At 33.7% G+C, this 144,179-nt stretch overlaps 2 protein-coding genes across 2 annotated transcripts in view; one reads left to right on the top strand and one right to left on the bottom strand.

The window, feature by feature from the left end:
• The window catches only part of LOC129225148 (protein eva-1 homolog C-like), a 170,724-nt gene extending 117,354 nt beyond the window's left edge, over positions 1-53,370 (top strand). The window contains exons 2-8 of the mRNA XM_054859709.1: positions 37,969-38,171; positions 38,932-39,055; positions 41,738-41,887; positions 44,042-44,188; positions 47,227-47,385; positions 50,690-50,848; positions 53,057-53,370. Of these exons, the coding sequence (XP_054715684.1) occupies positions 37,969-38,171; positions 38,932-39,055; positions 41,738-41,887; positions 44,042-44,188; positions 47,227-47,385; positions 50,690-50,848; positions 53,057-53,370 (1,256 nt within the window). The remainder of the gene's footprint in view (positions 1-37,968; positions 38,172-38,931; positions 39,056-41,737; positions 41,888-44,041; positions 44,189-47,226; positions 47,386-50,689; positions 50,849-53,056) is intronic.
• A 17,462-nt stretch (positions 53,371-70,832) lies between these two features.
• Positions 70,833-143,457, bottom strand: LOC129224930 (protein eva-1-like). Its single transcript, XM_054859478.1, has 9 exons — positions 143,317-143,457; positions 103,097-103,293; positions 102,644-102,776; positions 100,417-100,563; positions 87,783-87,923; positions 78,040-78,169; positions 74,779-74,783; positions 74,156-74,323; positions 70,833-72,482 (listed from the first exon to the last, which is right to left on the bottom strand). The coding sequence occupies exons 1-9, from the start codon at positions 143,408-143,410 to the stop codon at positions 72,193-72,195; spliced, it is 1,305 nt and encodes a 434-aa protein (XP_054715453.1). The 5' UTR covers positions 143,411-143,457; the 3' UTR covers positions 70,833-72,192.
• Positions 143,458-144,179: the final 722 nt, after the last annotated feature.

Raw genomic sequence — 144,179 nt, 5'->3', positions numbered from 1 at the left:
CCTTGTATAAACTTAAAAGTGTCATTTGGAAGAATCGCGTTTTTGTTCTTCGACCAGGAAGCCAAACAAATGACGAAACTTGACTTTCATTATCTCCCCAAGAAATCAACGAACTTATTACAGAGGAACCATTAATAAAAGCCGGCTTACCACCCCTCGTCAACGTCTCTCTCTGCTCTCGCGGAAACTGGTTTGTTCCCACGTGCGCTTGTTAACTTTTATGTTCGAAGAGAAACAATTTTGAATAAGTCTATTACTGAGATCGTCCGTTTGGCAACACGCCAGAGAGAGCGTACATGTGCTGCCATCTGGACGACGGTAAAGGTTAAAACGAAAAGGGGGAAAAAGAGCTGCTTAATTTGCTCCGAAGGGGTAATTTTTCAAAAATGAGATGGTTACTTACGTTCGTGTTTATGTATTCATTAATTTAAAGAAACGGCTGTTTTCGTTTGTGCTTTTTAAAGTTTGATGTTTCGTTTTTTCAAAATGTCTGATGCCCGTAAAAATTTAATTTTGCCATGAAGTTAATAAAGCAACTACATATTTGATGAAAATTTAAATAGATGCGATGCTAAATAATACATTGCGTAATTTTTCTTGATCGAAAACTGTATTAATTCACTGTGAGAAAGCTCAGGATAAGAGAATGAAATGTCGCATCATAATTTTGGAATAGTATCTGCCGTGCTAAGGAGTCGTATCTGCACTTTATACCATTTTTGAGTTTCGGTCACCAGGTGGTTCTCATATTTCACCTGAATACAATGTTGTATGATCATTTGTCAATGGAAAATATTTTTAAAAAATATCTGAAAAAGTTGCAACTGAATCAAATACTTAGAGGCACAAAACTTTAAACGGCAATTTCTCCTCTTGAACTCTGCTGCAGATACGACTTTTGCGCTTAGCACAGCAGAATTGCTGTCAAATTTTAAGTGTTTTGATATGCTTAATTAAGACTTTTTTAAATTTACTTTTACGTAAAATATCAGCTTGTATGTAAAAGTATCTAAAATGAAACTAGTATTTAGATACTACATGCAATTAACCGACAGTCCGGTAATGAAATCGAAAGACTGCCAGTTTCGTCCTTTATATGGACTCATCGGTAGCTTTCTGCTTAGATAGCTGAAAAATATGTCATGTACGTAGCGAAAAATCATATTAAAACGCTTGGGAAACCCGTATATTTTCTTGGCGTAGATTTTCCGGCGTGTCAGGTGTACGACGGAGGCTGGTGAATACAACCACTGGAGTACTATTCGTCGTGTTTTTTAATTTCAGTTATAAATAATATAAAATTTGTAAACATTTTGTACTGCTCGAGTGAGCATATTGATTATTTAGACCAGTTATTATTGAATATTTTGATCAGTTATAACCAATTTTACTAATGAATTATCGTGTCCAGAAGAATGCAAAGACCTGTCACGTGATGATGGGAAAAATGATTGGTCTTCTCGGACATTTTCCCAATGCAACCAGTTTACCAGTGAAGATGTGTTTCAAAACGGAACACATCTCCACTGGTAAACTACCTCTGAAAGTTTTCTTCCCAGCTCAGGACAAAACTAATCACTTCTTCTACGTGCAGCAAAGGCCGCTATGGCCTGATCGGTAAGGCGTCCGATCCGACTCGTAATGGGAGAGGCTCGGGATCGATGCCAGCCGGTCGAAGATCATCCTTGTTCATTAATGGCGGCTGGGACCCGTGAGACATGTCGTGATCACAAAATCCTTCAAGTTCCCATTCAATACCTCTGGGGGTGCTGGACCAGGGCTTGTCGGGATCAAAATACAGAGCTGCGTTTAGGGCCCATCCAACCAGTTAAACCACATATAGTGGTAGGTACGGGGGACCTTGGAGTGTAAAGTGTAAAGGTCCAGTCAACAACGCCTGCTGATCCTAATGTGGAGAGAAAGGTGTAATAACCCTGCGGTATTCCTTAAATTTTCAAGTAATGTGACCTTTCCACCGATTTGTAATCTGGATGAAAATTTTCAAGTACTCACGTTCTTTATGCACTGATGGCATGCAGGTATTTTGTTTAAATCGAAAAAATAATAGTTTTTACTTTATGCGATACAGTCGATTCATTTTTCATTGTTCTCTAAGAGTTCTGAAATAAATTAGAAGAGTGTATTGACGTCAGCAAAAGTAAAACTGTCTTCTGGCAATGTTTGTATGTGAGTGGGGGAGGAGGGGGAATTAGAAAATGTCTCTTTGCGTTATTTTTATAAAAAGGAGATTCTATTTTGGAGAAATTATGTCTGCGTTGACCGGCACGCGGTAAGGTGAGAATTCAGGGCAGTTCGGGAAAACGAAAAACCAGTGCTTCAGCTCCAAAAAATCTTCTCCCATTTTTAGCAAGACTGCGGCAAAAGGGGAGATGGGGAGAAAGTCGACGAAAGAGAGAGAGAGATTTAGTTCGCTGAGCTTAATTTACATCATCCCGAAAAGGATCATTTCTAAATTCGTAAGCTCCATTTTAATGTTCTTCCATTAAAAAAAAAAAGAGAAAAAAACTCAAGGTCAAAATCAGAGCTTGATCCCACTTTGCCATCGTTTCCGGGAGAGTTAATCACTTGGCAGAAGACCCACGCACAAGAGTTTTTGATTTGGCGGCGTCGCGAATGCCAATTCAGAAGAGACGTGATGTGATTTTCGTGGCGCGCAATTGCAATGCTCGCCAAGACTGGAAAGAGAAAAAAAAGAGCATTGTCATTTTTTTCTACTACTGTTACAATTTTGAGGTGTTTTGCTGTGTGTGTTTTGATTTCTTGATGACGTATAGGAGAAACATTTTTTTTTTTAAATTCGATAAAAGAACTCGAATTTTTCAAGTATTTTTTAGAAATACGCCACATTTTTATTAGTTTATTTATTTCGAATTCGATTTGTTTATTTTCAGTTCTTTGTATTCTCGCTGCATCGAATCGCGCTGTATTCCTTTCGTAGTTACAGTAGAGATGTTAGATTTAATCGATATCACCTTATAACAAACTCATTTAATTCATAGATTTTTCTTTTCTTTTTCTTCTGAGTTTAGAATAGATAATCACTCAACTTATAACAATCGAACATGAAATAAAAGCATGTATTTTATGCCTTAGTTTTCCTCCAAAATGTGTCCTAAAATCAACTTATGTCGTCAGATCGAATGGTATAGCAGGTCTGCGGAGTCGGTGGAAAAATGACCGCCTCCGACTCCTTTTCCCAAAAATCAGTTTGACTCCGACTCTGCAGCCCCAGATATAGCCACGGCTACAAAGTTGGAGGGGGGGGGCGACGTTTCTGACTCGGCCCTCCTGCAATTTTAAAATCTTCGGCTCCGGCTTCGCATCCCTAGTAGAGTTGTGGACTCGAAGGGAAAAGGAGTGACTCTAACCCTTGCAATTTTAAAGCCTTCGACTCCAACCCCCTCCCCGAAATTAACCTCAATCGAGTTCATTCAGTGAAGTTATGCACGTGTGTATAGTGGAAGTCGAACTTCACACCAAATTACAGTACTGTTGGAAAAGTGAAGCAGCGCATCCCAAATTGCCAGCTTAGCTGCACTGTTAAAAATTTCACTGAAAAAATGGTTAAATAACAGTTTATTTTATTGTCATTTTACCGTATTCAGCCTCAACAGTCAAATAACCATAAAAAAGATGGTTTTCAAACCATTAATCGAAAGAAAAACAGTATTTTCACCGTATTTTGAGAAAGCGGTTATTTTACCGTAAAGTTTAGCCAATCGGATCGACTGACAGCCAATAGGAATTCAGCGCGCGCAACGCCATCTTCCGGAAATGGAAAAGCGAGGGTGATGATAGCAAAGCAAACATGGCGGCCTCTATTGGAAAGGTAAATACATTTTTCATTTATTAGATTTTTAGTTATTTGTTGTGTACTTAATGTTATCTCTACTAACACTTATTTTAAGAGCTGAAACGCACTTATAACATATCAATGAGTGCCACTGCACCTATTCTTTTCTTACTTTAGATTATACATATACGTAAGCAATGTTGAATGCTGAATGCATTTACAGTAGTAAATTTGAAACTTCGACTCTTCCCTCTCTATTTCCCTGAGTTTATTATCCCTTCCAGGGAAAATACTGTTCAAGTTGCAAAAAACAATTATCTTTTAGGAATTGTACCATATTTTGCGAAATACTGAGTATTTGGCCGAGAATTACAATCGTATACGGTTGAAAATTGTCTTCCATATTGCATGTAGTATGATATGTGTCGAATTTGGCTAGTTTATCTGCAATTCTGCACAAATTTAAATTCCTTTATTTATTTGAAAATCTACTGCTTCAGATGTATGATTTTACAGCGTACAATCATGGTAATGTTATGTAAATAAATCTTGCAGGAAACCAAATGTTTCTGCACCATGACTATTATTAAACTTGGATCACTGTGATTAATTAAATTAGATTGCTTTTTAGCAGTATTTATTATATTGTAAATCAACTTTTAGATATTTGAAGTATGAAAAATCAGTAATAAGCTGACTTTTCATATTTATGACCACTTAATATCATGATGTCTTATTTTTTTACTTTTTCTGTTTTATGTATAAATGAGTAAGTAAGAGTAAGGTTAATGTTATGTGTCGTAAGATTTAAGAAATAAGTTATTAGGTAACGGATAAACTAAAACCCCCACTTATACGAATTTTAAAAATCCTCCCGGAACCAAATATTTCCACTTAGACGCAAGTGTTCAAGTTCCCAGCTTAATCGAATAATATTGTTTAGCTTTCCCAATATTTTTGCAGAGAAAATTTTCGAATAAATTAAGTCAGAACTAGAGTTTAAGCAGAGTTCAAAACTTTTTAGCAAAAAAGCTAAAATGTGAAAAAAAAGCTTTAGCGAAATGCTAAAACATCCAAAGTTAATGAATAACTTTCCATAAGGCAAATTATGGGGAAGGTGTTTCTTTCTAAATGCCTCAATGCGTTTCACCTGCAATTGCAAATTAAATTCCAAATTTAGTTTGAAATGAAAAAATTTAGAATTAATGCAACTGCAAGCAGAAACACTGGTAAGTACAATTATTGACGTAAGATATAAATTCATATTTTTTTGGCCAACAATGGGGGGGGGGGGGGGCATTTATATTTTGTCAAAACATTTCCACTAACTCTAATTTCTTTTGTTGTTCCCATTGCAAAAACGAACGCAGTTATAAGTTAATAACACTGAAAAATATTTACCCTTTTAAGATGAGTATAAATTGATAAATACATCCTAACCTCTTTTTGTGGTGGATAGGGACCACATTAAAAAACTCGCATAAAAGAGTTCGTTCGTTTCATAAATAACTTCGTCCATTTTATAAATACTTCCCAATCTCAAGCTTCAAAAATTTTCATATTGTGACACATTATTTATGTAACGCTTACTCATTTTGTGTGTAATGGATTACTGGGAGTATACCCTCAGAAAAATTGGTAGGAACATCTCTGATCCAAATAACAATCAACAGCAAACAGAAGAGCAATTACGTCGTCAAATGTATTTCATTTTAGCAGTAATTGCTTTTAAGCATCTTCAAATTACGAGGCTCTGTTGTTTTTAAGTAATTGGCCGAACAGAATATTCGGCTTGTCTGCAGGCAGGGCCGCCAAGAGTTAAAGGGGGGTCCCCTTGTCAGTTTGGTTGATGGGCCCCCATTCCCCCATACTTTATGAGAAAGTAAGTGTAAAAAACTAAATACTTATAATTAATGTCCTATAATTTTCAAAATCTCATGACTCCGAGCAATGCCATGAGAGCTGTGTATGCACAGTTAAAAAAGTAATTAAAAAAAAGAATTATTAAAAATCAGTTTTGCTATCTAATTTTTCTTTTGTATTTGTATTACAAACAGATGAAGCATTTTAAAATTATGAAAAATATGCTTATGATATAAATAATTAAAGTATGTTTTTAATCCTTATGTGACTTACTAGTGTTTTTCTTTTCACCTAAGAGACATCCTAAGAATTTGTGGACAGTTGATGGCATTGGGAAAAACTCATCAATGATGCATTTGCAAACTTTAAGAGGTACTAAGTATTTTCATTTATTTTTTGTTTCCAATTAGTCTCTTTCTGGACATCTGTTTGACATTCTTGTAGAATTCCTAAAAATTTGGTATTATTAATCTTTGAATTAAAATATTGAAAAGTTAATATCCAAGTGTTTCGTTGTTATATATTATTAATCACCTATTTGATTAATTTTTGAAATTATATATTTTTAAACACTTAATATTATGAAGTTTTTTTTTTCTGGTTACTGTTTCATATTTAAATGAGTTTGATAGTAGGGTTGATGTAATGTGCCGTAAAATTTAAGCAAAATTAAAAAGCAAAAATAAAATTTTAATTTAACATTTGAGGCTTTTCTATTACAGAAAAATTACTTTGAATTTGATAATAGTAGTTTGGCTATGGTTTTCAACTGCTGTAACTTTCCTTCATTCCATAGAGAAAGATGTGTTTGTTTACCAATTGTCCTCAGATATTTACATTTGTTTGCTATTTGATGGTAGAATACTGAAATAATTAGCCGAATCAAATATCTGGTTTATCTGCCGAATAGGCAGTATACTGAGTATCAACTGAATATAGTTAAAATGTTATTTTAACATTTTTATAAAAACTTAATATTCTGAGTTATTTTTCTGGTTATTGTTTTGTTTTTAAATTATTTAGTAATTTTCAGTAAATTACTGCCCTAGAGCCAGAGCTAAGGCAGAAATACATAAAATACACCACCAGCTCAGTCATTCCATTCGAGGGTTGTAGTTTCGTGCTTATTAGCACTCATGAGCCCAGATTAGGAAGTGACTGCGCTGGAGGTGGAAAACAACTTAAGAGAGCCAAGAGTGCCAAACAAACTGGTAGCTCATATAAAAGAAGTGTTTGGCACTCTCGGCTTCCTTAAGGGGGTTTTCCATCTCCAGCTCAGTCCCTTCCTATTCTGGGCTGATGAGTGCTAATCAGCACGAAACTGCAGTCCGCAAATGGAATGACTGAGCTGGCGGTGTATTTTATGGATTTAGTAATAGAGTAAGGTTCAGGGCAGTGGTTGGAAAAACTACATTTTTTTTGTAGCGAACTACAACTACAACTACTTTAACACAAATGTAGTTAACTACAACTACAACTACTTTTTTCAAAATGTAGCAACTACAAACTACTTTTGAAATGTAGTCGCTACTTCGCTACTTTTCAAAAAATAAATAAATAACATACACATAATACACACCGTTTGCGGATTGACTAAAAAAAATGTTGAGATTGATATATTGGTTCATTTGAACATGGAATATTGCTATAAATTATCTATTCTTTCTTTCCTTTACTGAAACGATTCGTCAATTCAAACATTGTATACCATTTGCAAATATTCCCTGCAAGAAAGGACTTAAATGTGGAAGGAATTCAACTTTCAAATTTTTAATCCTTTCCTGACAGTAAATAGTATTTCATTCAAGAAGTGTAACTCGGCTACTTGAAATTGAGATAAATCTAGTCATAATTTGATTTAAATTTTACATAGACATACATATACATGAAATTTATTTAGATGATGAAAAGCATCATCTTTTAAACAAAAGAGAAGAACTTTAATTTTCATTATATGAGTTAATTTTAGAAGAACTTATATTTCATAGGAATTAATTGCTTTTGAGCTTCAAGCTACGGTTCCGGACCTGGACACATCTCTTTTCTAATGCCCCTGACAAAATAAAATAACGAATTTTTCAATTTTACCGAATAATCTCAAAAACTCAGAACATTTAATAATTGACTTTTAATATGTTAATAAATGAACACCCAATCAGTAAAAAAGAAAAAAAAAGAAATATGAAAAATACCCCAAACGGTTCTACTAATTATCCGAAACATGTAACATAACTAAAAACTTACTTTACTTCAATGTGCATTTTTTAGCAACAGTGGACTCGGGGCTACAACGCAATTCGACTAACACGAAATGTCTATATAGCGAGTTTTACTCGAGAAACGAATTTTGCAGCTGACGCGAATTCCTCACCCGCTATACGAAAATTTTTGGAGCAGAAGCGCAGGGTTTATATCACCCTCTTTCTTGGTTACTAAATATTAGTTTCGTGAATGGAATTTCCCTTTGGCATCACTGAAAGCCAAAATTCCCCGCACCGTAGAGTCGAAACATCAGATTGCTAACGTACAAATCGCCGCTCCGCATTTTTTTTTTCCGAAATATTAAGTTGATGAAACATAATTTCACATAAGCGGGCTGTTTATCTAAAGTTAGAAATGTATCCCTCGCATAAGTTGAGGTTCGACTGCATGTGCAAATGGCATTGATACCGAAAGCTTTTTGCTTAACGGGCAAAGTTTGCATGAAACGGAATAAATTCGTTTTTTTCTTTCTAAGCCATGCTCTACTCAAGGGGAATATTGGGAAAATGTTAAAGTTTCTATGCCAAACAAACTAATGGCGTCAAACAGATACAACGTATGGCGTCAAACAGATACTACGTATGGCGTCAAAATAATATATCAGAGGTCAGCTCATATTTTTCAGTGTTACGAATCTCATTGGTGCAAGTTTTACTCGCGTAATAATTGCACCAGTCAGATTCGTTTGAAAACGCGTTTTTTTTTTTTTTTTAACTTTATTCAAAAGTAGTTTCCAGAAATCGCTACAAACTACTTTTTTTTGTAGCGAACTACTCGCTACTCTACTTTTTTTAAAAAGTAGTGCGCTACACTACAAACTACTAAAAAATGTAGCTACTACAGTAGCATCGCTACTTGTAGCGCGCTACTTCCAACCACTGGTTCAGGGGCATGCACAGGGGGAGGAGAGAGAGAAACACCTGTTAGCCTGAGCATGAAGGGTGCCTGAGATTTTTAAAATGAGAGATGAAATATGTGTAGGGGACATAAGAGTAAACAATATGGAGGAGGGCCAGAAAAAATCATTTGTGACGGGCCCCAAAATTTCGGGGCACGTCCTTGGTAAGGTTAGTGAGGTGTGTGATAAGATTTAAGAAAAATTGAAAAAGCAATACAACTTGAGCTTAGTATTTTCTCTTGCATTAAATTTACTTTCAGTGTGATAATACTACTATTAATAAGAATTTGCATACTATAATTTTCATTCATTGTTTCAAAAAATATGTTTTTGGTCTCCATTTGTCAAATATTAAATTTTTTCAGTATTCCGTTGCTGAATATTAAAGTACAATCGACCAAACTGAATCTTCGGTGCATCCGTAATTTGAATTATATCTGTGACAAAGCCAATTTAACTTTAACCAGGAGTTTGCAATTTTTTTTTTTTTTTTTTTTTTTTTTTTTTTTTGCATTAAAAAGTTTAACAGTTATTTTTACATTTGAAAAAAATCATTCAAGGTAAAACTAAAAATAATTCTTCAATTGAATAGGCTAACTCTTTAGGATATTATATAAATCTTATAACATAAATCTAATAACATTCTATCCAAGTAGCAATTTTGTTTTTATAGTGATTAATGTTACTTTTATATATTGTTGCAAATAATGCCAAAAATTTGAATATGTAAAATCAGTTTTAAAAATTCAAAATCCAAGTTTTAAAACCATTGGGAAAAAGTTGGATCACTGTTTAAATGTTGTTTTCAAAAATGTCGGGGTTGGGGGGGGGGGAGGGGGGAGTGAGAGAGAGCTTTTTTCAATGGCTTAAAAAGTCTTGGTAACAAAGTTAAGGATCTGAAATGAAATTACTTCATAAATTATTCGAGATTTTTCTTGCTTTGTCATTTGAAGTTATTGGGCATTTTATAGAATATCCTTGTGGACTTAAAAGAGGAATTAATGGTGTCAGTTACAGTTGTATACTCTTCAAACAAAGGACAAAAAAGTTTGTCGTAAGGTTAGTATTTAAATTTCACAAAGTGAGGGCTTTGTTTTTTTAGCAGAAAGATCTGTTATAGGATTTTTTTTTGATGAATAGTTAAGAGGAAATTTTATTAATTTTTATTTGTTCTATTTAGTATATTTTCCAATTTTTAAAATTATTTTTTGCAAGCAAGGTGAAAAATAAAGTCTGAGGCTTTATTATTTTTCTCAGAAAAAAATTGCATAGCAAATTTTTTTTTTGTATATACAGTTGAACTCGGTTAATATGAAGTATCAAAAAGCTATGAATTCCTTTGTATTAGCAGTTATTCGTAACTACTGTGAATGAGTGATTCTGTGGGGGGAAAAAAAACATGAAGAAATGCTGCTCTACATTTAAAAAATATTGCTGCACGAATTGTACATTTAGCACATTCATTTATAAGAAACGAGATATTTATTTCTGAATATATTTGGAAAATATTGAAAAAGGAAGATGGTATCGAAAATCACGGAATAGGTTGTAATCCGCAATGGAAGACGAACAATTTTATCTCCGTATAAATTGCAATTTCTGCGGGTCAACAAATGTACGGACTGTATTTTCTATGCAAAATAATCTATATTTTCTTGATACACGATGGGACTTCTACTACCAAACGAAGTAATGAATAATTTCTAGAAAAGGATACTACAGTATTCAACCACAAACGTTTTTAGTAAGAGGTCAGGAATTTTTGTTTGTCTTAGCCGAGACTTGCAATTACGCATTATGCGTGAAATTTTCATTGTAATTAGATAGCAAACCAAACTTAACGAATAAAACGTTCATTTTTGCCGTGATTTCATATTAAGAGAGTTAAACTGTACATATAATGAATGTACTTTATTTGATTAGCTTTAATGTGCTTTAAATGCAACTGAATTTTTTAATAATGCTGCAGATGTATTTTAACTTGTAAGTTATGCCTTAAGAAAGCATATTTAATTTGCTACGTTCTTCCTAACGAACCAGTATGTTCTATTGTGTATTGAGGTAAATATTGGAAAAGATGAAAAGTGATTTTGCTGTTGCATTTAATTTAATGTTAACAGAAACTGATTTTGTAGTTTCAGAACACCATAATATTAGGCTTGTTTTACATGGCTAATTTTAATCTATGTTTCAGGTGCTTTGTGGAAATAAATTCAATGCCTGGGTCCAAGACATAAAAGATGATTTTTATTATTTGTAAATGTTGCGATTTGTAATACATTTGTTATGTTGTATATATGTATTTGTGAATTATTTTGTATTGCTCAAATTCTAAAATAAACAAGATCTCCACGTAAGGTTTCTTATTTTTTCTGTGTTTAAAATATTTTCAATAATAGAGAGCTTGGATTAAACTGTCATTTGGGAGGTAAAACTCAGTACCAGCAAATTTTACATTATTGTCATCTACTGTACTTAAGTTTTTTTTTTTTTTTTTTTTGTACAAGCTTGCTTATTTGGTTGGAACTCGAAAAATAGAGCTCGAGTAAAATGTAAAATTTCAGCATTTCCCTAATGCTGGTATGGAATTCAAAAATTATTTTTTCACATAGCTCAAAAAATCATTTCTGCAGGTATACCTTCCCATAGTAGTACATTCAAATGCATATGCAATTGCAGATTCTTGCTTCTTTTTTTTTTTTTTTTTCATGTTAGTGCACTTGAATGCATAAATGTTTATTGCTGGGTTTTTTACTTGATTTTAGGTCCTTTTTTATCTTTGAAAAAAAATTTAAGAAGTAATTTTTGTTTCGCCATGTCTCATAGAAAAATTTAAGAAGTAATTTTTGTTTCGTCATGTCTCGTAGAAGCCGACCTTGAAGAACCATTGCTTACCATTTTTTGTGTGAATGATTGGAAAGATCCAATCGTTTTAGTTCAGAAGTAACAAGTTTTCTGAGCATTTTTTTAAATATTGCTTGTTTTTTCATTTTTGCTGCATATTTTCATAGTTTTAGTGCATATTTCAATCACTTTTTATTGAATATAACCACAGCTCTAATTATACATTAAAAAATACTGATAATCAATCTTGTACATTGTGTAACAACATGTAAGTACTGTGTAGTGTATCTATTGGGTTTTTACTTATTGATTTTTAAAAAATTGAAGTCAGTTAAAATATTCTCTTAATTAATGCCTTTATTTTTAATATTCCGTAACTGTTACAGTTGAAATGGTAAGCCTTAATTCTAAAAGGAAACTCTCTCTCTCTCTTGAATTAATTTCTTACCTGTATTTATAATTTATAGACTAAAGAGATCCATTCATTTAATTAACATACTATAAAACCTGACCAAATGGGTTAAATTACTGTGAATACTAGTAATTAGGTGCCTGTGCACATTTTAAATGGTTACAAAAAGTGTTTCATTAAGAGTTTTTCCACGTGCTAATCATATGTGGTCACAATACCGTAAAGTGGTATAGTTACGGTCCATCAACATACTAGTCCTATATGGTAACAAAACCGTAAAATGTTACGTTGTGGTATCTTTACGGTTTTTTTGACGTACTAGTGGAATATGGTTACAAACCCGTAAAATGTTGTATTTACGGTTTTTCTCCGTATTTTTTGAATATGGTTACAAAACCGTAAATTGTGGTTTTTACGGTTTTTCACCGTACTAGCTGTATACGGTTAGAAACCGTAAAATTACATGTTTACGGTTTTTTAACCATTTTAGTTGAAAATGGTTTTGAACCCGTAAATGTGAAGTATCAAACCTAACCGTAAACTTTACGGTTAATCAGACGGACACACTGCTGCCGGTTATTTCACCGTAATTTTACGATGAAATTTCTAACAGTGTGGCACAAGAGAACGACAACAACTAATCATCATTGTGTGACGTTCGCAGTTCGATTTAACTTTTTACGTAGCATATTTTGGCAATTGATTTTTAAAAAAAGTTACTGCTTATTGTAAACATAGACTTTATTGCTACGGTTTTTTTTTTTTTTTTGAACAGTAGCAAATTTCTTATTTAACCTCACTTGACCATTTTGATATTCTTTTGATTTTCCAGATCAGCCTGACGACAAGAAGAAGTCTAGGTCGTTGTTTTTAGTATTAGTTTAGAGAGACTAATTTTCTTCGTCACTGTTACAAATCGTCTTTCTTTTCAATGCTTAACTCAAGCAGATTATAATGGAGTTTTTTGTTTACAATCACGTTTTTCAGGAAAAACACCTATGTAGATGAAATTAATAGCAAAACTTCATCTAAATGCAAAATTGCAAGGTTGATAAGAAATAAAAATATTCGCCTCGTATGACCTAATCAAAAAAGTCACAATTTTTTATCACCACAATATGACGGGTGTGAATTTCTTCTCCTTTTCCATTTCATTACGTTTGTAGAAACGAAACCCAACGAGTAAGATCCTATTGCAATTCGTGATTGCGATTATAGTTCAAGACGTCGAAATTCAAATGAATGGCAGGGGCTGTACCTCAGAGCCAGAAGGACGTAAGTCCAAAAATTGCGATTTTCCTTTCATTAGTGCAATAATGTAAGTAGAAGCCTATTCCGCATCGAGCCATGTGAACGTCTTTCTTTAAAAAAAAAAAAAACTTTTCAATTTTCTTTACCAGGGTTAAAATTTACACGCATACCATCCTTTGCATGCACCAGATATTTTCCCCCCTCTCTCCTGTAAAATTATCATAATGTAACTTCAGGGTTGTTTGGTTTAAACCAAGTAGTTTTTTATAAAAACCATGTGGGTTTTTTTTTTTTTTTTTTTCAAAAATTTTTTTTTTTTTTTTTTTTTTTTTTTTTGAAAAATTTCATTGTTTTCCCTCAAATGTTTTCATAGATTTTACATATTATTGCAAAGAGTAAAATCTAATTTAGCAAAGTAACTAGCAATGCTTTATAGATAAATTACAGATTTAATAAATTTAAAAACTTATATTTTTTAAGGTAACGCAAGTTTGCTAAATAGTTTTTTTTTTTTTTAATCTATGCAACTTTCCTATTAGGTACATAAATATACAAGGCAGACGAACTAAATTTTTCTAAAATTACAAGGAAAAAAATCCAAGTAGCTCTATCATAATTTTTCAGTCTTTTGCATTTCAAAATAGTCCAAAAAGCATATTTCATCCAAGTCTTCATTTACTACCTAATTTGCTTGAGATTTGTTGAGTTAGATTATGTACCATTGAAGCGATGCATAGTGTATATATATTTTAACTCTAGATTATTTAAATGACAAGAGAAAAAGAATAATTAAAGAAGTTTAAGAACGCTTAGAGTAGGCATAAAATTGTGCTTATACCTGCACACTTTTTGCATCCTCGATAGACGATGCAGTCAGAGCAAGAAAAGATAATATATGAACTTAAGAAAACACAAAATATTCATGTAACTCTGTGCTCTTATAAAACAAATTAATGCCAAATTTTCACCTTTCAAAGAACTTTTTTGATTCTTAAGTATGAATGGTGAAAGAATCAATAAACATTAATTTTTATGACAGTTTTCATAATTAAAATATGTTAAAAGAGTATTTTCATTTAAGTTTGCACTGAGGCTTTTAATTAAAATATTTTTTTTTCTTTGAAAAAAAAATTTATTCCTAAATGCATTAAATCGGGAGAAATAATGTCTACAATGGAACACATAATGATTTTCTTAAAACCTACTTGTCCTGTTTCTATAATTGTTGTCACTGATACATTAGGTAAATAAATTACAATTTGTAACTTTTTTTTTTCTAATCTTTAAACAAAATATGCGTTGATCTTTTGATTTTTAAAGTTGTATAATGTACATCAGACATTTAATTTGTACATACTGCAAAATACTTTCCATGTTTAAGAATGCGTGATTTTATTTTACTTTTTTTTTTAAATTTATAGTAGAGCTACGATTATGAGGAAATTAATTTGCAAGAATTTATTCTTGGTTATTTGTAATTTATACAAAGACGCATTTACGTCTTGTATTTTTTTTATAAAGATTTTCAAACAATATTCTCCTATAGAAATATCTAAGTATGAGGAAATAAAATTACAAGATTTTACTCTTAATTATTTAATTAATTACGAAGAAATTAGGTACAAATATGAATATTGAACATTCCTTAGCAATTATTTCATAAAATCTTCATGATTTTCCTAATATAATTTTTTTTTCTTACTAATAGTTATAAAAACCAAATAAACCCGGTTTTAAACCCAAAAAAAGCCTGGTTTAAACGAAAAACCCGGTTTTTTTTCTTCAAAAAACCGTTTTTAATATCAACCCTGTGTGACTTACATCCTTCTGGCTCTGAGGTACAGAAATGCAAGATTCTTTTTTAACCCCCGACACACAAAGGAAGGGGGGGTTACAAGTTTGACGTGTCTGGTGTATCTGTGTGTCTGTCTGTGGCACTCTAGCGCCTAAACGGATGGACTGATTTTGAAAATATAAAATTTGTTCGAAAGGAGAGTTGATCGAGAGTTTTCTTAGTTAAGTTGCATCTTTGAATGACATTAATTAACGAAGATATTAATTTAAAACCTCTAAAAGGTTTTTCGACATTTTTGCAGTGAAAACATAGTTAACAAATATTAAAATTTAATGCCAAAAAAAAAGAGAGATTTTTTTTTTCGCGTCTGATAGAATGTGTTTGGAACTTCCATGTTTCATAGAATTAGAATTAAAACGTTTTTTTAAAGCAGATTTTAATAACGGCTTAGCTTTTATTAACGCGATTGATAACCGAATTCATTGTTGGCCGACAAGAAAATTAAATGCAATGATTTAAAATTTTAATCTGTTGCCAGTTTACTTTTAACTAGTAGTACCCGCACGACTTTGCCCGTAGTAGAAAATTAAAAGGTCATTTGATTCGCTTGTATATTTAAAAATAATGGATGATGAATTTCTCGCCAATTCGCTATATTCATTTGCTTGCCCATGTTATGGTTCCACGTTAGGATAATTTCGTAATTTATTCGTCCACGTTGTGATAATTTGCTCTGTAATTTTTTTTTTTTTTAAATTGGAATAGAAAAAGAACAAAATCGAATTTTCGAAAAATCGCTTCGAGGTGCACACCCCCATGCTACAAACTAATTTTGTACCAAATGTCATGAAAATCGGCCGAACGGTCTAGGCGCTATGCGCGTCGCAGAGATCCTGACAAAGATCCATACAGACTTTCAGCTTTATTATTAGTAAAGAAAGCAAATATAATACTTGACATTGATATTAATAACATAAGACTTTTAAAAGGATTTTCAATTTTACCTCTTGATTCTACAGTTGCGACTCAGTCGGGGGTTTTTTAATTTTTTAATTTTATCGTTGTTTTTTAACATAACATGTTACCCTGATAATGTTATCTAATCATATGTTAGGAAATAAATTAACTAGGAATGCAGGTTAATAACACAGAATCGCTTATAAACATAAAGCTAAATTAGAAATTGACGATATTAATTTACTTTTGCTTTTGAAATAATTCAGTTTATTTTTCTTTTTTTTTAAATTAATAATTGTACTATTTGACCATAAATCTTATGTTTAACTATAAATATTATAGTTAAAAAAGTTAAACTAAATATTTAGTGTTCGATATTTGGCAAAATATGGCATTCGATGAATCCCTAATTTGTACCCTTTTTTTATTTTTATTATTTTGATTATTTCATTTTATTCCAATCTTTTTCCCCCTTTGTCTTTCAGACTACTTGTAAAGGGAGAAACTGGGGAAATTGTTTAGTCGCCAACAGGGTTCGCCGATATATATCGGTCGATATATATATCATGATATATAAATATATCACGATATATATCCGATATTTATTTTGTAAATATCATGATATTTTGATATTTTCGATATTTATTTTGAAAATATCACGATATTTCCGATTTTTTTTTTTTTTTTTTAAAGTACGACATTTGCGAAATAAATGTACTAACCATGTTAATATATTTTTTATAATTCATAAAATTATTAGTAATGCAAACAATTTTAATTGGTCAGAAAAGAAAAATAAATGTTTTATAGATGTGTACTGACTTATGCATATTTTTTATTTATAAACTATATAAAATTCGTATAAGTAGTTAACCAAAGAAAAGTGAGTAAATCATCTAATGCTTAAGTAATTCAATTAAAATTTATAGAAATGTATCAGTTACGCTAAATTTTATTTCTAATACATCGAATTATCACATTTTACAAATGATTGTAAATATAATTTGTACTTATGTCATTTAAAGTACGTAAATTTTATATAAGATGTATATTTATGATTATAAATAATGAAGGAAACATTAATTTTAAATCTGATGTATTATAGTAATAACATAAGTAAAAAAAACAGGCAGTGATTTGAGGAAGCAATTACCATTTAATGACTTAATCTTGTGTTGAGTGAAAACATCGGATATTTTGATATATTCAGTAAGTTACCGCCCTATAGCCAGGGCTGAGGCAGAAATACATAAAATACACCGCTAGTTCAGTCAATTCCAGCCGAGGACTGCAGTTTCGTGCTTATTAGCACTCATCAGCCCGGCATAGGTGTGAATGAGCTGGAGGTGGAAAACCTCTTAAGGAAGCCTAGAGCGCCAAAAAAACTGGTACCTAATACAGAATTAGCACTGACCAGACGAGTGACCGAAGCAATGGTTCGGTTCAACTCGAATATTAAAGGGAAGGTAAGTACATTCAGTAAGTTACCGCCCTATAGCCAGGGCTAAGGCAGAAATACATGAAATACACCGCCAGCTCAGTCAATTCCAGCCGAAGACTGCAGTTTCGTGCTTATTAGCACTCATCAGCCCGGCATAGGAGTGACTGAGATACGGTACGGATCATGATTTTTCTTCGGTGGAGAACGGGAGCTCTTTTGCCGGATGTGAGGGTATAGGGTCATTAATGGAACAGATCATTGATGGTATGAGGGGAGGAGGAGAATAATATATAAAAAAAAGGAACTGGAGGTGGAAAACCTCTTAAGGAAGCCTAGAGTGCCAAACTAACTGTTAGCTAATACAGAGCTTGCCTTAGCCCTAGCTATAGGGCGGTAACTTACTGAATGTACCTGTCTTGCCTTCAGTATTCGAGTTGAACCGAACGATTGCTTCGGTCACTCGTCTGGTCAGTGCTAATTCTGTATTAGCTACCAGTTTGTTTGGCACTCTAGGCTTCCTTAAGAGGTTTTCCACCTCCAGCTCAGTCACTCCTATGCCGGGCTGATGAGTGCTAATAAGCACGAAACTGCAGTCCTCGGCTGGAATTGACTGAGCTGGCGGTGTATTTCATGTATTTTGAGATAAATCAAAATATCCGATAGATATCAAAATATCGGGCCACTTTTTTTCTTTTTTTTTTTTTTTTTTTCATTTGGTCGCCTGAGGCTCTAGTGGCAATTTCTAATTTTTCCCTTCAACAATTACATAGTTTTTCAGAAAACTTATTTATCCGTCCAAGGTTGCAATAAATACATTTACGCGTTTAATAAACATTCCTATCGGTTTCAATATTTACCCTTGAAAGCTTAATGCTGAGACTCCTTGGGCCATTTTATTTAATCAACTACCTCGTTACACAATTTTAAAAAGAAAATAATAAAAACCTTCCACTATTTGAGAGAAAAAAAATCAAATAAACTAAACAAAAGTTAGACATAGCAAAAACTGTTTAAAACTAATTTGGATGATAAGATAAAAATTAAACTAGCATAAGGAAATTAAATCCACCAAAAAAGGAAGAGAGAGAGAGAGAGAGAGAACGAAACAAAAAATAAGGGAAAAAAAGGACTGATTTTTTATTCATTTAATATCCTTTGGCATATTAAAAATAGATTGTGCTAAAAATATATCTATTTTTTACATATTTTGTTTTAAAAAAAAGAGTGAAATATAACTTAGAAAGATTTTGTATGCGTTTAAAATTAGAAAGGACATCTTTTTCTTTTTTCTACCGTATGTATTAGATTTTAGAATATAGCCTAATTAATTACAAAACCTTTTTTACAAAATGAACTCGCGTATTTCTTTTCGGTAAAAAATGTTTGTTTCACGCGTATTAGTTTTAAAAACATTTTTGCTCAATTATGAAAAAGTAAAAGGAAATAATAGTAATGATAAAACTTTTTTTTAAAATAGGATAATGACCTTTTTGAAAATTTATTCTGTTGTTAGAATTATGTAATTTTTTTAATAATTTTTTTGCTTTTTATATTTTTCTTCAGGAAAAATGTGATTCCCCCCCCCCCCCCAAAGTTAATGAGTGGAATAACCATTTAAACAATGCATGCCTAAGAATTGAATAAATACCAGGGTGCGTCTTATTTTTGAAGATGTTATTTTTTCATGAGGCACCCTCTCATTTTGTTCCTTTGGATGAAAAAAAAAATCACATATCTTAAAAATAAAAATCGAATAAAATTTAGAGGTTGCTACCATTGCTGCAAAATTTGAAATCTAACTTTTTTTTTGGCATCGATTATTATTATATTTATTTTTGTTATCTTTTTGTCATTAATTTTAATTAGTAATAAATAAGATTGTTACTGACTTTGAAATTATTTCATATTTCATTAAATCATGTTAATCCACTGTAGCTACAATCAACTCTCAACCTCTTAACTAACTGTTGGTTAGCAACTCAAAGAAACACAAATTATCAGTTAAGAACTCAAAAAGAAAATTAAAAGGGTTCTATTTCAATAATCAAAAACAAAGTTATTGGAATCCATCATTAGATTATTTGCTTGACCTTGCTTAAGCTGATGATACTTTACGCAAGATTTCACTTCCAAGCGAGAAATTATTTCTAACTGAAAGAAAACTAGCAGGACAAGGCGAAATTGGTAACAAATAATTAAATCTCTATTTAAAAAGGCAACAGAACTTGCGTGAAAAAAAGAAATTTTGAAAGTAAGAAAATCATGAAAAATCTGAATCAACTGTAGTGAAAGTTTTTTTTTTTTTTATTTTAAAGCCTCTGTTGTAACTGAATATACTTTGACTGATTCTGAATCTGAAGAACAAGATTTTGCAATAAAGTTTATCTATATTTGGTCTTTTGTTGTTGAAAAACATTTTCACTTACAAGAAGGAAACTATTGCTTCAAGTAATTTAATTTGACATAACGTGTCATTTCTGAAGAGACACACACAAACTGCAATTTGATCTCTTTCTTAAAGAAACCTAAAAGAACAACTCCTCCAATGAAACACTGAACAGCAGATATTGTAGAACTAAAACCAAAGGAAAAAAAATAGAGGATTTCATTACTAACATTCAGATTTTTCACCATAAAGGTCTTTTCATCAAGTTTTTTTGAAGAGATATTATCAAATAATTTGGATTATGAGTAGCAATCAGAAAAATGCTTGTATATTTCACATTAGTAAAAACAAAAGGGGGAAAATTACAATATTGGTGAATGTGAAAGACTGAAATTGTAAACCAATCATATGAAGATCGTAGTGGAACTTCTGCATGATTTTTGTTTGACATTATTACACAGCAAAGCAACCATGAAATGCTTATTACTTTTTTTATGTATAGGAAATAAGTATTTGGGTTATGTTTCTACCTTAACCAACCCAATTTCATGTTGATGTCAAATATTGCAATAGAAAATTGGGAATAGATTTTTACTCTATTTCTTCACAATGAACGTAATCTTAATCGCTGGTAGCAACTTCTAAATTTTGTTCAAATACTATGAAACTTTCAAGTATGTGTTTTTCATCAAAAGGAAGCAATTAAAGGGGTGCTTCATAAGAAATTTAAATTTTTTTCAAAATGTGCATTATAAGACGCACCCTAATAAATACCTTTGTGCTTAAAAAGTAAAAGAACTCAATAAAACAACGTAAAAGGGTACTAATTTGAAAGAGAAACTGCGTGCACGTGTTTCGGGGTTTCAAGAAACCCCTTTTTCAATGCAAAAAAAAAGTGAGCATTTGGATGTAAGCTCACTTTTTTTGCATTGAAAACGAGTTTTTTGAAACTCCCGAAACACGTGTATGCAATTTTTCCTGCAAAAGATATGCTTGTTTACTTTTTTTCCCCCTTTCGTTTTTTAACGCATGCCTAGTTTGGCAAGTTATGGAAATTATTTTTTTTATTTAATATTTTGCTTTTTATACTGGTTAACTTCTATTTAATTTTATTATTAAAGAACATAATACTAAAACGAGAAAGAAAGTTTGAATAAAATAAGTACTCATCTTTCAGAGGTATTTATCGTTACATCTCAAACACAAAAAGATGAAAATCAGTTCCTGTATTTATAAGCATTATATCATATGCCTCCTTCTTATTTAAGTACTTTTTACTAAATTGCAAACGTATTCAAAATGATGCGTTTTATCCCACAAGCAGACAAAACTGCGATGATAAAATCTTTATCGATCAAGTTGTATTATGTAGTTAAGATTTGTCTTTAGGGAAAGAAAGCAAATTTCAAGAATGGATGCATTTTTACTTCCTTTTACAAAAAAGGAAGTATTGTATTCGCAAAAAAAATTTCACTCAAAAATCGGCCTTAATTTCCATTTTTCTCACCCCCGAATGAATGCTGCGTTTTTTTTTTTTATTTTTATTTTTTTTTTCGACCCGACCACACGTGGGTATATGCTTAGGAACCTACAGACACCCGAAATATCCATTTTGACGACCTCCGAGTTAAGTACAACGAATTTTCTCGTGACGTCCGTATGTACGTATGTATGTGCGTATGTGTGTATGTGTCTCGCAAAACTCAAAAACGGTACGTCCTAGAAAGTTTAAATTTGGTACGTAGACTCCTAGTGGGGCCTAGTTGTGCACCTTCCCTTTTGGTTGCATTCGGATGTTCTTAAGGGGGTCTTTTGCCCCTTTTTAGAGGGAAATCATTGTTAATTTCGATGTAAACTCAAATGGTGTTATAATTTGTCGGACAATTGGCGATATATCGCCTTTTTTGGTCGCCAACTTGGCGACAATTTTGGCATATTTTTTTTTTTTAATTTGGTTTTAATTTGGCCACTGTTGGTGACATTTAGAGAGTAAACAATTGAATCACATTAAAAAATCGAGGAAAAGGAAGTCATGTGATGCACATATCAGCTCGTTTGAAATGTATTGCCTGGAAACATGAATTCTTTGGTGTATCGTGCAAATTGACTAACAGAAAGCCATTAGTAAGAAATAACATAAACGCATTATCGCTATTTCGCTGTCTTTTAAATTTTATTTCGCTAATAGTATAGTAACTTCTGAATGGTTATCGAGTAGTTCGTGAATGTGCGTTAGATATAAATAATAGACTTACTTTTCCTTACTTGCAATGTTGCGTGTAATTTCATTTATATAAAAATGTCCTCCTTTACTTGTGTTTTATTTAATCCAATGTATTTTAGTTCTTTTTCCTGATGAAATTGTTTTACCTGGAGGCAGGTTTTAAGAAAATGCAAATATTTAATAAGCCCAACTAGCAAAACTAAACCAAATTAAATTTATTCCTTCTTTTGAAATGTATCTATTTTTTATTTAACAACGTTTAATCATTCGCAATTTGCAACACATAGTCAAAAAAGCAACGCGATAACTACTGATAATTACTGCTCAATCCTACTATGTATATATATATATATATATATATATATATATATATATATATATATATATATATATAGGATCAGTTAATGTAAAATGAAACGTAATTTCATTCGCTAACAAACAAACATAAAGTAAAATTTTTTATTCCGTAATCTTGGACACAATGCACAAAATTTTATCACTTAACTCATTCAAAAGAATATATAAAGTTGAAACCTTGAAATTCTGTTTTCTTTTACCTTAACTGACCTCGAACTCTTTCAATTTGTTTTCCTTTATATATTTAAAAAAAAAAAAACTGAAGTCCTGGATTAAGTGGGTACTGATGACAAAATAGTAGCAGAAAAGTGTGTGTTGAACACAGATTACTAACTAAATACGTTTTAAAAACCGGTAGAAAATAATTTAAAGATAAAAAAAAGAATACCCAAGATTTAAATAATATTAATGACAGCTATATTGTTAACATTATTTTTATTTATATTAATTATCATTTTTTGACTTTTTTTTTTTTTTTTTTGATAGCATAAATTGTTGTTTTTAAGTTTTCTATTCCACACAGGATCGTATCGAAAGGGGGGGAGGGTGATTTGAAAATATACCTTAACCCCTCCCCCCCTCAACTCAGGTTTTTTTTCCTTTTCTGACCATAGAAAAACACTAAAACCAACCATATCCCCCTAGGTGCGGATCCAACGGTTATCATGGAGTCATGGGCCCCCCTCCTATGTCACCTAAGATACCCTTACGCTAAGTTTTTAAATTTTAATTTTCGAAAAAAAAATGCCGATAAATGACACTTATGACCCTTCCTCTTCCAGAAAAGACCACCTTCTAAACCAGAAGCCGGATCCGCCTTTGTCCCCCCCCCCCCTCCACATCCCGAAGCTTAACCATGTGCCCATCCAAGCAAAATTTGTGATTCCTTTTTTTTTCTTGTACGCTCTCAACATGTTATCTCCTACTAACGCAATAAAACACCTTAACAACATGAAAATGTACTCACATTTTAAATATTTGAACTTGGCAATCATGGGTGCAAGACCTTCCCTCTCAGGACGGATTTCCGTCTTGGACAAATTTCCGAGACGGAGATCGGGACGGAAAGAAATTCGATGCCTTTCTTTCAGTTTTTACTTAAAAAAGAAAAATTGAGTGTTTGGAAAATATGCTTTAATTACTGGACCGTTCTATAACCACGAATTTACATCGATATTCTCTCGGTTTTCCGCCATGGGCTTGTTTTGTTTGCAACGTGCTTTTGGAGGAGTGGCTTTTCGACTCGCGCCGTTTGACTTTTTTTAGGTATAGCTCTGTTATTTCCAACTCACTGCATTGCAGACCGACGAGTTACTCGCTATTCTCCCTGTTTTTTCGAAATAATTGGCTCTAATTGAAAATTTAGCCTTTTCTCATGCTATTTTCGATCATTCTTTCGTTTTTTTCATTTGCGGTTTTTTTTTTTTTTTTTTTTTTTTTTGCAAACTTTACACGCATAAATGAAAATTATGTACACTCTTAAAATGTCTTAAAGAGCTGAATCTGAATCACCGATTGAGAGTGATTGCTGACAAGATGAAATGTTTTCGCCACATCAAAGGGCGTCCACATACCAGGTAAAACGGAAACTATCAGGGATTTTGAATATTTCAATGAAAATGGGAATTTTGGAAATAATCGAGAGGAAATTTCAAGCTGGTTGGAAACACCGATGAGCAACCGTTCCTGCATTTTTGACAAAGACTTCAGGAATCACTAAATTCCAATGTCATTGAATCTAACAATCGCTAGAATGTAAATATGGGAGGGGGGGGGAGAGAAAGAAAAGGAGAAAAATAACGGCAGCACGAATTTGCGAAAAAAACGCTGCTCTTGCAAAGAGGGTAATCAGTTCGCAAATTAACCCACGATACTGAGGTTTTAAAAAGTTGATATCTTGGACAATCTAAGAGGGGGGGGGGGGGGAGGTGTTACTTAAGGGTTACAGTATAAACTATCGAAAAACTGAATTGAAAGCCATTTTTGAAGCTAGGAGTAGTTTGATATTTCTCCTCTGCAAACTCTTAAAACTTATTAGGCTGTCTTAAATGATGTAAAAGGGTGGAGGGGGAGGTTTAAAAAAAAAAATCAAAAATTTGGAGTCTTAAAAACACTAATTTAGGCAATCTTTGGTGAATTTATGAGAGATGGTTTTGGTGTTTTAACATGAAAATGTTTTGTAGCTGATGTTTTAAAAACTATTTGAGGCTGTAATTAAATGAACTTGAGTGAAATGGCATTTGGGACCCTCTCCCGAAAAGTGTTTGCAATTGAAGTCTTAAAACTTTTAAGCTGTCTTTGGGAATGTCAAGAGGGAGGGAAGGGGCTCTCTTTAGGCGAAATTCCGACTGTCTTGGGGGTTCGGGGTTCCCCTTTCCCAAAAAATATTCAAAGCTGAAGTATTCAGAACTCAGTTTTAGGTAATCTTTAAAAGACTTAAGAAGAGGGAATTCGAAGGCTTTCTCTCAATAAATTTTAATATTTTCGTTTCTGAAATTTTAAGAGCTTTGTTTTGGGTTATCTTTGGATGACTTAAGGGGGAAGGGTGTAGGAAGGTTCTTTCAAAAAGTTTCCAAAATTAAAGTATTAAAACTTTTAGGCTGTCATAAGTCATGTTTATAGGTAAGAGGGGTACTATTCCTACAAAACAATTTAGAAACTGAAGCCTTAAAAATAGAAATTTAGGACGTTTGTGGTGAACTCAGAGGAAGGATTTCGGGAGTTCTCTTCAGAAAATGTTTTGATGCTGAAAATTTAAAGGAATATTGGAAAGGATACCTTGTTTAAAAAAATATATCTACTTCACTGAAGCGATTTTTTATTGATAATTTCAACACCTGCTATCTTATAAAAGAATTCTTTTTCAAATGAAGACTGTGGTGGAATGGTGCCAATTCATTATCATTAGTCGGCCATACCCTTCCCCCACCTTTCCTTCATTTCTGGTTTGTTGGCGCTACCTTATGTAGGACATTCCGATCAGAACAGATTTATGTTGCAAAAGTTAAAACCTTATGTCCTAAGCGATTTTATTGCTGCAATAAAAATGTTTAAGATCGGCAAAAACTAATGGTGCGGCGCTGCGAACGCTTTTACCCCTAACATTATCCAACATCGTCTAAAATTGCATTTTTGGAACTTCAATTTCGAAATATTGCCGAAGGAGGGTTCCTGAACTCCATCCCTTCCATAGTGCATTCAAAAAGCTTATAAACGTCATGAAAGATGGAGTACAATTTCATTTTTAAAACATCGATTTCTGGGAGAGCCCAGAGCACCCCCCTCCCTTTCTCTAGTATTTTTGAAAGCTGCCCAATATTGTTATTTTGGGATAATAATTGATGTAAGTTTGAAATAATTTAACAGTTTGAAATAATTGATGTAAGAGTTCCTGAACCCCTCCTTTCCCAAAACTTTACCAAAATGGCCTACCATAGCGTTTTTTGGACTTCAATTTGAAAAATTTCTGGGGAGAGTCCCCCAGACCCCCCTCCCCTCCACTTATTGCTGGATTTTAGATTTTTTCTAATTATGATGTCAAAACGCTTAAATATTACAATTTAAAGGCTTAAAATTTAAATCGAAAAAACAGATTTCAAACCTGGCATTGTAAAATCTACAACATTAATACACATAAATTTTTCCTTAAGCCTGCATGCGGGCAGGGGGGGGGGAGCTGAAAATATTTTCCGTCTTGAACACATCACCAAACTTGCACCCATGCTTGGCATGTTTGGTAGAAAATATCATTTTCGTGTAGTATCTTACCTGAATAAATATTGTCCACTCACGTTTTAACATTCAAAGCTGTTACTTCTGTATCTTAATCACTAAATAAAATTTGTGAGACTTACAAATGTCAAGCATCAGTAAATTCTGAATTATGAACTGGTTATCTGAATTCATTATAAAAGCTCACAATGCCAAAGGTGAATTGTAATGCGGCTGCTAGCAGAAATGCATTTTAGCTACCTTAGTTAATTATTGCTGAATTTGAAATGTTGATGCGGAAGAAAATTGTGAAATGCTCGGAGGCTTGTGTGCTCGTGTTTCCCAGGATTAAATTCCCATGAATCGCTGAAATCGATCCTATTATTTCCTTAAATTGCAGTTTATTATTCCCTTGTGTCTTATGCATCAAGAGTTTTATTCACGTTCGGATCGCATCGTTTGATACTTCTTTCGGATTTTTTTTTCTTTGTTTTTTAATAATTATTAATAAGTGTGGAATATTTAACTCTTAATTTCATCAGTTTTAAAATAATACTTGGGAATGCATGCATCTTGAATAGAGAAGCCAAAGTAAGAAGGTTATGATTTTAGAGTTTTTTAAATTCTCGAGTAAATTATTCCCCTGATATTTATGCATCATAAGTCCTTTTTGTATTCGGATTGCATCGTTTGATACTTTTTTTGCTTCCTTTTTTTTTTAAATGGTAATACAATTTTTAGTCAATGCAGGATATTTTACCCTCATTAACTTAAAAATAAAAAATGAGAATACATGAATTTTGAAAAGAGAAGACAACATAACAAAGTTGTTATTCAGAGGGGGGGGGGGGGGTTTACTCCCTTTATTAATCTCAGGACTCAATGGTGATTTTTCTCAAAACACAAGATTATTCATATAAAATTCCCCTGATCTAAGAAAGAAAACCCCAAGGTAATGTAATTAATCATTCTTAAAATTAATTTCAGTTTTATTGTAATTGCTGCTATTGTAGTTAGGAACTATTAATCTCAAAAATGATAAAGTAAAAATAAATATATGATAATCTAATATTTAGCCCCTCGATTATTTTTTCACAGGTACTTTCTTAAAAAGTTGTGTACAAACCGTCTGCTGCAAAACATAATAATTATAGTTATACTAATGTCTTGACGTGATACAATTTTGTACAAGTGTTACAAAGTACATGAAGACCAATTGGCAGGAAAGGCTTATGACAGAAAGGGAGAAATTACAGTAAACTCTTGATTATCCGCGGAATAGGGTGGCACGGTAACTGCGGATAAGCGAAAACCGTGGATAATCCGAAAAATAGGTTAAAAAACGATACAAGAGTATACAATAGCTAAAAAATATGAATAACATTCACACAGACATTTAAATTAGAGCTAAAAACATTGCTACATTGCATCTACTAACATTTAATGTAAAAATATATATACAGTGCTGGCCAAATTATTAGACTAAAGAGTTTTTTTTTGTACACTATTTGTACTAAGGTATTATTTATTTTACTGTTAAAGTACAGTACATATTGTACACTGATTATTACGTTATTTTAGCATAATTTAATGTTTGCAGGTGGCAGCAATGTCTGCTGTGTTTATGTTCTTTTCTTTTAATCCACCTGCGAGGAACATAACCTCAATCAGAAACCTTGTTAAAAGTATTCCAAAAAGACTTAAAAGGCTCATCAAGAACAGGGGAATGCATACTAAATATTAGATAATTATTTCACTGTTCGTTAATGTGTCTATAGTTATGTAATCAATAAAGAATTTGCTTTTAAAAACAGTCTTAGACTAATAATTTGGCCAGCACTGTAAGCTAAAAGCGAACCATAAAACATCATTAGTTTAAAAAACATTTAATGACCGTGAAGGGGGGAAAAAACTAGAAAAGAGCTGCGGATAATCCGACCGCCCATAATCGGAAGTGTACTGTACATCCAGGGTTCGAGTGCGGGGAACTTTTGTTTTCCATTTTCTAACGCAATATTTTTATGCGATCACAGCACATGCATGAAAAAAAAAAAAAGAAAGAAAGAAAAGAAAAAACGTAAACATTATAATTTGCTTCGCGAAAAAATTATATTTTAGTGAAAAGATTATGTTTTATCGTTAAAATAGGTTTAATAAATTTTTCTTATTTACCATTAAATTAACTCAAACCCAATGAACTTAAAACAAAATTTTAGAACCCAAAATCCTCAACTTGATATTAGCGTCTTACTTAGAATGTGTTTTAGACGTTTTCGAGTTCATAGATGTTTGGACTTGACATAAAAATTCTAATTAGTGATTTATATCATAAATATTACTTTTTGAATTGAAAAACCCGAAAATATCGTTGTTTTGTACTCGTAATTATTTTTTAAGAAACTTCTTTCGTTTTCATCTTCTATCCTTCTCTCACTGTAGACCAAAAAAGTAATTGTGAACAAAAATAAATTTAAAAACAAAACGTAATTAAGATTAATATTAAAACAACACTGACATGATATCGATACAGTACTTAAAATGTTTTTTTTAGACTGCCTCAAGTTCGTAGATTTTTTCCTTCTTATTGATCTTAAATAAAGTTCCATCAAACCATAAACTAATCGACTTTCGGGATACGTTGCACGTGACTTCTGTTAATCGTGCTGAGAGAAAGATCGTTTGTGGAATGGCTTAATATTCTGATAATGTTAGAACGTCTTTTATCAAGTGTGTGCAAAAAATCAGGTTATTAATAGCTTATTCTTTCGTTACAAAGACGATCTTTAGTTTATTATTTCGGTTAGTAAGAATTTTTTGTGCTTAAGAAAAATGTGTTTGGAGGGCTTGATTTGGAATTCACAAGTTCTATCATCGAAAACATTCTCTTTAAAAAACAGAACTCGCAGGGTTTTTTTTTTTTTTTTTTTTTTTTTTTTCTATATCTTCACGAAAATTGGTCTCTTACAAATGTAAGCATCCTCACATACATAATGGCCAAAATCACTGATCGAGAGACGCTCTGACGTCACCAACAATGAAACTCGCACCATAGCATGCGTGACGGCATTATTTCATTGTTGAAGCACCAAAAATTCAGTAAGTTATTCATAATTTGAAAAATTATTTTGGCAATGTTTGACATGCAGGGAAATGCTTAATTTTGACAGGGCTGAACTGGATCCGGTAACTTAACTGTTTTACTAGTAAGACTATAATTTTAGGAAAATGAAGAGATGAAAAAGTGGTCAACAATTAACGCTATCTACTTGAGTTTAGGGTTAATCCGCTGGAGTTAAGGTTAAAATTTCAACCATCAAAAATCTTCGTCCAAATGTAGAAGCAATTTTCTTCCGTCATACCTTGAAGGACGATTTTCTAGTTTTATAATAATTATTTTTTCAATTATGTCTTACAATGTGAATTCGCAATGCAAGTAAACTATAGGAAGCGCTGCAGTCTCTAGATAATGACTGTTGAAAGAGGTAAAATAAGGACAGACCCTCTTACGTAGGATACGTACTGTCCAATGAGACATCTACCCTGTCAGGGCAGAATTGAAATGTTTTACCTCTTAGGCTAATTTCTTAAATCACCCCAAGGTGCCGTATTCAAGCAACATCACACTAGAGACAGTATGGTATTGATTCAAGCCCTTAAACTGCAAATCTCTTAACAAGATATTGGCTGTTAGGCTTGTATGTATTTGAACATTTTTTCTTAAAGTTAAAAGTACATGCTATTCTCTACAAAGCTCAATGGAAGAGTTTAAAAAATGTTTTCGAACTTGTAGTCGGAAAGCCATTTGTTTATAAAGGCTTATTTTGCGATATCGCATTTGAATCCATGCAGTACTTTTCATTGTAGATATTTGATTCTGTCCCCCTAAATTCGAAAATTAGTCACAAGTGCCTATTCTCAAATATGTAAATAACTATTTTCTCCAAAAGCTTGGCCTTTTTCAGAAGTTACTTCTCTAACTTTCATTGTTATTATTTTTATTTCTGTATTTTTTTTAATTCGGTTTAAACATCAGAAAACTGAAGTAAATGTTTGAATCCGCTTCAAGAAACATGAATTGAATTTCACTTTTAAACAAATTCATTATTGTTTCAATTAAATTAGAGACTAAAATTGTTTGTAAGCATACGAAATTTATTTTATCTGTGCTAAAAATAAGTGTGTTGTTGTAAATCATCTTTAGAGAAAGAAAAGAAACAACTAAATTTCATGGTTCGAAATTAAAATCAAGATTTCGGTTACCTTCTCATTTGCTGTGGCTAACGTGTTGAATGTGATTTTAAAGTTACACTATCTAATGTGTAAATACATGAAATGAAATTGTTTTGCATTCTTGAAGAATATAAATTATGCCGCCATTTCCATCCTCGATTTAATTACGTGTTAATGATGATCCCATTACTATCAACCATATGCCAGAGGAATTTTCTGGGATTCGAGGCTCTGCATACTAATTGGCAAGATGCATAAACCAAATGCCTTATCACGTGATTCCCATAGGGGGCTTGAAAACTTTGCTCCCATTAAGACTTTGAATGCGTCACGATCGACTTCCGATTTTTTGATGTTGAGAACAGGGTTTGGCCAATTTGGCTATTTTCGATCACAGTTGGCTAAAAAAAAAATAAAGCATTAGACAAAACGATCTGAATTTTACTTAATATTTATCATACATTCCATGAGCAGTATTAAGAAATGTAAAATTTATTGAGCAGAAGATTTGTAAAAGAATATTAAAGCAATTATTTAAACAATAAATTTGGTAAAATGTTAATGCATTTAAATATGGAAACAATAAATCTTGCGCATAAACACGGGAAATGTCTAAAAGTATAGTTGCAATTGAAGTTTTCCAATATATCTAAGAAGGGAGAGCGGTTTCCCTGCAGAGTTGCTGTTTTTGGCTAATTTCACAAAGCAGTTTGGCTATTTTCCTAAATTTTCACCTGAAAGGAAGAAAGAAGAGAAAAAACATAGGAACATTTTTTTTTTTTTTTTTTTAATATTGTTTTGGCAGTTTTTTGAAAATCACTCAAAACATTTCAAACGTAAAACCATTACTCATACTAAGAGTTCCACACGTAAGATGTTTGCGCTTTTATTATTAGACAGAATTTATCAACCTTTTTTGACCCAGGGGCTGGTAAAATTTGTAAAAAACAGCTTCGAGAACTTTTTTTTTTCCAAAAGACTTTGCTAGTTGTTGAAAAGCTGTTGAAACAATTGTTTTAATGTTAATCAGTTAACCGTTTTAGTGTCATTAATTTAGCAACTATGTTTAAAATGTAAAGACAAGCAATTATTATTTGTTATCAAGTAGTCTCAAAAAACGGCCGAATATCATACAAGTAACACATACTCGAAAAACATAATTTCTAAGTATTGTCTTGTTTGTGCGTGTGTGTGTGTGTGTTTATTCAAGAAGCGGAGAGGGAAAATTTGATGGTCGGTCAAAGTTTTCCACGGACAGGTACCGGTGCGCCGGATCAGTAGTTGAGATCAGTAGCGGATTTTAAAGGGGACCCGCTCCCCTCCTCCAAAAAAAAAGGTAAATTAATTTTAATATTTTATTTATCCTTTCTAATTGACTTCTTTTTTTTTTTTCTTTTCTTTTTTTTAAGAGATATTTAAAAAGAACACAAAACACAAGCACATTTTGAATAAAAGCATTTTTTTTTTCGCAACAGAAGTAATACTGGAGTTAGAAGATAGATCTTCAAAATACATTTAACTCACTGGTTTCAAATTCAAGGGGATGAAATATCGCAATTCGTCCCTTAATTCTTCGTTGATGGAATTAATAACTAACAATTTTTTAAAAAGTGTGTAGACGTGTCTAAAAGAGTCATTTTGATCCAGGAAGCTAGTTGCGAAATAATAGATTTCTTTTTCAGCTTATAAAGAAATGCAAAATGAAAGAAATCACGTGGTAGTTTCTTTGCAAAACCATGATATTAATGGCATGTTGTATCAAAATGTCACCTCTACTGTATCATGGCTTTAAGAACAAATCAGTAACTGCTTTGAAATTCGCAAAGATATAGTATCTGAATTCTTCAATAAAACTTACGTGTTATGAAGCTATGATTTTCTTAATTACGTACTATTTTATAATTAAAATATAAATTAATTTATAAAAACTCAAATGAGGTATGGGTTTATATAATAACCTTGCCCTCGTGTTATAATCATTATGACAATGTTCCTAATTAAAGCCGTTCGTTTTATAACATCTCGGTGATATTATATTGGGTTTAGTATTTAATTTGCTTGGAATGTTATTTTACGTCTACAATCAAAGCATATTAGTGCATAATATTTATGTACCAAAAAGTAGATTAATTGACCTTAAGTGATCCTTAAAAAAAAACATTTAAAAATAAAGTGATGAAAACTTTGGTATGAAACATATTGTATGAGGGGGGGGGGTGCGCTGTTCAATTTCCGGGACCCATCCAAAAGTTATTTCTGTATCCGCCCCTGGTTGAGATCGCCACTCTGTAAACATGACTAATAGAATTCCTTTTCATAATATAACAAAGCGACAAAATAAAGCCTGTGAACAAACGCGTAATATTTTTTGGCGGCACCTAAAAATAAAGGCCCAGTGTCTGTTTTCAGATGCTGTCAAAATAGCGTTATTTCAGGAAAATTTAACCCTTTCGTATTCATCTCTTTTTTCTCGTCTTTCGGCCCTAAATGCTTCGTTTAGCTTGAATTTTACTTTTATTCTAGTTGTATTCACGCTGAACATACATCGGCTTTTGTTCGGGCTTTAAATATTACAAAAAACAAAATTTTTGCGTAGAAAGTAGTTTTGTGATTATATAGCAGGGCAAGAAAGGCTTGACCGAATGCTGCTTCCACTTTTAGCCTCCCTGTGTTGCATTGTATTCAAAAGAGGCTTTTGTAAATCATGCTTCTATGAATTCTGCTTTTTTTTCTCCCTTTTTACTTCTACTTTGTGCGAGCAATTGTTCCTCTTGTTCAGCCGAGATCAAAAAAGACGACGACAAAGCATTTTTCCCACGAAGTCAACAACAGCTTTACAAAAAGAATAAAAAAAGAAATAATAATAAATATAATAATAAAACCAACTTTTATAAACTTGTCTTCAAGACGCTGCGCGAGCTTTCCGCGGAATTTCGTCGTTGACCTTCGCCATGTTGATGTCGCTGCGTTGGCGAATATCGGATATCAATGGAATGTGGACGTTGCGATATCCTTTCCATGTTTTGACTTATGTTGTCAAGTTATTGGCGCGTGCAGAAAGGAATGATTCAGGACTATAGAAGTTAGAAGGGCTGGCTCTTAGCGCCGCGAAAGTAGGAACGAGGGGGAAAGTGCCAGTGACGTCACTGGGTAGACTCGATCTGGGACATTTGTTTAGTGCTTGCGTGCGTAATTCTTCAATCTCTTTCCCCGTTTTTATGTTTAAAAGTTTCTTGAGGGTTAAGCTTCAAAAAAATGAAATACAAGGGTAAATGTTTTGAATCTTATCGACAAGTTAATAAGCGATACCAAAGACAATAAACATAAAAGAAATCTACAATACAAATTTTTAGTTCCTATTGTGTAGTTTTCGATATTCTTTATCCAATATGCATGTTTTATAAAGGGGTAGAAAGCGGAAATTCTGCGCAATAAAATTGAACTTATAAAGAAATGAAAATAATTTACTGTGCTTGTCAAATTTCCTCATGTGTGTACATAATTTTGTCAGTTTCGACTTTAAAAAATAATAATAATATTGCTATTTCAACCTTGTCTCAAAGAAAATGAAAGAGATAAGATAGATATAAGGAATAACTAAAACATATTGGAATTTCGCGATAACCCATTTGAATCTAAATACTGCCGATATTTTTAGAGGAAGTTTTTTTTCACGAAGTAACTATAACTCTGACCAAGAATCTTAACAAACGTTGTATTTGAAAACTGAAGTAGAACCTCATTAACCTGGACTAATTGAGGATCCAGGTCATCTAGATTGTTTAAAACGAATTAAGCAAAATGACCTATAAATTGAACCAATATACATAAGTAAAATACTTGAACACAGTAAAAATTGTATTTTGAATTAAAGAGAATGAAATATCAAACTGCATTAGAAAAAGTTAAAACGAGCTGATGTGTGCATCACATGACTTCCTTTTACTCCAATTTAATGTCATTTCCCCATTATTCGCTATTTTAATGTGATTCAATATTTATTCTCTAAATATCACCAACAATAGCCAAATTGAAACCAAAAAAAAACTCCGCCAAATTTGTCGCCAAGTTGGCGACAAAACTTGGCGACCAAAAGACTGGCGATATATCGCCAAGTGTCCGACAAATTATAACGCCACTTGAGTTTACATCGAAATTAACAATGATTTCCCCCCAAAAAGGTGCAAAAGACCCCCTTAGGAACATCCGAAAGCAACCAAAAGGGGAGGTGCACAACTAGACCCCACTACGAGTCTATGTACCAAATTTCAACTTTCTAGGACATACCATTTTTGAGTTATGCGAGATACATACGCACATACGCACATACACACATACATACAGACGTCACGAGAAAAGTCGTTGTAATTACCTCGGTGATGGTCAAAATGGATATTTCGCGTGTCTATACATTCTTAGGCACTTTTCCGCATGTGGTCGAATCGAAAAAAAAAACTCAACATTCATTTGGGGGTGAGCAAAATGGAAATTAAGGGCGATTTTTGAGTGAAAATTTTTTCGCGAATACAATACTTCCTTTTTTGTAAAAGGAAGTAAAAATAAAGTTACAGCCTTACAAAAATACATTATTGCGCTAACGCGTTCTTTTTTTATACCGTATGTACATTCAAATGGTTGTCCGGATAAAGCGAAGTCCAGATTAATAGGTGTTTACTGAAATTGTTAATCAGCATTTCAATCACTTCAATTTAAAAATAACATATTGAAATTTAGCAACGTAAACCAAATTTAAAGTTTCAATGATTATCACCAAATTTATAAAGCTAACTTATTTGTAGACTGAAAAATTTCTTCATGTCTGAATTCTCCAAAACATTACGTTACAGTAATAAATGAAATCTTTCCCAATATTCTACAAAGTTTTCTTCTGTGATAAAATCTATTAAAAAAAAAAAAAAATTCTGCCGGCTTACCTTTTGTCCTCAGAAAGTTTTTCATTCAAATATCGGATTCTTCCAAATGTTCTTACTCAAGAAAAAAGTTCAATAGCCTTTTTATATGGGTCAGGCAATTGATCTTTCAATACAGAAGACCAATTAAATGGCCTAGCTTTTGTACAATCATAAAAACACTAATGTATCTGATTTGAAAGCTTTAAATAATCACAAAAAAAAAAAAAGCTTCTTTACAAAAATAGATACACGATTGAGATAATCACGATATAGTATTTTCAATCTCTCTTCTCCCATCTTTAAGTCGTTGTCGCATCAATGCGAATTATTATATATTTTAAGCATGGGGATACAGTGTTCAAGAAATTGTCGAGTTAAATCTATTGAATAATATTTACAAAGAAATTTCATGCATTACATCTAAATGCATTGTAATTTTACGGTTGAAGGAAATTTATTACGGTCTCACAGTGCCGTTACTAAACTAATTAAATATCATAAATTTGCATTGTGACAGGGTTGAACCAAATCCTACATTAAAAAATAACTTCGTACACCACATTTTATAAAATTTGTCTTGCTCTTTATCTTAACTTTTTAAAATTCTTCCCCCAATTATTTATTGAAGCAGCTTCAAAGTTAGTATTCAATAAAAATAAATAAATAAATAAATAAAAAGCATTTCAAAGCAGAAAAAAAGGTTGTATTCCTAAATTTTTGGGTGTGTTTTGAGCTCTTTGAAAATCTTGAGGGGAAGCTTAAGTTTCCAGAACTTTTTCAGCAACTAGGAAATCAGCACGTGAAGGCATTTTCAATACTTTCAAATATAATTACCCACAAATATTTTCGATTCTATAAAATGTGACCTTTACTTTAGCATAACGTGAAGGGAAAATAACCTGCCAACAGATTTAGCGCAGGAGCAGGAGCTTATTTCTGAAGAAACCGTAGTCAAATGTTATGAGACATTTGAAAATTGAAATCAAACCTTGAAGAGAATATTCATATCCTTATTCATAATAAATGATTTTTAGCCTTGTCTGGGAGCGGCCTCAGCCCCTTCAACTGCCTCTTCAACAATCCTTGTACAGAGTAAAAATTCTTTAATTGTATTTTAGCTAAGGCATACCACAGTTCTTAGGGCATACGCTGTGGATATTGTCCCGCGGAGTGTACCCGATGACGTCAAAAACGAGTTCTCTCTTCTCGCTGTCCACTTCGCGGCGGATGAAAAGATCAAAGGAACGAGCTAGCCCTTGTATTCTCTAGTCCTGGGAATGATTGCTTTCCGGAGTGTTGTTTTTGGGGAATGAATTGGGGTTTATCTGAAGAAATGTTTATACATTTTTGATTTGTTGTGTCGGTACTCGTCTGCTATTATCATTATCGCATTCAAATATGTAAGAATTTGTTTTCCTGCAGAGCTTAGATATGGTCTATAAAAAAAAAAAACTATCTTAGTAAAAAACCAATGTTTTCATTTCTACCATTTTAATCGTTTTTTTTTTTTTTTTCCCTTCAAGAGTCACCAAATAGAGTGGGGGAAGGGGGTAGTGGAGCTGACTGCGGTATTGACATTTTGTGGGAGGTCTATTCAGAAGTATTTTTACTTCCTTTTACAAAAAGGGAAGTATTGTATTCGCGAAAAAATTTTTACTCAAAATTCGGCCTTAATTTCCATTTTGCTCACCCCCGAATTAATGTTGAGTTTTTTTTTCGACCCGACCACACGTACATATGTACCTAAGAACGTACAGACGTCCGAAATATCCATTTTGACGTTTCCCGAGTTAATTACAACGAGTTTTCTCGTGACGTCTGTATGTACGTATGTATGTATGTATGTGCATATGTGCGTATGTATAACTGAAGAACGGTAAGTCCTAGAAAGTTGAAATTTGGTACGTAGACTCCTAGTGGGGTCTAGTTGTACACCTCCCCTTTTGTTTGCATTTGGGTGTTTCTAAAAGAGTCTTTTGCCCCTTTTTTGGGAGGAAATCATTGTTAATTTCGATGTATACTCAAGTGGTTTTATAATTTGGCGGACACGTGGCGATATATCGCCAGTCTTTTGGTCGCCAAGTTTTTTCTCCAACTTGGCGATTTTTTTTTTTTTTTAAATCTGGTTTCAATTTGGCCACTGGTGGTGATATTTAGAGAGTAAACTATTGAATTACATTAAAATTGCCAATAATGGGAAAATGACATTAAAATTGGAGTAAAAGGAAGTCATGTGATGCACACATCAGCTCGGTTCACTTGGGGGAGGGGGTCTTTGTTGTTTTTGAGGGGGTGCACCACTGCTCTTGAAGGGATTGGCACCCTTGACCTTTTTAGCTGTAAAACGCTACTGTGACTATTGTTCCTGCATTTGCGTACTGAGTAAGAAAAGAGGATCCCCCACCATTATATGACCCATGAAGCACCTCCAAGATTGTTTGACAACAACTTCTTGTTTCGCAAGATACCGATTGTAACACCTGTCTTAGAACCCGAAATATTCTGGTATCGTGCCGCCTTACCGTTGAGTCCAAGTTGGGCTAAATTTTATTTTAGGCGACTTAACTCTTCCTTGTTCCTGAAACTAATCTCTGTTCATTGTCTTTCCAGGTACTCTGCGCACCTTCCAGATGCAAGTATGTGACGAGGAGGAACTTCGGATCGAGTGCTGGCCCAACACAGCAATCAGCATCAGCCACGCAGAATACGGGAAACCCGTGTCCGGCGAGATGATGTGCCTAACGCAAGCCAAGGGGCCCTCCCTAGAAGATATCGCGAGGAATCCCGGATGCTCCGCACACAATGTCAGAGAAGTGAGTGGTCACATTTGTATTGTGTAAATTGTAAGAATCGTGGATGCTTCTCTAGAGACGGATCCACTTTCCTTCCTGAAAGTATCTGAAGTGATCTAAACGAAAGATCGAAATAAGTATGCAGACTTGTATTCTCTTTTCCAGGAGGAAAAATTGGTTGATTTGTTCCTAAATAACTCTCTGTATGGTGAATACACTTATTAACTTAAAAACTGTTTGTAATATATTATAAGCATGAATCATTCTGTGAAAATATGTTCATGGGATTTAAAGCCGGAGATCATTGCGATGCAAATACCTTGCCTTGAACACCTACGGCCAAATTCAAATTATGACTTTTATAGCCTTAAATAAATGTTTGACTTCTACTTAAAACATTTATGAGAACACTTATTCCCCCAGAATCAAGTCTCCTTGAATCAAGGACCCTTGATACTTTTACCTTTATTAGTTTCTCTTTAAAATACTTTATTCTAATTTATAAATTAAAAAAAAACTCTTAACATTTTGATGAAACCACTGAAGACTTTTAAATGTGTAACGTGAAGTCGTTACACATCTTAGTTCCATTTAGTTAAGTTACATTGATTCAAATAAATGTTATAAGCTCCCAGAAAAAAGGGTATCGACTGTCCCCAGCCTTCCCTTCTGACAGCAATTTAATCAATAAGGAATGCCATCATAAAGTAAAATATTTATTGACACTATTGACTGCTTCATGGACTTTCTCACTGTATTTTTACGTTTTCTTTTGTTGCAGAACCTTCAGTCGTCTTGTCGAGAAAAACAAGAGTGCCAGTTAGAAATATCTCCAAAACTTTTAAAAGAAGATCCTTGTCCGGGAGTCCAGAGATATCTAGATGTTGCCTACAAATGCAGACCAAGTAAGTGTCCACTGCAAGTACGGAAACGTTCTGTTTCCGTACATTAATTTAATTTTGCTTCCAAGTTTCCAATAAAAAAGATTAAAATTTATTTATTCTTCTAAAAATATATAATTTTTTCTTACCTTCTTCTTTGTGCTGCTCTCTAGTTTTGAAAAATATCTATGATACTTTTTTCACACTCACCGCTTTTTTTAAAATATTCGCAGCTTCTACGTTTTAAGTATCAAATTGGTCTTCTTGCGCATCATCAGTTTCGAAAGAGAATTCCGATATATATTTTTTCACATTACACCGTTATTTATGAATAATCTTTACACCCACGTTTCAAGTTTCAATACTAGTCTTATGATGTACGTACTTGCGCTTAATAAATATTTTTATTTAATATTATTATTATAGTTAATTAATTAATTATATTAATTAACTTTTTTTTTAAGTTACCGAATTAGCTCGAGAATTTTCGATTTTTTTTTATTATTATTTTTTTTTCTATCGCTTTTCTTGTTAAACATTGTTTCATTTTGAATCGATTTTTAGTATTCCGATTTTTAACCATTTTTTGAACCTTTATGTTTACCGAAAGGTAACCAACTCTTAGCCGTTTTAAAATGCTTTTGCACCAGTATAATTTTTTTCGATTAGTGTGTGATTTTTTATTATTTTTTTTCCTCCTCCCAAAGGTCTTAAATGCTTACCTTGCGATGTAATGTTATTCTCTTTTTTTCCGTTTGACAAACTACTTTTAATGCATAAAGCTTCGATGTGATGAAAATGTATGGGGAGAAAGAGTAATTTCTGTAAGGCTTGGCAATTAACTTTTGGGCAATAAATATTACTTTCGGAGAGATTAGGGCATGATCAGTAATAAGCCAACCATTATTTATCATCAAAATGTTTATCTTCATGTTTAGTTTTTTTTTTTTTTTTTTTTTTTCTTTACCAAAACCGAATACAGTTAACTTTCGATTATCCGCGGAATGGGGTTTTTTCCTTCAGCCAAAAGTACTACTTTTAGTCATTGAAATTGATAGAATAAGCAAAAATAATAACATGGGCCCAGAAAATACTTTCATTTTCCCAACAGTTATTTTTTAATTAATTTTTTTTTAATGTCCGATTTTTCAAACAAGGCTTGGTCTTGATGACGTCACAAATGATGTATTTCGGCGCATCTTTCTACAGCGTTTCTACGTTATGATAATCAAGAAGCGAATTAATCATTGCGCTCTACGTTTGCTGTCAACCATATCGTTGCCAATAAACGCAAGTAAAGATGCGAATTAAGTATTTTGATCTTTGAAGGCCAACATTGAATGGCATTTCATTATTTGTGATGTCACACGACAGAAACGTAAACAATGAAAGCGTATTAAGCGATTTAAGTTTTTTTTTTTTTTTTTAATATTAAACTTAAGCAAATTATTTTTAAAATGGTCAGATCCTACGTTTTTAAACATGCTCTTTCGGAAAAAAAATACTTATAAATTTTTGGAAACTATCCCATTGGGTGGCACAAGTGCCACGGATAAACCGTAAAAAGGCTAGAATGAGGGACTAATAATTTAAAAGTTGTTCTTCTTCAAAACTCGGTTGTACTGATCCATAATACTTTCTAAAAACAGTTTAAAAATATAAAGTACAGTAGAAATGCTTTGTATTTTTGCACAACAGAACATAACATTAATAAAGAACAAGTGTATGTATGACGAAGAAAGCACAATAAATAAATAAATAAGCAAATAAATAGATAAATAAAACGAAAACGACCGAGTTAAATTTACACTTTTTCGACAAAAAAAAAAAAAAAAAAAAAGAAGGAAAGGAAGGAAAAAAAACAACCCCCCATTAGTATTTGCTTTTTGCTGCGAAAATACATATAACATGTGTCTGATTGTTGATTGACTCGCGGATATTCGGGATAGTACTGTGCTAACATTCTTTTTTCTTTTAGTATTATCGAATTAACGAATCAGAACAAAAAAAGACCCTGTCACATAAATTAAATTTTCAAAATTAGACTCTTCCCAAAAAAAAATATCTAACTCAAAAAAGAGTCCTTGATTTTAAAAAAAAAATACCGGAGTGAATTGTTTACAAAGAATAACAATTGTCAAAACAAATATCTCACAATATTCGCAGGTGAGAAGTATCTTTAAAGGCTTCCTAAATGCAGTTTTACTGCAATAATACTGTAAGTGCAGTGAAAACAACTACCAGTTTTTTTTTTTTTTAATAAAGTCGTAGAAATTCTTGTTTATGGAACTTCTTCATTATTTGTGTATTACATATGTTAGTTTTGTCCCTGAACTTAATTTTAACTGATTTATGCTTTATCGCATTTATTTCTTCTCTAAACCTTGTTTAAAAAGAAAAATCACAATTTCACAAAACTAGTCCCATTTCAGCAAACATTAAGGATTAAATATATGTATGGGAATGTGTCAAAAGAAAAAAACCTTGAGGGAGCATAACTCTTGCTACTAGTATGTGTAACAAACATACTAGGATTGGCAATGTGCCCTAAAATTTTGGATTTTAGGTTTTAAACCCCAAATTCAATCTTCCACTGCAACCCTGCCCTCTGTACATAATAAATTATGTTTGTTGGAGCTGAAATTTTGTTCATAAAATCAATTAATGCTTGGTTATTGATGCTAATATATTTGTTTGTTTTTTCAGATAAATTTTTCACCCGCATAGTATGCCAGCATGATAAAATGAGATTGAGGTGCCACAAGTCATTACGCATCATCATATACAGCGCATTCTTTGGCAGTTCTCTCACGGGTGTTGAAGAATGCCCGAATACTGCCAGTAAAAATCTTGAAGGTAAGTATTCTTATTTATTTGAACTTATCTTTTAAAATCATTACATACTTCTGCAGGTGTACTGAGATGTGTAGCTAAATGATAACAATAAATAAATACTTACCTGCAATAACTTTAGAACTATTTTTTGTTTATTTTAATTACAAAATTTAGTGCAAATTACAATAGAGTTCAGATTTAAATTATTACAGGATTTAGATTTAGAACTTTAGAATTAAAAAAAATAAAGTTTTGCATCTATTTTTGCCATTTTTTATTCATGGATTGGGGGGGGGGGGCTGAGCCAAGACCATTTGATGATCAATTAAAATGACTTTCATAAACATTAACGTCTATGTTTTGATCTTTTCTTCCTGGTAACTTAGACTCCACTTCCTCCTGTGTTACTTAGAGTCCAGACTGTAAATCGAACCTTTTTTTTTCGGAAATTTGTCAAGAGCTTAGGTCTAAAATTTCAAAAAAGCATTTTTTGCATCCTTTAAAAAAAAAAAAAAAAAAAAATTCACAGGAGGATTACAATATTCTAGACTGAAAGAGATACCCATTTTAGTAAATTTCTTTAGTAAAAAGCTTTGTAATCTCTACTGAAGTTGACTATGATGATATAAACTTTTTCCAGAAATTTCGTTGTTGGTCTCATGTTTAAAATAAACAATTCAATTGATTACTAGGCAAAGGGGATCAGTAGTTATGATTTGGATAAACGTTTTATTACCATATATACTCGCATGTAAGTCGATTTTGCTTATAGGTCCCCCCCCCCCCCCCTTCTTTCCTTGCATGAGTGAAATTAGGAAGAAATCGAAAACCCGCGCATAAGTCAACATCCTACTTTCTGAAAAAAACCGGGAACGTTTTGCCGCGATTTTTGAAAATAAACGTTTTAAAAAGAAGCAAAATGAATTGTAAAGAAATTCTTACAATCAAAAAAGCATTATTTTTACACTTTTGTACAAAAAATTTCATCTTTGCTATCGCGATATTTGTGAAGGTTCGTTTCAGCAGTTACAACTTTTGTTACTTGTTGTTTTTGTTTTGAGTTAATGCTGATAAAGTTTTGCACTGTTGTCATATTGCATTCATTTTTTTTAAGTGAACGTTAATTTACGTGCAACAAACTTTCGCACAGTTTCCGCACTTTTCCGTTGTCAGTCTTTTGTTATAGTTATTTATCTTTTATTTTGCTGTCAAACCAGGTAAAATTATAGCAGAATGTGGGATTGTTAACTTCTTTAGTATTAGTTTAAAAGGACTGGACTAAAATTTAGAAAATGTTCACATTTTCAAGTGTTTCTTTCCCACGAGTTGTTTGGGGTAAATCTTCAAAAATTCTTTTCCACGTATAAGTCAACCCGCCCAACTTTTAACCTCGTTTTTATTTCCTTTTTACAAAAAAGGAAGTATTGTATTCGCGAAAAAATTTTCACTCAAAAATTGACCTTAATTTCCATTTTACTCACCACCAAATGAATGATAAGTTTTTTTTTTCGACTCGACCACGCCTTAGAACGTATGGACCCGCGAAATATCCATTTTGACGATTTCCGATTTAATTACAACGAGTTTTCTCGTGACGTCTGTATGTACGTATGTATGTATGTGCATATGTGCGTATGTATAACTGAAGAACGGTAAGTCCTAGAAAGTTGAAATTTGGTACGTAGACTCCTAGTGGAGTCTAGTTGTGCACCTTCCCTTCTGGTTGCATTCGGGTGTTTCTAAAGGGGTCTTTTGACCCTTTTTTGGGGGGGAAATCATTGTTAATTTCGATGTAAACTCAAGTGGTGTTATTATTTGGCGGGCACTTGGCGATATATCGCCAGTCTTTTGGTCGCCAAGATTTTCGCCAACTTGGCGACAAATTTGGTGATTTTTTTAAACATCTGGTTTCAATTTGGCCACTGTTGGTGATATTTAGAGAGTTAACTGTTGAATCACATTAAAATTACCAAATAATGGGAAAATTACATTAAATTGGAGTAAAAGGAAGTCATGTGATGCACACATCAGCTCGTTTGTACTAAATTTCTCTATCACTCTGAATTGTAAATATTGGGCTTACTATTAGGCCTATTTCTTGTCAACTGCATTGCTTCATAAAATGTTTCTTTGCATATTTTCTCTCATTTGTATCATTTTTATTTTCTTCCCAAGACTGTGAAGCAGGCTTCGCCACTGAAACTGCAATGAACAGCTGTCACGGGCGCAGAAAATGCACGCTGTCTGCTGATTCCTTGATGTTTGGGAGCACTGGATGCTCAGCCAAAGCAAGATTATTTTTAAAAGTCGTTTTTACATGTGGTATGATGATTTGCTTTCTCTGATTTTTTTTCTTTTTTAAGTAACTTTTGTCCTTGTACCATGTTTTTCTTTCACAAATTGTGTTTATTTGTTTGTTCTCAATTAGCTTCTTGCTTGCATTATTTTAAAGTTTAGGTTAATGGTGTGTAACTTCAGTTCTTTTAAGTCTCAGTTAGAGTTGTAACCTCAGATTTCACCTAGAGCAGGTGGCAAAAACAAAAAAAAAAAAATATATATATATATATATATATATATATATATATATATATATATATATAGATGCCTCAATTGCCAAATCGAACTCTACTTTTTAAAAAAAATCGTCACATCTGCTTTAATAGTACTTTATCAATAGCATGTGAATTTATATTGAAATTTTGACTCAGTGCATTTCTGACCATGTGATGGCAGAAAATGTAACACGAGAGCCTAATTACTTCTATGGATAACACCATCTTCTTCATAAATATTCTCTACTTTTTGTTTTATGGAGTTAGTTGATTTGACAAGTGAGTCATCCATGTAAGCATCTGCATACATGTACATGATTTTTTATCCAAGGATATTACAAGAATTGAAGGGAAAATATTCATATTAACTTTTTTATAATCTTGAAATATTAAGTATTGACGCTTGATTAAACAAATATTAAGTGTCACCTTGTTTGTTTTCTCCAATTTTAAATCAATGTAATGTACATTTTCTATGTTGTAACTCTTCTCTTTTGAAGCAATTCTTTTCTAAAAATAAACAAAATGCACTTAATTTATTGCTCTTAATCTATTTATTAATAGCATTAAAAAATGTCACATTTTTCTCAAACAAATTTTTACATGAATATTTGTTATATTTGTGCAAATAACTGCCTTGAAAACTGAGCTTTAGAAGCAAATAAGAAAACTTATCAGATCACTATTCTTGTTGCTGGTTTGATTTCTGAAAGTCACTAGTGGTTTCATTGTAGCTTGTATTGCTGTGACTTTGATAATTCCTGGCAATTCATTTCGTAAGCTCACATATTTTTTGCATTAAATTTATTCTTCTAACCCAAATATATGTCAATGCAATATTTTATTGACTATTTTGTGTGCTTTAAATTATGTTTTTTATTTGGTGTTCTGTAATGGAGTTAAAAATTTATGCATTTTAAATTTGTAATTTCATAAAAAAATGAAGGAATATTGTCTTGCTTTTGAAAAACAATAACGTAAAAATTGAAGCAATGATACCAAGAATGAACTGTTATCTCAAAGGGGAATGTGAGTTTTTGTGTAAGTCTTATTGATAAGACTTCCAGAATTGTTAAAAAGTACATTTTACTTATTCGAAAATTTTATCATTCAAGAACCATAAATAGATTTGAAAACGTTTTTAAACTTGTAAAAATTTTAGAGATCCACATAGAACAAAATTAACTAACATGTAGTTTGAGTCAGAATTCTGTTTCAAAACCATAATCGAGGGATAATTTAAATAAAGTTGAATCTAAAGAGTGTAAAATAGCTATTTAAGTAGAAAGTTCAATGTAATAATATTCAGCTTTCAATCACTTATACTTCTCTAGATGTTTTCAAATGCTGTTATAAATTTCACTTCTAGTGTGTCATGCATGAAATTAGCCTATAATGAATTTGGGACATACCTGTATGTAAATGAATCGATGTACAATAATTTTTATTGTTAATTATTTATATTTTTTATTTATTAAAAAATCTTGGTTAATCAAGCTAAAAAGATTTTTTTAATTTTATAGAAATGTTATCTTAAGATTCATATATTTTTATTTTATTTATTTATTAAGGATTTATTATATTTTTTATTAATACATCCACATATTTTACTGTTTTGTAGCTACTTGCATTACGAGTTCTGAAATGTCTTGAAGGTTTAAACAAAATCCAAAGTTCTCTTAGTTATACTTATGTTTTAAACTAGTGGTACCCGCACAGCTTTGCTCGTAGTAGAAAACTAAAAGATCTTTTGGTTCACCTGTATGTACAAAAATGTAGGGTGAATTTCTCGCCAATTGGCTTGCCCATGTTACGGTTCCACATTATGATAACTTGGTAATTTACTTGTCCATCTTATGATTATTTCCTCGTAAAATGTTCTTAAAATTGGAAGAGAAAAAAAAACAAAATCGAATTTTCGAAAAATCGCTTCGAGGTGCATACCCCCAAGCTACAAACTAACTTTGTGCCAAATTTGATGAAAATCGGCCGAACGGTCTAGGCGCTATGCACGTCACAGAGATCCAGACAGAGAGACTTTGAGCTTTATTATTAGTAAAGAAGTAAATTTTTGTTATTAGAATTTCAGAACATGCATATATGCTTCACAATATATAGCTTTGCATGCTTTTGTGATTATACAAGTTCTAATACAAATGTGACAATGAGCAACAGGCTCTGGGCCTAGCTGGGCTGGTCCTAGTCAGTTTATTAGTCCCTAATGAAGATCAATGGCCCCTTAAAGCTATCCACCCCCTTTTTCATTACCACCTTTTCCGGTAAGCTGTTCCAAGTACCCACAACCCTACTAAAATAGTAATTTTTCCGAATTTCCAGGTTAGCCTGATATTTGAATAGTTTAAAACAATGACCCCTTGTCCCACTTTCCATGCAAATATTTAACTTATTAACGTCATTCAATTTTTGAATTATGTGAATTTTAATTATTGTATGGGATTTACGATTTCAGAGGCGTTTGAATCATCTGTATTTTGACTAACTCTATTGCATTGAATATGATGTTAGTGTACTTGCTTTAAAAAACATCTGCTTTTTTGTGCTTCTACAAAACTGTTAAATATGAGAAGCTTTACAGCAAAATCCTGTTACAACGACCTTAAAGGGACCACAATTTTTGTTCGTTGTAATGGGATTTGAGAAATGTACCAGAAATTTTATTGGGACTGCAAAGTTATTTGGTTGAAACAAATATTTCGTTGTATTGGTATTTGTTGCAAGATCATTTCATTGTATCATTTACTCATTTTTTTTTTTTTTTTTTTTTTTTTTTTTTTGTTTTTCCTGCAGTTCCTAAGGATTCCCTTCAAGACCTGGAGTTGCAAGAAGAAACAGAAATAGATTATTCAAATGGCCTAAATGAGCCGGATGTATCTGAGATATTGCATAACTTGAAGTCTTCAGACAACGTGAACCTCAAGTTCACTACACCCTCTAGTTACCACAGAGGTTAGATTCTTCTTGTTTCTCGTACATGGTTCACATAATTCCTCAAGAAATATTATACTGTTTTCTGTATATTTGGTGCATCAAACAAGTTAGAAATGTGTACATTTTTCTAAACGCCTTTGAAATGATGATAATATTTAAATATAGAGAGGGGAAAAGTGACTTTTATAGGATTATTCTAATTGTTGGTCTACCTGTATCGTTTGCGTTAGCAACTGTCTAAGTTATTAAACGCTAATGAAGTCTTCTATGATGTGACTGATTAGTTCTAGCTAACAAATTTGTAATGTAGAGCATCATGCAGTTATTTGTTTGTTTAGTTCATTAAAAAATGATCACTACAGAAAAATAAAATTTATGGGATGTGTGTACAAGATGGAAGCTATTCAAAAGCACAAACCACAAAAACCAACATCAATCATGGAGCAGAAGCAATAATAAATAAACTTAAGGATTTTAAATTTCTATATACCTAGTTTTCTCAAATCAATAAAAGAGACAGACCTGTCATTTTGAATTTTTTTACGGAGAAGAGAAAGGGTTGTAGATGTATGCAAATTGTATGGGAAAACAACAAAAAACATGCTTGCTTTTTATAAATACATTAATTTCTCAAAGCCAGTAGGGACAATTGCTCCCTCCTAAACGATGGCTCCGAAACATTAGGACTTTTTACTTGTGATATTTTCAAAACTATGTAACTCTGTGTAAATGAAATAAAATATTTCAGTTTAATTACACTTATTGCTTTTCACTCAATGAAAAGACATGATCAAAAATGAAGTTAGTTCACAAATTTAGAGAATAATAGTATACACTTTCATGAACAAAAATTGGATTTAGTGCTTCTCTTATTTTGACTTGCATTGTGTTCAGTGACATTAAATGTTCACTTTTAAAATGTGAGTTGAAGTAAAATTTAGCAAATTTTCTTCCGTTTATTAAGATGTCTCTAACAGATTCGAATGATGTTAGCATTTCAGTCCAGTGTTGTTTTGGCTGCACCACATATCTTCATTCTTTATTTCATCACAACTATGCTATCCTTTATTTTCATGATTCAAAAAAAATAAAAATTTCTTCATATGTATCATAAGTATGTTAACAGTGCTTGACATACTTCCATGTAGTCAATATGAACTGTACCAAACCATTCGTTAGTCTTTCCATATTTTCCTTTTCCCCTACAAGCCAGTTAAGATCTTCATCCATTTCAAAAAAGTCCATCCTCTTTCATGCTCGATTCTGCACCCCCCCCCTCCCTCCCTCCCTAAATGCTACAGAGTACCCACCCACAAGAATATAACCAGCTCCAAAAAAGGGACTAAGGCTCCATAAAATATGCTCTAATAAACCATTTGTAGTTTAACTCCTTCCCTCTCGCTCCCGTGAAAATGCCGTGCTGGGGTGCAATATTAGCGTGAGAAACTATTCAAACCAATTTATTTATTTTGCCCAGAATACATTTTATTTCTCTCTTTATACACTAGATGGCAGTACCAGTTCATTTTAAATGTAATTGCAGAGATGCGGGAAGGAAATTCTGTTTTTCTATCCAGATTGTGATGTTGGTCTCTATATCTCATGCTTTGTAATTTACCACACAAGAAAAATTTACTAATCTTTACTTATATTACACAAAAGGTTAATAAAATCCTTTTTCAATATTTAAAAGACGTATTTCTTAAATTTTCGCTGCTTGCTTGGGTTTGCTTGTTCGCTTCTCGTAAAAGTTTTTTAAAATTTAAAATTTCAATCTAAAAAATGTTAAAAATTGAATGCACATGTTTTTCGTACACTTATTTTTACTTAATTTTCTTAATTTAAAAAAATAGACACTTTTATAACCGTTTTCTTGAAAATTATTCGATCCTTATGGGGATAATATATCCCTTACATCATTTGATTGTTACTTGCTCATCACTTTTTCTATTTATATTTTGTAGTTAATAATTTTGTTTACAAAGCTATTTATCTCTTTTGTCCTTATAAATCTTCTATTAGTGTTTTAATGTTCTGATTGTGTTCATTGACACTACATAAACTGTTTATTAAAATGACAGATGTTTCATTTTTTTGTGAAAAATAGTAATGGAAAATTAAATAAAAACAGTAGTGAATGTGCATGATTTACGGATTTTTTTGCAACTCACATTTCAAAAATTTTAGGGTTTTCACAATTTGTTGTGTGTTTAGTATTCACACAGTAGTATCTTGTTTACCCTGCCCTCAATTATCCAGATCTCCAGTTAATCAGGATCAAAAATGTAGAGTTTTAAAAATTATCACTCAAATAATCATTTTGAATTATGATAGCTGAACTATAGATCCGCCAGTCATTTGCTTTTTGTTTTGATTAAATGTACTAGTCCTAAATAGACCGTGCAATAAATTACAGCAGTTTGATAAACATCATAGTGTGCTTGAAGTGTCAGTTAGACACCACTGCAGCTGTATTGTCAATGATAAAGTGTTTGATTGAATAATATTAATGATAAAGTGTGGATTGTGCAAAACAATCTTGAGTAATTTTGTTATGAAGGTTTTTTTTTTCCTTTAATAAAAGGTATGACTACTTACTTAAGTATTTTTTTTTTTTTTTTTTTTTTTTGCTCATTTGCCATATTACTCGAATTATCTGGATTTCTTTCGGTCCCAGTTAGGTCAGATAAACAAGATTTACTGTACTTGGAATGTATACACTAGTTGGACCAGTTGTGCAATTTTTAAGAGAAATATAGGTAAGTGAGCAGTAAGGGGCTGTCCTTTTTTTTCCATCTGAGAAAGGGGGGGGGGAGGAAATGAAAGAAAATGAGTTACACATATTTGGCAGTGAGAAGCAAATGGATCAACTGGGCATTTTCAAATTTTGAGTAAAACGCGTTTAAAGTTGCGATCCTAGGTACACTTTCATTAAAAAACTTTTCTTAATCATGCTGTATAGCAGCACCTACCAGAGATACTAGTTCTATCTCTTGCCGCAAAACAGAGAAGAGGTTCTCCTACGGTTTGTACTGGTTATCTCAAAATTTTTAATTTTGGCACTTACATCCCTATTCTTCTCACTGCCTCATATGTAAACAATAATGTTATTTTTCTTAAGCAATTCTCAAGATTTTTTGAACACTTTAAATTTGATTTTTTTTTTTTTTTTCAATGTATATTGATTGCTTTGATTGAACAAAATATTCTCCATATCCTTTTGTTGTTACTCATACAGCTTTTATAACTGAAACTTATTAATCTGTGTTCTGTTTTAAAGATTGCTTCAACTACCCTTTCATACAAAGTGACTTTGTTTTAGGTGTTTTTGACTTCAATATCACTACAACCAAAAAAGCAGATGTACAAAGTGATGAAACAAGCGACGACATAAGTGATGTCAACTGTACAGTTGTTGATGACAATCAAAAAGTTATTGGTTTTATAACAGAATGGATAGCAGCTTATAAATTCATCACAGGTATACCTTAAATATGCTTTCTATGCAAGCTCATTCCCTTAATAATTGTTTTTCATTTCTATGGTTTTCATTCATCAACTAAAGTTTGTTCTTCATCATTTGTATTAAAATTTCTGATATTAAACTGTATGGGACAAATAATTAGAAAGCATTGTAGTGTAGTGAGTGCAACAAACATAAACTAGAGTATTGAAGGGAATAGGGGAAAAGTTACACATATGATTTTTTTTATTCATGCATTTTTTAAAGAATATTATCAATTTATCAGAGCAAAATATCTGTTTATAGTTTCTTTGGTCATATGGAATTTTTTTTATAGAATAGTATTTTTAAAAAAAACGTCTTTTGTAGTTCTCTTGTGCCCAGACAAAGGGACAATTGTGAACATGCCTGAGGCATATATAGACAAGTTTTAATAAAAGTCCTAAAATCAATGAACAATTGCTTTTTAGAATAGTTTGTTGGGTATTATAGTATCTTTTTCTTCAGTATCAGTTTCTTTAAAAATAATGATGATGATTTTGAATGTAACATTGCAAAATGTGTACGACGGATGCAAGGGAGGTGTGATTGCCCCTGCCTTGAGGGACCATGCACTGGCAATATATCCAAATTGAAGCCCTAAAAAGCAAGTGAAGGTCATTTTTAGTGATGTTAGGGAAAGGAATAGGGTTTGAATCTCATTGTAAACATCTCAGGTAGGGTTAGGGGAAAGAACCCGTTCAGTGAATTTCCTCCAGTAATTTTTAGAAACTGAAGCTCCAAAATGATCAATTTTAGACTACTTTTGATGATGTTAGGGGTTTTTGAAACATTCCAACGGAATTATTGCAAAATTGAAGTTTTAAAACACAATGTTAGAACACCAAGGCCGTAGCCAGGAATTTTTTTCGGGGGAGGGGGGGGGGGACATGGTCAAAGGCAAGTATGGTTCCAGATAAGTAGTCCAGGGGAGGGGGGATAGGGTTCAAAGTTGCGTTTATTTGAGGTTTGCAAAATCAAGCTAAAAGTAATAAAAAGTTAGTTTAAAATACCTTTTTTTATTAACTTATTATAAAACCATGTGACGAGAACTTTTAGAAAACTTTTCTACTACTTTTTCGGAACAAACGGGAATATCCCGAAATACACTTAATAAAGTGAGCCCCATCAATCGCTCTTCTTTGGTCGCATTTCTCGTAGCTGTTTTCAGTCGTAAACTATAGTTGCATTTAAAATGCTTGTTTTAAATGAATGTATTGATAATTCTTGCACCAAAAATATACTTGAAATACCCCCCCAAAAATATATCAACAGATCAACTACATACCTGATTAAATACTTTTAAATATGTATGAACGTGAAATTTACCAGTAGTCAACTATATATGCGTTATCCTAAAAAATGAAATATAGCTTGAAAAGCTATGTTGACAATGAGTAAAGAGTCAGCATTTACCAAACGCACAAAGCGAGATACCAAATGCTAAAAAGCTATTTTTAGGGGGTGTTTAGGCGGTGAAATCAATGAAACATTCAACCCACCACGAAACTTGATGGTCCATCAAAGGACAGAGGGGACCCCAATCCCTCTCTACTTTTGAAAAAGAGAATGGAAGATGAACCATTCTAAGACATTCCCCAATTCAAACAATGGCCCCTGTCCACTGCGCATTTTTTGTGCGGGGGGGGGGGGAGTCAGAAAAGGGGTCTGACTTAAAGAAAGAAGTAACAAGGTCTTGGTGAAGGGGAAACGTTTTGATTAGAGGATTCAGAGTCTTGGTTGCTTCTTTTTTTTTTGAGTGGAGAAGGAAAAACTAAAAAAAGGGAAGGACTAAAAAGTTTGTGTCCTAGAATTTCGGGGGGGGGGGGGGATTTGTCCCGACGGTCCCCACCCTGTCTACAGCCCTGTAGAACACCTCTTTCAATGGTAGCTTAAAGGAATAAGTTCACAGGGGCTTCCTTGACTAAACCTCTATATTTTAGTTGTTTAAGATAAAAATGCTGTGGCAGCTTCCCCATTCCCTCAAGCATGTATAAATTACATATGTAGTAAGAGGTAAGTTAAAAAATCAACCGCCCCCTCCTTGAAACATTTCTGGATCCAAGCTGTGCGGATTTTAGGCTTTTGATTGTACATGTGAAGGCTCTTGCTGGTCTACACTTTTGTATTTAATACATCGCCAGTACCAATAAGTATAATATTAATATACTTTTTTCTCTTTTACAGAAAACAAAGAAAAGTTCATTCTCTACGTAACTCTAAGCCTTGGAGCCGGGATCCTTCTGTTCTTATTGGTGTTGACAGTGCGGTTATATTCGCAGCAACAGAAGACTCTAAAAAAGGCAAAGCTGAATATATCGGAGCCGCTGCCCCTGAACTTTGACGAAGACTGTTCCGACCTGGACCAGTACGATCCCAGGCAGGACCAGAGCGTCGAAGTGGTACGGTACACAAACATGTCCACCATACGGAGGCAAGACAGCACGAGTCAGCCGCGGGCACCCCTCTCCCATTCCATGAACAGTTACTATTACAGTTAATAGTGGCCAGGCAGAAATATTATATACATATATATATAATGGGCAGCAGGATGTAATTGCTGGTCAATTTTTTAGTCCAAAGCTTTTGCAGCTTTGTGTTGTTTGTTGATTGTTTCTTTTAATTTATGAAAATGTTTTTAATGTTGACGTGTGACATTCTCAGGGGCTCTTGTATGTTTTAATGACTGCAGTATTGTTCTTTTTTTTTTACATTTGGATGGCTTATGACACCATAAAGGTCTCAATTATACATAGGTTTCTATTGAGGGGGGTTTTCCCCCTTGGTTGTAGACTTACAGAGTTTTAATTTTTATAAGTACTTATAACATTATTTAGAAAAATGATCTAATAGTACATTGGAAATTTATTTAGTAATTATTAAAATATTGTGACCATTACTGAGTAACAGAGTTTTAACCAATTTATTTATTTATTTTTTTAAAAGAAAAGTTTTAGCTCATATACAATGCTCAAACCCATTTGGTTTCACCCCTGCTTAAAATATTCACCAAAGTAGTAGGATCAGGCAATTATTGTCATCACAAATTAATTTTAACTGCAAATTTTGACAAAATTATAAAGATTAGCAACAAAAAAAAATTGCTTTCAGTTTTTAATTTAAATTCAAGAAAATGTATGTGTTTTGTCCTAATTTGTGTTAGTTATTCTAAATATGCATGAAATGTGTTCATAATGTATGACATAATATTTTGCTTCAAGCATTACATTGAAAGAAATTTTTTAATACATAGATTTGAAATTCAAGTTTCATCTACATGTAAAATACTTGAACAACTCTTGAGTACTTTTAAGTGTTGCCATCAAATTGTAAAAAAGAAAAGAAAAGAAAGAAAGTTTAGTACACATAAATGTATAGATAGATAACTGTTTTCCCTTCATATTTTATTTCTGTTATATTTTTGGTAAAATGGTGGGATATAAAAACAATCAGAGCTATGAGAAGAAAGTATCTCCTTATCTTAGCCTATGAGTATTTTTGATATTCAGCAGAGAGTTTTTTGCTTGCAGTCATTAAATATATAACTGCTTCTCTTTAACCATAAGTTATTTGATATGATAACGAACTTTTAAAATTCTGAATTGCAAATAATTGTCGCCATGATTTTTTAAAAACATTTTGTAAGTAATTGTACAGGTATTCTAAGTTTTAATTTTTTGCCATTCCTGTTAATTACTCTTATTTGTATTTTCGAAAATATCAGCACATTCTCTGGTGGTTGAATTATTTATTTATTTTCCTTTTAATTTTTTTTCATTTAAATTTTGATAATAGAAATGTTAAGAATTCCCTTGTATGATTACTTCTGATTGGATCTAAGAATTTAAACTATATATCTAAATAATTATTTTATTTTATTTATTATTTATTTAAAAAAAAATTGTTTTTTTTTTTTTTTTTTTTTACTTTCAGAACTTTTTCAAACACATTTTTTTCTGCTTTGAAACTTTAAAACACAAACATATTCTTGTTAAATATTAAAGAAGAATGAAGTTGTTTAGCTCAAATTATTTGAATTGCCAATATTCGCCTGCAAAAAATGTTTAGAACAGCTGATTTACAGAAATAATTATGCATTAATGCTCATTTTTTAAAAGTGCAATAGTTTTTTTTTTTTTTTAACTTAGTATTTAACATCAACAATGATAAATGTGATTTTTTTATTTTAACTAACTTTTGAGAATAATGTCCAAAATGTTATTGCAGTGAATTTTGTTCTTCAAGTCTGGTTTATTTTATCTATCTAAAATGCAACAAACACTGCAAATTTTTCTCTAAGCAAATGGTATTTGAGATTTATTTTATTTATTTATTTTTTTTTAATTTTATTTATTTATTTATTATTATTATTTTCACTACAACATTTAACAGAACTTAACTGCATTAGTTGCTTTTGGAACATATTTGATCCTTTAACTTTATTAGATTATACTAATGTATCATTAGTGCTTAAATTTGTCAAATCTGAAACTAACAAGAAGAATATCTTGTTACATATAGTAATTATTTTTAAATATATAGTAGAAATAATCATTAAAACAAATTGTTAAAAATAAATATGTGAAGTAACCGTATTTTATTACTTTTAAATGATAATTAAATAAATGTGTGTTGATTTATAACAGCTTTGATACATCTGAGTTTTAAAAGCAGCTAAGGTTCCTCTAAATTTTGAGAGGGAAAATTAACTGTTAATAATTAAGATTTTCCTCTTTTATGATATGAGAAAAAACAAAATCTGAAAGTAAAATTTTTATCAATTGATTATACGTTTTATTTGATATTTCAAGCCACATGACTCAATTATTGTTTGATGTAAGGCCCCTATATAAGGGGAGCTCACTTATCCGACATTTTGGTTCCAAAACTGTCGGGGGGACAAAATTAGTGTATATGTACAAAAGCCTTGTTGCAGAAAACTGGTTCTTTAGATGTGTTCCTGATTGAGAGAGAAATTTGATTATTTTATCCTGTAGATGAAAAAGATTTAATTAACACAAATCAAAAACAAATAAGGTGTGCAGATGCAGGTAAGCAGTAAATGCAGTAAGGTCATTGCAGTAAACATTTCTCGATACATTTTGTTGAATTTTTGAACTAAGTTATCTTTTTAGATTTACCTTAAGCAACATTTTACTCAACTTATCATCAATTGTTTTATGACATAGCAAATAGCGAATATTATGACGTATTTATAAATGCTAGAAACTAGGTTGGATCCAAAGCTGCTTCTGAACCAAAATGTCGGATAAGTCGTCCTGTCTTTTTAAGGGGTTCTAGTTCGATGTATGTCCACTCTAATCTTATCTTTTTTCATCTTATTTAAATACACCACAGAATGTGCTGTTGCAATTTTATTTTCAAAGTGCATAGTGTTTTGTGTTTATTGCGTTTTAAATGTAAAATTTTTAACTGAAGTGAGCTTTCCTCTTACCTGCTTTGTATTGATCATTTTTTGCAATCAATCTTTCAAAAAAAAAAACTAGAAAAAATATATTTGTTGCATACATAAGGCTGGACCTTATATGTGCTTTGTTTGAAAGTTTTTAGTGCTGGTTACACTATCTAAAATGATGTCAAGCTTTTTATGCATCATTAAGTTGCATAGTATGAAAATCCAAACTTTCAATATGAAAAGCGTATTGAAAAATTATTATTTATTTCAGCAACTTAATGCGTGAGTTTGTTTTCATTGATCAATACATAGCACGTATGACATCTTTATTTAAATGTCATTTCATGTGTCAAAATACTTAATATTTTTTGTTTGCTGTATTGCATTTTATTTTATTCATTGTAAACTTACATTTTTTCATTTAGATGTTGTCCCTTTATGATTTTTTAATTCACTTTTTGCTAAAAGCAAATGTTTCATAAAATTTTTAATTGTTTTTATAAAACTAAGCTATTATTCAACAAAAATATTTTCAAGACTCATTAAACACCGCATGTCAAGATTAGTTATATTTATAAACTAGACATTGTATTTTAAATAATATTACTTATTATTGCATTTGTTTTTAAAGGATATGTATTCTAGAAGTTTTAGGCATGGAATATTTTAATTTTTATTAGTGGAATAATTGCATTATTTCAAGAAATATTTTTTCCGAAATGACGTTATTATTTTTTAATCAAAGAAAGAAGTTTGTTGTGTAGAAGTAGTGCTTTAAAGTAAAAAGCTTGCTCAAGACAAAAACTTTATACAAAATGTTCAATTCTGTTTATTGTAAATATTGCTTAGAATATTGTCTTTTACAAAACAATAAGTGAAAGATATTAATATTTGCTGATGGCAGAGTTGGCTATCAAAATATTAGCAACAATTTATTATTATTTTATTCTACACTTGTGGCACCCGCACGGCTTTGCCCGTAGTAGAAAATTAAAAGGTCTTTTGGTTCGCCTGTATATTTACAAATAATGTATGATGAATTTCTCGCCAATTGGCTTGTCCATGTTACGGTTCCACGTTATGATAACTTGGTAATTTACTCCTCCATCTTATGATAATTTTGCTCGGGAAAATGTTCTTAAAATTGGGATAGAAAAAGAAAAAAATCGAATTTTCAAAAAATCATTTCGAGTTGCACACCACCATGCTACAAACTAATTCTGTGCCGAATTTCATGAAAACCGGCCGAATGGCCTAGGCGCTATGCACGTCACAGAGACCCTGACAGACAGACAGAGAGATATCCAGACAGAGAGACTTTCAGCTTTATTATTAGTAAAGATAGTTAAATGGAATATTTGAGATGGAGAGGGAGATTAATTGAGTGGAGGTATTTAACTTAGAAAATGAGTAGTTTGCATGAAAAGATGGATTTTTGAAAGAATTTGTTTTCAAGAAAATATTTAAATCAGTATGTAATGAAATTTTAGTATAGTAAAAATAAATCCTACTTTTGGATAATAGTTTGGAAAAGCACTATTAATATTGTACGGAAAATTTTTTCAATTGCATTTTAATCGGCAGTTTGCGATTTTTTTTCCCCATTAAAAAGTTTAATGAAAAACATCTGCATATTTTTTTTTCTTTTTTGTAAGAGGTTTTACTGTAGGTTTTCTCTATCTAAGATTAGATTCAAGTTAGGAGATAGAATACCAAATGCATTCATTAAATTTGTTTGATATTTAATTGGCCTAGGAAGATTATAATTTAAAATCAATTTTGAACCTGTTTCTTTGATTAGCATTTTGATGGAAACAAATTATATCAGGCTTATGAAGTTTAACATGTCTGTAAATAATGTTAATATAATAATAATATTCATCCAGAGGAAAGCGATTTCAACCCATTCATTTCTTTTTTCTAACAGGAAACATGTTTTGATTTTAAGTTTCATTAAAATGTATCAAGATCATTTAGATAATAACTAGATAATGTTTTTAACCTCTATTCTTGTGTAGGTTCTGTCATCGCAGGCGCAATAGTGGTTCTTGAGTTTGAAAATAATTAAGAAAATTTATTCAAAAAAAAAAAGGGTTATGAAATGTAAAATGTGCTGGTCATTTTTTATAAAAAATAAAATGGGTCTGAACCATGTTGCTATGTAAGTTTAAAATATATAAGTTTGATCAAAATTTTAAAAGTACTAAAACGTAAGTCATGACTAGTAAAAAATGCTAATAAGTAGGAAAGTGAATGAAAATTCTCACGACTAAGCAGTGGTGTTCCCACATGGTATACTCCATATATGCTGTATACTCTGAAACATTTTTTAGACATATAGTGTATTCCCTTAAGCTTCATAAATTTTCATATTATGACATACTATGTATATGATCACATGCACAAATTGTGCGTAATGGATTACTGGGAGTATACCCTCAGAAAAATTGATGGGAACATCACTGGGACTAAGACAATAAGAAAGAGAAAAAATTGAGATGTTCTTATCATTACAGAAATGTTCTAATAATTAGGGAATGAGAGGGGGGGAAAACTAACAACTGAGGAAATATTAAAAAAGGATTCTAATGATTTAGGGAAGAAAGGAAAGAAATCTGAGAGTAAACAAATTGGATAAAAATTAAAAATAAATATATACTAAAGTGAAATTCTTAATGATTAAGAGAAATTCTAATAGCTCAGGGAACAAGGGGAAGAAGGAAGGAAAAAAATCTGAAAGTAAAGAAATGGGAAGGGAAGGAAAACACAGAGGAAATTCTCAATAGTAAGCGGAAATGCAAATAATTGAGGCAGTGAGGGAGAAAATGCTGATGATCAATTGAAAGAGAAAAAGAAATATGAGAATGAAGAAATGGGAGAAAAAAATTCAAATAAAGTAGGAAAATGTTGAATGATTAAGAGGGATGCTAAGAGTTTAGGGAATGAGGGAGAAAATGATGACCAGGGGAAAGAGAAAAAAAGGGGGAGGGGGGGAGACACTGAAGGAAAATTCCGAATGCTAATAATTCAGAGAATGAGGGAAAATTCCGACGATTGTTGGAAGGAAAGAAGGAAATCTCATGATGAAAGCAAAAATTTCTCCTGAAATTGAAAGTAGCTTTCATTTGAATAGAGTGGCTACAGTGCACTTTTTACTAAATTCAGACTTGTAGGTATGCAATAGCATGCTACTCTGCCCTCAGCAAATATTCTGTTTCATTATTAGTATGTATTATAAACTTTGCTATGCGTTTTTACCTTTGTAAGAAGCATCTCTAAGTGACTTAAAGAAAATGACATATCAGCAGAGTTGTAAGCAATAATCATAAATATATCGCATGATTTCTTGCTTCGTAACTGAAAAAAGGCTCTCTTGAACACTTTCATTTTTGAATGAATATTTTTAAAGGCTACTTGTGTGATACATCAAGGTGTGATGGTCATGACTTTGAAAAAGGAAACAAAGCAACTGAGAAATATTTAGTTTACTGACCAATAAGTTTTTTGTATGAAATTATGTTAGACACTTTTTTATGAAGTTTTTACTTAAGATTTCCAGTCATTAGATTGCCATGGTTTAATGAAACAAGGTAAAGTTTCTTGTTTGATAGGTAATGTATACAACAAATAATTTACTTTTTTAAAAAATGCTATACTGCTCTTCTCACAGATAAATATATTGTTATTATTCCTTTGATAGTTTTATAACTAACTTGCATATCAGAATCTAGTACAATTGACTGGGGTTACTTTTACTTTAAGAATCAGAAAAGATGTTTTTTTTTTCCAATTGTCAATCAAAGTATTAAACGGGATGTTTTATTTTTATAAAATGGTATCAACTTGAACATTAAAAGATTTTTTATGCTTTGGAGATATTATGTTTGTAATTAAATCTTAGTTAACTTATGTAACAGTTTTGTAATTTCTAATCAAGTTTTTTAATATAAATATACAAAAAATAAATGGAAAAAAGAAAAGGATCTTCACAATTCCACAAAATATTTCCCGAAATTTTTACTGATACTCTGTCTTTGAGTTAAAAGAGATTGAGAAATACTGGTTTATCCTCTTTGTGTCCCTGTTTACCGCTCAGATGAGCCAGACTTGATTCTCATTGTGAGAATAATCTGTCAGTTTTCCTATGCTAAATAATGAATCCTAACATTTCATGTTGAGTGCAATTGAAGGAAAGCTAACCGTCATCATTATCTAAGTGGTAATACAATTATTAGGTTTAACTAGTGTAAGTGCTAATGCTCTACTTGTAGTTTGAGATGAGTTGGAAAAATTTATCTATAAGCAAAGTGGAGAGTTTAATTTTTGTTGCTTAATTTACTTTAATAAACCTACTAAATAAAATGAAAGTGTTCTTGATGTAGCAGTTTTGGGTATCTTATTGCCAAACAGATTTTTATTGCTATGAGAGAAATATTTTGAATTATATGAAATTTTATTTATGAACCCTGCTTAAAAATGTATTTCCTTAGTTATAAGCATCACATATTATCTGTATGAAATGTCTTCCTGTTTTTCATTCCAGTCAATGCTTATGCTGTTTGTTGAAAGACTTCTTGTTCTTTGTCTTCGTTACAGTTGAGCTGTTGAGAGAAATTATGATCCTTGAATGTGTACTTGACATTCTGCAATATTTGATAAAACTTGTGTGCACATAAACTTAATTTTTATATTGATGTTTGTGGTATGTGTTGGCACATGAATCGTTACATGTTGCATCATAGCCAAGTTGTTTAATTAACATGCGCATGCCAAATCGTTTGGTTTTTACTGTTTTAAGGGAGCACTTGTGATGTATAAGTGTGTAATTGTTTTGCATGTGCTGTTGTTTATATGCTGAGAAATGTTTCTATGCAAAAGAATCAAAGAGTATACTTAAAAGTTTGTTACGTTCTGTTGGAAGCATTTGCTAAGTTGTTGTTTACACATCATGGACGTTTTAAGTGTGGATGCAGATACTATGCAGATACTGATTATTTCATTTTTCTGTACTTTTTAAACTTGTTGGTGTCAACTACTTGTAAAAGAAATCCTTCTTTGAAATTTCAAAAGAAGATATATCTTACACAATTATTAATTATTATAGAGAAACCACATTTTGTGTGCAGTGTTATACACCTTAAATGGGTGCATACAGTTGTAACAGTTTTGCAGTGTATGCCTTCTGTGTGAGTGCTTACACTAAATCTGCTAGAATGTGGGGCAAAATCAAATGTTTTTCCCCTACAAGGAAATATTTTCCCATTGAATTCTTAACTAACAATTTATCATGTATAAATTGCTTTCAAAATATTTTGTCCCCTCTGAAAGAAATCCTTTTGGCTCTGCAAGTAATAAATACAAATACAAATGTGACGATCAGCAACAGGCTCTGGGCCTAGCTAGGCTGGTCCTAGTCAATTAATTAGTCCCCAATGAAGATCAATGGCCCTCTTAAAGCTATCCACTCCCTTGCTCATTACCGCCTCTTCCGGTAAGCTATTCCAAGTGCCCACGACCCGGCTAAAGTAGTAGTTTTTCCTGATTTCCAAGTTAGCCTGAGATTTAAATAGCTTAAAACAATGACCCCTTGTCCTGCTTTCCCCGCAAAAATTTAATCCATTTACATCTTTCATTTTGATAAATTTAAATAACTGAATCATGTCCCCTCTAACTCTCCTTTGCTCCAGGCTATACATGTTAAGCCTATTAAGTCTGGTATCATAATCTAAATCTGAGAGTCCCCTTATTAATTTAGTTACCCTTCTTTGAACCCTTTCCAATACAAAAATATCTTTCTTCAGATAAGGCGACCAAAACTGAACAGCATACTCCAAATGAGGTCTTACTAAACTCCTATATAAAGGCAGAAGAACTTTCTTAGATTTGTTTGAAATAGATCTATTGATGAACCCAAGCATTTTGTTGGCTTTGTTACTATAAACGTTTACCTCATGCAAAAATTTATAAGCAAAAGGCAACAGCACGCAAATTGAAAAATGGTTACATTCCTGTGTTTTAGAGTTATGATGAACCCCATTTTCAAATTTTCAATGCAAAAAAGATAAGTAGTTTTGAGCTTTGGGACTCAAACCGCAGTCAAAATTAAGTTTCATTGTATTATCTCCTGTTTGAACTTGAGCGTGCTTAGACAGGTAAGCAAAGCTTCTTTGATCACTAAGTATGTCCCTGTTTTTGATAATGAGCTTTGAGATTAAAGTAGCAGGTTATAATAAAACTTCATTGTGACTCCTGAAAGAGCCTTGAGCATGCTTACGCTGTAAAAATTTATATACTCACAGCATATAAATTATGTTTTTGGTAATGCGCTTTGAGACTCAAGCAGCAGTCATAATAAAATTTCATTCTGACTGCTACCTTGAGCAGGGGTGCCCACAAGGGGGGATTATGGCGCAAGTTGCGTCACCAAAATTGGGGGGGGGGGGGATTTTTTAAATTCATTTTTTGATTTATTTATAATTTAAATTATTCATTTTATTTTATTGTATTCTGTTTATATTTCATTTATTTATTTAGTTTGTTGTATGTCTCTCATTGGTGTAGCAATGAACTTTTCTAAGAAAATAATAATAATAGCAGTAATAATAAATAAATAAATAATTTTTTTAAAAAGTAAATGAAATAAAAAAAGAGACTTAAAAAATAAATAACTAATATTTTAAAAAAGTAAATAAAATAAAAAAGGGAAAGTGTTGAGAACTTTTTTTTTTGGTGAGGAGGATTTGCATCATTGAACTTGGGGGGATGGGCACCCCTGACCTTGAGCTTGCATAGGTAGGCTATAAAAATTTCTTCACAATGTAATGTATGACCTGTTCTTGATAATGAGCTTTCGGTACTGAAGCATTAGTCATATGAAAGCTTTGATGTGTATGCTGTTTAAACTTAAGTTACGCTTAATTAGGTTATAAAAAAAATCCTTTTGTATTCAAAACATATGACCCTATTTATTTTTGTAATGAGCTCCAGCACTCCAGCAGCAGTCTCAGTAAATCTTCATTGTGACTGCTGTTTGAACCTTGGGTACACTTTAAGTTACAGAAATACCTTTTATTCACAATGTATGACCCTGTTTTAAATGCTACTTACAAGGAAAACTGACATCAACAAGATTGAAAAGTACTAACGTAAACATAGATAGCAAAACCCATGTCCATTAAAGTGAATGTAAATGTGTTGATGGCACACTTTGATGTGAAACTTGGCAACTGTACCCAATTTGCCACCATCCAAGGTGGTCAGCCCATAATATTTTTATCACAATGTGTTGCACGATGTTGCTCTGTACATATAGATAAGGCATGCTTAAAAATGCTGATATTTACTTTTGTACATAGCAATGCACACTATTAGAAATAGGTGCACGCCTCGCGTATCGAGAAAGTACTTTAGCTTCATAGTTCTAGAATAGTCCGTGACTAGAGACTATTATCACAAATAGCTTTATGGATCTGTCAAAGATCTAGAACAAGTGTGAAATATTAACATATCATGAACCCTAATTGCCTTATATGTTCGGAAAAGAATAATTTTCCCTCCTTATATAAAGTGACATGAAGTGTATGTAGCAAAGATGCAGAAGTTGTTTGCAAATGCATGTGTTCAACACAACATGAGTATTATATTAATATCAGATACTTAGTTTTGAATGAAACAGGAATTTTTCATTTGTCTTGTAAGTGTGGTGAGTTTTACGTTAGAACTGTGAGAGTTGCCCTTAATTAGAAAGTATTGTTTTCAAAATAATTTTGCAACATTAATCCAAGGTATACTTATTTTATAAGTATGTTTTATCTACAATCTGGAAAAGTGATACCATTTACAAATACTGAATCGGCAAAATTTGATTCGAATCAGAACTTTGTTTAGTGAAAACATTTTTTAAGTTATCTCAACTGAAGACTTTGATACAAGACGGAGACAGCTACATTTTTTGAAAACATTCAAAAAAGTTTTAAAAATTCATTTTTAAAGAGTTTTTTTTTTTTTTTTGAATATTTAAAATTATAATTGAATTTGTGTCTATGAAACAAATTTCAATGATATTTTGAACAACTATGTTACCTATGTAAATAATTGTAACGTATTGGAGCTGTCTCGTGCTTGCTCCAAATACATACTGGTCTCCGGCAAGGAAAGTGACGTAACTCTAAATTTAGAAAAATTGTACTAGCTATTGATTTGGAATCTAAATTCAATGCTCTTGCTTGTCACAAAACTCGCACAAAATTAGTTTACATAACTGATGTGATGTGCGAAACCCAATATAATCAAATGCGATACATCGTTAAAATTTCATAATTTAGAAGAAAATTTTTCGAACTTAAGGTTTGCATTATTAATTTAGACAAAAACTAACTAGTAAACATCCCATTTTAAAAATTTAAAGGTATTGTAATGTTTGACACAAAAATCACTTCAAACTACTATTGTGTAAAACCTTGTTTTCTCCAGTGCTGATTTTTTGAGTGGCATCACTTTCCTTGCTTGTGTGTGATATGTTTGTGATTTGATTGCTATGACGTGTTTAAAGACACAAGCACGGCAGTTTGTTTCATCAGAATTTTTTTTTGAAAACGTCATAACGGGGAGATCACTTACATAAAATTTTAATAGTTAGCTTCAGACTCATTTGTGTCAAGAAAAATACTTCACTCCATTGCCTGTCTTAAACGTTTTCTTAGTTCTAGCCAAAAATAAGAGTTATTCTCAAAAGTATATCCTGCCACTAATATCTTGTTTAATAGCTATAGATCTTTTAATGTTGTGAAATTATTTTTAAAACAATATTATGTTAAACAGCTTGTAATGTAGTTCCAAACAATCAACATAAAGGAACTTACGTATTGATGTGACATGTTTAATTTTTATCAGAGTAACTTTACAAAGCTCTCATACATTTTCTATTTATGACTTAAGCATCAATTTAATATCCTACCTCATTCTATAGTTATATTTCTATTGTGTACTGAAAATACTTGATCAAAAGAATATTATTCTGAAATGAATTCATCATTTTGTCTGCGTTATTTTCGCATTTATCTTATTGTTATCTAATGTCTATAGATTTATTTAAAAGTGTTTCTTCAGACCGTATCAGATAAAAAAATGAATCATATAAATTGCAAAACTGTTCATTACTTGGTAATTGTGAAGTTTCATATTGTCAGAATATGACTCATTTGCTGCAAAGGTGCCAAAAATTAAACTAAAAGTCCTTTTCTTTGCCATTTTTTTTTAACGGTTATAGATTTTAAGTACAATAAGACAAAACACTAATACAATACGAGAAAACACAATACAATAAGATAAAAGATTAATATTCAAGAAAAATTTGTTAAATACTAATGATTAGAAGGAATTGCAATGACATTATTGTGAATGCAAGTACACAATTTCCTGTTTAGCATTTAAAGTAATTATTAACAAAGATCAGGGGCGTAGCTAAGGGGGGGGGGTTTTGGGGACAAAACCCCCCCCCCCCCGAAAAGTTAGTCTCAAAAAAAAAGAGGAAAACGAAGAGAGAAGAGAAAGGAAAAAAATTCCAAGCGATTACACACACACACACATATATATATATATATATATATATATATATATATATTATATATATATATATTATACATATATATATATATATATATATATATATATATATATATTATACATATATATATATATATATATATATTATATATATATATATATATTATACATATATATATTATACATATATATATACATATATATATATATATTATATATATATATATTATACATATATATATATATATTATATATATATATATTATACATATATATATTATACATATATATATATATATATATATATATATATATATATATATATATATATATATATATATATATAAAAGAAGTAACCCCCCCCCCCCGAAAGTCGGGTCTAGCTACGCCACTGACAAAGATAATCGTTATTAACTACTAAAGGGAAATTATACTTTACCATAGCTCAAGTTTTAACATTTTCTAGGCACTCGGAACAAAGCGGAATCAGGTTGGTGTCTAACCAACAACTTTTGTTAAGAAGGCTTGTAGTAGCACCGTGCCGTCTTCTGTTACTGCTTTAAAGTTAGAACTTGTAGTCATTTGCCGTACAAAGAGTAAATTTCTCCCTTTTAAAATAAGCTGAAAGGAATGCATTTTAAAGGACTATCTTAATCACTTACCTAGTTCAAAAGGATTTTTTTTTTCTATTTGTTGTTTACAGTACTCAATTTTGTTGAATTGAACACTTTTGCAATTTAAATGTTTCTTGGTTCATATATAAGTGAAGAGCTTTTAAAACATGTTCAAAACATTGTATATTGATAGATAGAGACTATAATGATTTTAAGAAACTATTTATTGATAAATCAATTACTTTAAATATATTTTATTTAAATAATATATGCATTTCTATATCTTGTCGATTAAAACCACCAATGTACATTTTATTCTTTAAAACATTTCTTCCTTCAGATCTAGATTTTCCTCCTCTAGCATTTATTTTCCGTTTAAAATTCTTGAAGTTTGCTGATCAGTACAGACCTGAATGAATTGATTTTATATTTGAAGAGTTAATTGAATGAAGATGTCTTGTGACTCATGAAGGGACATTTGAGAACATCAAATCAAACTTTGGCTGCCTACCCATATGTCATACAGCGTTTTTTCTACAAGATGATGTACTGCTGATATGTTTCATTTTAAAAAAATCTTTTAATTCTTTCTGGTGACAGAGAGGGCTTTGGTAATTGTGCCTTTTTTCCAACCAACTGCAACAGCTACAAGATGCACTTATCGCATACAAACTTTCTCTGAATATCACTCCACCAGCAAAACTTTAATGATGGAAAAAAATGACAGCCCATCAGTAAGCGGTTTGCAAAAAGTGGGCATAATGAATAAATGTAGAACCTAAGACATGAACAGAAAGTCTACAACGACGTTTTTGTCTGTCACAGACAGTGTGAAACCATATTTTAAATTTCATTCTTCCCTGTCACCATTCACAACTAAGTTGTTGTCTTTTTACAATGAGTTGTTGTTAAACCTATCCCACCATCAGCGAGTTCTGTTGCATTTTCCATCATAGCGCAAGCAACAAATCAAAGTTCGCTGGGTGAAAGTAATTATTAATGATAGAATAAAAGGCTGCCAATGAACAAGTATTGACAAGGGGAAGGCGTGGCTAACCAAATAACCAATGCATAATTTTGATTGGCACGCTTGTCAGAAACAGCGGTGACGTGACAGTGATTAATCTCTATTGGAGCCAGTGTGAAACTAGCATATTAATTCCAACAACACTTCTCGCACTGTTTTTTTCTTTTATCTTTCTTTTTTGCTAGAGCTAACGAAAAGAAGGAATATTCTATGTTTTAAGGAGATGTCTCCACAAAAATATCCATGCCTTCAGAGATGCCACATGACATGTTTATTCAATAAACTTTTCCACTGTGATCTGATTTTGTATCCGAGTATTGTTTAGCTTCTTTTCCCAGAGCACTCAATAAAATATTATTTTTTATATTTTAAGTAAATGTATTAAACGCTTCTGTTGAAGATGCAGTATTCTCACTAAAACTTAGAAAAAGCTATACTTTTAGCTGTTGTCTTGTTGAAAACTTTAGAAAAAACAAAATTTTAGCCATTAAAGGCAAAGTATTTTTTACTACAATTTGTAATTTATAAACTTCAGTATTTTTTGAAAGAGCAGTAGGAATTTATACATGTGTTTGTGTGTATGATAAGTTCTTGGATTTAAAGAATTTGAAATGCAAACTTTTTAAACAATCTTAAGGTACGAAATCAACCAATTATAAAATAATATATTTAGCTCATGATTCATTGATCTTAACCAGTTGATAACCTATTGCTCCTACGATTTTCGTCAATCATGAATTTATATGTGCAACCATTAATATTTCATTTAAAAATAATATTTCTCTGGATGAAAAATCCTTGTAGATTTTAGTATATTTCCCCGCTAACAGGTAAATTTACTATTTTCTGAGTTTTAAGTACTACTGCATATTCAACAAAGAATATTGTAAATCTTTACCATTCAATTGAGTCCCTAAAAGCTGCGTTTTACAACTTATTCGTTCTGTTCTATGACTGCATAAGAGCATTGTCGGCAAAATGGCTTCACGCGCCGAAATTTGTTTAAATATGTGGTATATCTAATATATTTTCCTATTAATATCTTCCTCGACAGGATTTTGTTGGTGCTACATGACCAAGATTCGTTTTGTAGACAATATAAGTAGTTCGACAGTTCCTAGACGCAGAACCACTGAAATTCTTATAGCTTAACGTTGCAATACAGTGGCGCCATCTAAGAATTAAATACACAGCAAGATCACCTACTACATAACTACTTTGCTTTCTAGTAGATCATTCTTACAAATATTTTTTTTCATGCCAAGATCGCTTGTGACATTGACTTTTAACCTTCCGACAGCACACTTAATGTCTTCTTTCATCGTAATTAAATAGACAAATCGCCATTCGGTCACTCATCGATGCCATCAGTTTCTTCGGTTGTTATCGATAGTTTGCTACCATACCACTGGCCTTACTGAAGATCTTTTGAATTTTTCTTCGTTAAATAAATGATTGAAGTTTTACCTTGATTCTTGCTCCTCTTCTCCCTTAAAACGCTATAGTTTCAATGTTTTGTTTGTCCTCAGCACGTGAAGCCATTTTTTCTTCTCTGTAATGTGATAACATGTAAACTGCAGCTTTAGGTCTCCTTAGAATTTTCTTAAGTACTCCTGGTACTTAATCAAGTGATGCTAAACATATCATATTCTGGTTTTAGCTAAACTTTTAAATGCTGTCCTATACTTTAGAGCAAGAAAAGTCGAAGTACAAAAGTATTTTTGGAACTGTTATTTACTGTGTATTATATTGTTAGGACCACTGTGACCTATCTTCGCCTCCTAGATAGTTTTAAAAAAATGTTATATATATACATAATAAATATATATCTGCATCTGGGGCAAAAAAAAAATGCCGAATATTATAGAAATTAATGAAGGATATATTTATGACTCATGATATAGCAGAGGAAGAGAATATATTACAGAAAATTACTCCAGTATGTCTTGAAAATTTATTATTGTTTGAGAATATGATAGATGAATAAATAAAAATACGCTTAGTGTTTGAGTTTTGTTTTTCCTTTCCGTACGATATTCCGATAAACGCATGTATAAGGGAGGAACTATAATTTCTTATCAAGGCTAAAATGCCCTATAGGGCCTTATAAGTTTCGCTCGGAGTGTTAGAAACAACAAAAAAAGTGGGGGGGGGGGCGGACAGCGCAAGCCTGGGCTGTGCAACATGAATGTGTAAATTTACATCTAGTGTGAAGAGCTAATAGGTATCATAAAAAAAAAGATTTTGAAAAATTGCAATATTGCAAACTGACTTCAAATTTTACGGATTAAATCAGTCAAAATTTATTTTGCAGTGCAGGAAAAATTTTGGGAGGTCACAGTGACCTCCCATCGAGACGCCCCTGTACCGACCTTTAGTTCATTATGTTTTACGAAAAATTACATATTAATTTACTGCTTAAACTCTTCGAAAAATATACAGGGTGTATCAGTACAACGTTTACAGACTTTCAGGACAGATAGAGCACACCTAGACGATGACAAATCCTACAGCAATGCATGGCCGGAAAGGAAACACTTTCCTGACGCGATAGTGACGACACAAAGCACAAGAATACGGACACGAATAAGAGGAGAAAACATGTTTATTATTTTTAATATAGCAAAAATGCTGGCAAGTTTTTGTCTGTAGTAAACGATAGATGTCGTTACGTAAACCGAAGAATGAGATGACGGTGCATGCGCACACGCGGTTGTTGTTGCCGCGTTCGCTTTGATGTTCGATCTTCAATGCGCCGGAGATGTAAGGCATGCATCACGGCCCGGGATCGTCATTTCGAACACCTACTCCGACGACGATCATTCGCACCTCCATGTTCTTTTTTTCTTAGTTTTTTGCTCTACTTAAGATAATAAACACGTTTTCTTCTCGTATTCGTGTTTTGCCTTTTTGGTGATTTGTGTCGTCAGTACCGCGCCAGAAAAGCATTTCCGACCATGCATTGCTATGTGGTTTCCCATTGTCTAGGTGTACTGTATCTGCTCTGAAAGTCTGTAAACGCTGTACTGATATACCCTGTATGTTGTTCAATGTTACAATTTTGTAAAAGAATATACTGTCATTGGCAGTTTTTCTAGTACTTCTAATTCAAAAATTACAGTTGGCGAAAGGTATTGAAGTTGAAGAGGAAATCTTGCAAGCACACGGTGTTTCAAAACTCTTGGCAAATATTTTAGGAGGTGAAATAAAAGCCCGTGTAAGCGCAAATCAATTTACATGTCCTTGTCCATTTCCAGTTGTTCTCAAGTTATTGGAGGTAACTGAAGAAATGAGTAAATCTATAAAATCCCTAATTTTCCTAGCTACTGAAAATGCAACACAATATTAAAATGCGTTTAATTTACAGAAATTTCAGAACATACAAAATTACAAAAACTGCTAAAAAGAGCGACCCCATTAGTGATCGCTGTTGCAAACTGCGCACGTTTTAAAAAACACAAGGTATTTTTTAGATGAAGCCCAAAGAGCAGTACTGTGCAACTCAAGATTTTTGGCGTTTAGCCTTGGACGAGTCCACAAGGCCGACGAAAGGCCATGTCAGTCGAGTCAGAAACTTGGGGACCGGGCTTTGAAAGGGTTCCGAATTGGAGTAATATACATTTTATAAGTTTTATGTGGGGGAAGGGAGCCCGGTGATCAATCTCGGCGGCCCTGCGAGTCGATCTCAGAATCAGTTGAAAACAAGATAAGCACGGGTTACACAAATCAAGCGTTAGCAAAACAAGTTTTTTTTTTTCGTGAAGCGTCGTTGTTTGTTTACAATAAGAAATTGACTTCAATTGAACTCTTGCGCCTAACTGTCAGATAAGGTGCTAATTATAGAAGTCTTGGTTTCCTTATTGCGTTTACTTAACTTTCTATTTTCTATGAGTTTGATGTTTTTAATTCCACCCAACGCCATCAATGCTGAGCCACACAATACTCCTTGGAGCAAGATCCTATTCACAGTCAATGAGACTATCGTAAACCACACTTTTCGTTTGTCCCTTTCGAGACTAGGCCATCTGGCTGGCCAAGTTATAGAATCCACTTCCAAAGACATACTTATGTACTGAGTTTTGTTGCTTTCAGTTGAGAGATGACATTTACCATTGACACTGACATTTCCCATATTCAACACCGATAGTGTTTGACAGCTTTTTAAAAACAAGAGTTTTTTACAATATTCATACCAAAAACATTTTTTTCTCTCGTAAATAATTTACGAAGAGACGTTAACATTTCAAGTTCTTTTGGCCCATTTCATTCCTTATTAGCGATAGTGTCTGATGGTGAAACACGATGACATTTTGGCTCCACCTTTTTCGCCACTTCAACACAGATACTAACTTCGTTTTGCAAAAGGAGCACTGTTAAACAGTCACTTTGCAGAGAATTACTCGTAAAATGAGTTTTATTAGAATCTTTTTAATGCTCTTCCGAAAGTCGCCATTTCCTGTGTGGACGATATACTCTATTCGCCCAGAATCTTCGGTAATAGGTGATCTACCTCTGCAGTTATTCAGTTACTTCTAGCCTGCGCCACAAAACCCATATTGAAGAGCGCTGAGTTCAGTGGCGCAACCTATCGTCTAAGTGACTAACTACGCAGATAGATCACCTGCTACATGAAAACCAAGTTTTCAGTTTGACAATGAAAATGGGGAAGTGTAAGATATTTGAAGATATAAACCTTCCATTTTCAACTAAAATATTTATCATCTGCTGCTGTGATTGGAGTTCTAGGCTGAGCATCACTGTCGTGCCTTCTAAGGGTTGAATATGACACTGTAGGCACCGGGGGCTCGTCGGGCGGATCGAATTGTTCCAGATCGCTGTCGCTGAAGAAGGGGTCTTCGGGGGCAGGAGGAAGATTGTCTTTTCTGGATCGCATTCGAATAATGTACAGACGGGCTGCTAGCACAGAGACGAAAGCAATGAGTCCTATTGCCACACTCAAAGAGACGTACAAAATCAATTTGTGCTTGTTGCCTGAGAAAAAAAAAATAAAATAAGTAAGTTGTACTGTCTTCTTTAAAATCGTTATGACAGCGACCTAATATTTGTCATGATCTTTCTGCGCATGTCACAGTGGTTTTATATAATTTAATTACCACGCTTCCGAGGTTGTCATGTATACCTTCACCCATGACTTGTTGAAAAAGAAAGTGGAACAGGAAATTTGTTGATGTAAAGTCGATAGATAGGGGGTGCCCACCTAGGGGAGCCATGGCGCAGACTGTACCATTGAATTTTTTAGGGGAGGGTGTTGTTTTGAAGGGTATTTGCGATATTTAGGGGGGTGCGCCCTTGCTCTTAGAGGGTTAGGCATTCTTGCAATAGCAACGGTCTCATGTAGATGTGCTATACAATCGGTGTGAAACCCGCATAAAATGTCATTTGACGAGCATTCAGCAGGATAAATAATTAGAATAAGCAATGTTTAACTTTAAAACAAACCTAAGAAAACGGTCCTCCTCCCTGTTCGGCGAGACTCAATTCTCATACGTTTATATGCATTCTTGCCGAAAAGAATTTATGACATTACCATGAGAATACCGAAAAATAATTTTTTAAAAAAGTAACAAAATACTTTCCAGGAAGAATTATTATGTTTACTCCGAGTTAGCTGACACCTTCGCTATTGAAGTCATCTGGATATTCATGAATTTCTCTAACAGTTCTCCTACATCCACAGAGAAGCTAAAAACTCATAAACATTTAGAAGAGTTCAAGATAAAAGAAGTCAGTTTTATATATATAAAAAAATTGGGATCTGGTGCTTCAGAGTGCAGTAATCAGATGTCAGCTTAAAACCAAAGATGGCAAATCAGCTCAGGCGCAACACTGCCGTTCTGTCTGATATTGCAATGTTTGATTTTGTGATTATTAAGGGCAAGATAAACAGAAAATTTGACAAAAATAAAGCAGGAAAAAATCCAACTTTTTTCTTTTGAATCCATTTGCGCTTAGAAAACGCTTGGGATTATGTCAGGTGAAATGTTAGCCAGGATTATTTATTCATGGAGGGATCACTACCCGTAAACTCGGAAAAATAATTATTCATTCAATCAATAATGATTACAATACATCGAGTTGTGGAGAGTCTAGTGGTGAAGGCATTCGATTGAAGATCGGAGGTCCTCAGGCCAGGCCCGACGAGAGGCCAAGTCAGAAACTAGGGCCCCGTTCGGAATCGTAGTATAAATTTGGACAGCATTAAGTGTGGAGGGTGCCCGGCAACCAAACTGACAAGGGGCCCGCTGTGGCTCTCGGCAGTCTTACACGAAACCAGAAAGGCTCACCGAGTACGCGCGGGTACGTGTTCGTTATACCTGTGGGTTTGAAAGTTCTGTGGTTCGCCGTTGAGAAGTTCTTAAGGATGCAGGGAAGCGGAAAAAAAAATTCCTTCCCTTTCAACCTTGTGCTCAAATAATGGAGGTGAAGTTGACTGGTGGCGCCATGGGGTGGATGATCCAGCTATTGTCATTCTGTGTTAGAGGTACTGATGGTCGCCTACCAGGTTCTCCTTTACAAATTTTCAATTTGCGTTCGCGAACAGCAAAAGTCAAAGGATATTGTATTATGTTTAAGTCTAAGGAACGCTTACTACACATCCACATGCGTGTTATATATATCTACATTTTTGAATCGTATTTTCTTACCTTCCATGTATTTTCTAGCCGACATCAATTCTGACATAAATCCGACGAGCTGCTTGTTTTGAGTGGGTTTGTTTTGCTCGTCACCAGAGGACACTTCGTCGCTTTGCATTTCAGACTTGAACAGGTTAGAAGGTTCCGTGGGAGCAGATTTAAAAGGATGGACAGTTTCTACAATGTAAAAAAAAAAGCAAATTATAATGCCCATTTCACATCAGAGCTTATCTCGGTTATGTTTTTTTTTCTCCCAATGTAAGATTATGAACAGTTACAACATGATAATAACAGGAAACAAAAAAGAAAAGAGGAACATAGAAGAAAAAAATGCTGTAACAAAGTTCATTAATCCATATTGTCTATAGCCTCCCAATAGCGCTCAGAGAGGGAGGTCTTGCAAAGCGCGGTACAGTGCAGTTGGTGGGCGCGGATCCATGTCCTCTCCAGAGCCACACAGATTACATGATGGGGAAGGAACAACTCCGATTCTGAAAAGGTGTTTTCGAAGGCAATCATGGCCGGTGGCCAGGCGGAATTCCGCAACTGCTCTGCGTCGTGGGACATTACCTAACATCAGAACAGCATCTCGCCAGTTTTTATGCAGTTTTCGAGTAGTTCGTCTCGTGCACGGGCCCTAAAAGAATCCTTAACAAGTTATTTAATACCGCAAAAAGGCATTGGTCGGGCGGTCGGGGAAAACTCTGTATGACCAGAGCACCCTTTTTGGCCAGGTAATCTGCAATTTCATTACCAGGTACCCCACAGTGGACAGGAACCCATTGGTGGACGATAGATTTTTTGAGAGTAGCTAGATTATGAAGGTGATGACGACAATCCAGTATGTTATGTGTCAAGGGGTGGTTATCAGTACAATAGCCATTAGGGCAACTCTAGAATCGGAGAGTACTACTGCTCTTGTGAAACTGTCGAGGGTGGCAATGAAGCTGAACTAAGGCTGTACAGATCGCAGCAACCTCTCCGTCAAACGCAGGACATCGTCCCACAGGGACATAAAATGAGAACAACTCGGAGTAAACTCCGGAACCTGCGTTTTCGCTATCAGGCAGAAAGGACCCGTCGGTGTAAATCCGTAACCACTCAGGTTCGGGGAAGTAAGTGCCCAACACTTCAAAGGACAGGGCTCTAAGTATGGAAGGTCCATATTGTTTTTAAAACACTTTGACAGAGTCCGAGATTAATTTGAACTGGTATTGAAACTGTTGGGTTCTGCAATGGAACAAGACACTCTGGTTCGAAGTTTAAATGTGATGCATCTTTTAGCAGCAAAATTCCCTGAAGGAATCGCATCTGGGCCTTTAATTTTCTATTAAAGTCTCTATTGGTCTCTTTCCATAATGACAAGCAGGCAGGAACTCTAATAATCTTTTTCTAAAGAATTAAAGCTTTTTCTTGATTCAAAGCTCCCAGGGGCCCATCACCAGTCCAGTCAACAGAAGAATGGCATATATGGGGGTGGTTTTCACTGCCCCCAAAACAATCCGCAAGGATTGGTTCTGGACCACTTCTAAAGAGTCGAGAACCCTCTGCCTGGCCACAGCAAGCGGTTCACAGCAGTCATTATAGGATGTATAAACATGTGATAAGTCTGAAGCAAGGTCTTACGATTACAGCCCTATCTTGCCCCAGCAAGGCGCTTAAGGGCACTTATTCTTTTTGTGGCATTATGTATGCCACAAAAAGAATTATTTATGTATTAGTTATTGTGTATATTTTATTTGTTACCTGTCTTTAAAAAAATATTTCTCAGAGTTTTGTTAATTCGTTTAACATCATGCTCAATTGGGAAAAGTTTTAGAGAAACTCCACTCATTCTTTAGAAGTTTTTATTTCCCTACATCTGGCTCGCCTTGGCCTTCGATTAAAATTTGTTTTAGTACAACGAACAAAGCATTGACTCCATTCAAACCAATCAAGCAATAAGTGCAGTGGCCGCCAGTAAAACAGATTCTTGTTTGATCGTCATACGACAATGTAGCGCTGGCGAATTTTGAGTAAAAATGCAATTTGTCGCTTTTCTGGCCTGAACTGTATTTTGTAACTCAAAATAACATTATTAAACCTATGACTAATTGACCATTACCATAAAACCGATTTTTGTTGATCGTCACATGACAGTTTGTAAAGTGCTTGTTAATTTCAATGAAGTTAAATTGCTATTTATTGCATAATATACAAGTTAATATTATTACACCAATAATAACCTATGACCCACTAACATGAAACCGATTCTTGTTTGATCATCACATGACAGTCTGTAAAATGCTTGCTAATTTCAATGGATTTAAATTGCTATTTATTGCTTTTTTGGTTAAAATTGTTTTGCATAACTCAAGCTTACATGATTAAACCAGTAATCACCAGCGAATTTTCACTCTAAGGGGGAAGCAAACCTGTCATGTGCCAATGAATAAATTCCAGGTCTTCGCAGAGCTTTTTTCGTGATTTCAAATCTGTACCTCAGAGTCAGACTAGCGCAAGCCCAAAAACTCCGATTTTCCGTTTATTAGTGCATTGTTTGTAGGATACTATTTCGCACCGAGCCATGTGAACGTAATACTCAAAAGAAATATCCTTTGTAATTTTTACCAGGGTTAGAAGTGCGCGCGTCCTACCTCTTGCATGTGTTAGACAAAACGTTTTCAATCTCTGTATTTAAAGTAGCGATAATGTGACTTACGTTGTTCTGACTCTGAAGTACAGAAATTTCAAAAAGAAAATTCACTGTATATAGGCGTTCTCTTCGGGGGGTATTGAAAAGCATACTTGAGGTTTCAGTCTACCAGCCAGTGCTTGATTACTATATAGGCCAACTAAGCCTGGGCCCCCAAATTTTTCAAAAACTTATGTATAGCATAAAAATTTATGTATTTTTATGAAAATAACAAAAATTAATGATTTATTAAATGACTAGTGGTACCCTCACGGCTTTGCTGTAATAGAAAAATTAAAAGGTCTTTTGGTTCGCCTGTATATTTATAAAAAATGTATGGTGAATTTTCTCGCCAGTTGGCTTGTACCCATGTTATGGTTCCACGTTATGATAATTTCGTATCTCGCCAATTGGCTTGTGCCCATGTTACGGTTCCACGTTATGATAATTTCTTAATGTATGGTGATTTTCTCGCCAATTGGCTTGTACCCATATAACAGTTCCACGTTATGATAATTTCGTATCTCGCCAATTGGCTTGTGCCTATGTTACGGTTCCATGTTATGATAATTTCGTAATTTACTCGTCCATCTTATGATAATTTTGTTCTTAAAAAATTGGAATAGAAAAAAAAAACCACATAGAATTTTCGAAAAATCGCTTCAAGGTGCACACTCCCATGCTACAAACTAACTTTGTACCAAATTTCATGAAAATCGGCCGAACGGTCTAGGCGCTATGCGCGTCACAGAGATCCAAACATCCAGACATCTTCCGGACATCCAGACAGAGAGACTTTTAGCTTTATTATTAGTAAAGACTCGTCCATCTTATGATAATTTTGTTCTTAAAATTGGAATAGAAAAAAACCCACATAGAATTTCCGAAAAATTGCTTCGAGGTGCACACCCAAATGCTACAAAATAACTTTGTGTCAAATTTCATGAAAATCGGCCGAACGGTCTAGGCGCTATGCGCGTCACAGAGATCCAGACAGAGAGACTTTCAGCTTTATTATTAGTAAAGAAGACATATTTCTTTTAAATATCGTTGAACATTATTTTGCGTTGTTGGCTTAAAGTGATAGAATACAGATAAGGGTCTCCAAAGCGTTGTGGGCCTTGGGCCTCACTTTCAGTTAGTCGGTCCCTGTTTACCACGTGACGTGTGACGTCACAAATATTGGAACTTGAAAAATGTAAGTATTTCCAAGACTTACGAGTTTGCTTCTTGCTGCCGCCAGATTGATGGTCCACAGCATGTGCCCATGCGGGGAAGGAGGGTGGTATGAATCATTTCTTCTTCGGAGGTCAATCCGCGAAACTCTGTGTTGAGAATTTCTCCATTCACTGTGAACAAAGAACAATGGTTCACTTCTTTAGATGGATGTTCTTCTTAAAAGTTGATGTATCAAAAATATTTATACTAGACTAGCAAACATACCCAGCGTTGCCTGGATCAGTAATAATATTGAGAACAGGGCCGATCCTAGGGTGTCGGCCGCCCGTGTGCAAAGACCTTATGTGCCGCCCCTTAAGAGCAATTCGCATATTTTGACTAATCTTTAACGTCTATATAAATCTTTCTTTAAATTTCTATGCCAAGTTCGAATTTAAAAAAAAGGGGGGGGGGGACAGAAGAATGATCTTATAAAAAGGAAGAATTTTTTATAGTAAGAAACTCCTTAGGTACAATTTGTATATTTGAAGAAAATAATAGATACCAAAATTTACTAGTCTTGAAAACGCATTTTATAGTAAGATAAATAAATACCTTTGTGCTGTTGTAAAGAAACGAAAAGTAACAACGTATAAAAAGCACAAATTCGCAGATTATCATCTGCGAATTTGTGCTTTTTATACGTTGTTACTTTTCGCATTTTATAGTCTTTCTTCGGTGACATCAGAAAAGGGACGGAGGAAGGGGAAGCGTGGGGGAGGTGTCAGGGGTTCAGGGGAGGAGGATTGCTCCAAGAAAATTATCGAAATCGGCGTATGAAAAATATTTTTAGTTAATCTTTAGTTGTGTTTGGTTGCAAGGACAAAAGAGTCAAGTATATTCAAGGTGCATGGAGAAATTTTCGAAATTGACGTCAAATGTAGCAATTTTAGGAACTTTTTCGAGACTTTAGGTGAAAGCAATGTTGCAGTTCTTTCCTAAGATTCTTTCAAAATTGAAATCAATTTGAAGCTATTTTTTTTAAGACCGTAGCTTAGGAAGGATCGGCGTTCTTCCCGAAAAATCTCCGCAACTGAAATTTTTAAACCCGCAATTTTGGGTTACCTTTGTTGACGTTGCAAGAGGGAGGGAGATTCAATCGTCTCCCATCGAAAGATTCCGAAATATAAGTTTTAAACGCAAATATAAGTCGTCTTTGATGACGGTAGGGGATCTGGCGGCTATCCTCCGGTAATTTCACGGCACTATTTTTTCAAAAACCCGTTTTTGGCTAAATTTGAAAACAATAGGGGAAACGTGAAAATATTCCGAACCAAAATATTTTTCGAAACTGAAATCCATTATAGGCTATTTTTGGGAAGAAATTGTTTGGAGCTCTTAAGCGGACATTTCTAAAATCGCAATTTTATATTATCTTTGGTGACGTTAACAAAATTGGGAAGCTTCTACGGATCTTTCGGATGTTTTTCAACATTAATATCTGAAAAATATAACTATAGACTTTTGTCCACCTCACCTCGACGTTTGATGGATATGCCCTAGCGCCGTAAAAAGTTACATAAGCCTGGCAGTTCTCCGGAATTCTTTAGAAATATAAGTCCCAAAATCGTATTTTAAGCATTGTTTGATAACGATGGGACTAAGAGCAGGCGGGGGTTTAGTGTGCCCATACGAACTGTGTTTTTGAAACTGAAGTCAATTTCAGGCTAGTTTAGGCAGGAAGCTGTGGCTCCACGGAACCGTCTAAAAACGAAGTTTTCTGGTATAGTGATTGCGTTAGAGAAAAGAAGGATCCGGGACCATTCCCCAAAAGTTCCTGAAACTGATGTTTGAAAAACGCAATTTTAGTTTGTTTTTCAACACGTTAAGTGAGAGGGGGTGGAATTAGGGGCTTCTCTAAAGACGCTAATTGAGACTGTCTTTGGTAGTAATGTTTGCGTATGGATTTCGGGTCCTCCACCGCAGAGATTTTGAAAAATGTCAAAGCAATTTTATATGACGTTAGATGATAGGAAGGGCTGTCGTCTGGAAACACGTTTTGGATTTTGGAGCCAATCTTTTTAGGCTACGTTTGATTAAGTTATTGTGGAAGAGGTGAATCAGAGACTTAATTGGGTTTTTAAGATCGATGGTTCAACCAGCGAAGTTTTCCGAAAGTAAAGTCCTAGAAACGCAATTTTAAGCCTTCTTTAGTTTCGTCAAGGAGGTCATGGCATCCTTTTGGATCTTCGTTTTGGAGCTACATTTAAATTTGCTTCCTGGGGCAAGGACCCTGTCCTCCTATCTAATCCGAAACCGGGCAGTTCATTCAAGATTTTAATCAGAAAAATTGTCGTAAAGGGGAAAAAGTACAACATTTTAGTTCGTCATTCATATATGTTACTCTCAAGGGAGTCTCAATTTTCCACTTTCTCTCCACGCATCCACGATTGTTAAACAGAGTTGATTACATAGTTTGTTGTTTGAAATGCTTGCGAGGGTATCTAATCAGTACAGTTTTTTTTTTTAAATAAATAAAATATGTCTTCATTGTTTAGGCCTATAAAAGCTTGGGGGGGGGGGGGTAAACATTAGTGGCCGCCCTCGGTGCTCCTTTTAGACGGCACCCTTTCATGCTTCAGAAGGGGGCCTTTCCCCTCCCCTGTATCCGTGCCTGATTACCAGTTCTGTCACAAACTTTGCAACCAAATGAAGCATGTGTGTTAAGAGTAGATATTAATGGACAATGAACTAATACAATGTTCCCTAACATTCTATTTTTCTTAAACTATGCTATGCTGACGGGAAATCGACATATATTTTGACAATTGAACATTTAAAAATCAGCATATTTATTCTATTTATTATAAGTTATCTTGTGAGAATTTCTTGAGGAATTTTGCTTCATTATAAGAACTATATGATGCGGCCTGCGGCCGCCCCTTGCTTTGGCCGCCCTTGTGCGGCGCACACTCTGCACACCTGCTAGGATCGGCCCTGATTGAGAAGCAATTTACATTTTCATTTATTTACTTATAGCTGGGCCCCGCGTTAATAAGACAGCAATGTATTAAAAAACTATTTGAAGTACATCACGCTATGATATATATGTAGTAAAAAATTACACACCCTTATCCACACGATGTTTTCCTTTAAATAAGAAAATAAAAAAACGAAGTTTTTTCAATAAAAAATAATTAAAAACCCTTGATTTATAAATTGATTAATTTTTTTAATAAGCCGGATAATGTTAAAAAATCTTCCTGCCCGCAGCTGGGTACGAACCCAAGACTGTAGAGTTGCTAGCCCAACGCTTTACCGACTGGCCTATTCGGGCAATAAAGGTTATAGCTACTGATGCAACAAAAAGTGCATCATGATTATTATTGATTTAATTTCAATTTATTGCTGCTCCACTCCTATTAGTCATAGCGTGATGTTATATAGCCTACAGCCTTCCTCAATTAATGGACTATGCAACACAAAAAGAATTTTTCAACTCGAACCAGTAGTTCCTTACATTAGCGCGTTCAAACAAACTCTTCAGCTGTATATTATTAGTGTAGATTACTGCTGAAAATGAGGGTCATTAGTCACACCGTAGAACACACTTAAAGTTGATGACATGAAGTTAGGAATAACAAGTGAATAGACCTTTCTATTCCAATAAAATTTCAGAAAGTGTGCTGAATCAATTTTCAGGAATTGGTACGCTGTAGAGGAGGATGCTCCGTGCTGTAGTGGGGAAGGGAGGAGCGGGGAGGGGACGCGCAAGAACGTGGGGGGAACAAAATTCTCGAAGTAATTGATTTTCTTATTGTAAAAATAATGCAAATTAGTCCACCATTGGCGGGTTCTTTCAAAACCCAAGGCGAGTTCCCCCAAATATTTTTAGAACTGTAGCACTTGGTTGTGCTTTAAGCATTTGATTCACAGAGATCAGGGTTTGGAATTCGGGATTAAATTCAGAAGTCCGGGTCGATTTTATTGCTGACTCTAATAATTGTTTTGGAATATTTTAGTACAAATTTCATATTTCTCTAAAATTTGTCTGCTATAAATTACCAAACAATTTGTAAGTTCTGCGACACATTAATCAATAGGGCTTGCATCGTTTTCTGCAGGCAAATTACTTTTAGTACAAAGGCTATATCACCTAAGGCTCAAAAGGTTATATGCTAAAATTTTTAACCATGTAGTTTAATTTTTGGTAGACATTTTTAGTTTTGAGGCCTTTTATCTATTTTTTTTTAAAATCAATAGTGGTCACTTAAAACATATTGGCATGTAAGACCTATCTGCAACGTTACACAAGTGTACAATGGATGTTCAATAAGTAATAAGACTAAATTTATAAAAAAAAATGCAGAATAATTTCGATCGTCATAATTTACATGGTTTTTTAAAGAGTAACTTCTGTGGGACTAAATGCATTTATCCAAGCGTTCTGTCCATTTTTTAAAAACTTGTGAACGTTTAGTTCACAAGTTAGACATGCTTTGTTGCTTTCAAAATGTTCGCATCGTAATGGTTTCCTAAGTTGAAGAAACAGCCAGAAATCAATGGCGTAAAATAATCACTGCGTAAAATAATTCTCTTATCAAATATCTCGAATGCTGATTTTTTCAGACGAAAGCAAACTTTAAACGCATAACTTTGTTCCATTTTCACAACTGGCTGCGTCTCGTAGGCGCCCACCAACAGACTTCAATTCAATCACGTGATACTCAGGAACATGAATCTGTATGCGTTAACTATTAGTACAGTAAAATTAGGCCAAAAAATGGCCAAACCCAAACATCAAAAAAAAAAAAAAAATGTGAAACCTGTTGCAAATTACTTCTTACCCTTCCAGCAAGAAGGGGTAAAAAGTCCCAGCACTTTGCGCGTCGGGTTTGGGGGGAAGGGGGGGGACTAAATAATTCTCTATTTAAATAAAAATAATTTCTATTACTTAAAAAAAATTCTCAAACCTCGCAGAAACCACTCTATAATAGTAAAACAATGAACTCGCACAGAAAAAAATTCTAATTAACAGGGGGTGAACAGGCAGGGGGGGATGGGGGGGGGGGTCCATTGAGCAGCTTTGCGTCATTGGAATTTTTAAGGCAGTTTTTTCAAGGGGTATTTCTTTCTTTTTTGAGGACTTTCATTCTGGATGGGTACTCCGTCACACTTAAGGGGTGCGCCATCCTTTGAGGGGGAGACCCAGAATTTACATTCTAAAATCAACTATTGCAGTGAAGTTCACGAAAAAAAATTCCCACTTGGTACTTGGGAAAAGTTGAAGTCCACGAAAAAGACTTCAACTTTTCCCAAGTACAAAATGCCTCACAATGATATGGTAATGTCAGAACGATAATTCTAAAAGATCTAAGCGAGCTCAGTAACCAAATCATTTTTGACTGGAGTTATTAAACTGTTTAGAGCGTTGGAAAACAAAATTCCTGTGCAGCATAAAAAAAGTCCAAATTGACCAAAGTTTCCCTACTTCTTCTTGATTAACTTACTTCAACTTTTCTACAATCTTTTGCCATCACCGTAAGGGTGGGATAAATCGGAATTGCCAATAGGGAGACGGGCAATGCTGCAATTCTGCACCCTCTAAGTCGGTGGGGGTTCTCATTTGCAAACACCAAGCTACTTCTCTTTTACGCAGCTAGTTATGTGAATTATGCTAAATATGCGGACATATATTTGCAACACTATCTGAAACTTTTGAGTACATTATGCGATAAAAAAAATTTGATCACATCAAACATCAGCTAAAACATCAGCTATCCAACGATCTAACGCAGTGACAAATTCAGGTGGTCTAGACCTGTAGTGATTCAACGATAGAACAAGTCTTGATGAGAGCAATGAGCAACAATAGAATGCTAAATATTTACACCTTTTTGTCTCCCAGTTTGGAAATCACAATCCGTTTCTAAAGCCCCCAAAAGTTTCTCCCCTCTCAAGTTGGTAGTGGTATTGCTCGCTGATGATAAGGTGAGTTGCGATGAGACCTCTAACATTCGGGTAGTAACATCAAAGGATATTGAAGGCAAACAATTTTGTGGTATTTCTTTGAAAAGGAGGTAAGCAGTTATGTCTTTAGCTTCTGTTACGAGAGTAATTACTATCTGTAAAGGTGTGTAAGTCCAAACCATCTTTTACACCGAATGGTATGAACAGTAAAGATGGAATAATCAATTGCTAAAAGCTTCTGGTACGAGTTATGCGCTGATCCTCCATCAGTATTCGATGAATCTGGTTTCAGAAGGAAAGAAATCCCTGTATCGTTAAAGTGCTATTAACTGAAGCAAAAGGTTCATCCAACATCACAGAACGAAATGCTGGTGTCATATATGAGGCAGTGAGAAGCAAAGGGATGTAAGAGGACATTTTCAAGTTTTGAATAAAACGCGTTTAAAGATAAGATCCTAGGTAGGCTTTCATTGATTTTCTTTTCTAAATCATGCTGTATAGAAGCAACTACCGGGTCTACTAGTACCATTTCTTGCCCCAAGATAGAGGAGAGGTTCACCAACCATTTGTACTGGTTATCTCCAAATTTTTAATTTTGCCACTTACATCCCTTTGCTTTCTCACTGCCTCATATGTAATAGATGAAAGATACCTGCTTGATCATATTTTTGGTAATTATATGTAAGCTTCAAGGAAATATGCCAGCAATGCAGTGTATAGGTCACTTGTAAGTATGGGAAAGCTAGTGTCATTTTTGATGGGTGCAAAGAAAGCACCACAGAAATATAATCTGCGTCCTATTACAACAGCCAAGCCTTCTGCTCTAGAAGACTTTCAGCGTCTCAAATCTTGTGCTTGCTCTGAGGGGTTCATTGGATATAGTGAATGTTTGAAAAGTCTGAAAGATGACTGAAGTGCTCAATTATATGCACAAACTGTGTTAGACATAGCTGCAACAATAACGATTTTGCTGAGGATCTAGATTCCAAAAAACTTCTTGATAACGAAGACGTTTTGTTACAAGCTTAGGAGAAATCATTTGAAAGCAAAAAACAGTTCAGCGTAATTTTTCTGGCCCTTTTATCAAATGTGCACCATCAGAGGGGGTGGGGGGGGAGGATAATATTTTAGTATATAATTTCGTTTTGGGAAGTGAGTTACTGTTCTTATGGGGTGGACAGTCCTGATTTAATGCATTTTAGATTAGCAATAATACTTCTACTTGAAATAAAAGGTGGGGGGGGGGGGGGTTAGGATTTATTTTATTTGGCAGAGGGGGAGGGTGCTGTAGCTTTGAGAGGAGGTGCACCATCGCTCTTGGAGGATGGACACACTTGATTTCTAACTTTAACTTAGTATAAAATAATGTTTCCATATGAAATGTATGGAGGGGGGTTCGGGGATACTGCTTCGTTTTACGGGGATAGGAGGGCTCTGTAGCATTGCTGGGTTATGTCATCCCTCTTGGGGGTCAAACACCTTTAATTTCATGCTTTTATATTTAGTATAACATAATATTCTCACTTTAAATTTACTCCAAAAATTCTGGAAAAATACCCAAAACAGCAACTTTTAGATGCCCCCCATTAAAAAACCCGACGCACAATGGGGTGGGACTTTTTACCTGTTCTTATTGGGAGGGTAATAAACAATTTGCACCAGATTTAGCTTTTTTTCTTTTTTTTTTTTTTTGGGATGTTTGGGTCCGACCCCTATTTTTACTGTACTATATTGGTAGCTTTTGATAATACAGACAACAGAGATTTTTCATGCCACAGAAATTAACATTCCGATTAGTGGTTTCATGGCAGTAATATTAGTCTTATTACTTATTGAACACCATACGTTTATTAATTTTTAAAAAATAAATAATGGAAATTTAATACTTAATACTGTTTCAATCATCAATTTTTGTTTTAAAAAAAATTGCAGTGTACGATAGAGTTTTCGAAAAGTGGCTGTTTGAGTACTTTATTTCGTCACCAAAGTGGGATCTTTAGTCGCAAGGAGGCGAGTGATTACTTTCAGGTCTACTAAATCACATCCAGAAGGGGAATAAATGTTCAATTACAATGAACTGTTAAAACGTTGTACGATGTAATTGTAATTTTGATGTTGATGTACATTTGCACAACTAGAGAACAAGAAAAGGAAAAGAAAACCCAATTTTGGGATTCCACATCAAGCTCGATTCAATAGGAAACCAATGTATCTGGAGAGGTAAAATAGTGTTTTAATTTTATAGATATTTGACCCAGCATCATTTCATTTCTGGTGTTATTTTAAGCGGCAGTTTTGTTGAAAAACGAACCAAAAAAAAAGAAAGAAAGATTTTATGAAGAATTCATCCCGCTTCAAATACTCCTCAGTTCCAGATTTTCATCAAAGAATAAGTTTGCTGAATGCAAGTACGGTTTCACAGGATAGAGTGAACTGCTCCTAAATAACTGCTCCTAAAAACCAAAGATAACCTAAAACTGTGTCTCGGGGACTCAATTTCAAGAGATTACCAGGAGAGAGATCGATACCCTTTATTTGTGCCAGATTATTACACTTATGATCCCCTTCAATGTCTGTGGTCATAGTATTTTTCCCTCCAAAACCAGAAACTGGATCCGCTCTTTAGAGAAGACTTGAAAAGGACTAATACCTTTTAATTTTATTTCGGATATGAAGTTCAATTTTTCTTCTTTGTCGTTAGAAAACTTTCACAACAAAGGAAAGATATTAAGAAAACTTCAAGCAATATAAAGATGGCTCCTGTCCCTGCGCCAGAGACAGTCCAGCACAATATTCCTATTTTCCTACCTAGTTTCGAATTATGGCCAGGACATCCCAAATAGCGCAAACGGTGGGAGACGGTTGGTCAACGGTGAAACTTGTGGTTGGTCAACGGTAGGCAATGTCCGCTTTGGCAACCGTTGCCTAACCAACCAAGGGTCAACGATCTGCTACAGTGCCTAACAATTTCCCAACGATGGCCCATCGAAAATATTGTTAAGAGTTCGCGATACAACTTCAAACTTTCTTTAAATGATGACACAGTTCTTGAGCACAGGAGATTTATTTACAGCTATGTACAGGAAATGTAGTTGCAACTGCTAAATCAACCATAGCAGTTAGGCAAATATCAATTAACACCGTAAACTCAACGGTTACACACGTATTTACATCCAAATACGCTAAAACGCAGTGCGAAGGCACAATAACAAAGCTAACGGCTCAGACAGTTAAAAAAAAAAAAAAAACTAAAAATTTATCACGCGCGGAGGCTATTTATAAATCATAGAGAAGTTTCGATAAAATTCGAAATGCTTCTCGATGTTTTCTTTTTATTCCATTCACAAATGTTATCCGGGGACCATATACTTCAGTCGAATGTTAGGGGGTTGTATGTACATTACAAGAAACTATTTACAGGTTACGTTACTAAGATAATGATGGAATAAACGCCAAATTTAGCTAGATTACAACAAATTGATCATAAAAATAATTACTATTTACAGAATTTGTAACAATATTAACGGTTGACCCAACGATGCCCAGAAACTGAGGGCCATCGTTGGTTCGTCGGCTCATCGTTGCTTTGCCAACCAACCATTTCGAACCGGTTTCTACCGTTAGTCAATCATCTTCCTTCCGTGTTTGCTACTTGGATACCAACCCAGGAGGAACAAGTAACGTTTAAACGTTTCAGAAACTTTTTCAAACGGAATTAAATTTCAGAGTGCTAACAATCATTTCAAAACGCTATCGAAACGAAGTGTGCTACTTTTTGGGAAAGCATAACCACCAAGAACCAAATAACAATACGCACGCAAATGCATGCCTTACCACAGCTGTATGCAATCTTCAGGTGCTTCCGACCAGCACAATGGGGACTTCCGAACGTGCTGACGTTTGCAACTACAGTACATTTCTGTTCGCCGACACACTGCCGCATCACAGTCTCCGTGGCATAACTAGCCTGGCACTCTGTGAAAAAAAGAGAGAATGTTAGAAACATTTCGGCTGGGGTACCACGATGGGAGGTTACTATGACCTTCCAAAAAAATTTCCCATTCGACAAATTTGGAGGAGTATTGCAATATTGATTTTTTTTAATGATGCCTAAACGGCTCTTTTAATTAGATATAGATTCGTAGGCATGCTCGCGTTTTATCATTCGGCAAAACTCCGAGCTTCATTCGGTAAACTGAGAAGAAATTGAAGTTCGGTGCCTCCTTGTTTCCCAGTAGTGGTCTTCATGAAAAAGTGGAGTATGATCATGCGCTCGTAGGAGGGAGTGCCAAACAGACGGGTCTCAGGAACGTTTTCAAGTTGACGTTTTGACAATTTTCTAATTTAAATGAGTTGTCACTCCGCTCCAAACATCTCCTGTTAAATAAAACTAAAAGGATTGAGGTATCCTTAACAATGAAGCTGAACGTTGTTCCCTTATTATTTACCCGAAGAAAACTCTTTGTCAACTACTAAGACAAATGTAGTTGTTCTAGAAGACTATGTTGTGTGCTGTAATCTTCCCATTAGACTGAGCCAGTATTAGCAATGAACACGGTGAAAGGATGGTGAAATTTGGATCACAGCTAGGAATTGCAATACCGGACCAAAAATTCAATGCCGGTATTCGGTATTTCTAAAATGCGATACCGGAATACCGGTATTAATACCGGTATTTGAAATTTCTTAAGATATGTTGAAAAACGTATTGCTTCGTTGCCACATTCCATTATTTCCAACAAAAATTGTATTATTCATGAAAGCGTATTGCGAACAAATATAAAATGAAGGAGCAAATGTCATAATAAAAAATCAATAATAGTAAAAAACATAATGCATCTGTTGAATTTTTTCCAAGTCTGGAACCCATTTTAATGCTCAACTTTTCTACAGTTGAAAATACGCTTTCTGAATTCACGCAGGTCGGTGGTACTGTTAACAATGCGCGATACACCTCCTCTAATCTCTAATTGTCTAGAAGTCCATCTTCAAATAATTCAGTCTCTTGCTTGTTATATTTGGAAAAATCCTTTTGTATGCGTGTTTCATTTGTGTTGTGTGTATTATTATTATATATATTTTTAAAAGACAGGGTTCATACTCTATTTGAATGAAAAAATTCCATGACTTTTCCAAGACTTTTTCATGACTTCAATGAAAATTTTCATGACCTCGTTATACGAAGAGAATAGCACTATCTCAAACTTGGTAATATATGGAAATGAGCATTAGCAAAACGTCTATATGAATGCCACAGCCAATCTCATTGAAGCACTTAATCGTAACGGAAAAAATATAAGTGCACACTTAAAAAACTAAACTATTCTTATTTGTCTTCATCATATAAATTTAAGTAAAGTAAAAATGCAGTTAAGCGAATATGATGATGCTTAAATGTCTGACTTTTTTTTAAAAACAGGCAGAATGATATTGAATGGGACAAAGGTTGAATGAGTCATCACTAAGTTTCAATAAATTTGCTTCAAAAGTTACCTTTTAGTGTCAATAGTGCCTTTAGTCATCCACGTAACTTGACAGTATTTTGGTTCTTTGAAGTAAAGCCACATAGTTTAGTTCTTTATGTTTCTAAACCAATCTTTCTTGAAAAAACCATTCAGTAATGAATCAATCTTCTGATTCAAAAGTATACTTGTTTTGTTTACAAATTTGCATATATTTAAATGCATATAAATTAATAGATTCAGAAATTCCAGAACATGTTTGATTCTTGACATTGAACGTAGCAGTGGGTCGCATGGATTAGTTTTGCTTGCTGTATGTTGGGCACTATTGTTTTAGAGCATTAGAATATCTCGTTTTCTGTATTCTATCGCCTGACTTAAGGTCTTTATTTTCTAAAACATTCAACAAATTAAGATAAACTCTGATAAATTTAATAATAAAGTCCTTACAAGTGATGGAATCGAACTCGCAAGCAATTGAATTGCTTTTTTTTTTTGAGTGGGCGTGGTAAAACTAAGAACGTGAAATTTTGCTACTACAGAATATGAAACATAAGAAGTGTTGAAAATAACAGAAAATTCAAACTAAGTGATGTCCAGGCAGTAAAATCACGTCGCAAAAAATGGCAAGCAGCTGCGACAGAAGTGGATGCAATGAGATTTCAAAATTCAGATTTGATTTTTGGATCTTTCAATTTTCCACTTTTAATAGCTTTTTATGTGCTACACTGTTAAATCACTCATTTCTAATGCTCCTTTAGCTGCTACTGTTCCTTTCTCTTTGTCCAGGAAATTTTTCCATGACTTGAAATAAATTTCCATGACTTTCAATGAAAATTTCAATTTTCCATGACTTTTCCAGGTCTGAAATTCTGTTATTTTTTTTCCATGACTTTCCAGGATTTCCATGACCCGTACGAACCCTGAAAAGATTTATAGCTAGCTGAAATTTCTTTCCGAGAGATGATGCTTTTCCAAAATAAACATTTTTTCTTGAGCTGGAGAGATTTGTGTTTGATTTTTATTATTAGGTTTTTGGTTTGAAATTTACGATAAACTTGACCACATTTGATCTTTTTAGTTTCTCTAATTCGTTTCGCGTACTTTTCAAAGTTCTTTTCGATTATAATTATGTAACTATCTAAAAATATATTTCAAATGATTATGCTTAACCTCTATGCAAATTTTTAAGGTACTATGTAATTACTAAATAGGGTAGGTGGGGGTAAAGCCCCGCGTGGGTTAAAAACCCGCACCGACATTTTAACTTGATCACCTTGGAGTAAGAAATTTACCTCTAGGTGGTGGGTTTGTCCTATGGAAACCTATTGATCAATGAAATTTTGTCCTGACTAGGCACTCCAGAGGCGAGAAAGGGGGATAAGTTCGTTTTTTACTACTTTGATCTAACTTTTCTAATATATTATGTGAACATTGTAAAATGTAGAATTTGAAAAGAAGAATCAATGAATTACATGTTATTACTGGACCATTAAAGCTTCACCTTCGCGTGAAAACGGTTATTCTAATGGCTGCTTAAAAGCAACATGGGGCGTTTTTCACAAAGTGACAAAATGGGGAAAATACCCGCAGTTGTTTTGGGGTAAAACCCCGCATCTCCAAAAGGTCAAGGATTCTCTCTACTCGGCTTAAAATTGTCTCTTTTTTGAAATATTATTAATATCTTTGTTTAGCATATGTTTTGTACAGCTTATTCATCTTAAACATCTTAAAAAATTAATTGTTGCGAACATTTTCTCATGAAATTTTAATTTGGATAAAATTTGTTAGGTAAAATCTTACATTCATTTCAATTGAAATGTGCTTTCATCAATGTAATAATTTCTTCTCTCTTTTTTTTTTTTTTTGCACATTTACGTACGTTTAATTTTTTGTTCTAGTACCTTCAGAAGAAAAACAATTCAGAATCGTGATAAATGTCGAGCTTAATGAAGCACGCAACTTAATTGCAGGCATCTCTTCGTTCTGTATGGTAGACATTAAAGATAGGTTCTAAATATCGATTGAAGACATCTCTGAAAAATGAAACAAAAGCTTGGGACATCGAAGAAGAAACAAATTTCTTTATAATTTCGAGTGAAACTGTAGAGAATAACTCGAAGCTTATCCCTGCACAATGTAGCCAAGATAACTTCAATATGACAAAAAGGAGGAAGTTATGTAGAGGGTTCTTTTTTACATAAAACACCTAGAAGCCTGCAAATGTACTGAGACACAGGAAGAGTCATTGGAAATGAAGACGTTATAAATAAATTGTCGTAACCTCAGCAGGACACAGTTCCATCCACGACGCAATAACATTTTTAGAAAACTCAACCTAGTGTACTGATAACTTAAAGCAATGGGTACTAGATATTCAATTAAATTATAGCTTCAGGCATTTAAATTATTTTTTATAATGCGGCTGTCATTTTTTCCCGGGTAGTTAATCCTCCTTTTATGGAGGAGAAAATATTTTCGTGACAAAGTTAAAACGGAAAAAAAATAAAGATTATACGTGTGAGATATTTAAGTTCGGTACTGCTGAATAACAATAAACCGATTCAAGGAGGTTTTTCAAGTGTTTTTATCAGGCAGTCACCCTTTTTATTCACATTCGTCTTGTGTGGGGTAAAGATCCGCATTGCGGGGTTTTACCCCATTTTGTGGGGCAAAACCCCGCAATTTTGTTTTCCCGCTAAATTGTAATTTTCTCAATTATTACTAATCATACGTAGCTAAAATTTGGAAGGGTTATAGGTAACAACCCACGCAATGACTCGAATTTGAAAAAATAGGAAAATATGCCCTTTATTGACTATGGTGGTACAAAAACTGAAAATCGCGGGGCTTTACCCTCACTTACCCTATTATCTTGCCAAGTATAAAGCGAGACATTACGAGAAACCAATACCGGTATCATTTGTTTTATTAATAAGAAAAAGTATTTTTCCAAAATTCAGTACAGTCAAAACAAATATTTAAAGAAAATATCATAAAGTATTAATGCAATTGATAGTTGGAATAAATTTATTCATTGAACAAATACATTCGAAATTACACTCGAAACTTTCACAAAAAGGAAAGTGAGTGATCAGGGAAATAGAAAAAATAAAAACATGGTGCACAAAAATGCGATTCATCTTACCATTTGGTAATGAAAATATCATTTTGCAATCTTTCTGCTACTTTTTTTTAAATATTATTCTAGTTCATGCTTTATTTGAAGCCAAGTTTTTACATCAATAGATTAATTTTGGTTCTGTATAGCGGAAAAAGAAATGCACTACACTTAAAATATAAGTAGATATTCAATAAATTAAAAATTCTTCAATTGAAACTATTTACTATTTTCTGCTAATACCGAAAATACCGGTATTTTACCTGAGCAAATACCGATATTCGGTGTACATAGCTATCTGTTGCAAAAATACTTTAAAGCTGGAGTGTTTGTCAGCCACAGATTCAAGAATTGGTGAGGAACACTGAAATAATTTGAAAGTACTTGAATCTTTGAGGTGAAGAGTTTCTTTGAAATTCCAAAGCTCCTCAATATTTTGAGCTTACAGCTACTGTACCATACATTATAGGCTATACATGAAAGAGGCAAACTTGCAGTAGAATGTAGTTAAACACATTTTCTTCAGTCATCTATGTTTCTTGTTGATGGCGGCTGTTAGCGATGAACATCGTGAAAGATAATACTAAAATATTAATTAAATGGAGTCCGATACCAAGATCATTGCCATGCAAATTAATGGATACCATTTTCAAACGCTTACAATAGTTCATCCTTAAAGTGTCTTGCATTGGCTTCTAATAATGTAAATCATAAATCATCTTGTCGTTTGCCATTTAATTAAGGTTAGATTTCATTTTGTTACTTTCTTTGAAACTCACTTTTATTCCATGCAACTATACTGCCGTGTGCAGGTAAATGGCAGTATCTGCAGAAATGAGTTTTCGAGATATTTGAAGAAACATGTTTTGAATTCAATACTAACAAGAGGGAAATGCTGGAATAAGACGTTTTTTTCGCGCCTTTTTTCCAGCGGAAACCAAATAAGCGAGCTTGTACAATAAAGATACCATACAATAGATGACAAAAATGCAAAAAAAAAATTAAAAATGAAAAATTTGCAGTTACTGCCCTTTACCTGCACACGGCAGTATAATACATTATACGTATGTAATTGTAAGGGAGGACTGGCACAAGACCTTCTGATTCAAAATTTATCCAGGGGTGCCCCCCTCCCCATCTAAGAGCAAGATGCACCCGCCCTAAATATCGCGAAGTCCCCTCCAAATTGAAAAATGCTCCTCAATCCCCCCCCCTAAAATTTTCAACTTTGCAGTCTGTGCAATGACCCCCCCCCCCCCCCCTAGGTGGGTACCCCTGATTTATCACATCCTTGAAAGAGTTTTGATGTGCAGGATTTGATGTAAATTTTAGAGAAATTTTTTTTTTTTTTTGCTGAAAATGAGATTATTGGCACTCGCCTTTTAAAGTATGAAGTGCAAAAAAAAAAAAAAATGCATACACTTGTTGAGGGCCGAACTTTTTATTGTTCCAAAAAAGTTGTGATCTTCGTTTTTTAGTAATCAGAACTCGCTTATATACCGAAGTGCTGTTCACAACTTTTCGCATTAATACAAGGGTCCTTTGCAACCCCAAATCACTTGTCTGCAAATTCTTTCTGAACATTTTTTGAGTCAAAATGTTGAGATTTTAATAATCTTATTAGGTGGTTGTTACATCATAAATCAATCCGCTATTGGGACAAATCTTTTACAAAAAAAAAAAAAAGAAAGAAAGAAAACAACTTAAAAAACTAGCTGGTTTAAAAAAAGCTCTTTTATGTTCTATTTCTTTAGTATGCAATTAATCAAATGACACAACAAACAATGCCCAATTCACCAACTAAAATAGAAATCTCTAATTCGAAGGAAATGCCGCAAGGAAATATTTTCATTGGATTCAATCCCCATCTCAGAAATATCGAAAAGTAATTGATAAAAAAAAGTGCATCTCTAGAAAAAGAAAATAACTTTTTAAAGACTTCATCGTCGCAATCAATGGTCTATTCTTCTTCGGTTGATTAACCTAAGAAGTTTCTGTCAGTGGACTAGCATATCAAATTGACTGGCGAAGAATTGGACGCTTGTCCCTCTTTGGCGGTATCGATTGTAAAAAAAGATGGTTTTCAATTTCTGCCAACATCTCTGCTAAATCGGAGTTCGTTACCAAAATTAAAAATGATTTCCTCTAACGGGTGGGGGGGGGGGGGGGGTTCAAATTGGTAGCACAGAAAAACAAATCTTGGTACTCAAATATCTGAAAAGCGTGAACACAGCAGAACTTTTCTCAAAGGACAAGATTTTTGTTTTGAGTCAATAAATATTTTTCTTGAAATTCAACATAAATTTAATAAGTACTGAATAGTTTAACTTACATAATTATTACATTTTCACCAATATCTAAAATATAAACTATAATAAATGAATGAATAAAATAAATTATTTTCAAATAAAAAAAGAACAGACTTCAAAAAACAAAGAGAAACTAAAAAGTAAAAAATAGTTGGTCATACTTACATACGATTTCCTACCCAAAGGTATAAATCAAATTTATTTTATAATTCCAATACAAAATCAACTAAACTAAACACCCAGTTGTAAAATAAACACTGATTTTAATTATTATACAATGAATTACTTTAATACCTAACTAATTATATACGATCTCTTAATTTTTAATAACCATTTGAAGTCTTTCTCCTATAAACTACTACCTATAACGTAACTGAGTCGGTTTAGTTTAAAAGACTTTCGCGTTTTGTTAAATAAGTGTTTAACTCAAGATTTGGTGGGTTGTCAGTTACGTTAGGTAGTAGTTTATAGGAGGAAGACTTCAAATGGTTATTAAAAATTAAGAGATCGTATATAATTACTTAGGGTATTAAAATAATTCATCGTATAGAAAATTAAAATCAGTGTATTAATGTTTATTTTATAATTGGGCGTTTAGTTGTTGATTTTTGTAATGGAATTATAAAATCAATTTGATTTAGACCTTTGGGTAGGAAATCGTATGTAAGTATGACCAATTATATTTTACTTCTTAGTTCCTCTTTGTTTTGAAGTCGGTTCTTTTTTTATTTGAAAATATTTTTTTTTTTTTTTTTGCTTTTTAGTGGTGTAAATATAAAATCAGTACGTAGGGTAGAGTATGTGGTACACTCCTTACGTACATCTCGAGTAAGAAAGCGTCGAGCAGAGGAGTCTGAAAACAACGAAGATGAACAAACTAAAGAAAGAAATAGAGCACAGCGTCCCAGACTCTTCCGAAGACTGTGAAGAAGGGTTTTTTCAAATGCGCAATTAATTTACAAAGAAAATCGTCTTCATCATCAGTTTAACTTTATCAAAGTATGCTTTCCGAAAAAAAATCACGAGTCACTAACAGAAATCGCTTTATTTGCCCATAGAATTTGAAGAGATTTCTTGATTTTTTAAGAATCACATCTTCAGATACTGACCTGATCACCATGGGATCACCTGGGAAGTATATACCTTTTTAAACGAGAAAAAAAAAAGAATTTTCCAAATTGCTCTATTAGTGTTTGAGTTTACGGGGGACATACATAAAAAGATTCCGACGAATTGAGAAAGTCTTTTTTGAAGTCGGTTAGAAAAAGAAAAAAATCTTAATGCGCATAACATTTTATACGATTGGCACTAAAAACTGATCTTTGTTCCTCTCCAGGATTTATTTGTGCGCTAATTTAATTAGAACCATTTCTCTTTACTTGGCTTAGTTATAAATCAACACCACACTAGAAACAGAGTTTCTATTGTGATGTTGTACACTCCTGTTTGAAAATTGCAACACAATGAAGGAAGCATCATAAATGAATGAAATTTAATACACAGTTGAGTGGTAATGGTACAAATAAATGATTACATTTTCAAACAAACAATAAAAGGAGATAGAAATTAGTATTTTGTGTGGCCATCACGCGCCGAAATAAGAGCTGCTACATGACTCGGCATGGAGTGAAACAAAGTTTGAAGATCCGCCTGCGGAAGAGTATTCCATAGTGTTTTTATGCGCAACCTAAGTTCGTCTGTCGAAGCAACAGGACGAGGATCAGGAGCGAGACGCCGCCCAACGAAATCCCACACATGTTCAATCGGTGACATATGCGGGGAATATGCAGGCCAAGGAAGAAGCTGTACCTGCTGCGAATCAAGGTAGGATTTGACAGTCCTGGGCGACATGTGGACGGGCATTATCCTTCTGGAATATAGCCACTGGCAATCCTTGCAGGAAAGGAATAGCTTGGGGCAGTAAAACTTCGTTTAGGTATCGGGTACTGTTTAAATTGGCCACAATTCGTAGCAATTGTGATCATCCATGATATGCTATGGCACCCCAGACCATAACGCCGGGTGTTCGTCTACTGTGGCGTTCGATAATGCACTCCGGAATGTGCCGTTCACCGGCATATCGCCTGAAACGAATTCGGCCATCATGGTGCCACAAATTGAAGCGGGATTCGTCAGAAAAGACGACCTGCTGCCAATCAACACGCCAGCTCCTATGCACATTGGCCCATTGTAGCCGCAGGCGGCGATGGTTTTGCATAAGAGAAATCCTGTATAAAGGAATCCTTGCGCGCAGCCCACGCTGCAGCAGACGTCTTCGAATTGATGAAGCGCACAATGAAACACCTGTAGCTGCTGCCCACTGTGCTGCCAATTGTGTAGAAGAAGCCGTTCGGTCCGTCAGCGCTATACGCACCAGGTGTCTGTCATCGCGAGCTGACGTCACATTTCGGGGTCCACTCCGAGAAGTCCGCTTCCAAACACGCATGCTTGTGCTGCTGTTACGCTGCACACGAGCGGCTACTGTACGATAAGACAATCCAGCTTCACGAAGGCCGATGATTCTGCCCCGTTCAAACTCCGAAATTTGCTCAAATTTCGCTTTCTTTCGTAGAAGAGGCATATTAAAGATTCAGTTAACGTTTACTCTAGCATATAACCACCGATAATCATACACGCCTCGCTACAGCCGTTTATTTATATTCGGTTCGATCCGCCGTTCAGAGGGCGCTGCTCAGCATACGTATGCGCTACCGGTCTGCAATTCTAATCATTGCATATCATGCCCTACTTTACATTTCCTGCAATTTTCAGCTTGCTCGCGTAAGTCCTTCGTGGTGTTGCAATTTTCACAAACAGGAGTGCATGTATGAAAATCAAAATACTACAAGAGCAATGATACTAAATGAATTTCCTGTTTGCTTCAGAGGAGTGTTTATTAAAAATTTGCGATATGACTACTAATGATTAACACAGGGGAAATATTGGGAGGGGGGAGTACTCCCCCAAAGCAAGATCCCCCTAAAAAGGAAAAAATACACCTCAAAGCAGCTCCTCCCCCCGCCTTTGAAGGGGCACCCCTGATTAGTATTAATGTTTTATGATACTTTCTTTAACACTGAGTAAAGAAAGTACCTTTGTTTTATGGCACTTTCTTTAACAATGGATTTTATATTTAATCGTTTAAAATTGAAATTAAATGAAGTTTGTTGTTTTTGGCCCATAATTTTTTTTTCTAAAGAACAAATATGGTGAAGCAAAGGTTTGGGACCTATGTTAGGTCACTCCTATCCATTAAACAAACAAACAAACAAAAAAACATAAAAATCGTTTCACTTAGTGAGACGCTATGAATTTACAAACAACAAAGTGCGAGTATAAATTTGAAGAGCTCCCTCGATTTCACCAGGATCCCTCATACCAGGACTTAAAGACCATTAGACGACCAGGAAAAGTATACCGTTTCAAACAGAAAAAGAATTTTCCTAATGGTCCAGGGGTCTTCTAGTAATCGGGGAGCATAGTACATAAAAAAATTCCAACGAAATCTGTTAATTAGTAGTGACATAACTGTACATTAAACTGACGGCGTTATGAAATATTAAATCTAGAATACTTGTCAAACTTCAGAAATCGGACATCAGTTACGATATATTGATTGATTAATATAAATTTAATCGTCGGAGGGGGTGGGGGAAGGGGGATTTTTGTCTTTAATTCCTCTTGAATTGAACACTATATTTCAAAACGGAAAATTTTTAAAAGAATAATAAAAACTTTAATGACTAAATGAAGTTATTTATTTGCAAAATAATTTTTACACTAAACTAATTAATTCAATTATTTTCGTAGGGAAATACATTTAATTTACTGTTTTGCTACATCTTTACTAATAATAAAGCTCTAAGTCTCTCTGTCAAAAGGATGTCTGGATCTCTGTGACGCGCATAGCGCCTAGACCGTTTGGCCGATTTTCATGAAATTTGACACAATGTTAGTTTGTAGCATAGGAGTGTGCACCTCGAAGCGATTTTCAGAAAATTCGATTTTTTTCTTTTTCAATTTTAAGAACATTTTCAGGAGCAAAATTATCATAAGATGGACGAGTAAATTACGAAATTATCATGACGTGGAATGGGAGAGCGAATGAACATAGTCAATTGGCGAGAAATTCGTCATCCATTAGTAGTAAATATACAGGCGAACCGAATGACCTTTTAATTTTCAACTACGAGCAAAGCCGTGCGGGTACCACTAGTAAGTAATAAATACATTAGTAAAACTATAATTAAAATTAACAGGCGACGCCGCGAAAATCAAGCATCCCGATACGCGATAATTAAATACTGTTCAAGACAAGATTCCTCCGTCGAAAAAATACACCGTTCAAGCCGAAACCACGTGAGCGGTGACGAAAGCTGGTCTACGTAGCCACACCGTATGAAATTTAAAGTTTCTTAGATTTCCCCGGGACCTCTCATCAGATCCAGACAAAATTAACATGGGACCATCTGGAAAGTATACCCTTCCAAACAAAAAAAGAATTTTTCAAATCGGTCCAGTATTCTTGGTGTAATACGAAAACATACATAAAAAGCCGCAAGACGAAATCATAACCTCCTTTTTTGAAGTCGGTTAATAAATACACAGTAAAATCCCCTTACAACTAACTTCAAGGGACCGCCAATATATTCGTTGCATTAGGAATTTCGTTGTAATGGAGTTGAATGGCAGTTGAATCGGGACTGAAAATGTATTTGGTTGAAATGGAAATTTCGTAGTATTGGCATTCGTTATAACGGGATTTCACTGTAGAGTTAGTACATTAACAAAATAGTTACAAACCGGGGAAGACGTTGGCGTTAGCATCAGATCACTTTTCCTCTTCTGCAATTTTTTTCTTGGAAAACAATTTTTACATAAATAAGAAAACATTTTACAAAATTATGTTTAGTTTAAAGTTCTACTTTAATTTTAATACTAGTTTTTTTTTTTTTTTTTTTTTTCTTTGAGCGATTACGAATTGCTAATTTTCCTCACTTGATTGAAGCTTGCGTTACGGGGCACTTTTTAGGCCCACGGGCCTCCGCGAGAGAGGACCTACTCCTGTGCGGTGGCTTCCATGTCTTTCGGAATCAACTTTATTTATACCCGACCGCGACCCCCTTGACTCTGCACAATCATCAGTAGACAGAAACAGCATCCAGCACACAACATCTTGCATCCTACCTCTGATATTTTGAATTTTTACGTCTTGAATTCAAATTATGTTTTTCGCAATTATGATTGCGATAAGAGCCATTTGCAGAAACAAGAAACCCAAGGAGTAGGGTCCTATCGCAATTCGTGCTTGCGAAAAATATAATTTTCATTCCAAATGTCAAAATTCGAATTAATGCCAGGGGATGGATGCTAGATGTGTGCTAGTGTTTTATTTTTTAATTTATTATTTTTTCCCCCTCATTCATAGCTACAGATTTGGTGCCTTGAGTCCCCCGGCCTTAATCCGACCACGCGTTTGTTATATTCCGAGACTGAACAAAAAGAGGGGAGGAAGGAGATTTAGAAATTCGGTTCCAACCCCAATTTGCTACTCAATGGATTGCAACTCAACTTACCTTCTCTGCGTCCGGTTGGTTGTGGGCATTCGTCAATTTCCGATTTCGTGGATCCAAACGTTGCAGCGTAGATAGCCAATCGCTGATTGGACGGACAGGAAAGGTGTAAGCTTTCCCCCTCGCACACAACTTTATTCCGAAAACTTTCTGCACAAGTAATAGCGGGAGTAAGTAATTAATACGACTAATGAGGAAAAAAATAGAATTCAATTCAATGTTCTTGTCCAACATTATGCTATTTTCATACTCATGCAGTCCTAATTTCTGCTCATGTTAATGTTTCACTCAGTGGTTGGAAAAACTACATTTTTTTTTATAACTACAACTACTTTGTTACAAATGTAGTTAACTACAACTACCTTTTTAAAATGTAGCAACTACTAACTACTTTTGAAATGTTGTCGCTTCTATTGACGAAATATGAAAACTACGATGGCAAACAAACTAATGGCGTCAAACAGATAGAACGTATGTCGTCAAAATGATATCCGTGAGGTCCGCTCGTACTTTTATGTGTCTTGTATCTCATCGGAACCGCTGATATACTTGTGTAAAATTTGCGACAGTCAAATTCGTTTGAACCTTGATTTTTGTTTTGTTATTTTTAAGTTTATTTAAAAGTAGTTTCCAGAAATCGCTACAAACTACTATTTTTTTTTGTATCGAACTACTCACAGTCCTACTTTTTTTAAAAAAAGTAGTGCGCTACACTACAAACTACTAAAAAATGTAGCTACTACAGTAGCGTCGCTACTTGTAGCGCGCTACTTCCAACCACTGGTTTCACTCATTTCTATTAATACTCAGGTCCTACTTTTTTAAACTCCTGTTCATGTCTTACTCATATTTATTCAAGTTCAAGTCCTTCTCATGTCTTGAGAGTTATAACTAAAACTGCAACACAAATCAGTTGGACATTTAGGTTCATACTTCCATTGCTAAAGAAAATCTCATATTCATTAGAAATACCTTGATGCGTGATGATTTTTGATGGTTTATATACAATGCGACAGCAACGAAAACCTTTGTCGCCTCCTTTCTACTCACGTCATAAAAAAAAATAGTTTTATAAACTAAAAATTATAGACTTATTGAACATTAGCACTCGCAGTACAGTTGCGGATTTAAACTATTGCTACTTAAAAGTAAAAAATCCCATGTAGTAGCTAATATAAGAATAAACTTGGTCTCCAAGTATACAATAACAGATTTTTCATAGTGCAATTTTATGAAATAACCTTGAAAACTTTGCAAAATTTCGGTAAATGGATAATGAAAATTGACACAAATGATTAGTTCCGAAACATTAAAATTGATACAATCCAATGCTAACTTTTCCAGAATGATAGCAACCTCCTATTTTCTTACTGTCTATAGTCGGAGCAAACCTAACATGGAAACTACCCTGGAATATTGTAAAGGCAACGCAGAACCTAATCACAGCATTACAACGCTGCCAGGTTAGGTTTTCCCAACTATACTCTATTACTGTTTTAGTCAATTTCCGTTCATAAACAAAAAACGATTTGGAGGTATAGTGCAGCTCTGGTTAGTTGAGCTGTGACCTTGACTATGTTCACCTATTTTCGGGGAGTTTAGTGAAAATTAGACGTGTTATTGGCTCGGATTTTAGTTAGAATATTTTTGAAAAACTGCTAAAAAAGTTTCTCAACTCAACTTAGCGCCAATTACCCCTCCCTATTTTCCGAAACAGCGGTAAGCATTGTCAGAGTCAGAGCTCAACTTCTCAGTGCCTCACAATATAAATGAGCATATTTACTATGTAATATTTCATGATGTGCAATATTGTGCCTCATTCACATTGTGTAATTAGGTTTGCCTCACCAAGAAAACTATTCCATTCAAAAACACTTTTAAAATGCTGTTTTGTAACAAACACTCAGGATAAATTGTGTTTATATCACCAAGGTCATCTCATTGTCTGAAAAATAGTTGGGGCAAACCTAACCTGGCAGCATTGGGAAGGTTACACAGATCCTAATCAAAGCATTACGACGCTGCCTGGTTAGCTTTGCCCCAACTATTATATTATTTAAGCATCTTGTCTTCTGAAATTGTACCACGTGGTCTTACTTTCTACTACTCATTTCGTTTAAAAACCTTTGGATATAGAAACCTGCTGAAGGCATTAAAAATCTAACAGGACCAGGATTAACATGCGACTTTTTACGTGTTGGTACCTAACCTTAATGTTTATAATTATCACCTGGCCTGCACTTGTATATGACTTCGGCGTACTTGCTGGTGTGAGGACAGGGGTCGACTTCAACTTCTTGGAATATATCAGAAGAAATCAACAAACGACACAGCACTTGGCTTCGACACCTGTTTTCTATCACCTGCAACAACAAAAAAAAAAAAAAAATAAATAAATAAATAAATAAATAAAAAAATTGCTACAACAGGCTGTTATTTATTTGCTGCCCTATCTAGGTGGCGCTGTGCTTCCCCACCCCTTCACAGCAGAGAGAAACTAAACGATTGAATCTAGTAAACTTCGGTTTGTTTTATGACTACCTGCCTTTAGAGAGAAATCTGGCTGCGCTAGTAAGTCATGGCTGGTAAAATAATAGCTACTATACAATTTTTCTTGAGTTTCCGAAAACCCACTCTTAATTTTAAAATTATGATTTGAAATGAATTAACAATTGGTACTCACCTTGAGGGCTTGATTCAACTGACAGGGCTGTATGGGGGCGTAGAGGCGTGACTTCACACAAAGGTTTTCGGAATGCTCCCTCCTTCCATAGAAGAAATAGTTAACTGCGATGGCGGTGTTACCGCTGCAGTTGAGACGCAACTCTTCCCCGTCACACGCATGTGCCTGGAAAGACTTCAGGGTCCCGTACAACAATCCTGCCGAAAAACAGAGAAAAATAAATGAGAACATCACTTTGGAACATTGTTTTCAGCTAGAGGTTTTTGATAAAGAAATGTAGGGTTGCTCACGAAAGGGGTGTCACGCTAATGGCGCTGTCTACGCCGCTAAAACTTTTAGGGGGGGGGAGTTGATTTCACAATTCTTTTGCCCTATCGGGGAGGGGTCTCGTTCTATGGTGGTGTTGCATAACATTTGACCTTGGGGAGATGGGCACCCCTGAGAAATGAGACACCTCTAAAGAAAATAGGAAGTAAACGCGGGTGTAATAATACAAATACAAAAGTGGCGACCAGCAACAGGCTCTGAGCCCAGCTAGGCTGGTCCTAGTCAATTTAAAATCCCCAGTGAAGATCAATTGCCCTCTTAAAACTATCTACTCCCTTGCTCATTACCACCAGGGGCGGCAAATTGGGGGGTCAAGAGGGGGCGGTCGCACCCCCAAATTTTTTAAGCAGAATGATAGAAAATGGGTGAATTCAATTTATGTAAGTCGGAAATCAATGTTCATTAAAAAAATCTTGCTGGTTCTCAGTAACTATTTATTGAAACTCGACACATTCCCAGACTAGAAAAACTGTTTTTCGTTATTTGAATGATGACTTAGAAATTCACGAAATATTTTTCGACCTTTTCACGGCTAAATATTTCATACTTGTGTGCCCAGTGTAACGATGGTATGTCCAATAGGAGAGGCTCGTGCAAAGTGGTGTGGCTGCATGGTTTTCTCAAGAAAATTCCTTGATATTTTACATTCACTTTTACGCTCATTTTTTAAGTGTATATTTATTTAATGAGTGTTCATCGCTTTTTTTTTTTTTTTGCTAGAAACACGTTTCAGCTGCTCAATGCATTATCTGCTTTCATAGAAACTTCTTAAAAATGCATGTGCTTATTGAATAAAAAAAGACAAAATACCCTTTATGGGGCTCTATAGTTATGCAATCTCGAAGTGACACAAGATGGTCTTCCAGAGTTAAAACCATAAAAACCTTTCTCTATAACTTCAAAGCAGTGATTTGACGACTGTGAGAATTATTGCAAAACGATTCTTTCAATGGTGAAAAAGCTCATGCCCTTCAGCATGTATGACTTCATTTGAATTTTTATTCAATTTGTTTCTATTGCGGAAAGTGTTTTAAAAATGCTTTACTCTATCAAAACATCTTCAATCCGCCACACTTAATTTTCGGACTATTCAAGCCACAGTTCAATCTACAATTGATCTGTGCGTTCATACTACCATAGTTCAATCTGCAATTGAAATTGAAAATAGATTTTACATAGATGCATATTTCAATCAATGGTGAAACGTTTTCAAAAAAATTCTTCCTCCGCTAAAAAAAGAAAAATCCACATGATGATGTGAAGTCAAACACTGATTTTTTAATATTTTATATGAAGTAATAGGTTGTTTTTCGAATAAAATTAACACAAGATTTGATGATAATTATTTTTCTGCATGTTTGGCTCTATATTATCTTGATTGGATTTTTTGAAAACGAAAAATAAAATGTTTCAGTTATCAGTAAAATTTTTAGCACTAGGCAAGAAAAATTACAGGCAATATACCGACAGACCGGTTATCACATCCAGAGACTGCAGTTCCGTCCTTGTTGTGGACTCTTCAGCCTGGAATAGTGAATAACAGAGCTGGTGGTAGATGACATCTCATTGAAGCTGAGAGCGCCGACGAGACTAGATTAGTCAATGATGAAAAATTAAGCTCCTCGCAATTTTTGAAATTGCCTGTGTGATTTTGAAGAGCAAGACATAAAAAGTGTTTTCATACATAACTTTGTTACTTCAATTATTTTTTAACTATTCCAATCAGCTCAGCTGGTAGAGAAAAATTTTTGTTAGGTTAGAGAAATATTTTCGAAGCACAATGGGCAAAAGAAAAAAAAGAAAGAAAAACCTTTTCTATTTAGCCTGTACTGGCAAAATAGCACGACACTGGGCACTGATAGTAAGACGATTCCCTGTTCTTCTGAATTCCAAAAAACATGCATTAAAACTTTTCCAAAAGTATAAAAACTTCAGTATCGAGATGTTTTGTATGATAACTTATTAGAAAATGAATCAAAATTTTAATTGCTTCTAAGCACTAATTTTTATTCATATTAAACCGATTTTATGACCACTTCCTGTTAGCTAATGTGTGTTTGTTACCGCACTATGGTAATATATATTTAAGAAATTCGACCCCTCAAATGAAATGCTGAAATGCCGCCCCTGATTACCACCTCTTCCGGTAAGCTGTACCAAGGTTCCACTACCCTGCTAAAATAATAATTTTTCCTAATATCCATGTTAGCCTGAGATTTAAATCGCTTAAAACAATGACCCCTTGTCCTGTTTTCAGTGCTAAACTTTAGCCCCGTAACATCTTTCATTTTAATAAATTTAAACAACTGAATCATGTCCCCTCGGTCTCTCAAGACTGTACATTTTTAACATTCTAAGCCTGGAATCGTAGTCTAAATGAGAAAGTGCATTTATTAGCCTTGTAGCACGCCTTTGAACCCTTTCCAATACATTAATATCTTTCTTAAGATAAGGAGATCAAAATTGAACAGCATACTCCAAATGAGGTCTTACCAAACTTCTATATAAGGGAAGAACTTCTTTAGATTTGTAATGCCAAAGGCATAATAAGTAGTCACAATAATTTAACCACTTTCAGTTCATCTATGATGTTTCTGACCGACATTTCGCCCGATATGTCTCGGATTTCGTGCTCAGAAAAGTCCGAGATCTGTTTGGTGAAACAGCTGACAGAAACTTGATAGAAAGTCCACGGCCTACAACTCTGAAAAGTGATTATATTGCTGATGCCAGCCGCGAAAGCCTCAGTTCTTAAAATCGGCAGTTACATTGTTTGTGTGTGTTTGTTTTTCGCTTATGAATTAACAACCTGAGCAGACAAAGGTCCCTAGGAGGTAGAGGACCTAGGTGGAAGCTTCCTCCTTGAGGATTTTCAACGGTGCTATGCATTTGTGGTAAATACAAAGGATGGACCGATTTTTAAAAAATCATATTTTTGAAACTACTGCACATATTAAAATAAGCGATACATATATATAAAGAGATCTATACCAAGTATCTTTCCAGCAACAAATGGTCAATGTGGGACCCTCTTGTTACACAGTGTACGTCCAATCTGTTCTCTAGTACACTCTGAACAATTTATAGCATCACTCTTAATGGCTCATTCCGTTTTTAAGTTCTGGCAGTGTTTTCAACGCAGGTGGTATGTATACAATGTCTTTGATGTAACCCCACAAAAAGAAATCACTTGGTGTTAGATCTGGGGATCTTAGTAACCATGTGATTCAAGAAAAAGAAACGCCATCCATTGGTGTGGAAGCTTCTGATTCAAGTTTTAAAAAAAGGGGAGGTATGTTTCTCTCTATATTTATGTATCACTTATAGTAATATGTGCAGTTGTTTCAAAAGAATGATCTTTTGAAATTGGGTCTATAGCTTTCCTGGTAGCAGAAACAGCGTGATGCAGCGATGTACGTCGTAGATTCCTGTAAAACTCAGCAGACTATTTCTTTTGAGGGAAGAATTAAATTTAAATGTTGTTAAGAAAAAATGTTACATTTCAAAGAGGGAAGATTTGTCGTATTTTCTTGGATATAATTCGTTGGTAGTATGTTCTTGTGATTTTCAATTTTAGCTTCATACTTTAAAGCATTTATCGGTGCTGATTTAGATTTTACGATTAATCTAATGTTGGTTCATCTTGCCGACTATTTTTGTTGTTTTTTTAAGTCTGCGACGCAGACTGCTGAAAGAAATTCTGCTGTCCGGGCCATTAGTACCCAGCCTGTATATTAAATGGAAGAAAATCAGAAAACGAACTGCATTTCTGGAAACCAAATGACAGTGTGTCCAAGTCATCGTTATTATAAAAAACACCTATCTCGCTTCAGAAAAAGCGACCAGGAGGGGGAAGTGATTGTTTTGATACGTTGTCTAATCTTCATCAGGTTGACAACAAGCTTTCTCCCGCCTGCTATGTGCTGAAATGGACTGCGGCTGGCATTGAAAAAAATAATAAATTATAAGAAATAAAAAACAAAAAAACTGTTTCCTTTCAAATTCAAACAAAGCAAACGGTAGCGCATATGGTTCGGAACCAAAAGAGGGCTTGAGTTCCAACGTTGCTTCACGTGGTTCCTTTGAAAAAAGAAAAGGTGGTGTGACAATAGGCCCGGGTCTATAAATTTGCGGACTTCCCCACACGCCAGCAGTGGATATTTGCAACATTAATAAGTCTTAGTGCTAAGTTTATTATTATTGTTATTATTATTATTATTGGTTTCTTGGGCCGTTGGGCCGTGGCTTTCGAGAGAGGAAGGCCTTCTTGCTCCCAGTTGATAAGGGGTCTGAGTCATCACATTTGGGGACACGAGAGCGAAGCAGCACATTCATTCGCGCGGTGGATACCAACCACGTTGTTTGTGAAATAGCAGACGTCCACGATGATTTTACTATTTTTTAAAGTGAAAATACGACTAAAAATTCACTTTATAGGCTCCAAAGTGTACTACAATTTTGTAAGAACAATATTCAAAGGTAAGAAATATTCATTTCAATATCTTGCTCTTATTTTCTTTGTTTACTGAAAGAACTGTTAAGCCTAATCTAGCTTCTTTTGAATTTGAAGGTTTTTTTTTTTTTTTTTTTTGTAGATTTGTTGATTAGATTTTAGTAACACCAAAAGAATTACTGCTTTTTTTTTTTTTTGTCTAAAACAGAGTAAGAGATGAAAAGAAAAAGAAAAAAAGAACGTTATTTAAAACTGTTTATCTGAATTTTGAAAATATTTTCTTATTATCTTAGCTTATTCGATACAAAACTTATTTGTACTTTACGAAACAAGGCAATGTTATGTCTTTAAAACTATGTAATAAGAGTTATTAATTTGCGCCTAATTTTTTATGAATCTAAACGAGTTTTCTTTTTCTCAATAAATTAATATCAATCAGTAAATTGAAAAATAAAGCTCACATATGTAGATGTGCGCTTCAAAAGAACACATTCGTTTTAAAAAATGTATTTTAGCAATTGTTTTATAAAACTTTGAATAATTGTAAAGTGTATTGAAGTATTAGTTTTTGAAGCTATTTTGAGTCATTTAGAATTTGAAGAGCTGCATTAATACTTTATTTTTATACTTCAAATTTTACTCGTAAGGTATCCTAAGTAATTAAATCATTTTTGCTCTTTTTATATAATTAATTCGAGCATGTAAATAAACTAAAAAATCTAGGCAACACAGTTATTTAATTCCAAATAATTTCCACATATTGTAGGTTAAGAAAATTGAACTGTTTATTATAACATTTTTTTTAAATCAAATTATTTGAATTTACTGCTTGCATTCGTTTAATATTTAAAGTACTATTTCAATATAAGTTTAATAAGCATTTAGAATAAATGGTGAGAATAGTTTACTATGTACATGTAAAATTTAATGTGTATTTAAATATATTTTTAGAAACTTGCCATCATGGACATGAATTTAAATTTATGCTGTGAATGGTGATTTAATCAACTAGTAACACCCTAATCAACAATTATTGTAAACAAATATTGATTATGAGTCAACAAAGAAAAATAATCCAACTTCTAAAACAAAAAGTAAAAGAAAACTGGAAACTCTTACAAAAAACTAAAGTTTAATTGATTAAAAATTATTTCTTTAGGCCAACGGTAGCATGCATTAAAATTAGTAAATTCAGGTATATTTAAAAAAAGTTAACCATTTTGTTTATTTATTTATTTTTTTGAATTGTAATAAGTGATTTAAGCTATCTGACTAACGGGCCGCATGCATTACATTTAAACTGCTGTACGGTTTATTAGAAGTAAATGAATCATTCGTAATTTAATTTTATATTTTAAAGACAGAAAATTTATTGTTAATATTTTTTAAATGCTTGACTGTCCCTCCCTTTTGCATTATAACAAATGAAAAATGTTTAACAAATATGATGACTCATAAATATTATTAGGGGTTTAAAAACTTTTCAAAATGAAGTTTATCAAGATAATTAAAGTAAAATTTCTACATTTTATTTTAAATGTATTTAAGGCAGGTTTAGATTTTTTTTAATTTAAATTTATTTAAATTATTTTATTTCATGGTATTTAAAATTGCAAAACACAAATTTTTAAGAATCCTTTAATTGTAGGCAAAGGCTATTATAAAATAATGATAATTAAATCATTCTAAAATTTGCAGAACTGCTCAAATTCTTGTTCACTGCTGTTGGTCAGACATTTTTAACGAGAAATAAGAGTTTGCGTTAAATATATGGTGAGATTATTGTAATGAAATGTTTTAGTCTTTGGTTTTTGAACAATTTGTTTATGCATGCAGGAAAAAGGAAATAAATATATTTTCACTACCAATAGTGTTGTCTCGTATTTTTGCCTCATTTACATGCATATAACTTCTTAGCTATTTATTACTGAACGTGACTTACTACAAAATGCCATTTGCCATTAATTACATGTATTTTTTAATTAGTTTCAGAAAAAAATGGGTCAATATTCAAAGCTAACGTTTGTTTCTAAGATCATATTCATTCTCCATTATTATCGTTCCGATTTGGAGGGGGATGGGGGGCTCTGTTTAAATAACTTTTAATATGCTAAAAATCACATAATACAAGAGAATTCGCTAAGGCGAAGAAAAGGGACTGGTGAAGAAGCAGCTCTCCCCACTAGAGGTAACTCACCATCTGAGCAAGCAGGCCTTCCCTAGCGACGGTCACGGTTGGGCCCCATAAGGACGTGGGCCCTCCCGCACTGCGGGGCCTGCGGGTACGCAGATCTGGGCCTGTGTGACATGTTGTCATCCGGTTTTGCATATATGATCTACTAGTGGACGTGTCCACGCGCTAATAGGGAATAAGGTGAACTTTATGTCCGGCTTAGTCCAGAATTCAGGTGTCCTGTTCCATTATCCCCACACATACTGAAATGTCCCGTTACACGGAACATTCAACGCTTCAATCAGAAGTCAATGGGTGAAGCTGGTTTAGTATTTTCATACCAATAAACTGAATCATGTAAAGATTTTTAATCTATTTTATGTTTGCTTGGGCTTAATGCACTCCTAGAAAGGTTATTATGACCAATTATGACGCTTATGACTAATTTGGGAACTGAAAAAGCTGTTGCAAATCGTAGCTCTAAAGCAATGTCGATTTTAAAAGTAAATTGCATGAAATTCTGCCAAGAGTTTCATTCTTATTTAAAATCAGCACCAATGAGGCAGTGCTAAGAAGCAAAGGGATGTAAGTGGCAAAATTAAAAATTTGGAGATAACCAGTACAAATGGTAGGTGAACCTCTCCTCTGTCTTGGGGCAAGAAATAATACTTCGACTTCCACCCCCCCCCCCCACCCCCCCGCCCTCGAACCTTTTTTTTTTAATTCTATTTTATTTTACTTTATTTGCGTCCTCAAACGTGTGCGCCTCCATTCCCCCCCCCCCCTCGAGCCTACGCGCCTTTGTTCTTTTCTGCATCCTCAAACCTATATGGGCATATTTCTGTTTCCGCAGAACCAGAAAGCAAAGTCAAGGATAATGTATTCCTGTCTTACAACCGACAATCCTATCCAGTTTCGAATGGGCTTAGGATAAACAAAATTATACAGAACTTTACTATTCCTGTACAAAGTATGTCAAATTGTCAAATATAATTAAAAACGAAGTTAGAAAAGTTTTGAGTTACTATTTTTTAGAATTAACTATGAACATGAACAGTATTTCAGTAAGGGTTGGATTTTGGACTGTCTGAAACTGGTTTAAGACAGGACTGGTGGTTTTTACTAGAGACGTACCGAGCAGCACTTTGGCCGAGTACCGAGTACTCGGTCTTTCACTACTCGGCCGAGTACCGAGTTACCGAGTACTCAGCCTTTCACTACTCGGCCGAGTTACCAAGTACCAATTATGTTTTAAGAAGAACCACCGACACACATGTGATGAATTTTGAACTTATTGGAATAGTAGTATAGACTTCCTTGCCCATTTAATAGTTTTAAAAACTAAATTCCTGCTGAAATTTATTACGCATTATTTAAAAAATTCTGTTTATGTGAAAAATTTACAAAAAAAAATTTTTTTTCAATTAAAAATAAATAAATAAAAGGTATGATTAATCAAGTTGGAATTAAAACAAATTATACCAATCTATTATAGTTCTAGTCCGCCAAACATAAATAATTTTTAAAAAGCAAATAAAACAAATGTGCAGGCAAAATGTTTCTGCCCCCCTCCCGCCCCCCAAGTTACAAGGAACGTCTTTTTCAGTGCATAACACGTGAGCTAAAGAATGTAAAGACATTCAACGAAAAAATCCGAAAATAGTAGTATAGACCTCCTTGTCCATATAATAGATTTTAAAACTAAAGTCCTGCAGAAATTTATCTACGCATCATTTAAAAACTTTTGTTTGTGTCAAAAATTTTAAAAAAAATTTTAAAATTAAAAAATAAATAAATAAAAGTTATGATTAATCAAGTTGGAGTTATAAGAAATTACAGTAAAAATCCCTCTAATGAAGACACTAACAGGACATTTTTTTTTTGTCCGCGGGACAGGGGTTTAATAGTTATTTGCATTGGAACTGGGGAATTAAACATTGTCCGCATAAAAGGGGGTGTCCGCCTTTGAGGGGTGTCCATTAGGAGGGGTTTCACTGTATACCAATCAATTACAGTTCTAGTCTGCCAAACATAAATAATTTTTAAAGGCAGATAAAACAAATGTGCAAGGAACACTGCAGACACGTGTTTCTGCCCCCTCCCCCCGTTGCAAGGAACGTCTTTTTCAGTGCATAACATGTGAGCTAAATAATGTAAAGACATTCGACGAAAAAATTCGACTTTTGTCGGATGCCTTTAAATCCACGAACTCCCATTTTGTGCATTGAAAAAGGAATTCCTTGTAACGCCAAAACACGTGTCTGCAGTGTTCCTGCACTGTGCTTTTAACGTTGCTTTATTTTCTTTTATTTTTTAAGCAAAGGTATTTTTATATTTTTTATAACTAATTTTTGTTTGTAGCAAAAATCCATTTTTAATATAAAAATTCCATAATTTCTAAACTTATCTTTTTTTGCATAATTTTTAATAAATAAGTTTTTTTAACTTTGGGGACATTAAAATAAAGATTTATTCCATTGAAGCATAACAAACTTCATTATTCTCAAAATTTAAATTTGACTTAGAAATTTTATTTGTAAATGATTGCAGAATATAATGCTTGCTCTTTTTTTTATAAATTTTAGTATCTGTCTTGGACAATATTCAATTTTTTGCAACTACTCGTATTGACTGCAATATTTGTAATGAATAAATATAAATATTAATTAGTTTTAACTAATGAGTATTTGATAATGAACGTAGTGTTCATTGAAAAAATATTTTACTTAAAAAAATCGCCATAACTCGATTACATAAAAACTTCCTTATGTAACAGTTAGAAGAGTTATGAAAGGAAATTCACAACGCTAAAAAGATAACTAAGTTCAGTTCCATTTATAACTCAAAGGAATGTTATTAAATGTGTAATATTTAGGTGCAAAAAAATGCTTAATTTTTTAATGGTTTATGCATACAATTTTGGCATGATGTTTTTACAAAAATTCTTTTTTAAATCATAGATTAAAGAACAATAAATTAATGATTAAATTTATGCACTTATATATTTTAAAACATGTGCAATTTCGTTTTTTAATTCACATTTTTAAAATAGTAATACGTTCTGCAACTTCCCAATGAACGAAAACCATAGTAGCTTGACAATCTTTACAAACACATTATTGGGATTAATTCAGTTTTAGATCATGAAATGGCACCATAGTTAAGAGAAGAAAACCTTCACAAAGATGCAAAACACTCTCAAATATATTTTTCCCCCCATCAGTTCAAAAATCGTCATTTATTGCATTTAAAGTCAATTATTGCACTATATTTTGAACACTTTCATTTGCACGCATGTATAAATGTCGAAAAAAATGGTTACTATTATGGCAAAAAAAAAAAAATAAAGTCATGAGAACAAATTGAAATTTTTAATGAAAAATTCAACTTCTATGTAACTACAGCTGTATAAAAAAGTTACACATATATTTATTTATACTTGAATATTCACATTGAATAAAAATTCAATGTAAAACATAACTTTGACACATTTTGTTCTGTTTTTAATGTTTCCTCACAAAATACAGTTCCTCTAAAAATGCAGTTGACACTTTCGGACAGTTTTGGACACAAAGGTAGTGTTCAAAACCTTGCAAAGCTTGGCTCTAGTAAGTTATGTAATGCAATATTGTGTGTAAAATACAAAGATTTTGCTCTGAACTTTTAAAAACGAAAAAAAGATAACCCGAAAGTTGAGATTGATGTTCAATCTTATCGAAAGCGAAAATGATCGCAATTTATAAAAGCACATGTCTAAGCTACGAAACGTGAAAAATATTCCCCTAAGCAGCAAAAGCTGTTATTTTGAAAGTTTTAGCCATTTTGTTTAGTCTCTACATCAAAGGAATGTGTCGACTGATCTTTCGCAAATGCTTTTAAAAATAGCCAAACGCGGCCCGAACAAGGGGAGAACCCACAAACATTTTCCGCACAAGCACACTATCTGCCCAAACTCTTATGCTAACTATATAAATTTTCGCTAGCTTGCGGAGTAAAATCGAATTGTAGGCAATTTTTAGCCGAAACAAATTACTCTAATTAATTATCCATCTAGTGTAACAAAAGTTTATTAAGCGAAACAAAGTTTGAAGAGGGGAGAGGGAATGTTTTGCAAAATTCGATTTGTTTAAACAAAGTTCAAAAAAAAAAAAAAAAGTCTAAATTTTGCATGCAAATCTACATTTTCTCTATTAATGTGGTTTTGGTGCCTTTTGTTTGCTTGGTATTTATCCTTTTCTTTCATTAAAAGTACAAAAATAAGTTTAAATGCAGAGAAAATAAAAGTAGAAAAATAAATAACAAATCAATTTTTTTAGCAAGTTAGGGTCTGGTGGGGGAAAGTGGTCAATGGGGTAAAGTGGTCATTCGTCAAATAAATGGCTGTAGCTTGGAAATAAATGTTCGAATGAATGTGAAAATTTTATTTTACAGTAGGGCAATTAGAAACTACATTTTGAACACAAAATTTTACAACTGGCAAAACTTTATTTGGTAAGAAAAAATATTATGTGTGAATTTGAAAAATTTAAAAATCTAAACACCTATTTTAACTTGCTTGGGAAATTTTGTTTGCTGGAATTATGAACAGATTAACTGCACATGTCGCTTCCTACATGTCTCAAGAACTCTTACTTATTAGCAGTTATGTGAATCCGTTTTAGATAATTTTTTAGAACAGTTTAAGTAAGATGGGGTAAAGTGGTCATAACATTAGGTTTAAACGAATATTGTTCTTCTAATGTCATTTGATCTTTAAGTATAAGGCATACGTACATTAATTATTAATTTCACTTAATGTGTATTGTTTTTACAGTAAACGGGATTAAATATACGAGTATATGCGTATGCATACGTATATATACTCGTGTAGGCACGTATATAAACGTATTCACATAAATGCACCAACAAATACGTATAAAGGCATCTGCAAGTATTTTTATGTATACATATACACATTCTGTACATATATACACGTATATACGCGCACGTACTCGAGTAGACACTTACATACAAGCATATGATATAAAAGTATACAGGATGAGTTTACATTCTTGAGCAAATTATTAAAAGAGTGAACGATAAGAAGCAAGAACCATAAAGAACATATGGTCAGAAACACAATGCTGACGCGCTACATGCACACAAAGCCAAGAACTGATGGATGCAAAACAGGTCAGAAATGTATTATACAAAGACAATTTTACACAACATTTGAGGTCTTAAGAAGAGTTTTAAAGCGATTGATAAAAATTTGCGACCTCCAATTGTTTTTTACATCCATCGCAATCACAAATCATTCTCTGTTGCAATAACAAGACTTATGAACAACTTCCATCAGTCGTTGCGTCTTTGTTGCGATGCTTGTATTAGAGCTACCACAGACCGTAACTTTTAAGCACTGCTCTAAATATTTCTTAAAAACTAAAACTTCGGGTAAAGTCATCTTTGTGCAACAAATTCGCGACCTGTTTTGCATCCATCATTTTTTGGCTTTGTGTGCATGTAGTGCGACCATAAGTTCCTTATGATTATTTGCTTCTTATCCTCCCCTCTCACACCCCCTTAGATTTTCGCCCAAGAGCTTGGATGCACTCTGTAGGCATACATGTAAATAAGGACATATACTCGTGTATACATATACGTACTGGTGTATGCGCGTAATAGTACGTATATGCGTCTATACAGGTATATAATCGTGTTTACACGTATACATACGTATGTACTCGTGCTTCCATATATATATGCGTGAGTAGACACGTACCAAAGACGCAGTGGATATATTCACGAATTAACTCGTGCATACCCAATTATTTATGATTATATACTTATATTTGCGTATATACGTCTCCTATACACGTATATACTCAGGTATGCACGTACCACGTATATACCCGCGATACAAGTGAATACGTGCATATGACGTTCGTTCATGCGTATATACTCGTATATACACGTGACACGTATATACTCGTGTAGACACGTATACACTCCTGTAGGTAATCACTTATATACTCGTGTATACACGTATATGCTTGAGTAGGCACGCGCATAAATGTATCTGATACATGTATCCCCTCATATATCAATGTGTTTACTCATGTTTACACGACACGCATATACTCGTGTATACACACATATAATTATGCATATTTTTGTAACTATAAAAATAACCGAAATATACAAATATTAAGGTTATTTATGATGGTTCTGTATCCATTTTTAACTATGACCACTTTACCCCATGCTATGACCACTTTTCCCCACCCCGTGGGGTAAAGTGGTCATAAATACATAGGGAAATAAAAGTGTTATAAAACTACTAAAATCAATATTTTTTTTTCTGAAATGCAATGTACCGTGTTCTTTAACAATTCAATGTAAAATAACAACAAAAAAAGTTGAAGTGTTTAAATAATTAATTGTATTTATTATCCACTTAAGTTGAAAACCTACGATTTTATGACCACTTTACCCCACCAGACTCTACTAAATAAAGTAGGGCAATGCGAAATAATACGTGCAATTAAAATTGAAAATTGTTTTAAAAAAAAAAAGAATCTACTCCAAAATATAATAAATATAATTTGAAAAACTTTTTTAAATAACTCTGCACGAGTTAGAAGTTATACGTATTTCTTCAATTTATTTATTTTTTTTTTCACCGAAATGAAAGTGCTATTTCAGCCATGTAACGAAAAATAACGCACACTATGAAGACCGACATGAATTTAGTTTTAAACCAATTTTCGAAGAACAAAAAACTAAACTTTAAGATGTAATTTTTTCTTGGGTCGTTTGATTTAATATCTTTTTCAAGTACTCGAATTCAGGCGTTCTCAATCTTTTTCAATTCGTGTACCCCTTTCTGCGACACTAACTAATGCATATTCCCATCAAGAGCCTATTTAGTTTTAAATGAGTGATTAAACGAATGAATTACCAACGTTTTAATGTCCAAACATTTTTGTGCGATTTTTAAAACGTTGGTAATTCGTTCATTTAACTTTCAAGCACAAAACTTAGTTTTGCTAAAACGTGTTTTTTCTCTAAAAACAGGACATTTAACAATTTTAAACAAATGCAAACAAATGTTTAAAAAAAAAAAAGTCGTATAATTGCTAGTTTATACAGAACGAGCTGATGTGTGCATCACATGACTTCCTTTTACGCCACTTTAATGATAATAGTAGTGCCTTGGAGTAGGCAAAGAACCACTTTAAATATTTTTGCCTCAAGTTTGTTGCAAACTGAAAGGAAAAAAAACCGTTTTATATAGATTAATTTTCCTAATATTGGACATTTTAATGTGATTCAATGGTTAACTCTCTAAATATCGCCAATAGTGGGCAAAATTAAACCAAATTAAAAAAAAAAAACACATCAAATTTTTTGATGCCAAGCTGGCGACAAAACTTGGCAACCAAAAGAATGGCGATATATCGCCAAGTGTCCGCCAAATTATAAAACCGCTTGAGTTTGCATTGATATTAACAATGATTTCCCCTCAGAAAGATGTAAAAGACCACCATAGGAACATCCGAATGAAACCAAAAGGGAAGTGCACAACTAGACCCCACTAGGGGTCTACGTACCAAGTTTTAAATTTCTAGGACATATCGTTTTTGAGTTATGCGAAATACATACGTACGTACAGACGTCAAGAAAAATCGTTCTAATTAATTCGGGGATCGTCAAATTGGATATTTCGGGTGTCTATTCGTTCTTAGACATATGGTATCCACGTGTGGTCGAGTTGAAAAAAAAACTCAACATTCATTCGGGGGCGAGCAAAATGGAAATTAAGGTCTATTTTTGGGTCAAAATTTTTTCGTGAATACAATACTTCCTTTACTTCGTAAAAGGAAGTAAAAAAGCAGAAATGAATTTCAAAAAAAAAAAAAAAAAAGAATTGATGTAGTCATTATGCAAAAATTTGCTTAATTATGTTTGGTGCTGATTAAAAATAGGAATGAAATTATTCGCAGGATTTCATACAATTCACTGTTTCAATCAATTATTTAAAGAACTGCAATTTTCAACTACTTTTTTGTTAGGCCACTGTTTGTTCATAAGCAACTTTGCCTTTTTTCTCAGGCATTAACCCGGAGAAACTTAAATATAATCAACAAATACGTGAAAGTTTGCATGATTCAAACTACTAATATGAAAGTACGTGAAAAATTCCACCCAACCACTTTCGGTACCAACATTTCCAGTGTTCCATTCTGTCACTCTAAAAACGGGACATTTCAGCGTTCCGCAGTTATTTGCGGGGACTACGAGTCAGGTTACATGAAAACGGGACTGTCCCGTTCAAAAAGGGACGCATGGGTTTGAGTGAATTATTCATGTCATTTAGTTTTTTGCTCGGGCCATCTTCACGAGAACTCATTATCGTAAAATGAAGGTAAAAGCTTTTTACGAGTTGAAAGGCACCGATATTTGCGGATTCTCGCCTGTCGACTAAGTTAGTTTTAGCTACCAGTTTGAAAGTAATCTCATCTTCAATGAGAGGATATCTACCTCCAACTCGGTTGTGACTATGCCAGACTGATGAGTTCATAACAAGGACGCAACTGGCTGTCGTCTCTGGATGTCATAGCTGGACTCAGGGGTGCCCATATGGGGGGTGGGTCATGGCGCAGACTAGGCCATTGGAATTTTTAGGGGAAAGGGTGTTTTGAGGGGTATTTTCTCTTTTTGGGGGATTCTTCGTGATATTTAGGGGGAGAGTGCGCCTTTTCTCTTAGGGGATGGGCACTCCAGGCTGGGCTGTCCGTGTAGTTCTGCCTTTCCCCCAGCTTAAGGGGAGGTAACTTTCAGCTTGAGAATAGTCTCTAGTTTTCAGGCAAATCTAAACTTTAAAAAGAAGTGAAACGCTACCATCGTAAAAAGTTTGTCAGAAAAGCAACGAAATAAAGCAAAAAAAAAAAGCAAACACGTGGTTTAAGATAACACGAAACTCCGTTTCCGTGCATAAAGGTGGCGAACTTCAGAATGTTAGGAATCCGAAAAGCGGATTTCGAAATGAAAAGTTGATGTGGAACAAACATGGGTGAAAAATATACCTACTCACGTTTGAAAATTTTTATGTGCATATTTTCGTTTGGCAACAAGATCATAATTATATAAAGTAAAATTGACAGAATTTCAAGTTATGGAAATCAGATCCTAAATATACAGATTCCAAATATGAGAGCAACACTTTCATATTACCCTAGCTTTTATATCGCATTAAAATCAGGTTCATCGATTGTTTACAATTCAAAGAATCACTCCACAATCAACAACAAGCACCATGTGCCCAGCAAAGACGCCATAATGCACGCTCTCCAGCCACCTCTAGCTTGAATGTTGCACGTTTTATCTTTCGAAACAATAATTATCGAATCCTTCAACACGTGGGATGACGTAATCATATCTCTCTCAGAAATGGATTCAGTCAAGGGGGAAGGAAAGCCGATCTCTGCCATTCGCTTCCCACGGAATTGCAGCAGCAGTTGAAGTTAATGGGCCAGCCCTCGCGCAGCCGATAAACATGTGCCACAGAAGTTTACAAGAGAAAGATGGATTGGCGATAAACTCTGGGCATCGTATTTACGATTTTTTTTCCCCTTCAGAGCAGCCCACCGGAAATTAGGGTAGCGAAGAACGCGAGTTTATTTTTAAAGCCGAATGGAAATTCGACATTTTTCAGTTGCAGCCCATGCGATTGGAAAAAGTTAACTTCTCGCCAAAAAAGGAATGAATTCTTCTTTTAGTGACAGGACAACTCTTGATGTGCTCATACTCAAAATTTTTTCTCCAAGCAAGGGCGCCCATATAGGGGGGGGAAGAGGGGGCTCGATCCCCCCCTGGAAATTAGAACTTCCTTGCTTTTAGTATTTTTTTTTCTTTGCAAAAATATAAAAATATTTCTTCTCCAGCCCCATTAATGAATAAATAATTAAAAATGTCAAATTTTAATGACTCTAATCTGTCCTGAAATCTGCCTGCATGAGGAAATTATCCTGCTAAAATTTCTGAGCCCCTCCTTACGATTTTGCATATGGGTGCCCATGTCTCCAAGCCTCTTTTTTCTTGACCATGGTTTTCTAGTCAGATACGCTACGAACTTGAACTTTTGGGAGCGCTGAAATTCTAAACTTGCCGAATCGAACTCTAAATTTCGCCGAATGATGATGATTATGCTGAATCGGAGACAAATATTGCAGAACAAGGAAATTTTAAGGAGGTCACAGTAACCTCCCATCGGGATGCCCCTGCTTCTAGGGGTTGCGCTCTTAGGGCGACGAAATTTTTTCTAGACATTCAACCCATCTGGATTAAAGCCGACTCGTAGTTCTAGCTCCAGTGGGGCCATGGTGCCCTGATCGGTAAGGCATGGGGCCGTAGGGTACCGGGTTCGATCCTGGCCGGTCAAAGATCCACCGTCTTACTTAATGGTGAACTCATTTTAATCTTCAAATTTTCATAAATTTGATTCCATAAAATTCCTTAAAGACACGATAAAGTTCCAAGTTTGAGCGTCTGTTCTGTACCAAACACCTTGACCATCAATTTGTGTTCCTCCAATTGTGTCATTCAGTGGAGTAGCAAAAAAATCCTCAAGGGCTTGTCCAACCTAAAACAGCCATCTCTGATACCACTTAAAAATGTAAGTGGAATCAATCATAATTTGACTTTTAATTTTACATAGGCAGCAGGGGTGCCCACCTAGGGGGAGGGGGTCATGGTGCAGACTGCGCCATTGAAATTTTTAGGGGTATTTTTCACTTTTTTTGGACGGAAGGGGCTCTCATTGCTTTGGGGAGGTGTCTTCGCGATATTTGGGGGAGTGCGCCCTTGCTCTTAGGAGGGCGGGCACCCCTGTAGGCAGCCATACATACCTAAAACTGATTCGATTCTGAAAAGAGTATTTTAATCAGAAGGAATATTCTTTATTTTTCATTATTAGAGTTGAACTAAGAGTGTCAAGGGAAGGGTCCGGATCCGGGGACCACCCCCTTTCCTACGCCACTGGTGTCATTGTTCTGGTTGTTGGAGAGGGACTTTAAAAAAATATTCCCGTTTGGTTAAATTCTTCTATTAGCGTTTGTTTACAGACTAACCGCTTAGCCATAGCAAAAGGAAATTAATAAGCAATCTCAATTGCTCAATAGCGTTTAGTATTTTTTGTAAGTACTTATTGCGAAAGTGAGAACGTTTATTTATCGGCATTTTAACTTACAAATACACGGCTTTTTCCCCCTTAATTTTCCTCAACAGTGTACAGATCTTACTAAGCGAGCATTAGTTAAAAAATGTAAAATTTAAAAATATGAAAAAAAAAATTAAAATGTTAAAAAATGATGTTCAGTTTATTCCTCTTCGTTATCATGTCCTCTTAGCAGAACATATTTGATGATTCCCAACGAACATTATACTGCCTTGTGCAGGTAAAGGGCAGTAACTGCATTCATTTTCATATTTTTGCATTTTTGTCATCTATTGTACTTTATCTTTATTGTACAACTCGAACTATTCAACTTCCACTTTAAGCAGAATAAAGAGAGAAATTATGAAGTACTCCCATCGTATTAATATTTTTAAGATACCACACATTTAATTTCTCATGAAGTATATTGTTTGGTCATTCAACGCTTTCGTAAATGTAAAACTTCATTTTCAGGAAACGTGACTTGCTCCCCTAAAACGGAGGCTCAATAAACCACGCTGTTTGACTCATTTTCCGCATCAGAGGCAGGCGTAGCCGACTGCAAAAACGAATCACATGTTTTACAACCCCTCCTCCGCATCCGTGAAAAACAGAATCCTCTTTCATTTCCGCAGAACGTTGCTCTCACGTATAATAATGGTCCAGATGGGGTCGGCTGACGACGGATATACATCTCGAGAGTAAACAAAAGGAAGGCCTTTTCGACACCACTGTTCTCCGCATTCCGAACATCCCCGTCCAAACATTCGGAGGCCCCCCGACACAAGAAGGGATTGATACCCCTGCGAATACGCGTGCTGTTAGACGAAAATTACGGGATGGAAAAGGGAGAAAAAGTATTCAAATGCACTGTTCTAAGAATGAATCTAGTGAGTCACCACGTCATGACTCATGATCAAGCAGAGTTGCTAACTTGTCCAATTTTTTGTAAAATATCCGGGCCGGCTGAAGTTGGACAAAATGGACGATTTGGACAAAATGAAAATCCATCGATTTTTCAAATTTCTTTGATACATTCAACTATTACGACGATGAAATAGAAATTTTATAAAATTTTACTACACTCGCTGCCACTCACCAACCATCGAACATTGCTTCGCATACTTCGCAATCTTATTTGATTCACAAGGATTTAAATCGTCTATTCGAAAGAATCAGATTAAAAATGCGTTTCGAGTTCCGTTTGGAACAAAATGAAGAAGCCCCCTTGATCTCCCGTAGAAAATGGGATTTAAATAAAGAGTTCATAATTGGAGCACAATCTCGCTCCCATCCGAAGACAAAAAGAACTTGATAAAAATATGCGTAACCGAGAAATTTTAAAAAACAGCGCTTTGAACACTTTGGAAAAACAGCACCCTTTTCCTGGGTTCAAAACTAACCAGAACGAACTTGCTCAGCTCTAACTTAGCTATAGGCGCTAAATGAAGCTCCTGATCATTGCAGAACGGCAGTTTCGTACGTTTGAAACGTTGCTTTCAAATTTGTGGTCTCGAGTTATATATTTTGCTCTTTAGCTCGCTTGAATTGAGTTGAGCCTAGGATTTTTCGCTAAAATAGAAGCCTTTTTAACACGCTTTTATTAGCTTCACCTGTATGTATGTATGTATGTATGTATCTTGTAATGGAATCTTGCAGCTCAAATTTCACCCACTTCCTGCGATCGGATTCTTTTGAAATTTGGCACGCGATCTCAGACCAGATGACAATGCAATATTCTATAATCAAATTAATTAATTAACCCTTTTAATTGTTAGTTTCCTCCAATTTTAATCAATATTTTGGCATAAATGCAACAATGTGAAAAAGGAAAAATTTAAAAAAATGCATCAAAAAATGCTCGCAAAAATTATTTAAAAATATCTACAAAAACCTTTAATTTTTCTGCATCAGACAAAATTTGTTCCAATGTTCCAAGGTAATTAGAACATGAAATATAATTGTTTTTAACTAATTTCATGCCAAAATTTAGGTGAGCCTTCAATTGGAAATTCATTGCTGATCAGACCATTGTTGAACAAAACTTTTATTCAAATGCATCTCAAATTTTCAAAGTAATATAAATATGATTTCTGCAAACATACATCGATGACTCACAGTAGCTTCCCATCGGGGTGCCCTTGTCTTAACTTTATGATATTACCTCGCACTCGTTTTATAAATAATTTCGTCGCTTGATAATTTTCCAACATAAGACTAAAAAGCAGAAAAATAAAATAATAGTTCAAAAAACTAAAAAAAAAACACGCTTGCGTAGCAAAATGAACTAAAAAGTGAAAAATAATCTTTGGATGATAGTAGTTGACCAATCACTTAATTTTAATGTAATACAAAAAAGCGTGGGGAGCTTCTTATCAGTTGTCTTGAATTTCTTCCATTTGTTGTCCAAGCAAAAATGTAAATAGACAGCACCCCACGCTTTTTTGTATTACATTAAAATTAAGTGATTGGTCAGCTACTATCATCCAAAGATTATTTTTCACTTTTTAGTTCATTTTGCTACACTGTAAAAAAAAAATCGGAAACGTTTCTGAGTATATCGTGCAGCTGCGGTTCATGAAATTTTCAAAAACGTTTCTGAGTATTTCGGAATTCTCTTTCTGTAATGTCCGGAAACGTGTCTGAGTATTTCGGAATCCTCTTTCTGTAATGTCCAGAAACGTGTCTGAGTATTTCGGAATCCTCTTTCTATAATTTCCAGAAATGTTTCTGAGTATTTTGGAATCCTCTTTCTGTAATTTTCAGAAACGTTTCTGAGTATTTCGGAATCCTCTTTCCGTAATTTCCAGAAATGTTTCTGAGTATTCTGTGCAGCTGTGGTTCATGAAAGTTTCGAAAACGTTTCCGAGTATTTCGGAATTCTCCAAACAATTTTCAAAAACGTTTCTGAGAATTTCGGAATCCTTTTTCCGTGATTTTTTCTAAAAAATAATTCTTTACTATAGTATTGCATGCCATATCAGTTTCAATTCCTTCATATCTAAGAGCAATGAAACAAGCAATTTTAGAATCATTCGTGGATTTTTTTTTTCTGAATTTCTAATGACAAATAGCATGGTTAACAGCATAACATATGCACAGTTATAAGTTTTTGAAAATTTATGAAATAATATAGTAGTTTCATTCATAATCACAAAATCGTCGGGGGAGGGAAGGGGAGTACTTTCTCAAAAGTGGGATTGTTTGTTAAACAATATTAAACTTCAGTTTTTCTCTCAATATTTTCAAGACAAAATTATCAACATATTGTATTTTCAATGCAGAACTTCAAAACATATCTTGTATCAAACTTGATAGCTTTTATTTTCGGATAAAATTTGACAGAACTTACCTAAACTTTGCGTCCCGAAATTCGTTCACGTCAAGTCAATTTCTTTGACGAACAAAGTGTACCGAAAAGTACCAACAGAGAAATTGATGAATTTAAATATGACACCAAAGTCCCCCTGCTGGAACCATTCGGGTTTATTCTTCTGTTCTTGCCCTTTTCCAGTTTATCACAAATATAGATACTTAATCAAAATAGGTTACTGATTTAGAGTGTGCGCAAAATGCATTATATATTTTATTTATTAAAACATTGAACTCGATTACATGATTATTCCATTTCATATATACGAGAGTCCCCCCCCCACACCATAAGAGTGATGGTGCACCCATAAAATGATATAATGCGCCCCCCCACCTTAAAAAAAGCAACCCCTTGAAAATGTCAATGGCACAGTCTGCGTGGTGAACGCCCCTCGTCTTCTCACCATATGTGCATTGCATATTAATAACATAGTATTTAAAAACTGATCACTTTTAAAACGATGACATGAAATAATATTACTTTTTATTTCAGCATGTAAATGCAGCTGTTCCATTTTTGCCACTGACTCATTCCTCCTGACTGTCCTACATTAAACTAGTATATCCACGAAGGAAATGTTATTTTCGGAACTAATGTCAAGGAATTTTTTTTATTGTTAACCACATTTAACAAAATGAATAAGCAGATGAATTAGTTTCATAACTATGTTCTTACTAATAGATAACATGGTCATTTTCTAATGGTATAAATATTTTTTAATGAATGAATAAATTATAATAAAAAAAGATAAATTATACCGGCACATTTTTTGTGAAGCATATTACAATACTAGAAAATATTTGCATTACCATATTTCTAATGAATTAAACAATTGATTTTTTTTTCTTTTTGAACCAAAATGTATGTACATCCAAGTATTTCGAAATAACTTTTCTGTGATTGCTTCTCAAATATAAATCTTATTTCTTTTGCGTAATTAATCAGTTTCAGTTGGTTACAACAAATAGTACACCGCGCACATAGGTATGTAGGATAACTTTAAATTAATTCGATAAACCCAAAAACAGTTACAATTGGAGCCTCATCAAATGCAAATCAACAAAAATATAAATGTATATAACAACATGTTTTAAAATATTCATTAATACTTACAAGTGAACATGAGCGGAAGAAAATCTAAGTACCTCCATTGCAACTGAATAAGTAATCCAAAGGGTTTCGTTTCATTAAGTATAAACACGGGTGTTGAAACTATTCACGCTTGAACACACAATATATATCTAATTATGGTCGCATTGGAAATTGTAAAGAAGCAAATGGTTATTAACTATAATAGCTGCGTACATCGTCTAAAAAATCAAGGGCAGTCCAAAATGCAAAGGCGTAAAATTTGTTTCGACACATTTTACTACTCTCTAGACATGAAATAACAAGCAATCCAATGCTTAACAGTTGCTGACTGCAGCAACCATAGATAAGAAAAAAAGAAGTTCTCATTATTTCCGACTCATTGGCGCCAGTGTTGGAAGGATGAAATAGGTTTCGAAGCGTTGCGTCATCACTTCCGCTTCTAGATATCTTGAAATAACAAAAAGCTTTCTGAATATTGAGGAGTTCGCTATTGGATGAAGGATTCCTACTATTTCGGAAACGTTTCCGATATATCCAGAAACGTTTCCGAAATTTGTTACAGTGTACGAAAGCGTGTTTTTTTTAGTTTTTTGAACTATTATTTTATTAATTATAAAAAAAAAACCTAATTCAAAATTTTAAATAAAAAATCAATCAAATAATGTGCAAACCCTCTAGGATCGAAGCAATTTTGTACAAAATTTCTCCGAGTCCTTGAATTAAACCTTCTAATCCCGATTCTTAAGTCTTAACCCCAAAATGAGATTGACTCTAACTCCGGCTCCGCAGCCAAGATCTTTACTAAAATAATTATTGTTGATATGATTTGTATATATTTTCACTATGAAGTTTTAATTTATGTATTCAGTTTTTGGCGGAGAATTTCGGAGTCCTTCATGTTTTAATATGAAGATCAGTGCAGACGTTTTTTCTTTCTTTCTTTTTTTTTTTTTTTTTTGGTAGTGAAAATTATTTCTTTAAGTTGACATTTTATTGTTTTATTTATTTTTGAACGTGCTTTTCCCAACGTAACCAACCTGTCTGTGTAAAAAGAATTGACTTTTGATGGAAATTTGAGGGAACATGATCCATGGTGCAGGTTGCGCCATTGGAAGTTTTAGGAGGAGGAGGTGGCGGCAATTTGAAAGGATTTTTGTCTCCTTTGGGGTGGGGGTGCTCCGTATCATATGAGGGGCGCTCCATCTATCTTGGAGGGATGGACACACCTGCTTAAATGATACTTTTTTACGATGGAGGTCTGTCCATTGAAACTTGACCCCCCTTACAAAAATTTCTGGATCCGCCCCTACCGGAACGTGAAGTAAACCGGCCGGGACACCGGGATTTTGCCCGAAAACCGTGACGTTCCTGATCAAACCAGGATGTCTGGCAAGCCTACCTGTATTATATATCTATGATAATATATATTGCAAAATAAGACATCGCTATATTTGGGACTAGGGATCGCAATACCGGACCAAAAATGTAATACCGGTGTTCGGTATTTTTAAAACGTGATACCGGAATACCGGTACTGGAAATTTCTCAAAAAACATTCAAAAACATATTGTTTCGTTGCCATATTTACATAACTTTGTGCTAATAATGCAATCTTTATAAAAACTTATTTTGAACAGACATAATGAAGGAGCATACACTATAATAAAAAAATCAATAATAGTAAAAAACATATGGTATCCACTGAATTGTTACTAAGCCTGGAACTTATTTTAGTGCACAAATTTCTTGCAGTTGAAAATACTCTTTCTGAATTCTTATATTTACTTTATATTAATCCTTTGGTTTGATATTTACGATGAACTTAATCAAATCTGACCTTGCTACTATCTTTTATTCGTTTTCTTTTCATTTTTTTTCTTTTTTTTACATTTATTAAAATATCTAAATTTTTTTTTCAGTTAGTTTTTACCTTTGTTCTATGCAACCTTTCAAGGCAATATATGACTGCTCAAGTTGATTGCGCTAAGTATACAGCTAAAAATCAAGACAGGACATCACACCAATAACGGTGACAACCAATTTTCATTTGTTATACAGACAAGACAAGATTTGTCTCAAAATTCAGGGCAGTCGATAAATATATTTTTAAAAATACCCCAAAATATTGCCTCATTTCATAGTTGGAATAAAACGTTCATGTTGCAAATACATTCGTAATTGGACTTGAAATTAACATTTACAAAAAGAAAAATAACCGGTCAAGGAAATGGAACAAATAAAACATGGTGCACATAAACGCATTAAAAATGTAAATCACACCATCTAGTGATGAAAATACCAGTTTGTAATCCTTCCGCTACTTTTATGTACCTATTGATGTTCTACTAATTCGTTTCCTCAATAGATTTATATCCGTAATATCTCAACGAAAAAGAAATGCACATTTAAATTAACAATAGATATCTAGCAAGTTAAATCGAAAACACTTTAATTAAAACCTATTTATTAGTTTAAGTTAATACTGAAAATACCGGTATTCGGTATTGCAAACACTATTTGGGACGGTTGCGGTAATAGGCCAAGAATCAGACTATTTTACTTCTTCACTATATACCATCGTATAAGCTCACTATATAGTATAGTGGAGGGAGGGGGGAGGCAATAAAATTAGTGACCCTGTTCTCAAAAGTCGTAGTCGGGTCCTGAATAAAGCTTTTTTTCTCAAAACTGTTTTAAATGGAAAAAAATAATTTTTGGTCTGTATAAATTTTTTAATACTGCGGTTTTTAACTGTCTGAAGAATTAATAATCAACCTTCAGTTTACTTCTTAATTTTTGAGGTTAAACCCTTTTTGAACTTCGCCTCTTCTAATACTCGAATACTCGAAATTCAAATCGACCATGGGGAAAAAAACAAAAACTAGAGCATCAAAAGAAATAATACCCCTTCAGTTGATAAAATTAAGTATGACATATTTTCAAGGAATAAAATTTAAACCGTTAAATTTAATAATACACGCGAAGAATCACAATACCCGGACTCACGGTAATTTGCTAGTTAGAGTAGATCCATTTTCTTAACTCTTCCGACATTTTTTGAATCCAACTTTTAAACAAATGGCCTAAAACTATTTTTGCTTTCAAAAATTCATTAGGAACCAGGAAGTTTTATTTTCTTTTGGTTTCAGTTGTAAAAAGGAAATTCTTTTTAAGTATTAAACAGTCGACCCGCTTTTCCGAACAAGAACCATTTAAAACGAGCAATATTTTTGTGATCCATAAAATTTCTATTATCCTTTCTTTAAAAAAAATCTTTTTATACTCTGAAGTCAACCGAAAATAATGAACCTTAAATTCTGAGAACAAGTAGCGTATGTATGTGGCAGCCAGCTAATATGTTCTATGTTACAAATCGAAAAACACATTTTGCAGCCTTTCAAAGCAACCAATCATCTTCATTCGGTATAAGCGGCCATTCATTAATTACATAAGGATGCTTTTGGCAGTTTTTGACCCCCCCCCCCCTACTCGTACGTAAGATTTTCAAAATAATAAAATGTTGTTAGAAAAGGATCAGTTACACTAAAACTCTTAGTTTAACGTTCATCAAAGATTTTTATTTTTCAAATATATTATATGATACGATACTAGTTAAAAATAAAACATACCATACATAGTGCGATTCTTTTATTATATTTAACACTATTCATTCTTAGTGAAACAAGTAAAAAACAGCTCGTCCTATAAAACGTTTTTGCCTTTCAGGCGCAAATGAAATTAGGATCCCTGCAAACCACTTAACCGCGCGTTTTCTAATATAAAATATCGACTTGGAAAATATTACGTAAGAATGGGTTAGAACCCCCCTCCCCTCCAAATACGGGTATGTAGAGAATTTTCTAGCCCCCCCCCCCCCTCCCCCTCGGTAGTTAATGAATGGCCCCTAACGTATGATTGTTGCAAATCTGACGTCAAATGTCAAACAGTCAGAAACTCGTTTTTAAAAAACAGTTGGCAACATTGCGTCAAAAAATAAGCATGTAGTATGATAAACAATGAAGTTATTTCCATCAGTCAAAAGTACTAATTTTAAGTCACTGAAGTTGATAGAATGAGCAAAAATAATTAAATAAATAAATAACATGGGACGAAGAAAAACTTTTATTTTCAAAACGTTTGATTTTTACATACTTTTTAAAATGTCCGATTTTTCAAACGAGGCGTGATCTTTATTACGTGACAAGTGATGAAATTTGGCGCGCTACTCAACTGACGCGCTGAATGCTTGCGCTTACTGTCTACCGCGTTTCCAGATTATAATTATGAAGCGAATTAAATACTGCGCTCTACGCTTGCTATCAACCATATCGTTGCCACTACATATGACTAAAGAAGCGAATTAAATATTGCGCTCTGCGCTAATGAAATCAGTGAATGGCACTTCATCAATTGTGATGTCATGTGCAGAAGCGTAAAAAATGAAATTGAATCTGCGCACCGATTAAAATAACTGTTAAAAAATATTAAACTTTGTCGAATTATTTAAAGAATGGTCAAATCCTATGTTTTCAAGCACGCTCTTTCAGAAAAAAAATTCTTTTAAATTTTCGGAAACGACCCTATTCTTGGTTTGAAATTTTCTTTCATTTTCGATTTTTCTCATTATTACCTAAAAAGATTGATATATGAATTTTATATGTGTTTTGCTCCGCGAGATTCATTTTGATAAAAGGTGAGGCCTGACAGAGAAAAAATGTTGGACACAACTGGTTTACGCTATTGTTATCACTTTCAAGCACTTTCGAGGATATTGCGGCACTAATTGAAGCTAATCCAGATGGAAAAAAAAATAATAATGAAAGCTATTTAAATAACAGCAAATGTTGAACATTTGAAGCAGAAAAACTCTCAACATACTCAATGATTTAATGGGCAAACTTTTCTCGAAGCCTGGGTGCAAATGACGTTCGGTTGTTTTTCTGGCCACAAGTATTCCTCAAAAACAATAACGAAAGAAAGAAGCAATAAGACACTTTGAAACAAAGAAACCCTTAAATGCATGATTTTTTGAAAGCACTATAATATATGTTCTTGGGCGTTAAACTTCTGTTCAAACCATGAGAAAATATTTAAAAAAGTTTAGTTTAGGTATGGTTTATGGTTAAATAACCACTTGGCAATATTGAGCTTTTACTGAAAAAAAATAACAAATAAATTACCATAAAATCTCCCAAAACACTGATTAAAATTGTAAAATTGCCTTACTATTTAAGTAGTAGTAAAACTTTATTCGTCATAAGAGTTAAAAAAAGTATGCATTTTCAAGAGCACTAAACTAAAAAGAAGTTTTATACTTGCGAATGCCGAAAAAAGAAACCATTTACAAGTTCGAAATTGATTTAACAGCATCTTCAGTAAGAATTTTCTTGGTTACTGGCAACTACAGACAGGAGCGCCCCGATGGGGGGTCACTGTGAACTCCCACAAAATTCCTTTGTTGGAAAATTTTGTCTGACGAATTGGTAAAAATATCATCATTCAGCAAAATTTGGAGTTCCATTCGGCAAATTGAGAATTCCCGCCCTCCCGAAAATTTAAGTTCGGGGCGCCCCTGATTACAGAGTTTCAATTTGTTCGTATAGTATTTTAGGAGACTAAACTGGGTATGCTGCCAAATGGCAAATACAATGCATTTAAGGGTTAACCCTTAGTACAATAATTTTGCCGAATCGAACTCCAAATTTTGCCGACTTGAGCTCCAACTTTTGCTGGATGATATTTTTGTCAAATCGTCAGACAAAATTTGCCGAGGTCACAGTGACCTCCCATCATGGCGTCTTTCATGGCTTGGTCTGTAGTTGTCAATAACCAAGAAAATGTTCACTGATGATGCTATTAAATCAATTTTGAACGTGTAAATGCACCAATCTGATGAAAAACAAAAATAGTTTTTTTTTCTTTTTTTTAATAGTTTAGTGCGCTTGGAAATGCCTACTTCTTTTAATTCTAATGGAAACCGAATTCGTTACAGAAGAAAAAAAATCTTTAACATTCATGCATGTTTGTTTTGATTTTAATTTTTGAACAGTACCAATGAAGTATAGGTTAACCTACTTCCTTGGTACTGTTCAAAAATTAAAATCAGAACAAGCATACATGAATATTAAAAATTTTTATTTCTTTCACGAATCCGTTTTTTTACTAGCACTCTGTTATAACGAGCAAATATCGCAGTCCCTTCACGCTCGTTATAAGCAGGGCTGCGGAGTTGGGAGTAGAAGGTTAAAAATTCCAAGAGCTGGAGTCGGAGTCTGTAATATTCCCTCAAAGCCCGCAAATCTGCCAGTGCTTGCGGAGACGGAGTCGAACTGATTTTGGGGTGAAAGAGTCAAAGTCGAATGCTCTAAAATTTCCGGAGTCGACCATTTACCCTCCGACTCCGCAGCCCTGGTCATAATAGACTCAGGGGCGTGCACAGGGAGGAAGAAGGGAGACCTGTTCACCCGAGCCGGAGCCCAATATTTTTGAAACTAGGGGTGAAAAATAGGGGTAAACGATATGCAAGGGGCCCGGAAAAGTCATTTGTGACGAGCCCCAAAATTTCTGTGCACACCTCTGGTTCGACTGCACTGGCTACGTTCTACTAAATAGAATTGTTATAATTTATTATTGTATAAAATTAATATATTCCCGCTTTTTTACTTGCATAGGTCAGAGTTGCCCACCTAGGAGGGGGGTCATGGAACAGACTGCGCCATTGAAATTTTTTGGAAGGGGGGGGGGGTTGACGGGTATTTTTTCTCTTTTTTGGGAGGGGGGCTTCCGCTCTTAGGTGGTTCTTCTCGGTACTGAGGGGCGGGGGGGTCCTTGACTCTTCACGGGATGGGGACCCTCCAGTGTCAAAATCTACTACGCTACCGAAACATCTCTTAAGGCACTCTTTTATTTATTTTGTCATTACCTTTTAAAATATTTATTTATTTATTTTTTATTTATTTATTTATTTTATTATTTATTTTGTGTGTGGGTAACCTTTTTCAGGTCAACTTCAATACAAACTAGTATGTTGTGGCCATCACGAAACTTTCTTCTATATATATATATATATATATATATATATATATATATATATTTTTTTTTTTTTTTTTTTCTGATCCCTGCCCATGCTTGACGAGGAAGCAATATTCCCAACAAAAACAAAATTACACATGCAAAAACTTGACGACCATCCCAATGTCTGAATTATTACAAGAGCAAAGCAAAGAGCGAAAATTGAAAGTTATTTTAAAAGCCTTGCTTGAATTAATTACAAATGTTTTATTTGTTAACAAACATAAGATGGCAACAGTTAAAAATTTTAAATCATTGAGATAATATTTCCGATCATTTCCATACAATTAAAATCACGAGAAATACGCAGACGACAATCTATTACGATTTATCTTTCTTATTGTTGCATTATTAAAGCTATTTTTATTCAAAAAAAAAAAAAAAAAAATCAACACCTCTTGGAGCGATTGGCGTCAAAATTGAACCAAAGCCTGTTTACATATGGATTCACATATATTCCAAATTTCAACCAGAACGTAGCATTACTTCTTGAGATAGGGCACTCACAATGGAAAAAAAGAACGGGCGATTGCGCTACCCCCTTTTTAGCTGTTGACACCAAAATAAAATCAGCTCTTATACCCACTAAGGGCTACTTGCCGATAAATTTTTCTTTCATTCCGTTCATTATTTCTTGAGATACAGCAGTCACAATTGACGACAAAAAACGTTCTATAGCTCAACCCCCGATTGAGTTACTGACACCAAAATTGAATCAGCACCTGTTCCTGTTAATGGCAACATATGGACCAAATTTTGTTTGATTCCGCCAGTTACTTCCTGAGGAATAGCAAGCACGCGTAACTCAAAAAACGTCCCATTGCTCCACCCCCCTTAGAGGAATTCGCGCCAAAAACCAATGGCACAAGTTCACATAGGGGCACATATGTGTACCAAATTTCGTTCGATTTCATGCGGTAGTTTTTGCTGTAGAGCAGTCACAAAAAACTGGTCACACACAGACGTGACACACATACACACACACATACACACAGACAGACAGACAGACATTTTCCAAAAATAGTCGAAATGGACTCAGCACACCTCAAAACGTTCGAATCCGTCAAAATTCTAAATTCGAAAATTTGCACGAATCCAATACTTTCTTCTATATATTAGATATAGAAGAAAGTAAAAATACAATGATAAAAAGAAAAGTTACAGATGATAAACAGTTTTTCATCAACATTTCGGTTACCGTCCTCCTTTTGTTACCAATTTCAAAAGTACATTCTCTCTTTCATAGTTTGCAGTCATTATTGCGTTTCATTTTTTAAAAAAATAAATAAAAGCTATTGCTAAACAATAGTAGATAATATTAACTCGTAGAGAACAATCAAACAACTACTATTAATTGATAGATCCTTTACAATTATTAGATACGCTTGATTCAATTGATTAATTAGTTGTAATTTCCAGTACATTTCACTCATTAAATAATCGATTAATCAACTAATAGGAAGTGCTCTTTCGTAAAACTTTTTTTTTTATAATTAATCATCCAGTAACAATACAGCTTACCGATTCAATGCTAATTACCTTACAATAATTAGAAACAACTCACGAAAACGTTTATTGCCATTATCATTTGCGAAAAATTGATTCACTGTATGCCAATCATTACTTCAATTAAACTAGTATAACTGTAAGGCATATTATTAACGTATTGTACAATTATTGAATTATTTATTAAAAACAGGAACCTAGATAAAATGGAGTACCTTCAAAATTTTCATCACTGGCTTTATCATATTATATTATATCAAATGGAATTCATTCTCTTATTGACTGTAATTATAAATGCTTCCCAACGTATACCAGCATTTAATTCCCATATTGATTGGATTAGGTATGATTGCGTTCCAAATCCTCCAACTATTCAACGTGATTAAATGATTTAATAGGATCAGGCCCAGAACTAAAATTTTTGGGAGGGGAAAAATTCTCAATTTTCGAATGAAGGTCCCTTTTTAGGGGCCATTCATTAATATCGCAAGGATGACTTAGGCAATTTTTGAACCCGCCCTTCCCCCTATGTAAGGGTACTTAAGATTTTTCAAACCCCTCTCCCTATTCTTACGCAAGATTCCATTTCGGGTTTCAAAATAATAAAATAACGAATCTTACACCACTGGAATCGTCATTAAATTCACTATTATTAAATTAAATCTTTTTGTGTGAAGAAATACTATTTACTAAAATGATAAAATCTAGCCTGAATGTTTTTTCGACATTTTTTTTTTTGTATATGATGCAATATTAATAAAAAATAAAACATGCCATACGTAGTGCGATTCTTTTGTTATATTTAAAACTTTTCATTATTTGTAAAACAAATAAAAAAACAGCTCATTTTAATACTTTTACCTTCCAGACGCAAATGAAATATGATCCCTGCCTGACTTGATCGCGCGATTTCTAATGTAAAATGTCGACTTGGAAAATATTACGTAAGAATGGGCTTGACAATCCACCCCTCCTCCAAAGTAAGAGAATGTACAGATTTTCCCAACCCGCCTCCACCTCGTTACTCTTACATAATTAATGAATGGCCCTTACCGAACGATAAAAGCAACTTTAAGGATTTAAAACATAAAAAAGATTATCAAAATTGCAATATTGTCTCCAAATGTGCCGAATCATCAGCCCAATTTGCCGAAATAGGAAATTTTTGGGAGGTCTCGGTGACCTCCCGTGACGCACATCTGGGCGCCGCTGCAGGCAATTGCACAAAGGCACAATAAAACCTCTAAATTTTGTAAATAAGAGAAAACAATTCAGTTCTGAGATCTTCAGTTTTCATTTATTTATGCATATTTTAGTTTTATTATTCGTAATGATTTTAGTATACACCAGATAATTTAGTCTGCACAGTATAATGGGTTGATGTGGTCTTATAACATCGAAAAAAAGATAAAAACTGAAATATCAAGGTAACAACCGCATTAGCACCATTTCAGGCGATTTCTACCATCACTTCGCTGCAGGATTTTTTTTTTTTTTTTTATGTTCATCCATTTGTACTGATGTGACAGTTTTATGCATATATTTGAGCTTTATTTCCGGAATTTTAAACTTTGGCTCTTAATTGTAACTAATTAGAATATAAGGAAACATTTTATACCATATTATCGCACACCGACAAGGAAAGAGACAACTAAAAAAAAAAAGCAGCATTGGAGAAAATCAAGGTTTTACGCAAAAGTAGTTTAAGCGATTTAGTCACAAATATTACAATATGCTCAAAAATTTTAGTGTCATGTTTACTGGTTAGTTTTTGTTATCTAAATTAATAATGCGCAAGTTCGAAATTTTTTTCTCTTAAAATATGAAATTTTAATGATGTGTGACAATTAATTCCATCATTTTTACGCCCCCACGCACCAGTTGTGTAAACTAACTTTGTACGAGTTTTGTGGCAAGAAAGAGTATTAAATTTATATATAGAGTTAAGCTAATGCATTTTTCCAAAAATTTGAGTTGTGTCCTTGCCGGGGTGCAATATGATGTATCAACTTTCTGAAAAAGTTTATACTTGAAAGATAATGATTTGTACGTGTTACGGATTTGTCCGTTAAATATTTAACACTTTTTATATTTTCTAAGAAAATGTAGCTATTAAACACATTTTAAATTGTAAAAAATCAATTTTCCAGAAAAAAAAAAGGTCTTTCTACACAGCCTCAGTTTCCAAAATTTTTCCATACAAGGGGCAAGTGGGTTCCCTCATTATGGGGTACGGGGTAAGTGGGTTTCCTCATAATAGCGATGATTTTAAAATGAAAAACAGACACTGATGAAGAAATTTCTGCGGATGAAATACAAGGTAACTATGAAGACATAGAACAGGGTTCATACTCGATTTGGATGAAAAAATTCCATGACTTTTCCATGACTTTTTCATGACTTCATGAAAATTTTCATGACCTTATTACATGAAGAGAATAGTATTATTCAATATCAAACTTGCCTTTTTTTTTCGGAAATGAGCATTAGCAAAACTTGCTATGTGAATGCCACTACCTGATTCAAAAAATACCGGTGTACACCTAAAAAACTGAATAATTCTTACCTGTTTTCATCACATCAGTTTAAGTTAAGTAAAACTACAGTGAATGATGCTTAAATGTCGATTATTTTTTTTATAAACAGGAAGAATGATAATGATTGGGGAAAAGTTGAATGAAACACTACTAAGTTTCAATAAATTTGCTTCAAAAATTGCTTTTAGTGTGAACTTGACAATTTTTTGGTTCTTTAAAATAAAGCCACATTCTTTAGTAAATTCATGTTTCTAAACCAGATATTTATTTTTAAAAAATAAAAATAAAAACATTTCATAATAAATAAATCTTTTGATTTAAATGTACTTTTTTACTTATTTGTACATTTTCAAATGCATATAAATTAATAGGTTCAGAAATTCCAGAACATGTTTGAATAATGACACTGAATGTACCAGTGGGTTGCATGGATTAGTTTTGCGGGCTGTATATTGGGCACTACTGTTTTTGAGCATTAGAATTCCCCTATTTCTGTATTTTATCGCCTGACTAAAGATTATCCAAAACCTTCAACAAATTGAGATAAACTCTGATCAATTTTAAAATAAAGATTTAGGAGTGATGGAAACGAACTTGGTTGCAATGTTTTTTGAGATCGTTCAATTTTCCAGTTTAAATAGCTTTCATGGTGCAATAGTAAATCACTCAAGATTTCTAATGCTCTTTTTTGCTACTGTTACTTTTTCCCAGAACATTTTTCCATGACTGAAAATAAATTTCCATGACTTAGACTGAAAATTTCAATTTTTCCATGACTTTTCCAGGTCTGAAATTTGCTTATTTCTTTTTCCATGACTTTCCAGGATTTCCATGACCCGTACGAACCCTGATAGAAGGAATTGAATGGGTGGCGGGAAAAACGTGCTATGTAGGTTTTCAAGAACAAATTTTTTAGTGGGAAAACGATGAATACAATCCAGAGGAAAATCACCCGTGTTTTTAGTTCGTTTACACGGTCAGAGAATGCGTTAGTTGGCATTGGCCTTGTAAAAAAAGTGTTCATAATTTATGGAAGAACGTTGTATGTTGCAAACCTTCTTCAGGGCTTCCTTTGCAATAGGAAATTTTTTTGGCTGTAGTGAAAAGTTGTTTTCAACACACGTTTTTCCGGCCACCCATTCAATTAATAGTTCAACTACAAAAACTGCAATAGCTGATGATGAGTGGCGGCGATTCGGGAGGCAAAGATCCACTTTTTATGGTTCATTTATTTATTTTATTTTTCAATTTAGGAACAAAACAAAAAATTATAAAAAAAAAGGCAGAAGTGTCAAAATTTTCAGATCGCATTTGTTTTGCTTTGTATCTGTTTACGAAACATTATTTAGCAAAAGCAGTAACTTTTAGTTTATGTATTCATTTTTTAGAAATCCTATGACATTTTGTTATTTTTATTGCCCCCCCCCCCCCACACACACTTTTCAGTTACAATCGCCGCCTCTGCTGGTGACAATGTACTTGTAAAACTTGCAGCAAAGAAAACTATGTATTAAGTATTATGTAGCTCTAATTTTAGAAGTTGATGATATTGCAAGAACAGAGAGATAGAAACAGCTACATTTTTATCGACTTAATGCAGATGATGCTGGAATTATTACTGAGGTCGAATTAATAATGATTCTCCCTTAGCCAAGTTTAAATAGACGCTGCCATTTAGAATTTCTGATTTCTTTTTCACCTTATAATATTTGCTAATTGAAAAAACTTGATCTTAATCAAAGGTGGGTATTAAGTTTATTCAACACTGCTTTATATGTAAATGCAATATATGTATATTATAATGTAGTATATGTATAAATGTAACATAATATTGAATGCCTATGATTTATTCAATAAATTCCATAGATGTAATTATTTTGATTTTTCTTTCAAATTTCCAGTCATACAGATTTTAATCTTTTCAAATATTAAGGCAAAAGCACGGCAAGGAATGGGGTCATCGTCCCTCCCCCTCCCCCCAAGTCCATGGACGAGAGGCTTTCTGACTTTTCTTTCTTTCAGAACAGAAGAAAAAAAAAATCATTAGAAATACCCAAAGAAACGTTATTATTCAGAAATAATATTTAACACATTTTGAACGCGTATATATATCCCCCCCCCCCAAAAAAAAAACCACTATTTGTGAACCTGTGTTATAACAGCGCTACCCCCGACGCGACGGGGGAAGGGGTCCATGGCGTAGACTGCACCATAGGGTGGTCACAAGGTACATGGGGGAAAACTTTTTTCCACTAATCTTTTGCGGCACCCCTCTAAAATGTGCCAAAAGACTAGAAAATGTGATTTGCAAAGTTTCAAGTCATTTCGATGATGTTAACACGTGCCGCAAAGAGGCTAAAGTTACGAAAAATAGCAATTTTTAGCAAAAAATTGTAGTTTTTCATCTGTAAAACCAAAACTATTCATTCTAGAAACTTCGTTCTGGTCTCATTTTGTAGGGAATTTTATTCTCTTTGAGTCTAATTTCATTTAAATTCTTGTAAAAATTGATTGAACATTATTCAGGATTTTTCAAGTCAGGTCATAGTTAATATCCTCCAAATCGCGTAAAAAGAATGAATCATCTTATACATATAAAATCTGAGTATCTATCTATCTATCTATGTCCAAGCTTCTTCTCCCGAACGACAGTGAACTGACCATCGAACCAGGTATCGATGGATTCGTCATCTTCCCGTCTTCATGTTTGGCTATTTAACATAATCCTCCGATAATAATTAGCGGAGATATCAATTAAAAACTATTAATTATGACTCTTAGATTTCAAAATCAAATCCCTATTTTTCGAAGGCTTTCCTCCATTTAAATTATTATTCAGTGCTTCATCTCAACTTTCCGCAACAATGCTTTTACTAAAATGTATGTGAGCGTGAAGAAAATCATTGAGATGAAAGATCTGTTGCCATTTTTTTTGCTCAGGTAAAATTCTTGTTTTTGTTTTGAGGCTTTTCCTGTAATCAGGGGATTTAAAATGTTTACTTTATGGGGGTTTTCCGCAATCTGCCACAAAATTTCACTGACTTTTTTTTTTTTGGTTCAAGCCTGATTGTTAAATACGCGTCACATGACATAACTTTCATTTTCGAGGAGGACCGTGCACGTCGTAAAGTAAATGAGTGATTTACAAGTTGTTTGAGTTCTTTGAGGGTTTGTACCTGGAAAACGGATTGATGTAATTCTTGTACGACCATGTGGATAGAATCCATCCAAATATTTATCTGAGTGGTATGTTGCATTAATAAACACCCGGGCAACGCCGGGTAGTAGACTATTTTATGTAAAAAGCGGATTGTTATTGTGCATAAATATTTCCGATATAGTCTATCAGATGTAATTCAGTTTAACGTGAGTAAAGATTATAGTTGATAATGCATATATTTTCCCCTTTTGTGCTGACTGAAAATGTACTCATAACTTGTATCATTGATAACGATTATTAACGTTGATGAGGTGTTTTGGCAAAAATATGTTTTACTGGTGTTTTGCAAACCTTGCTTTACGCGCATTTATTTATTCCTTAACGCGTTAGAAACTAGTGTCAGTGTACTACAAAAGCATCAACTGGACTGCTCTTACATTTTTTAGGTAGCCCGTGCAACGCCGGGCACGCAGCTAGTTAAAAAATAAATTTTATTAGTTCTTCTAGTTAATGGTTGTAACCCCCTTACAATGCTAAGTAATCAGAGCAAAAACAGCAATATTATCAGAAATGTATACAGTGAAACCCCGTTACAACGAATACCGATACAACGAAATATCCGATTTAACGAAACGCATTTTCAGCCCTGATTTGATTTCCATATACGCTGCTTGAATTTCATTACTACTAAAACCTTGTTACAACTAAAATTTCTGGTAATTCGAAGTTCGTTGTAACAGGATTTCACTGTACTATAGTTATGTCTCTAAAACTCAAATCTAAAACAAACCACTGCATGTAAAACTTTTGAAATTACATGTATAGGCCATAAATAAGGAACGTTGTTTTATTCCTCGGTGGTCAGAGCTAAGCAATAGCTTAAAAATCCCAGTCTTGTAAGGGCTTTCAACCTCCTAGAGAAAGGAAAAACTACGATTCCCAAGAAAGTGGTCTGTGTTCTTAGACGCGGACTTGTTAGGGCTTCTGCAGTGCAAAACTGCGTTTTGTGAGTGCAGTTGTTACAGAAAACGTTTTTGTATTTAGCAAGTCTCTACCATACTTTAGAAGTTGGTTTAAAAAAAGATTTGATTTGTGAAGCAGGTGCGTCCACTAGTCCTCAGCCGGATATTTCAAGAATTTCAGGATGAATGGTATAGATAAGAAGCAATCCAAAGCAAGTATAGAAGATTAAAAACAAAATAAGCAATTCTGGTGAAATTGCAAGTTTTTCTTTTTGAGAAATAAAATCAGTAGCAGCCTAGGGATAACCACAAGGAATTCATTTAATTTTGCCTAACTTATTTAGGGAGTCTTTCTCCAAATAACGTTACTTTTCTAGTACCTGGCGCTATTCATCGCACCAGATGAATGAATAAGGCCATATGAGGTAGTGAGAAGCAAAGAGATGTAAATGGACTTTTAAAAGTTCCTTAATAAACGCGTTTAAAGTTCAGATCCTAGGTAGGCTTTCATTGAACTTCTTTTCTAAATCATGCTATATAACAGCCCCTACCAGAGCTACTAGTATCATCTCTTGCCCCTAAGCATATTAGAGGTTCCCCTATTATTTGTAATGTTTATCTCACAAATATTAATTCTGTCAATTACATCCCTTTGCTTCTCACTGCCTCTTATACTCTTTAAAAATATATCTTTTCATGGGTCAGCTTTCCTTAATCGATTTAGAGATAAAAGGTATTGAAGATATTTGGTTGTTTATCATCGATATTTACGGAAATGTATGGTTTATTGTCTACAATCCAGCTTTGGCCTCCAACCAAGATTTACAATTAGTAAAATCTTTGGTTCAATACTAGTATGAGTATTTATGAAGATGATGCACAGGCACAGAACTACATAAAATAATTAGCCATCCGTGGTCCTGAACTCAGAGAAGGCTGCATTTCCCTTTTTTGATGATACTTAAAAAAAAAAAAAGAAACATTAAACATGGGAGGTTGTAAAATTAAAATCCTAAGTAGGAGATAATAAAGATGATTGTGATGATAGGGATATAAAAGCACAGCTCAATCTGAAAGAAGCTTACTTTATTGGACAAAGTAGATTTTTTCATTTCTCCTCAAACTATTTAAGAGATTCAATTTTTTTAAAGAGATTCGAAATCGATACAAAGTTTTAAATACTGATCTTGATGAATAGTGTAGAAACCAATATTATATTAAAACTAAAAAGATAGTAAACAGTTTAAGGGTTGTCAATGTCACAGCTTAAAGAGGTGTAAAACTAATTTCTAACTAACGACAGTTTCTATTACAAGTTATGTCTGAATGCAGGCACAATTTTCCACATTCATCAAAATCTATCATATCGAAGCCATTACCACTTTAACTTGTCAATGATAAGTAGTAACGTAATGATGTATGTATTTTCAGTGTATGTCATTTAATAGTATTAGTAATAAAATGCATTTGATTTTTTTTTTTTTCCTTTTTCTTTTTTGTAGTTTAAACTGTTTGCTTTCTCTTCTAAACAGCTTAGTTCCTTTATTTTAAATTAACAATTTTTTACATTTAATTTTTAAAATACCTTCAAATGAAGTCTTTTTAATGGATAAATTAAAATTAGCAAAGAGCAAATAAATGTAATTGAATATTGTAATGCTTTTAGGTCTTTGCATGAAGATTCCTTATTGATGATATCTTCCATGACTTGACCTGAATAATGCCAAGTACCATTCTGTAACTTTTATTTAAAAAAATGGATAAACATCTCATCACGAGAATAAAATTTCCTATAAAATGAGACCAGAACGAAGTATCTAGGATGAAAAGTTTTGGTTTTAAAGAGAAAAAACTACGGTTTTTTTGCTAAAAATCGCTTTTTTTCGTAACTTTAGCCTCTTTGCGGCACGTGTTAGTATTATCGGATTAAGCTGAAACTTTGCAAATCATGTTTTCTAGTCCATTGGCACATTTTAGGGGGGGTCGGAAGAAATTCGAAAGTCGCTTTTTTGTGACCACCCTACTGCACCATGGAAACTTTTTTGGGGGGTGGAGCAATTTGAAAACGGTTTTGGTCCCATTTTAGGAGCTCTCGTTCTTGGTGGTAAACCGTGGCATTTGAGGGCTACCCCTGGTTTTGAGATCAAGCAATAACCAATATTTATAGCGATTCCCAAACAAACATAAATTGATACAAACTAGGATCTGTCTCCTCAAAAACCCCTAAACGTACTTAATAACTCGACGATCTTCAAAGAACGTCGCAATTGTAAACAAAGTGAGACGCAACAGCAACAAGTTTCTAAATTAAACATATTGCTAATCAATACAACAAAATTCAAAAACCTAAACATTTCAAGAAAACTTACCGAAATTATCTGCAGCTGCTAGTGTTCCAAATACGGGTAAAAATAAATAAAACACACTCGAAATATAAATCCGCATTGGTGAACTTATTCCCATTTTCTAGGAAAGCGCGCTATGCGTTCCTTATCACCCGAAAATTCATCGGCCGAACCAACGCACGATGTTTGAAATCGCACGCTCTCGAATCCAAACGCATCAAGATCTGTACTGCAATTATCGCCAAATGATGCCAAGATAAGGATTGGCGCAAATGGCTGTGATAGAATCTTGAAGAAAGACTGCTTGTTTGTGGCTATGTGAGAAGATATTTTTCTTTTTTATCGGTTTTGAGAGACACTCGAGGTTGTTAACAATTATTAGATTTGATTTTGATTACAGTTGGATGACTTCTCAAGAACGTGCTAAATTTTCGGGGAGGGAGGGGGAGAGGAATATTTTTTAATATTATTTCAAAGCGCAACGCGCGCATTGCGATTGAAGTTAAAAGAAATATTGCAATTCAGAGAGACATACAATTTTGAATGATTGTTTAACTTCAATTTAATGGCCCATTAACTGAAATTTAAAAAGGTCATTCAAGGAGAATGCTCTATTTAAATAGATGAAACAACTAGTTGACTATTGTTGAGGGCAAACCTAACCTGGCAGCAGCGGCGGTTCGTGCCATTATAAAGTGAGGGGGCCAGATCATGGGTGCACTCCCCCCCCCCCGTTTAATTTTTTTTAAATAATTATCTTATTATTTAAACTAGTTTTAAATAATCATTTGTCTTAAATACATAAAATTAAATTCATTTCAAACACAGACAAGCTACAAAATACTTAAACTACTAAGCAAATCACGAAGGATATTAATATCATATTT

Source organism: Uloborus diversus, chromosome 6 (genome assembly GCF_026930045.1).
Source record: "Uloborus diversus isolate 005 chromosome 6, Udiv.v.3.1, whole genome shotgun sequence".
NCBI classification, from domain to species: Eukaryota; Metazoa; Arthropoda; class Arachnida; order Araneae; family Uloboridae; genus Uloborus; species Uloborus diversus.
Note: the sequence above shows the minus strand (reverse complement) of the source record. Positions and strands in the feature narration are given on the sequence as shown.

Excerpts from the sequence above, each read along its gene's own strand:
- LOC129224930 (XM_054859478.1), bottom strand. The coding sequence starts at position 143,410 with ATGGGAATAAGTTCACCAATGCGGATTTATATTTCGAGTGTGTTTTAT. Across the intron at positions 78,170-87,782 it reads GAAGATTGCATACAGCTGTG|TGAATGGAGAAATTCTCAAC; the intron begins GTAAGGCATGCA and ends CTTTGTTCACAG. Across the intron at positions 72,483-74,155 it reads GGCTAGAAAATACATGGAAG|GCAACAAGCACAAATTGATT; the intron begins GTAAGAAAATAC and ends TTTTTTTCTCAG.